This window comes from Anomaloglossus baeobatrachus, chromosome 2, assembly GCF_048569485.1.
Source record: "Anomaloglossus baeobatrachus isolate aAnoBae1 chromosome 2, aAnoBae1.hap1, whole genome shotgun sequence".
NCBI lineage: Eukaryota > Metazoa > Chordata > Amphibia > Anura > Aromobatidae > Anomaloglossus > Anomaloglossus baeobatrachus.
The window spans coordinates 112,470,014-112,614,192 of NC_134354.1; the positions used below are offsets into that span (position 1 = coordinate 112,470,014).

A 144,179-nucleotide genomic window follows, 5' to 3' on the forward strand; every position below is an offset into this window, starting at 1 on the left:
GTTACTTGCGGCCACCGCTCTCAGGTGGAGGACTGCAGCTGTGGCCGCGAGTAACCTGAGTGGAAGCACAAATGATCGCGCGCCTCACTGCAGTCACTCAGGGGATTTGCGATCATTGGTGAGTCCTTCACGTGTGACCGCAAATTAAGCCGCAGCACACGCACAGAGCCGCGCGATCACAATGAAGTCGGGTGAAGTTCATCCGAGTTCATTCTGATCGCGCGGCTCTGTCTCGCAGCCAGCCATGCTCTTTTTGTCAGTGCGGTCCAACTCGGCTCTGCTGCAAGTCTATGGGGATGCTGCAGAGCCGAGTGGGACCCTACTGTCAAAAATGTGCTTTCTGGATGCTTTTTCCACTCTATCTATGGCAGAGCAAGCATCCAGAACACATTCTCCAGGAATGTGCACACGTTGCATTCTGCCGAATGCGTCTCAGAACGCAGCTTTTTTTGGCTGCGTTCTGAGACGCACATGCATTGACTTACACGCTGCGGAATAGAACGCAACGTGTGCACATAGCCTAAATGTAGTCGCCCCTTAGCATGTCTCTTACATCCACGTACTCAAACTGCATACATTGCCAGCAAGCCGAGAGCAAACATGTGAGAGGACGAGTGCCTGAAGTGTACTTGTGAAAAAGTAGGCAAGCCCTGTGAACTACAAGGAAAGTCAGAAGAAAAATTCAACGAAGAGCAAAAGATACAGTGGAAGAATGTTAAAGTAATAGAAAAAATTAATTTGTGTGAGCACATGTATTATATACTGGTATGTGCAATAAAATCAAATTACAGTCGTTAATAATAGCCAAGTGTACAAAATGTTTGCTAAACATGGATAATTAGAAATTATCGAAATAATGGAATATGAGTCTATACTTTATTAACAAAGTTGTCGGTGAAAGACTGAAGTTTAGTGCATTGTAAAACTCGCTTGTATGAGTTGAATGCTGTGAAAGAGACATACACAGAGACACACACAGAAACTGAGTGGTGCCAGCCTCCTCTGACGTACCCATCAAGTTTGAGAGCCCGGAACTTGCCGGGACGTAAGAGGATGCTGGCGACCACAGCTCCAGGGGGTCATGTGACAGGCACTGAGCGTGCAGGATAGCGCCGCTCAGTGCCAGAAATTGAAATACAAGCCAATGGAGAAAATACCTAGAATTGTAAGTAGAACTCCTACAGAAAATAAAAAAAATGGGTGAACCACCCCTTTAAGTGCAGGTGGGAGTACATAATTAAGGGTTTATAAGTAGCATCTGCTTGGGACTTGCTCTCCTTTGTAAACATTGCAGTGAGTTGCAGGTTGTATTGCAGCAAAGGAAAAAGGAAACTATTTAAATCATCTTATATTGCGAGTGTGATTTGTTTCTATGCGTGATTTGGATTAAAGGCCCATTTACACACACGTTATCGCTAACGACAACGACACGACATGTGTTGGTGATGCACATCCGGCCTCGTTAGCAATGTCGTTGTGTGTGACACCTTTTTGTGATCAGTAATGATCGCAAAAAGGTGTCAAATCATTCGTCGAGTACACATCATTCATTTTTAAAAAATCGTTCCTCGTTTGGAACGCAGGTTGTTTGTCGTTCCTGCGGCTGCACACATCGCTACGTGTGACACCGCAGGAACGAGGAACAACATCGTACCTGCGGCCGCTGGCAATGAGGAAGGAAGGAGGTGGGCGGGATGTTCCGGCCGCTCATCTCCGCCCCTCTGCTTCTATTGGGTGGCCGCTTAGTGACGCCGCTGTGACGCCGAACGAACCTCCCCCTTAAAGGAGAGATTGTTCGGCAGCCACAGCAACGTCGGTGAACAGGTAATTGCGTGTGACGCTGCCGTAGCGATATTGTTCGCTACGGCAGCAATCACCCCGTGACGCGCCACCGACGTGGGTGGGTGCTATCGCTCACGACATCACTAGTGTGACGCCCTGGCAAAACCAGGTAGTCACAAATAGGCCCCTGCATAACACCTTCCCTCATTAGGAAACACACAGTTAACCAGTAAACCCTAGTCACCCCCCTTAGGGAAAGATAGACACACCAGTGGGCATGACCAGGCGGTTGGGACACGCCCACCCAGGGGTCCAGACAGCCCGAGGACGGGAAAAACAGTAGATTTCTCTAGAGTTCAGTTTGGAGAGGAGTGTGGGCTGGAGCCAGGGGTAGCTCCAGCAGTCAAGTCCAAGTTGAGCGGTGCCAGGGTAGGAGCCCTGGTGCCTTGTCTAGGAGGCAGACGGTGGTCTCCGTCAACAGGAGATAGGAAGACGGCTCGGTGGAACGGAGGTGGACCGGGCCAGGGTTGTAGCCCGCCGGTACCAACACGGGAAACCGACACGGAAACCGTAGCACAAAGGGGGGTACTCGGACCCTGAAGCCTGGAACCAGAAACAAGTGGAACTGGTTAATTAATCGATTGAAGCCAGGACTAAAGGTCCTGTCCCACCCAAAGTCCCTCATAGAAGACAACAGCCCACCGATTAGGGATAAGAGGTCACCGCCAAGGCCCATAGATCCCATGGGCCAGTGTCTGCGGGCACGGCTCCTTAGGCCACATCTAGCCGGGAGCGGACTCCTGAGTTTTATACTGGGAAAGTCCACCTTACACAACGGTGCAGGAAGACCGGAAGGTCCGGAGACCCTCGAGCCACCAACCCTGAAGGTCCGGGCCTGAGCAGCGACCGGCTGCTGGCACGGGGGCGGCACACCCCGAAACTTGGTGTCACGAACAGGATACTTACCAATCCACTTACCTTGTGGAAGTGTGCCTTGTGTTGGGCAGTCAGCGGTGATCCGTTTTTCAGAAGTCACCATTTTGGTCATCATTTTGGCGCGAAAAACTACAGCCCAGCGTCTTCTTCCCCGCGAAAAGGACGCGAAAGCCGAAGCCCCATTCCCTGGGAACGTGGCCGGAAAGCGAGGCCGGAAGTCGCAAATGAAACTAGCAGGCCTGAAAGAGGAGTGTCAGAAAAAGACCAAGGGGGAGCAGCGGAAAGATGTCCCCGCCTAACCCCGAGGGCGGAGTGGTGCCGGCCGCTGGAGCGGCGGCATCCGCGGATGGGGCAGATGACGGAAATGTGGCGGCTCTCGCTCCGGTCGCAGGAGCGGGGGGAGCCGTGGCCCCGGCGGTCACCCAGGTAATGCCGATCTCCTTGCCATACGTGCCCCATGCTGCCTGGCTACCCCAGTATGACGGGAAGCCCGATGCCCTGCAGATGTTCAGGAAGAAAATTTGTACTATCCTTGTTTTGTATGCCATGACCAGCAAGCAGCGTGCATCTGTGGTACTCGGGCAGCTGACCGACGCCGCTGAGCAGGAGGTGGAGACCTGGGCAGACGCCGACCGGGTCTCGGTAATCGCCAGTTTCGACAAACTGCAAGTCGCTTTTGAGACCCGTAGTGAAGCGGAGCTGCGGATGCAGTTTTATAATTGCCAACAGCATCCGCAGGACAGCATCCGAGACTACACCCTGAGGCTGCAGATGGCCCTACGCAGCCTGAAGCAGGTGGACACTATTAATGAGGCCGAGAGCAACAAAATGCTGGTGGAACAGTTCCTGCAAGGACTGGGGTCCGCCGAAGATCGTAAAAAACTACGGCTGTGGTCTCTGGAACACGTGAACTTGAGATTTGCGGTTCTAAAAGAGAGAGCCATTAAAGCACTGCAGACGGTCGACGCTGGTGCCGCTGACCCGCCACCCTGGCCGGCTGACACCGCTCCCGTCTCGGTAGCGTCCCCCTTGTTGGCCCTGCCAGCTCCAAAAGCAGCAGCTAGGACACCGAAGGACCTGTCGTCGCAAGTACAGCGCCTGAGTGATGGCGTCATCAGGATCCTTGCTGCCTTACAGCTACCACCGAAAGCCAAGCCGGCGGAGAAGATACAGCTCGACATCAGCCCGGAGGACGTCCCGTGGATGCAGTGGAGGAGAAACGACGACAGCTGGTATGGACCACCCGTTTGCTACAAGTGTAACAAGACAGGTCACTACTCTCGCTGGTGCCCTTTAAACGAGCAACCCCTGAGGCCAAGGGTCAATCCTCAGGAATAGACCCTCAAGGCCCAGCTGACTGGCGTGATCGATACGTTGGAGGCCGCCCCATCATCTCGCTCGCTGTGGACGGTATCCCGACCTACGCCCTTCTCGACATCAGTTCGCAGGTAACAACTATGCCTTATATATACTGTATAAGCAATACTGGTCCGATAGTGAGCTCACCCCTCCAGACCCCAGTTTGACCATCATTGCAGCTAATGGACTCCCTATGACCCAGGTGGGGTTTAAGGAGGTAACCTTGAAGGTGGGGCGGGTAGAGCTGAAGCACCAAGGGCTAATTCTGGTGCAAAATGACCCTAGTGACCGTACCCCAAAAATGGTCCTAGGCACCAAGCTGATCGAGAACTGCATGGGAGAAGTGCTGCACCTATTGCAATAACTGTCCATCACAGCAGGAGGAGGGCAGCAGAGGGCCTTACAATGTGAAATCCGTGCCCTACTGAAGTGGCAGCAAGTGAATATGTCAGGCGGAGAGATTGGTGGTGTGCGAGTGATGGATGTGGCGCCTCTAGTGGTGCCTCCGCAGAGCGAGATGATGATCTGGTGTAGAGTGGCAGTGGGACCCCGTGGACAGGATTACCCGGCAGTAGTGGAACCTCTGCCTTCCGAGCATTGGCCCACAGTGATGGCAGCTAGAGGGGTGATTGATGTCAAGAAAGGACGGGTGCCCGTGAGAGAGATGATCTACGGAGAGGAAGAGGTCAGGCTACCCTGCTACGCCACCATTGCTAAGCTATTCACTGTAGATGCAGATGCCATCCACGCAGCAACCTCCCCTATGACCGCACCCCAACCAGGCAGTGATACCCCATCCAGACAGCTAGAAGAGTGGTGCCAGGAGTTACATGTAGGCACCGAATCCACACCCACACATCACAAGGAAGGTGTGTACAGGGTAGTGCAAGAGTATGAGCAGGTATTTAGCAAACACCCGTTAGATTTTGGGAGGATTATGGGGGTTCAGCATCATATTCCCACCGGCACACACCCACCTATTAAGGAAAGGTACAGGCCAATCCCACCTGCGCATTACCAGTGCGCCAAAGATATGTTGAGGAACATGAAGGAGGCAGGGGTCATCCGTCATAGTTGTAGTCCCTGGGCAGGTCCGTTGGTCCTGGTAAAGAAGAAGGACGGGCCTGCGGTAGAGTCGGCCGAGGCCCTGTCACCAACGAAACCGGTGACTACCCTCCGGGTCAGGGGTCCCCTGGACGTGGGGCCCTTGAAAAGGACTGCCGGGTAAGGAACTTTTTACCCGGCCCGTTTGGGCAACACCCGGACCTAGCCTGGACTAGGACAAGGGGTGCCAACCTGTGTTTTAGTGGTGGCATCAGGGCTAGGTTGTTTTGGGTGGGTGAAGTGGAAAGGACCCGGTCCGTCCCGTTCCGGTTATGTATGTGTAACGTTTATGCAACCTGCCTCCCGTATGGGAAGAAAAATAAAAATATTCTTGAAATGTAAATATGTTATTATGTTTGTAAAACGTTTTACCTGTTTTATCTCTTTGCAGTAAAAATAAATCGGTGGTGGTAGACAGGCCGCGGACGATCTGCGTTTAACCAAGGCGAAACCAGGTAGTCACAAATAGGCCCCTGCATAACACCTTCCCTCATTAGGAAACACACAGCTAACCAGTAAACCCTAGTCACCCCCCTTAGGGAAAGATAGACACACCAGTGGGCGTGACAAGGCGATTGGGACACGCCCACCCAGGAGTCCAGACAGCCCGAGGACGGGAAAAACAGTAGATTTCTCTAGAGTTCAGTTTGGAGAGGAGTGTGGGCTGGAGCCAGGGGTAGCTCCAGCAGTCAAGTCCAAGATGAGCAGTGCCAGGGTAGGAGCCTTGGTGCCTTGTCTAGGAGGCAGACGGTGGTCTCCGTCAACAGGAGACGGGAAGACGGCTCGGTGGAACCGAGGTGGACCGGGTCAGGGTTGTAGCCTGCCTGTACCGACACGGGGAACCGACCCGGAAACCGTAGCACAAAGGGGGGTACTCGGACCCTGAAGCCTGAAACCAGAAACAGGTGGAGCTGGTTAATTAACCAATTGAGGCCAGGACTAGAGGTCCTGTCCCACCCAAAGTCCCTCATAGAAGACAACAGCCCACCGATTAGGGATAAGAGGTCACCGCCAAGGCCCATAGATCCCACGGGCCAGCGTCTGCGGGCATGGCTCCTTAGGCCACAGCCAGCCGGGAGCGGACTCCTGAGTTTTATACTGGGAAAGTCCACCTTACACAACGATGCAGGAAAAGGATAGAGACCACCAGCCGGGTGGGGGATCCCGAACGCAACCGGCCGTGGGACCAGCCACCACCACCGTGGTTTACCAGAGACTTGTGTGTGTTTTCCTAACAGTGAGTACACCAGCATCCCCTGCGGTCGTCATCTCCCCTGCACCGGGGCCACCATCCCTGCCCACGGAGGGGTTAACAACTTGCTGCACAACATCTCCCCCGGGTGCCCCGTAACAGCAGCGGTGGTATCCCACCTCACCACACACCATGGGTGGCGTCACAAACTTATTACAGCCTAGCCCGTACATCTACGTCCCCCATTTTATTCGGCATGTCCGCGAGACCCCCGGGTCCCGGAGACCCTCGAGCCACCACCCCTGAAGGTCCGGGACTGAGCAGCGACCGACTAGCGATGTTGCAGCATGTAAAGCCTGCTTAAGTGTGTGACTTGTGATTCAGTAACTTTGGATTCAGGGAATTTAGAAGGAAATAACTTGTACTAAATCACTGTTTGTATTTATTTGTTTAATATTTTTGTCCTGAGCAATGCCTATTAGGAAAATGTGCTCCATAATTTACAATGCCATCCAGTGTACATCTTATCCTATGTATGCAATTCTTGAACCACCATTTGAGGGTGCATACATACTGCTATGCGAGATTTGTGCACATTGTGCATTTGGAAGCCTAGGTACTGGATCTAAATAAGCATCTGGCAACACTGAGATCCATTGACAATATGGAAAGTTTGCTGCTCACTGACCAGCTGCTCACTGGGATAGATGTAGGGGAGGATTGTTGTATTTAGCTGCAAGACAGTGAGGCAGCTAGCTAGGTCAGAGTTAGAAGGTGGCGTAGAGATAAGAGTGCCAAGGAGGCTAGTCCTGATTTTTCAAAACCCAATAAATTTGCTAATTTGGCAGATGAAGGGGTAGTCAGTACAGGAGTAGAACTGCTGCAGCAAGTCATGTCCTCTGAAAGCTGGAGAAGCGTCTGCTACAATAAGAGGGGAAATAGGAATGTAGGGCAGGCCAGAAAGGGCCTAGTAGTGGGGGACTCCATTATTAGGGGAACAGATATGGTATTGGTAATCTGTCACAAAGACAGGGTTTGTCAAACAGTGTGTTGTCTTCCTGGTGCTCGAGATCAGCACATCATTGATCTGGTTGACAGATTACTGGGAGGGGCTGAGGAGTACCCAGCAGTCATGGTACATGTGACGCCCTGGGCAAGCCAGGGGTCACAGGTCATCACACCACCACACCCTACATCCCAGTTAGGAACACCAAAGCTACTAAAATCCTTGTTGCCTTCCTCCAGGGGCTGATGTTCACACCAGGGGGTGGGCCAGGCGGTTGGCTCCGCCCACCGAGGAGTTCACAGCTCTGGAGGCGGGAAGAACCAGGCAGTTAAGAAAAGTTAGTGAAAGTAGAAGGAAGTGGTAGAGGAGCTAAGTGAAAGTGAAGTGGTAGTAGAGCAAAGAAGAAAGGAGTAAAAGTGAGCGTAGAAAGACCTGAAGTTGGTCCGGCTAAGTGCAGGACAGTGTCAGCAAGGTCAGCAACAGCGGTGATTGTCTGGAGGGGGACTGCTCGGAGGTTGCTGGAAGGACCGCGGACGGGTAGTGGCCCGGCGGTCCGGAGCAGTATACGAAGGACAGTCAGCACCAGGGCAGGGGCCTCTCGGACCCCGGCAAGGCTAGCAGTCGCCATAATTTGCCAAATCTGTCAGTGAAGGGGACGTCGATCCCCCAACAACCAAGTCCCGACTGAAGGCAAAAGTCCAACCATTAAGGAGGAACACCGCCACCGCCAGGGCACCAGTTCCTCGGGGCCAGCGTCTGCGGGCAAAGCAGGGCTCCTCTGGCCCATATCCAAGCCGGGGAGCGGGTTACCGGTGGGAACCCATCGCTACCAACACAGAAACACTAGGTGCAGGTCAGAGGGACATCACCGTTACCTACTGGGAAAGCAAGTGCAGCCGTCCGTGGGAACCGTCTTTCCAGCCGTGTGGTTTACCGTAAAACTGTGTCAACGTCTCAGGCTGAGTGAGTACCACAGTGCCGCAAGGCACAGCGCTGCCCCCGCGTCCACCAGGCCCTGCACCTTCCACACCATCCCTGGGCCCCGGGATCACCAACCCCTACCCACGGAGGGGCAACACAACAACCGGCTGCTCCGCATCACCACTCCCGGGATCCCCATATTGAGCAGCGGTGGTGCTACAAATCACCACAACCGTGGGTGGCGTCACGTACAATAGACTATATCCCAAAACCCAATCCCCTTTCACTCACGGGCGAGGAGCGCCGCTCGGAAACCCCCGGGATCCGGCCCACCGCTCGAGCCACCACTGAGCAGCAGCAGCCGGACCCGAGCAGAGGGGTGAGCGAGGTGCCGGCACCCTCCTCCCCGCCCGCGACAACTTGGCGTCACGAACAGGATCTTACCGCTCTGCCGTTGGGTAGAGGTGCGCCTTGTGACCGCCGGAGGTATCCGGCTGAAAATTTCCAGAAGTCGCCATCTTTGGCGCGAAAAGTTCCCGCTCGAGCGTCTTCTCGAGTAGCAGAGGCGCGAAGGCCAAAACTCCGCCCCAATAAAGGAGGGGCCGGAAAGAAGCTAAGGGGGACAGAAACAAGATGTCTGCGCCCGACGGAGCCCCTGGAGGAGCGGTGGTCGCAGCCGCAGTGGCACCCACGGATGGGAATGGGCCTGCCCAGGTCCCGGCCGCACTGGCGGGAGGTGCCGCGGCCCCCGCGCTCGCTCAGGTCATGCCATTCTCCTTGCCCTATGCACCCGGAGCTGCCTGGCTACCGCAGTATGACGGGAAACCGGATGCCTTACAGGCCTTCCGGAAAAAGCTTAACCCGTTGCTAGAACTGTACCCCCTGACTGATAAGCAACGTGCAGCGATAGTGCTAGGCCAGTTAACCGGTGCGGCTGAGCAGGAAGCGGAGACCTGGGCCGAGGGGGACCGGCTCTCTGTAGCCACCATCTTTGAGAAGCTACAGACTGCCTTTGAGACCCGGACTGAAGCTGAGCTGAGGATGCAGTTTTACCAGTGCCGCCAATGGGCTGTGGATAGCATTCGGGACTATGCTTTACGTCTGCAAACCGCCCTCCGCACGCTGAAGCGGGTGAACCCTATTAATGAGGCGGATAGCAACAAGATGTTAGTAGAGCAATTTGCGCAGGGGATGAGGTCCCCTGAAGATCGTAAACAACTCCGGCTGTGGGCCCTGGAACACCCTGATGTGGACTTTGCTGTGTTAAAGGAACGGGCCATTAAAGCACTACAGCCCCCAGCCTCAGAAGCCCTGGAGCCAGCCCCGTGGCCCATCGAGACAGCTCCCGTGGTGGTGGCCCCTGCCCTACCAACCTCTCCAACACCTGCAGCCCCAAGCAGCACTATGGAGGAACTGGCAGCCCAGGTCCGTCGCATGGACGGAGACCTCGACAAGATTCTTGCTGCACTCCAACCGTTGACCAGATCTCAGCCTTCAGCACCGATACAGCTTGCCGATAGCCCTGAAGATGTCCCCTGGATGCAGCGGAGAAGTAATAGCAACCCGCGGGGTAGGCCTCCCATCTGCTACAAGTGCCGTAAGCATGGGCATTACATTCAAGAGTGCCCGTTAAACGAGCAACCCCTGGGGCCCCGGGCCAACCCTCAGGAGTAGAACCCCGTGGCCCCCCGGACTGGCGGGACCGGTATATCGGGGCCCGACCCATCATTCCCGTGGTTGTGGACGGCATACCGGTGATGGCTCTCTTGGACACTGGATCCCAGGTAACTACCATACCTTATACGTTGTACCAGCGGTATTGGGGGATAGACGAGCTGGCACCCCCAGATACTAGTATAACGCTAATTGCTGCCAATGGACTCCCATTGACCCAAGTGGGGTATAAACAGGTGGCTATGATGGTAGGGCAAGCTGAACTGCAACACCAGGGTATGATTGTGATCATGAATGAACCCAGTGATCATAACCCAAAGATAGTGCTAGGAACCAATGTGATGGAGCTCTGTATGGGTGATGTGTTGTCCCTACTGCAGCAGCTGGCCGCCACGGCGGGGGGGAGCCGACAGAGAGCTGTGCAGCGAGAGATCCGAGCCTTGATGTACCGCCAGCATGTAAACTCAACAGGAGGAGAGATTGGTGGAGTGAGAGTGATGGATGTGGCCCCGTTGCTTGTGCCCCCTTGGAGTGAGATGATGATCTGGTGTAGAGCAGCGGTAGGGCCTCAGGGGCGTGACTACCCTGCCATGATGGAGCCCATACCCTCTGAGCACTGGCCCACGGTAATGGCCACCCAAGGGGTGGTAGACGTGAAGAAGGGGAGAGTGCCCGTGAGGGTGTTGAACTGTGGGGAGGAAGAAGTCAGGCTTCCCCGGTATGCCACCATTGCCAAGCTACTCACCCTAGATCCCCACACCATCCATGAAGCCAGTCCCTCCGTCCCCCCACCTACTACCAGCACTTCCCCGCTGCAAGGGGAAGTAAATGAGTGGCACCAACAGCTACACGTGGGCACTGACGATACCCCTACACATCACAAAGCAGGGGTATACAGGGTGGTGCGGGAGTACGAACAGGTTTTCAGCAAACACCCACTAGACTTCGGGCAGATCAAGGGGGTTCAACACCATATCCCCACCGGGGAACACCCCCCTATCAAAGAGAGGTACAGGCCTATTCCCCCTGCACATTATCAGTGTGCCAAAGATATGTTGAGGAATATGAAGGAGGCAGGGGTTATTCGGGACAGCTGTAGTCCCTGGGCTGCTCCGTTGGTACTGGTCAAGAAGAAGGATGGTACCATGCGGATGTGTGTGGACTACCGGAAGATAAATCAGATAACCCATAAAGATGCCTACCCACTGCCCCGGATTGAAGAGTCTTTGGCCACGCTGAGAACTGCAAATTACTTCTCTACCCTTGACCTCACCAGTGGGTACTGGCAAGTGGCCGTGGCCCCGGAAGATCGGGAGAAAACCGCCTTCACCACCCCGATGGGGCTCTGTGAATTTAATAGTATGCCGTTCGGGCTGTGCAATGCGCCAGGAACCTTCCAACGGCTGATGGAGTGCTGTCTGGGACACCTAAACTTCGAGACCGTCCCATTGTACTTGGATGATGTGATTGTTTACTCCCAGACGTATGAAGCCCATCTGTTGCACCTGGCCGAAGTGTTTGCGTCCCTTGCCAAATACGGGATGAAGTTGAAGCCCTCTAAGTGCCACCTGCTGAAACCCAGAGTGCAGTACCTGGGGCACGTGGTGAGTGCAGAAGGTGTTGCCCCTGACCCTGAGAAGATCACTGCCATCCAGGGCTGGCCAAGACCAACCACTGTGAGGGAAGTAAGGCAGTTTCTGGGTCTGGTGGGGTACTACCGGCGCTTTATCAAAGGGTACACGAAGATGGCTGCCCCCATGCAAGATCTCCTCGTGGGACAGACCAAAGGTGGTAGACCCATCGGAGCCCCACTGGTGTGGGAAGAAAAGCATGAGGAATCCTTCTGCCAGCTGAAAGCGGCCTTGACCGGAGAAGAGATCCTGGCGTATCCCGACTATGGCTGCCCGTTCATCCTCTACACAGACGCCAGCAATGTGGGGCTAGGAGCAGTCCTGTCCCAGGTCCAGGATGGGAAAGAGAAAGTGATTGCTTATGCTAGCCGGAAGCTTCGGCCAACTGAAAGGAATCCGGAGAATTACAGCTCCTTCAAGCTCGAGCTTCTGGCATTGGTATGGGCTATCACGGAGAGGTTCCGTCACTACTTGGCCGCAGCAAAATTCACCGCTTTCACGGACAACAATCCGTTGACTCACCTGGATATGGCCAAGTTGGGCGCGTTGGAGCAGCGGTGGGTGGCCCGGCTAGCCAACTATGACTTCACCATCAAGTACCGTGCTGGTCGTGTCAATATTAATGCTGATGCACTCTCCCGAATGCCCCATTTGTCAGAAGAAGGGTGCGAGGATGATGACCTCGAGGAGATCGAGTTGCCTGCATTTCACCGGCCCTCAACCGAGAAGATACAGGTACACCAACAACGGGTGGACTTGGACCCACGGCCCAGTCAAGAGTGGCAGGAAGCTCAAAACCAGACGCCGGCTGTCCGCCTCATCAAGACCCTGGTGGAACAAGGTGCTGTTGGGATAGACCCTGCCGCCCCAGCTGAAGCCCAGCGCTTGTGGAAAGGACGGAAGCGGCTGTATCTGTATCAAGGGAAGCTGTACCGTGAGCTGATCAACCCAAAGACTCATGAGAAAATCTGCCAGTTGGTTATTCCCCAAGCTGATGTGGCTACTGTTTTGCGGGCATACCATGATGGTGCCGGGCACTTCGGGTGGAAAAAGCTGGAGATGCTGTTGAGAGAGCGGTTCTACTGGAGTGGGATGCGGGAGTCGATAGAAGCCTGGTGCCGGGAGTGTGGCCCTTGCACGCTGAGGAGGAAGGACGAGACCAGCCAGAGGGCACCCCTGCACCCAATCATCACACATCAGCCGCTGGAACTGGTCGCCCTAGACCATGTCAAGCTCACCCCCAGCCGAAGTGGGTACGCCTACGCGTTGACCATCGTAGACCACTATTCAAGATTCACGATGGTTGACCCCGTCAAGGACTTAACTGGCAGAACTGCTGCTCGAGCGTTCCAGGCTTATTTCTGCCGCCCACATGGATATCCAGAAAAGGTGCTTACTGACCAAGGCTCGGCTTTTGAAGCAGAGGTGTTCCACGAGTTTTGCCAGTTGTACGGCTGTAAGAAGATCCGGACCACCCCTTACCATGCCCAGACCAACGGCATGTGTGAGAAGATGAACATCTTGGTCCTGGGACTCCTCAAGACGTTACCGCTGGAAGAGCGGAACCTGTGGCCGGAGAAGCTACCCGACTTGGTCGATATGTACAACAATATCCCGTCCAGCTCGACAAAGTGCACCCCAGCATACCTAATGAGGGCTCGTCCCGGCCGCCTGCCGGTGGACCTGGAAATAGGGTTGGAGTCCCCGGAAGCACTCCCTTCGACAGCTGAATGGGAAACTCGGCGGAGAGCACAATACCGGCAGATTCAGGAATATGTGGAGAAGAACCTAAGTCGAAGTCGAGAACAGAAAGAGCAGCGATTCAACCAGAAAGCGTCTGCGGGCCCTTTCCAGCCAGGAGATGTGGTGTTAAAGCGGAAGAGGAAGACCCACAAGCTGGATGATCAATGGGAACCAATCCCATACGTCATACAACCCACAGGGTGGGAAGATGGGAAGGCCTACCAGATCAGTCGTGACCAAGGGGGCACTTTGGCCACAGTTTCCCGGGACCATCTGAAAAGGTGCCCACCAGCATTGAGGGCAACGGCAGAAGAACCAGTTCCTCCACCAGCAGAGAAGGAAAAAGAGGTGATCCACACTGTGATGGGTGACTTCCCAGCAGACTGGCCTACACAGAACGGCGCGGTGATTCTTCCAGTGATACTGTTCCCACAACCTGTGGATGAAGAAGTGGTGGAAGCGGTCGACCGTGAGCCAGAACCAGTGCCAGTGCCCAGGGATGAACCTGTACCCAGCTCCCCTATGCCTCCGCCTGCCCCACACGATGGAAGGGAAGAGGAACCGGTTGTTCCCTCTGCCCCACTGCATAGCCCCACTGACACCGGACCCCGAAGGTCCACCCGTCCCAACCTAGGTAGACCCCCACTTAGGTACAGGGAGACTGTCCTTTAAAGAGGGGGGTCAGGAAGTCTGTGTGAGTTCATGTTTAAAAGTGTTTGAAAGTTTAAAGTGATGATAAGCAAAATGATTACAGTGTACTTCACCTGATTAACATTGATTGAACCGGCCGGAGCCGTCACCGTTGTCCCCGTGGGGACCGTTTAAAAAGTTGTTTTGCATGGGAACTATCCATGGACAAGCCCGTGAACTTGCAGGGCAACCACAAACGTTAAGTGGCATGTAAATATGTTGTTTTACCGTACCGTTTCCGCAGTTGCCGCCTCCGGAGAGGCAGGTTGGAGGGAGGGCCCTCAACAGAGCAGGCTGGGGCCGAGCCACCACAGGAACCGGTGGCTACCCTCTGGAGGGGAAGGACAGATCCCGCTCGGGTAACTGGTGCTGGACTTGGGTCAAGGGGTGCTGCCTGGGCTTTAGGGGCAGCATCAGGGCCAGGTTGCTTGGGTGGGAGAGAGCGGAAACCGTACCCGTAAAACCGTTTAGTAACGTTTAAGAAATGTGCCTCCCATTGTGGGATGATGTTATGATTTATATGTTTACTTTTTATACTTTTACAGAAAATAAAACCGGTGTTGGACGGGTAGCCTGCGGACGGTCTGCATTTTGCTAAGGGGGAATGTGACGCCCTGGGCAAGCCAGGGGTCACAGGTCATCACACCACCACACCCTACATCCCAGTTAGGAACACCAAAGCTACTAAAATCCTTGTTGCCTTCCTCCAGGGGCTGATGTTCACACCAGGGGGTGGGCAAGGCGGTTGGCTCCGCCCACCGAGGAGTTCACAGCTCTGGAGGCGGGAAGAACCAGGCAGTTAAGAAAAGTTAGTGAAAGTAGAAGGAAGTGGCAGAGGAGCTAAGTGAAAGTGAAGTGGTAGTAGAGCAAAGAAGAAAGGAGTAAAAGTGAGCGTAGAAAGACCTGAAGTTGGTCCGGCTAAGTGCAGGACAGTGTCAGCAAGGTCAGCAACAGCGGTGATTGTCTGGAGGGGGACTGCTCGGAGGTTGCTGGAAGGACCACGGACGGGTAGTGGCCCGGCGGTCCGGAGCAGTATACGAAGGACAGTCAGCGCCAGGGCAGGGGCCTCTCGGACCCCAGCAAGGCTAGGAGTCGCCATAATTTGCCAAATCCGTCAGTGAAGGGGACGTCGATCCCCAACAACCAAGTCCCGACTGAAGGCAAAAGTCCAACCATTAAGGAGGAACACCGCCACCGCCAGGGCACCAGTTCCTCGGGGCCAGCGTCTGCGGGCAAAGCAGGGCTCCTCCGGCCCATATCCAAGCCGGGGAGCGGGTTACCGGTGGGAACCCATCGCTACCAACACAGAAACACTAGGTGCAGGTCAGAGGGACATCACCGTTACCTACTGGGAGAGCAAGTGCAGCCGTCCGTGGGAACCGTCTTTCCAGCCGTGTGGTTTACCGTAAAACTGTGTCAACATCTCAGGCTGAGTGAGTACCACAGTGCCGCAAGGCACAGCGCTGCCCCCGCGTCCCTGCGCCCACCAGGCCCTGCACCTTCCACACCATCCCTGGGCCCCGGGATCACCAACCCCTACCCACGGAGGGGTAACACAACAACCGACTGCTCCGCATCACCACTCCCGGGATCCCCATATTGAGCAGCGGTGGTGCTACAAATCACCACAACCGTGGGTGGCGTCACGGACAATAGACTATATCCCAAAACCCAATCCCCTTTCACTCACGGGCGAGGAGCGCCGCTCGGAAACCCCCGGGATCCGGCCCACCGCTCGAGCCACCACTGAGCAGCAGCAGCCGGACCCGAGCAGAGGGGTGAGCGAGGTGCCGGCACCCTCCTCCCCGCCCGCGACATACACATTGTCACAAATGACAAAGTTGGAATTAGCTGGAAGGTCCTTAAAGATGATTTCAGGGAATTAGACTGTAAGCTAAAGGCAAGGACTTTGAAGGTGGTATTTTCTGAAATACTGCCTGTAGCACGTGTCACGCCAGCGAAAGATTAGGGATGTAAATAAGTGGCACAGAAATTGGTGCAGGAAGTAGGGTTTGAGGTTCTGGAGAACTGGGCAGGCTTCTGAGTTGGTTACAGGCTCTATTGCCTGCATCTCATTGGGTAGAGTGAAACTCTGCAGGGGTAAAAAATGTCGAGAAGGTTGGAGGAGTTTTTAAACTAGGTACTGGGCATGAGGACATTTACTGTACAGGAGGAGAAGATAATGACCTGGGTATAAGTAATGAAATTGGGGGTGGCATGTGGGCAGATAAAGCAGTCACTACATTAAGCAACTGTCGCGGGCAGGGAGGACGCCGCTGCGCAGCGCTCGCTTACGCTCGGGTCCGGCGCTGCTGCGACGGCTGCTCGGTGGCTCGAGCGGTGGGCCGGATCCGGGGGCTCGAGCGGCGCTCCTCGCCCGTGAGTTAAAGGGGGGTAGTTTGGTTTGGGGATTTGGTCCGTGGCGCCACCCATGGGTTGTGGTGAGGTTGGGCACCACCGCTGCTGGTGACGGGGATCCCAGGAGCGATGGTAGGGAGCAGCTAGGATATTGTTTCCCCCCTCCGTGGGTAGGGGGTTGGTGGTCCCGGGGCCCGGTGAGGTGACGGGGAGGCAGGGCTGGCAAGGTGCAGGGTCGCCTGGATTGCGCAGCGCGGTGCCGGACGGCATGATTGTACTCACTCAGCCACAAATGTACACAAAGTCTCTGGTAAACCAAATGGCTGTATGGACGGGTCCCGCACCCGACTGCTGTGACTTCTCCTGGACGGTTGGTGGTGGCTGCCTTTCCCTGCACCTTTGTGTATGTTCGGTCCCGATGGATTCCCACCGGTAACCCGCTCCCTAGCGTGTATATGTGCCGGAGGAGCCCTTTTGCCCGCAGGCTCTGGCCCTTGGAACTCTAGCTGTGGCGGTAGCTGTATTTCCTTTTGCTGGTCGGATGGTTGCCTTCAATCGGGTCTTGGCAGTTAGGAAACCCCTGGGGTTCCGGTCACTGATGGATTTGACCTCTAATGGTGACTCCAAGCCTGGTCGGGGTCCGCAGGCCCTGCCTGTGTGTGCTGGCTTCACTTCGCTCCATGGTTCGGTACCGGCGGGCCACCGCCTGTCCCCGTTCCTATGGTTCTGCGTTAATCTGCCTCTCTTGCAGACAGCCACCACCGTCTGCCAACCTTGCTCTTGGTGCCCGGGCCACACACCCGGACACGGTCAGTTTACTCTTCACTTCACTCCTCTCTCTTCCACTTCCCTAACTCAACTCCACTGACTTCCTTTTCCCGCCTCCAGGACTGAGAACTCCTCAGTGGGTGGGGCCAACCGCCTGGCTCCACCCCACCTGGTGTGGACATCAGCCCCTGGAGGGAGGCAACAAGGATTTTGTGTCTGGCTGATGTGCCTGTCTCAGGGTGGGGTTGTGTGTTGTAGTACCTGTGACAACCTGGCTAGTCCAGGGCGCCACACAACAATAGAAGCACATAAAACTATAAAATAGTGCTTGTACAGAGATGGCAGAAGCCTCACCAACAATCAATTGCGTCTGCTGCTGCTTTCTACACTTGTTTTCCTTCTACAGTTGGGGTGAGTGAGAGCCCTACAGCTGTTACGAAAGTGGAGCTGCCGGTGTTTTTGAACGTTCTCAGGAACTGAGTAAACCACATCTTTCTCAATCCACCATAAAATCTCCGCCTGTACCCCCCTAACAGTCCAACAGTTTGTTCTGTACACCCTACTCCACGATCTCTCAGGACAGCAGCTAGCCCTTGGTCCCACAGTTATGGTTATGTAAAAGATTATTTCCTCCTACGCATGCCAAAGCTAAGAGCTTGATCCTCACCATATGAAAACTGTTTGTCACGGGAAAATGCTGTCTTTCCACCTGGTAGATACAGATGGTGTCTGAAAGCTAATGGCCGTCACCATTACTTCTCTAGTAAAGCTGTGCCTGAGTTAAACCAGCATGTCGCAGACAACATCACCTGTTGCTTGAAAAACTCTGTGTCTGACAGGGTGTATTTCAACACAGACACCTGGATGAGCAAGCATGGCCAGGGGCATCTGGGTGACTCTGCTGGCTGCAGGGGCAGGCGGGGAAGGAGCTGTGCCACAATTCTTGTAAACCCCTGGGCTTGCTGGACAAACCTCTGTATCTACTACTTTTTCCACTGCTTCTTCCTCCTCCACCTCCATTAGGACCTCCACCAGTGCCCTCAACCTCTCACTTAATGTAACATGAATTCCAAAAGTGCAGAGAGAATCCCGCACCTCCGTACCAGGGCTCACTAAAATCATGCAGCTTTGAAATTAAAATGCATTGGAGAACTTAGTCACACAGCTGAAGAGTTGTGGACAGCTATCCAGGCTAAGTTTCAGCAATATACAAAAAATACTCCAGCACACTAACATGAATGATGAGGATGCAAATAGGTGCTCAAAAAAGTTTTATTGGGATATATTCGTAGAAGACATTGTTCGACGTTGCAACCCTGTATGGGTCTTTATCAAGGACTTTTTGTCTATCAATATAAGGTGTATTTCACAAGGAGCACCAAAAAGGCAATGTTTCTTAGAGTAATCATGGGGTTTCTGTGTCAAACAGCATGTCTACCTTCAGGGGTGAGAATGAGGCTCGGAGTACTTGAGGGACAAAGAGGGGATGTGTAGATCCAATATATGGATAGCTCCCAGTTGAAGTGAGGTACATGTGGGTAATTGGTAATGTATAGGCCAATAGCTCTGTCGTGATACAAGCTCCTTGTATCACGACAGAGCCATTGGCCTATACATTACCAATTACCCACATGTACCGCACTTCAACTGGGAGCTATCCATATATTGGATCTACACATCCCCTCTTTGTCCCTCAAGTACTCCGAGCCTCATTCTCACCCCCGAAGGTAGACATGCTGTTTGACACAGAAACCCCATGATTTCTCTAAGAAACATTGCCTTTTTTGTGCTCCTTGTGAAATACACCTTATATTGATAGACAAAAAGGCCTTGATAAAGACCCATACAGGGTTGCAACGTCGGACAATGTCTTCTACGAATATATCACAATAAAACTTTTTTGAGCAGCAATTTGCATCCTCATCATTCATGTTAGTGTGCCGGAGTATTTTTTGTATATTGTACTCCTTTTTGTCCAGAGCACCTAAATTTATGGTAGTTGAGCCAGGTCTAATCTCTCCGCTAAGTTTCAGCAATGACTGTCTCCACTGAACCTGGAGCCATGGATGGCCATGTGCGATAACAGTGTGAACCTGGTGGTGGCCCTATGCCGGGACAACCTCACACATGTGCCTTGCATTACTCACATCCTCAACCTCGTTGTACCGCAATTTCTAGGCTATTATCCCAACCTGGATGCGTTGCTGCAGAAGGGATTGTGACTGTGTGCTCACTGCCGTCGTTCACACCCTGCAGCTAACCGACTTGCATCACTACAGAGGTCTTTCGGCCTACCAGTTAAACTGTTGATATGTAATGTGCCTACATGCTGGAATTCCACTTTTCACATGTTGCTGCGACTGTGGCAGCAGCGATGAACCCTGGTCCAACGCAGTCCTTTCGTGAGGCAAATCACACTTGCAAAGTGGGTACAGATAAAGAATCTCGGTACAAGAGTAAATTTTGCCAAATACTTCCCCTCCTGGAAAGGGATGCACGCATGCTGGAGTATGGAATACAACTTGTACACAATCTTAAGAGTGGTTTTCTGCGAGACATTAATGAGACACAGTGTGCATCACTATTCTAGACTTCCAACTCCTGGAATGTCAAGTCGTCATCACAGAAACATTAGCAGCAGCAGCAGTTTTCGTGGCAGAAGCAATTTTTGTCAGTTATGGCACACATTTTTTAGACCATCCCGTGCACCAGTAGAACAGAGTGCAAGTCTGACACATAGTGAACGACTAGAGAGGATGGTGCAGGAGTATCTAGAGCTCAATATTGATGCCATCGCGGGGGATTTGGATCCTTATGCATTTTGGTCTTCAAAAATGGAAGAGTGGCCTGAGCTCACCAGTCACGCCTTGGAGATTTTGTCCTGCCTAGTAGCCAGTGTGATCTCATATTTTGTCTTCAGCACTGCTGGTGGTATGCTGCTGATGTAGATCGCCTAACTTTCATGAAGAAGAACAAGTCATGGATGTTCAATGACTTTTCCACACCAGTCCAGTCACAGACTGTGAAGACTGGGCGATGGTGTAGTTTTCAGTGTGCTGCATTGAGGTTGCGTTATTGCAGACTGTGACACCTTTGTCGTGGCATCTGTGCTGATGTTACTAACAAGTGCCATGGTGGCACAATAATCAAATGGTGTGTCCATCGTTGTTACTTTTAAAATTTAGCTTTTTTCATGTATGAAGCACCTAATATTCCTCCAATTTCTGCTCCTTTTGCTTCCTCATGAGTCATGACAAGCCAATTTTTTTGGGAATGTAGAGACTCCAAGTTGGGTCTCCAAGTTGTGTGCTGTCTGTAGTAGCAGGGGTCGTAGATCCACTACATATGTAATTCATCCACCTGTTACTGATCAATGGTTAAGCTAGAAATGCTGAGCTAAGCATTGTTTCAGACCCTGTCCCAGGCATCCATGCTGCGCCACTATACTATTTGTACTCTGGGGCAGTTTATGCCACTTTTTCTGGTGTCTGTTAGTAAGTTTTGGAAATGTGAAGACTCCAAGTTGGGTCTCCAAGTTGTGTGTTGTCTGTAGTGACAGGGGTCTATGAGCACCTAGCTTATACCTATCACTCATCCACCTGTTACTGATCAATGTTTAAGCTAGAAATGCTGAGCCAGGCCTTGTTCCAGACCTTGTCCCATGCAGAAATGCTGCGCCATTATACTATTTGTAGTTTGGCCTACACCTCAATATTTCTTATGTTAATAGTTTGGGAAGCTATTGGCTGTGTCACAACAGTGTGGCTGCACTGTAAAACGGTTTGAGCAGTTTTGGCAGCTTTTGCCCCCCTCCCCCCCAAAAGGGGTATGCCTTTGTTTTTGCCTACCAGTGAATTCAATGGGGTTCGGCTATGTTCATCGAACCGTTCGGTGAACACAGGTGAAGTCGAAGAACGCTAATTGAATTGAACCTTGGGAGGTTCGCTCATCTCTAGTTCCTAATAAAATGGTTTTGCAAATTTTCTTGGAAAAATTAGAAATTTCTGATAATCTTTATACCCTTCTAACTTCCTAACAAATATGTGTCAAAAATGATATTAATGCAATATTGACGTGTGGCAAATGTTATTTATTACATATTTTGTGTGGCATAACTCTCTGATTTACTTCCTTCATGACCTATGACAAACTAGTATGTCATAGGTCATGTTTGTTTCTTTATTGTGGGCTTGGACGGCGAGCCTGCATCTTTCTCAGCACATGTCAGCTGATGTGATCAGCCGACATGCAGCTAAAAGATGTGGGTGGATCAAATTGATACACCCACGCCTGCTAACTAGTGAAATCCTGCTGTCAATCTCTGACAGCGGGATTTAATGTGCTCCAGTGGGGAGAGTGCCATTCCCTGCCACCATTGGCGACCCTGTGACGTGATCACGGGGTGCCGATGGATTGCCATGACAGCCGACGTCATCGTATGACCCCTGTAACTGTCATAACGTAGTTCCTGTGAACAGGAGATGAGCATTGCTGCTGTTCAGAGCTGTACTGAAGCATCACTGAGCATTTCTGCTGTTCAGAGCTGTACTGAAGCATCACTGAGCATTGCTGCTGTTCAGAGCTGTACTGAAGCATCACTGAGCATTTCTGCTGTTCAGAGCTGTACTGAAGTATCACTTTGAACAGGAGAATAGATTGGAGAATATCAGCTGCAATTAGTAAAAACAAGAAAAAGTGTAAAAACATTTTTTTATAAAAATATGAAAAAAAACACCAAAGTTCAAATCACCCCACCTTCTGCCCCACTGAAAAAAATAAATAAATAACATAAAAAATACATATATCTGGTATCAACACATTTAGAAATGCCTGATCCATTAAATATCAAATACATTAATCTAATCGGTAAAGGGTACAACAAGAAATAAAATCAAAACGGTAGAATTAAGTTTTTTGACCACATCAACATTGCAATAAGAGGCCATTGAAACATCGCATCTACCCAAAAATGTTATTATTAAAAACATCAGCTCAAGACACAAACGCAATTGTCTTTTTTTTTTAACAATTTTTTAATTTGGTTTTACCACTTAAATAAAAGTAAAGCTATAGATATTTGGTATCTACAAACTTGTACTGACATTGGGAATCATATTGCCAGGTCAGTTTTACCAAATTGTGAACATGGTGAATAAAAAAAAAAATAAATCGTGGACTTTTTTGCAATTTTGCGGCGCTAGTAATTTTTTTCCAGTATTTCAGTACACTATGTGGCAGAATGAATGGTGTCTTTCAAAATTACAATTCATCTCGCAAAAAATAAGAAGCATATGGCTATATTGATGGAAAAATAAAAAAGTTATGGCTCTTGAAAGCAAGGGAGGAAAAAACGGAAAACAGAAAATTGCCAGTTAGTGTAGGGTTTAAGGCCATAAAAATTTGAAAATTGCAACATTTTATCATTTTTGCCAAATTTTTGATTTTTTCACAAATGTATCGTTCTCAATTTACCCCTAACTTGAAGTACAATATGTCCCAACAACACAATCTCATAAAGTAAAACTGGTCAGAATTGAATGAAAAAAAATTGGCCTGGAAGGTGAAAACAGGAGGGAGGGTTTAAATTAATAAAATTATTTTTTTTTTTTTTTCAATTTTGGAAAAAATATTGTTTTATGATTTTTTGCATTGATTGTCAGATGTACGAGAGGTTCCTTCTGTAAATTAAACATTGCAGCAGTGAATCTGTTTGGTGTACAATATAACATTAATATTTAATCGGTTACTGGCTGACGGCAATGTTATCTAGATATTCAGCTGATTACAAAAATGTTAAGTTGTTTTTGTTATCCTGTTTATAACCATTCAGGACCCCACGGATGGGTGCTGCCACATTAATGGGTCGGGTCATGGGATGTCACTCTGTCCACTCGCTGTTTGCAGGGTGGGTATAAATGACAAGGTGAGTGGAGAGCTTTTACAGCAGAGAAACAGCAGGTGACAGCCCAGATCCTCAATGTCTGACAGTGACTCATATCAGTTACTCAAATTTCATTCTTTGTTTTTTTTTCCTTCAGGTATCACAAAATGAATTTTCAGCATATTTGTGCTATATTTCTGCTGGCAACGTTACTGACACAGACAACTTCCAGCCAAGGTAAATTATTTTTATTTGTAATTATTTTATGGTATAAGGCTCTATGCCCACGATGAGTATTTAGGGTCTAACTGTCCTAGCAAAGTGGATGCAAATTGTCTCTTCAGGGAAGTAGATGAATTTAGTGGATGAAATGTATAGAAACCTCCTGTCCACTGTGCTTTTTTTATGCTGCGTAAAAAGACCTGAATTGCGCGTTTCAAATCCACAACAAGTCAATTTGTTTTGCGGGTAAGTTGAGTTTTATGTTCAGATATTCCCTATAGACCTGCAAAAAATATGCAGGGGAAAAAAAATGCACACGTGTTTTTAGTTCATTTTCTCTGCATAAATAAATAATAAATAAATGCATCATAAATCTGCACATAAGCGTATCAAAAAAGTTTTGTCAAAGCCAAATATCAGGAGGTATCAAAAACAAAGTAGCTTTGTTGAGAATATGACATACTATATCAAGAAGAGACAAAAAATGCAGTATCCCCTGAGGAAGCTGGTTAATACCAGCGATACATGTGGGGATCTTTATATCCCCCTTTTTATATGATCTTTACCTGTACTCCACACAATTTACTGTGCTTTTCCAAAAATACGACACTTCCTTATATTATTTTTTTTCCCCGAAAAATGTACTAGAGCTTATTTTTTAGGTAGGGCTTATTTTTGGAGAAACAGGACTTGTGGGTAATTCTACCTCCAAAAGAAGGCAGACACCTTCCGGGAGAATCACACTTACCAACTTACCAGATCCCAGACATCTGCATCGCTCCGAGGTCCTCCTGCGTTCCAAAATGGGCACTCCTAGCTGGTCCTCGTGTGTTCCACAGCGTTTCTCCAATACTTTCAGCCGGCATATCACTGCTCTCACACACACACATCCGATCGCATGATCGCAGTAAGTAGTTGATACTATACTGCTTCCAATTGACAGGAGGACCTGGGATGCTGTAGAACACGACGACCTGCGGTGGAACTATTTTTCATACTGACCACCTAAGCCTCTTTGTCTATAAAAAGTGCAGAATCAAAAACATGATAAAAATATATCCACTGGAACATTCATGAAAAAATTAACAGATAAAATATTTCTTTTTTTTTGCATATATAACAGTTAAATAGGGTAAAAATAAAAGCTAGCATAAAGCCAAAAAACATTCAATTCCTTATCCCATAAAGGCATACCCATTGGAAAAGTAATCCTTGCAATTGCCTGCACAGTGGGACCACTCCGACGCACGTTTTGCCTGTATGCTACTTGTTTCTTAAAGAAGAGGCTTTTTTTTGTCTTTATACTAGCTTTAAATTTGTCAGTATCAATATTCCTCATACATGTGAATTTGCGCAGCCACCCTTTTTTTAAAGGCATTTTCCCCTTTTTCCTATATTGGACACATAGTCAATCTGATTTTACTTGCTGTTTTGATCTATTAGCAATTATTACCTTTGGGCCCCATATTAGCTCACCTGCACTCCTGTGGATACTAAGGTGCTTCAACCTTGTATTTTCACCCCATTTAACTGTTATACAGTATATGCAAAAAAGTTTTTGTATCTCTGTGAATGTTTTTAGTGGATATATTATCATAAAATATGGTGATTGTTTTGCCATAAAACGCCTCCTTTTCTTTTGTCTTTGAACCTTATTGTAATGGAGTGGCGGGAAGTCATTGAATATATACTATAGGTGTATATAGCTGACTATAAATATAATTATGTGCTAAATGAATTTGTGTTTGATATTCACCATGATAAAAATGCATACAAATAAAAGCACAGAACCAAATTTACATAATAGGTGCAGAAATGATGCAGAAATTCTGCAACATCATTAACTCACCAAAAGCTCATAGTGGGAATGTAGCCTAATGCAATATCATTATCTAATCTGGAAAAGTTCATTTTTTACAGTTTTTGTACAGTTATACTTTCGTTATGTGCACACATCTAATATTTGTAGTATTTCTTCTACAAAAACCATAGTGTTGGTAGGAAAAATGTTTTATAAAATAAGTGTATTTTGTCATATTTCTGCATAAATTTTTATAGGCATTTTTTATGCCTTTTACTTGCATGTTTCCCCCCAATAAACTGCAAAAACGTTGAAAGAAATTATTTACTGCAGATTTAAAAAATACTTTAAATGTTCAAATCTGCAATCAAGAGATAAGCAGCCTGTGCAGGAAAATTCAGAAATCTCATTCGCAGTTGGCTGTGTATTACAGCCAGAACCTTCCTCTAAGGCCGGAGTCACACTTGCGAGTGACTCGCGTGTAACTCGACACGGCTGCATACTCTCCTGACAGGAGCGGGTCGGTTGCATGTATCTCTATGCAGCTGAGATGCTCCTGTCAGGAGAGTGTGCGGCCGTGCCGGGTGATGCAATGCGAGACTCGCGCGAGTTACACACGAGACACTCGCAAGTATGACTATGGCCTAACAATCATAGATGGAATGGAGCTCCACCCGCGATTGTTAACCTGTTAAATCCATCTGTCAAACTCTGACAGTGGGATTTAACACGCGCCAGCATAGGGGGGCGCCATTTTCAGCTCTCATCAGTGCACCTGTCGCTGATGAGTTGCTATGACAGCAGAGGATATGCTGAAGATCTCCATGCTTGTTATAGCAGTGCTCCTTTGAAGCCTGCTTATTGACAGAAAAAAAAAAAGTTATAGTTCTTTCAAGAAGGGGAGGAAAAAAGGAAAACATAAAAATTTAAATTGACCCCATCATGAAAGGGTTAATACTGAGCAGAATTAAGTCTGCTGATTCGTTTCGTATTCTTACCTGTAGCAGTAAATCAAAAAGATACAATTTCCTGCAGTTTATAAAACAAAACCCCAGTAAATCATACTGCCCCTGTCATTCAGTTATTTAATTTAATCAACAGCTCCCAAGAAATATACAGTTAGGTCCAGAAATATTTGGACAGTGACACAATTTTCGCGAGTTGGGCTCTGCATGCCACCACATTGGATTTGAAATGAAACCTCTACAACAGAATTCAAGTGCAGATTGTAACGTTTAATTTGAAGGTTTGAACAAAAATATCTGATAGAAATTGTAGGAATTGTACACATTTCTTTACAAACACTCCACATTTTAGGAGGTCAAAAGTAATTGGACAAATAAACCAAACCCAAACAAAATATTTTTATTTTCAATATTTTGTTGCGAATCCTTTGGAGGCAATCACTGCCTTAAGTATGGAACCCATGGACATCACCAAACGCTGGGTTTCCTCCTTCTTAATGCTTTGCCAGGCCTTTACAGCCGCAGCCTTCAGGTCTTGATTGTTTGTGCGTCTTTTCGTCTTAAGTCTGGATTTGAGCAAGTGAAATGCATGCTCAATTGGGTTAAGATCTGGTGATTGACTTGGCCATTGCAGAATGTTCCACTTTTTTGCACTCATGGACTCCTGGGTAGCTTTGGCTGTATGCTTGGGGTCATTGTCCATCTGTACTATGAAGCGCCGTCCGATCAACTTTGCGGCATTTGAATGAATCTGGGCTGAAAGTATATCCCTGTACACTTCAGAATTCATCCGGCTACTCTTGTCTGCTGTTATGTCATCAATAAACACAAGTGACCCAGTGCCATTGAAAGCCATGCATGCCCATGCCATCACGTTGCCTCCTCCATGTTTTACAGAGGATGTGGTGTGCCTTGGATCATGTGCCGTTCCCTTTCTTCTCCAAACTTTTTTCTTCCCATCATTCTGGTACAGGTTGATCTTTGTCTCATCTGTCCATAGAATACTTTTCCAGAACTGAGCTGGCTTCATGAGGTGTTTTTCAGCAAATTTAACTCTTGCCTGTCTATTTTTGGAATTGATGAATGGTTTGCATCTAGATGTGAACCCTTTGTATTTACTTTCATTGAGTCTTCTCTTTACTGTTGACTTAGAGACAGATACACCTACTTCACTGAGAGTGTTCTGGACTTCAGTTGATGTTGTGAACGGGTTCTTCACCAAAGAAAGTATGCGGCGATCATATACCACTGTTGTCATCCGTGGACGCCCAGGCCTTTTTGAGTTCCCAAGCTCACCAGTCAATTCCTTTTTTCTCAGAATGTACCCGACTTTTGATTTTGCTACTCCAAGCATGTCTGCTATCTCTCTGATGGATTTTTTCTTTTTTTCAGCCTCAGGATGTTCTGCTTCACCTCAATTGAGAGTTCCTTAGACCGCATGTTGTCTGGTCACAGCAACAGCTTCCAAATGCAAAACCACACACCTGTAATCAACCCCAGACCTTTTAACTACTTCATTGATTACAGGTTAACGAGGGAGACGCCTTCAGAGTTAATTGCAGCCCTTAGAGTCCCTTGTCCAATTACTTTTGGTCCCTTGAAAAAGAGGAGGCTATGCATTACAGAGCTATGATTCCTAAACCCTTTCTCTGATTTGGATGTGAAAACTCTCATATTGCAGCTGGGAATGTGCACTTTCAGCCCATATTATATATATAATTGTATTTCTGAACATGTTTTTGTAAACAGCTAAAATAACAAAACTTGTGTCACTCTCCAAATATTTCTGGACCTAACTGTAATTCCCCCATGCACCCTTCCTACACAGTATGATTTCCCCATAAAGCCCTCCTATATAATATTATGTCTCCACACAGCACCCCTCCATAGCAGTATGTCCCCCCACAACCGTCTTACACAATTTTATGTTCCTACTCAGTCCCCTTACACAGTATTATGTGCCTATACCGCGCCACCTCACAGTATTATGTCCCCACACTGCCCCCTTACACAGTATTATGTCTCCACACAACCCCCTTACACAGTTATATGTTCCTACTCAGTCCCCTTACACAGTATTATGTTCCCACTCAGTCCCCTTACACAGTTTTATGTTCCTACTCCAAACATAATCCCCATACACAGTATTATGTCCCCACGCTGCCCCCTTACACAGTATTATGTCTCCACACAGCCCCCATACACAGTATTATGTTTCCACACAACCCCCTTACACAGTTAACACAGTTTTATGTTCCCACTCAGTCCCCATACACATCATTATGTCTCCACACAACCCCTTCACACAGTTTTATGCTCCTACTCAGTCCCCTTATACAGTATTATGTTCCCACTCAGTCCCCTTACACAGTATTATGTCCCCACACAGCCCCCTTACACAGTATTATGTTCCCACTCAGTCCCCTTACACAGTATTATGTCCCCACATAATCCCCATACACAGTATTATGTCCTTATGCTGCCCCCTTACACAGTATTATGTTTCCACACAACCACCTTACACAGTTTTATGTTCCCACTCCGTCCCGATACACAGTATTATGTCCCCAAACCACCCCTTTAAACCGTATTATGTCTCCACACAACCCCTTCACACAGTATTATGTCCCCACATGCCGCACGGCAGATCATCAGCCAGCTCCTTTCTGTGAGAGAGGAGCTGCGCTGTCCTGCTGCAGACCACGCGGCGCGGCGGCCGTTATATGACCCAGTCGCCACCGCTGACACCGGGTCCCCCTTCTTGCTGTCAGCGGTGGCGTCACCGCGCTCCCGTCACCGCGCTTTGATATTGCATAAAGCAGTCGGCGCCGCTCTATGCATCATCAGTCTTCCCCTGTGCTTGCTCGGTGATGTCACTCCTGTGCGACTGCTGTGTGTGGTGAGAGCACAGAGCGCAGGAGGACGCCGACCGGAGCCACAGGGGAACGAGGACAGAAGTGAGGATGAGCAGCGGTGAAACAAGTAGAGGTGAGGACAGAGCTGCGTTGGAAGGAGAAGACAGGTGAGTACTTGTTTATTTTTTGTTTATAAATCAGTGAGTACACGGGGAGGCTGGCTGCAGGACACATGGAGTCCTTGGGGGGGCTTGGCTGCAGGACACATGGAGTCCTTGGGGGGGGCCTGGCTGCAGGACACATTGAGTCCTTGGGGAGGGCCTGGCTGCAGGACACATGGAGTCCTTGGGAGGGGGCCTGGCTGCAGGACACATGGAGTTGTGGGGCCCCGAGGCTCGGTGTCGGTGCAGCGGTGCATTACCTTCAGGGACTCCACGCGGCTGGATCTCGTCACAGGTAGGAAATCCTCTATTTTGATTGTCGTGACGCCACTCTCAGAATTGCGGTCAGTGGGGACCGCCACTGCAGGTTAGGGGTGCCTGGGGCTGATAGTAGGTGCAGTCAGTTGTAATAGCCTCCTGAGAGTGAGGCATGCCCCAGGGTCCCGTGTAGGTGTGTGGAACTACAAGTCGCAGAATGACTCACACGCACAAGCAGGATGTCTTTCAGGGATTTTACTCACTGATGGTGGCAGGGTGAGTAACCCGGGCGTAGCTGGGATGAACCAGGCTGGAACCAGGTGTCCTTCAGGCTGACTTATGAGGGTGGCTACCAACTCGCCTTCCTTAGCCCGTTGTGTTTTGGGGTAACCCCTGCTTGAAGCCCTGCTGGGGTCGCCCAGGGAAGTTGCTGGTGCCTCTCTCCCCTTCTTTTTGGCCCGTTTGCTTGTAGCCTGGACCAGGTCACTCCGGCTGCTTGCCTCCTGTGAGCTATGGGCCCCTTACTTTGGCTACGTGGCTGCGGACTCTGTGGTGTTGTCTTGGGGGTGTAAAGTGCCCCCTCATGCAGGTTTGGCAAAGGAAAGGTGAATCTATCCCTGCACTGGGACCTGCTACCCGTTTGGGCCTGGTATCTCCCTGACAGTCTCCTTACTTTCCACTCCGTTGCTCTCTCTTTAGCTGTGTGTGGATTTCGGGCAGCACTCCCAGGTGACCGTTCTCCCCCGTCGGTAGTCACTGCGCGTACGTTGTCAGCCTTGTGTAGAGCTACAGGGTCTGCTTCTGCCCTCCCTGAACTTCACCACTCAACTGTCCTCGGCTCACTCTTCCCTCCTCTCCTGTTCTTGCCTACGTCACCTAGCAACCAGGCTCTCTACCACACCCCTCGAGTGGAGATGAAGGCTTCGCCCCCTCCACCCCTCGAGTGGAGATGGAGGCTTCGCCCCCTCCTGGGATCCCCAGGGGTCCTCTCAAAGGTAAATGTGTGAGACCTGATCACTATGCGCCTGTGTAGTCACACCTCGGTCAGCCTTCTGGATTACCTGTTTTGTACTGTCCCCAGCATGGGTGCAGTACTCAGTGGTGCCTGACCAGGTCAGGGGCGCCACATTCCCCCTTAGTTATCACCAGCACGTCCTCGGGCTGCAAGACAACATTTTAAAATGCGTAAAACAGTAAAACATGGTAAAACGTTTTAAAACCAACAGGTACCATACATCACCACCCTCCACCCACAAGTCCGTTAACCCACCCTAAACCCTCTCAGGCGGCAGGTCACCGGTTTCTTTTGGTAACCAGGTCTGGGCCATCAGCTTCCCCAGACCTTTCTTCCCATCTGCCTCTCCCGTTGGCCGCGCCTTCAGCCACTTCTGGCAGGATGTAGAGGCGGCTTTCATGGTCTGGTGGTTTCAGGGTATACCTGGCCTGGTGGAGCCGCGCCTTCAGCCACTTCTGGCAGGATGTAGAGGCGGCCTCCACAGTTGGTGCTGACCAGGTACCCTCTTTGTGGTGGAGAGCCAGGCCCCATAAACAGGCGTGCTCCCTGGTAGTGGTGGTACCTCTGGGGTAACTATAAACACTGCGAGAGTTTGTGGCTATAGCCAGTTCATAGCCTTAAGGTTCATTTTTCAAAGTGCAAAAAGAGGTTTCTCACATTAGTTCATGTGGGCACATTTCTTGAACATGTAAACGTTGCGAAACTTGTCAAAACTTGTAACTGCTGTACTTTACTTTACTTTACATGAACTTTGCTCCTTCTTCCTCCTTACCAGGGCTTGGGCCTGTAGGGCTGTGGCACCTGTTGCTTTCTCCATCTCTGTCATCATCTGTAGTGGTCTCATCAATGGGTTCTTTGTCTTTTCTTTCCTCTTCTTCTGTGTCTTTATCTTTTTCTCTTTCTTTATCTTGTAGTGTTGAGACAGCAGGGTTACTGTAGGGATTTCTGGTACATGGTCTGACATCTAGTGCGTACCATCCGCGTTCTCCTTGATGTTTTGTAAATTCTACTGAGTCTCCTATCTGTAGGTTTCTTCCTGGATGTCCTCTAGGTAAATGCGCTCTCACATCCCTTCTGTTCACAAAGATGCCTTCTTTCATTCCAGGTACAACTATAAAGCCATATCCTGATTTTAAACTAAAGTCTTCCACTACTCCACGACAAAGTGGGCCTCTGACCTGGGATTTAGCTCTCCTTAATGACTGCTTTTCCTCTAAGTCTCTGGCTGTTACTTCGTCTTTTCTATCTGGAGATTGCTGTGCAGGTGGATCCCTTGTCCTGCTGCGGCGCCGTGTCTTGCGGGCTGGATTCTGCTGGGCTGCTACTTCACTGCTTGCAGGCTCCCAGGTGTGGAATCTGGGCAAATCTTCCTCAGCGGAGGATGTCGGTCCCTCTTCATCCCAGCGGGAGTACGGCAGCATCTCTGGCTCTTGGACTGGTGCTGCATCCACTGCTGATGGCTCTGGGGTCAGCTTCTCAGCTTCCTGGCCTCCCCTCCCCCTTAGTTCTTCTGGGCACTCCTCTTGTGGCAGCGCTAGGGATGGATTTTCATCAGCAGGCCAGGGCGGGGGACCCTTTGACATGAATGTTGCAGGAGTCTTCCTGTGAGTATGCGGAGGGAGCAGATACCGGTCCACCATCTCCTTTGGGAAGTGGGCCTCTAGATCAGCCTTCAGCTTCCAGTATTCGGGGTCCTCCCCCAGCAGGGACTTCCTAGCAGGGACTTCCTTGGGCTGGGGAGCGGTGTCTGCTCTGGTCTTGCAGGCCGGGGTAAATAATTGTACAGTCTTGTCTTGGCGGGCCGAGCAGGGCATCGCTGCGGCGGCCTGGATTGGCGTCGCAGCTGCGATGGGATCTGTGCGGGCCGGGCTGGGCGCTTCTGCGGCCTGGATTGGCGTCGCAGCTGCGATGGGATCGGTGCGGGCCGGGCTGGGCGCTTCTGCGGCCTGGATTGGCGTCGCAGCTGCGATGGGATCTGTGCGGGCCGGGCTGGGCGCTTCTGCGGCCTGGATTGGCGTCGCAGCTGCGATGGGATTTGTGCGGGCCGGGCTGGGCGCTTCTGCGGCCTGATTCAGCGTTGCCGCGCCGGGCGCCTCTTCAGGGACCACGGGCGTGGCAGCAGGAGTCGGGGCACTCGCGCTGGCAGGGGCAATATAGGACTCACCCATCAGGGCCACCATCGGGACCTGAGCCGTCCTGTGGGGCACTCGTAGCGCGGCTCTCTCCTCATAGGCCTCAACTGCCTCAGCGATTTCCTGCAGCTCCGCACGTCCTTCCCGGATCTGCTGCACGATCCTCACTTCCAGTCGGTTACTGAACTGGGCAAGCTCCCAGGACCACCAGGCAGCGGAACCTGGCTCTGGGCTCCTATCTTCAGACGCCATCTTCACCGTGTCGTCGCTGTTCTGCAGATCTTTTCTCAGCAGCAGGCTTCCGGCTCCCTTTCTTTCCCGACGTCTCTGAACGCCTCCGCTCTCATCACTTGCGAGGCCAGGACCCTTCAGGGGATCTCTGGGTAGCCACACCTCTTCGTGGGCGGTAACTTCTCCCAGCGCGGGCTGCTGTTGTTTTTCAGCGCGCTTTTCATGGTGGCAATATGGCGGCGCTTCCAATTTTCCAAGCGGACCGCCCAGGCACATAGTCACCTGTCTGAACAGGTCTAGTCCTTATCCTGTTCGTGACGCCAGATGTGTGGGGCCCCGAGGCTCGGTGTCGGTGCAGCGGTGCATTACCTTCAGGGACTCCACGCGGCTGGATCTCGTCACAGGTAGGAAATCCTCTATTTTGATTGTCGTGACGCCACTCTCAGAATTGCGGTCAGTGGGGACCGCCACTGCAGGTTAGGGGTGCCTGGGGCTGATAGTAGGTGCAGTCAGTTGTAATAGCCTCCTGAGAGTGAGGCATGCCCCAGGGTCCCGTGTAGGTGTGTGGAACTACAAGTCGCAGAATGACTCACACGCACAAGCAGGATGTCTTTCAGGGATTTTACTCACTGATGGTGGCAGGGTGAGTAACCCGGGCGTAGCTGGGATGAACCAGGCTGGAACCAGGTGTCCTTCAGGCTGACTTATGAGGGTGGCTACCAACTCGCCTTCCTTAGCCCGTTGTGTTTTGGGGTAACCCCTGCTTGAAGCCCTGCTGGGGTCGCCCAGGGAAGTTGCTGGTGCCTCTCTCCCCTTCTTTTTGGCCCGTTTGCTTGTAGCCTGGACCAGGTCACTCCGGCTGCTTGCCTCCTGTGAGCTATGGGCCCCTTACTTTGGCTACGTGGCTGCGGACTCTGTGGTGTTGTCTTGGGGGTGTAAAGTGCCCCCTCATGCAGGTTTGGCAAAGGAAAGGTGAATCTATCCCTGCACTGGGACCTGCTACCCGTTTGGGCCTGGTATCTCCCTGACAGTCTCCTTACTTTCCACTCCGTTGCTCTCTCTTTAGCTGTGTGTGGATTTCGGGCAGCACTCCCAGGTGACCGTTCTCCCCCGTCGGTAGTCACTGCGCGTACGTTGTCAGCCTTGTGTAGAGCTACAGGGTCTGCTTCTGCCCTCCCTGAACTTCACCACTCAACTGTCCTCGGCTCACTCTTCCCTCCTCTCCTGTTCTTGCCTACGTCACCTAGCAACCAGGCTCTCTACCACACCCCTCGAGTGGAGATGGAGGCTTCGCCCCCTCCACCCCTCGAGTGGAGATGGAGGCTTCGCCCCCTCCTGGGATCCCCAGGGGTCCTCTCAAAGGTAAATGTGTGAGACCTGATCACTATGCGCCTGTGTAGTCACACCTCGGTCAGCCTTCTGGATTACCTGTTTTGTACTGTCCCCAGCATGGGTGCAGTACTCAGTGGTGCCTGACCAGGTCAGGGGCGCCACAGAGTCCTTGGGAGGGGGCCTGGCTGCAGGACACATGGAGTCCTTGGGGGTGGCCTGGCTGCATGACACATGGAGGCCCTGGGGGCTGGCTGCATGACACATGGAGGCCATGGGGGCTGGCTGCATGACACATGGAGGCCCTGGGGGGTTTGCTGCATGACATATGGAGGCCCTGGGGGTCTGGCTGCATGACACATGGAGACCTTAGGGGGCTTGCTGCATGACACGTTGAGGCCCTGGTGGGGCTGGCTGCCTGATACATGGAGGTCTATGGGGCTGCATTATACATAGAGGTCTATGGGGCTGCAAAATAAACATGAAGGACACCTTATACATGGACTATATGGGTGCATTATACATGGAGGAGTATGGGGCTGCATAATACAATATGAAGGTTTATGGGGCTGCATTGTAATACATATAGGACTATGGGGGCTACATTATAATATATGGAGGAATATGGAGGCTACTTTATACATGAAGGACTATGGGGGTGCGTTATAAAACATGAAGGACTGTGGTGCAGTATAATATATGGAGAACTATGGGGTTAATTATAATACATGGAGGACTATGGGAAATGCATTATAATACATGGTGCATTCTAATATATGAAGGGTTATGTGGGACCCTTTATACTATATGGAAGTCTATGTGGGGGCCATTATAGTATTTGGAGAACTATATACAAGGGTGACAAAGATACAAGCATGGGAATGTTTTGTGCTGAGGGAAAAAGGCTCTTTCCCTCAGCACCCAGCTTTTCCATGCTCTGCTGTACATCTCTCAGAGCACCCAGCTTTATCATGCTCTGATATGGGAAAGCTGGGTGCTGAGGGAATGATGTATAGCAGAGCATGGGAAAGCTGGGTGCCGAGGACAAGATGGATATCAGAACATGGGAAAGCTGTGTGCTGAGGGTAAGAACCAAGTGTCAGCATCATTATCCTGTACCCCGAGTGTCAATGTCATTATCCCGTACCCTAAGTGTCGGTGTACATGGAGGGGAGCCCCGGTCCAAATTTTGCACCAGGGCCCATCAAACTCTAGTTATGCCACTCTTGATAAATGAACATTTCTTCGGTGATGGCCCTATACACACTACAGAATACATCAGTGGATGATCTGTACTGGATGCATTTAACAACAATTTGTTACAGCCGGGTGCAGATCATCGGCTAAAAATACCAACATGCCCGTTTTGTTTTGAACACTTGCAGAGGTTGGTCGGTATTAATTGTTGTGGTCTGAATTTGCTATTTCCATCAATTTTTATCTAATATATAAAGTATATGGGTATCCTAAGTTTAAAACTATGCATTGTTTGTTGCAGATTTTGGTGTGGAAATGTAAATTCACAGCAGATTTGACTTTTTATTTGCAAAAGACTAAAAGGGATCTGTCAGCAGGTTTTTGCCATGTGATCTGAAGACAGCATCGTTTTAGCACCAGGAGATTATCATTCCTGGGACTACTTTGCTTTGTGCCTGGTAGTGTGACACTCCCCCCTACTGTGATAAGAAGTTCATTGTCTGTAGACATTGTATTTAGAGAGCTCAGAATGGGCTGGGGCAGTGTTCTCAGCTCTGCTGCATTGCTAAATCTAAAATTACTGATTGTGTCAGAACTGCTGCACCCAGCAAAGTGACACATCATTGGATTCAGGGACTATTTGCTTACATTATTCTGCTCTCGGATGAGGTAGCAAAAACCTGCTGACAGATTCCCATTTAAAACCACAATGAAAAATCGACAGAATAATTTGACAAACTAGTGATTTAAAACCTATTCTGTAGGCTACAGATTTTTTTTTTGCAGCACGTAAATGAGATTTGATAAATTCTCATCCACTTTGTAAGTAAAATCTGTGGATTTTCAACACAAACGTCTGTTTTTTGAGTATTTTACCTGGATATAATAAAAAAGGTTTTTTTTTCTGCATTTGGTTTTACCTAAAAGCATTTGATTCTAGGGGTAATATTTTACACAACACATCTAAAAGTGGTGGTGACCGGTAGGGTTTCAATTTTTCACTGCTGCAATGAAAAATCCGAGCAGTTTTTTGGTGGTTTTTTTGCACCCATTGATAATAAAGCTTTACTTTCTCAGAGATCTTTTGGAAATCCTGTCAATCTCTCTCTGTGGACTTTAAACCTAAAGTTAGGAGACACTTGACTCCACTCTTGCAATCAATGGGGATTTCAACACAAAAATACAAAAATCGAAGTTATTTTATAAATGTTACTGGGAAAGCTGGGTGGAAGTCACCACTAGTAATGGGTTACTGCACATATATTTATACAGGTTCCAAATAATTAAGTCTGTATTTATTATGGTTTTAAGTTTTTCTTGGTGATGTCTTTACGTAGGTGTAATTTTATAATATAAACTAAAACGAGGCTTTTGAGCTCTTAAAGGGAATATGTCATCAAGTTTTTGCTAACTCATCCAAGAGCAGCATAACGTAGGCAAAGAGATTCTGAATCCAACGATGTGCTGCTTCGATTACTATGTACCGTTCTGTCACTCATCAAAGATTTTAATTTTAGCAAAGCAGCAGAGTTCAGAGAGCTGTCCCCACCTACACCAGGCTCTCAATAGAGAGAGGGGGATGCCGGACTGCGCGTGACATTCTAGTCCAGCAATGATAATCACTAGGTGATAAGGCCTTTAGTTTAAGTAAACAACAGCACACAGCTTGATAAGAGAGGCATAGTTGACTTTTGTATTTTAACCCCTACACACATTTATCATACATTTATGACATATACCATGGAAACAAGCACAAGATGGTAATATATCTTTAATTATAATTCTATAGGAATGTTGGCTCACTTTAAAGGGTTTGTCTACCTCCTCTCTCCTCTGCCTGATCTGACAATGTGCAAAGAGATGCTGTTGTAAGCAGGCAGGACAGTTGCAGAGGTAACCATCTGGCACCTTATTAGACAAGACCACCTGAATATCAGAGAGTTTCCTCTGCAACTTTCCAACCCTCATGTGTTAATGATTCTCCATAGCTAATGTCAGATAGGGTAGACTAGAGAGACACTGTACTGTCCCTTTAATTTTATATTTAGTGGTAGTATTACTATTATTTCTAATTGCTAAAGACACATCCTCTATTATAAATGTCTTATTCTTGGGCTGTTAAGGTAAACGTAAAACCTCATTCTTAAAGGGAACATGTCACACTATTTATTCTGCCCAAATCGAGAAAATGTATCATAAGGAATGGCCTGGGGTCCATAGGTAGAGACAAGACTAGTTCATCTCTGCCCCCAGATAGATGTTTATGCTGATTGACAGGTCTCCTCCATAGCAATAGAGCTCCAGGTCAGTTGGAGCCATGCAGAGAGAAGCCACCTAGGGGTGGTGCTGAAAAAGTCATGTCTTCCCTTTCCCTTATAGTCACTGGGCCGACTCTTCAAACTGTGTCTTTACTGAAATGCGCTGTTGTGCAGTCACGCTTAGATTCATGCTTGGTCTAAGAACTAACAGGCAGGTAGTGTCTCACTATCTGTCTATTCTGCCCAGTATCAATCTCTGCCGGCTCAGAGTAATCACAGACCACTCATGGTGGCGACTCTACGGCTTCCACTGACGTCACGTCAACATGGCAGAATCTTCTCTTCCACACTGCTCTGTTGATCGGCGACTCTGCCAATGTCGTGCTGATTAACAGTTGTTTCCCTGCTGCCTAGCTGTGGTGAGCTGGTTTTCAATCAGCATGATGTCTGCCTCATCAACACAGCAGATCGAAAGAGAAGAAACTGCTCTGTTGACACACGGTGATTTGCAGTAGCAGAATCGCTGGTGTCGCGGGCGGGGAGGAGGCCACCGCTCGGGTCCGGCGCTGCTGCTGCTTGCTTGCCGCTGCTCGGTGGCTCGAGCGGTGGGCTGGATCTGGGGACTCGAGCGGCGCTCCTCGCCCGTGAGTGAAAGGGGATAGTTTTTGGGTTTGGGAAGTCGGTCCGTGACACCACCCATGGTTTGTGGTGAGGTTGGGGACACCACCGCTGCTCTGGACGGGGATCCCGGGATCGGTGACGGGGAGCAGCCGAGATGTTTCTCTCCCCTCCGTGGGTAGGGGGTTGGTGGTCCCGGGGCCCGGTGAGATGACGGGGAGGTGACTGGGTTTGGTGAGGTGCAGGGTCGCGGGGGCAGCGCAGTGCCAGACAGAACGGTGGTACTCACTCAGCCAATAACGTATACGGAGTCTCTGGTAAAACAAACGGCTGGATGGACGGGTCCCGCAGCCGGCTGCGGTGGTCACTCCCGGTCTGTTGGCGGTGACTGCCTTTCCCTGCACCTGTAACGTTTCTTCGGTTCTGATGGCTTCCCACCGGTAACCCGCTCCCCAGCTTGGATAGGCGCCGGAGGAGCTCCCTTTGCCCGCAGGAATTCTAGCCTTGGCGGTAGCTGTATTTCCCTTTTCTGGTTGAGCGGTTGCCTTCACTCGGGTCTTTGTTGCTAGGAAACCCCGGAGGTTCCGGTCGCTAACGGATTTGACCAGTTTAACGGCAACTCCCAGCCTGGTCGGGGTCCGCAGGCCCTGCCGGATGGTGCTGGCTTCTCTTCGCTCCCCGGTTCGGTACCGGTTCGGTCCTATGGTTCCGCATCGATCGGCCTCTCCTGCAGACGGTCACCACCGTCTGCCAACCTTGCTCTTATGTGCCCGGGCCACGTACCCGGACACGGTCAGTTTGCTCCACTACCACTTCACTCCTCTACTTTCACTTTCCCTCACTGCACTTCACTGAATTCCTTTCCTGCCTTCAGGACTGTGAACTCCTCAGTGGGTGGGGCCAACCGCCTGGCTCCACCCCACTGGGTGTGGACATCAGCCCCTGGAGGGAGGCAACAAGGATTTTGTGTCTGGCTGATGTGCCTGTCTCAGGGTGGGGTTGTGTGTTGCAGAACCTGTGACGACCTGGCTTGTCCAGGGCGCCACACTGGTGAGATAGTGTTCGCCCCGCGCTCGGCTGCAGCCGAGCCGCTCAGATCCGGGCTCGTTGATGGGTGGTTCGAGCGCCTCCGGACCCGGGGTCACGTCGCTCTGAAAGGGGCTGGCGCTTTGAAGGGGGTTTAGGGTCACGGCCAGGGCCGCGGTGTTGGAAAAGTTTGTGACGCCACCCACGGGTCGTGGTGAATGTGGACACCACCACTGCTGTTTACTGGGCACCCCGGGGGAGATGTTGCACAGCTTTGGTGTTAACCCCTCCGTGGGTAGGGGTGAGGGCCCCGGGACCCGGATTGGTGTGATGTGTCGGTGCTTGACAGTGTGGGCACAGTTGTACTCACTATGATAGATGCACAAGAGTCTCTGGTAAACCAAAATGATGGTGGTCGGTGCCCGCAGTTGGCTGCGTCTGGTCCCCCAATCGGGTTGGTGGTCTCCGCCTTTCTCCTGCACTTTGTACTTTGGGCTGCCTGTGCTTCAGCAACGGGAGCCCGCTCCCCGGCGTTGTGTGTGTTGGGGAAGCCCGTTTGCCCGCAGATGCTGGCCCGTGGGATCTCTGCCTGTGCGGTGGCTTTCTATCCCCCTCAGTGGGCTGTTGTCTTCAGTCGGGACTTGGGTGGGAAAGGACCTAAAGTCCAGACCTCAATCAGTTAATTAACGGAGTCCAGTAGTTTCGGGACCGCGTTTCAGGGTCTGAGTACCCCCCTTTGTGCTCCGGTTTCCAGTCAGTTCCCCGGTTCAGTACCGGTGGGCCACTACCCTGCCCTGGTCCCTTACGGTTCCACCGAGCCGTCTTCCCGGCCCTGCAGGCTGAGGCCACCGTCTGCCTCCTAGCCAAAGGTGCACGGGCTCCGACCCAGGACACCTGTCAAACTTCATTCCTCTCAACTCCACTCCTCAACTCATCTACCTCCAAAACTGAACTCCGTGGTTTTTCCTGCCTCTGGGCCTGTGAACTCCTTGGCGGGCGTGTCCAACCACCTGAGCACGCCCCCTGGTGTGAACGTCAAACCTAGAGGGAGGTGACTAGGGTTTTAAGGGTGGCTGATGACACTTTTTTAGGGGACGGGTGTTTATGCAAGGGCCTACCTGTGACTACCTGGCTAGTCCAGGGCTTCACAATAGCAGAGATTGTCCCCAGGCAGAAAGTTGGCAACTACCTGCCTGTTAGTTCTTAGCCCCTTAGGAAAAATAATAAAACTTCCGGATAACCACTATAAGGCTGAGGCCACACGGGTTTATGTGCAAGTCCTCGCATGACACTTGGCTCAAGCTTGCAGCACGAGAGCCGAGTGTCATGCGAGGGTCATGCAACTATGGTCCTGGTCCAATCGTGTGATCAGACCACAGCTGGGTGGGGGAAGGTGCTGCGCAGGGGAGGGCCGGTGCTGCGGAGGGAATGGCCTGTGCTGTGGAGGAGAGGGAGGGGATTTATCTCCCCATCTCCTCCATTGCCGACTAATGCGAGAACCGCACTGCTCTCGTGTTACACCGGTATAACACGAGTGCAGTACAGTGTTTTTCTCGCCCCAAAGATTTGTATAAGTGCGAGTGAAACAGGAATGCATTCCCCTCTCAGCATGCTGCGACTGTTTTCTCAGTCCAATTAGGGCTGAAAAAATAATCGCTCATGGGATTGGCCCCATAGAGTAACATTGGTCGATTTTTTTTTTTATCGCATTCACTCGCACCGTTTTTTTCGCCATGTGTCCTAGGCCGAAAGTGTTTGCTCAACTTGGCTGATAGTTTCTCAGTTTAATGTCTACTTGTGCCGCCCCCGCGTCAGCAGCCAGGCTGCTCGGATCCAAGTCCGTGGTGGCTCGAGGGGTCTCCGGACCCGGGAGTCGGTTTGGCGCGGCCACTCGGATAAAAGGGGAAGTATTTATGTCGCGGGCGGAGGAGTGGATGCCGCGCTCTCCCACTGCTGCTCGGGTCCGGCTGCCGCGGCTGCTGCGGCCTGCTGCTGCTCGGTGGCTCGAGCGGTGGGCCGGATCCCGGGGACTCTAGCGGTGCTCCTCGCCCGTGAGTGAAAGGGGGTTGTTGGGTGTGGGAATGGTCTATTGTCCGTGACGCCACCCACGGTTGTGGTGATTTGTAGCACCACCGCTGCTCAATATGGGGATCCCGGGAGTGGTGATGCGGAGCAGCCAGGTGTTGTGTTGCCCCTCCGTGGGTAGGGGTTGGTGATCCCGGGGCCCAGTGATGGTGTGGAAGGTGCAGGGCCTGGTGGGCGCAGGGACGCGGGGGCAGCGCTGTGCCTTGCGGCACTGTGGTACTCACTCAGCCTGAGACGTTGACACAGTTTTACGGTAAACCACACGGCTGGAAAGACGGTTCCCACGGACGGCTGCACTTGCTCTCCCAGTAGGTAACGGTGATGTCCCTTTGACCTGCACCTAGTGTTTCTGTGTTGGTAGCGATGGGTTCCCACCGGTAACCCGCTCCCCGGCTTGGATATGGGCCGGAGGAGCCCTACTTTGCCCAAAGACGCTGGCCCTGAGGAACTGGTGCCCTGGTGGTGGCGGTGTTCCTCCTTAATGGTTGGACTTTTGCCTTCAGTCGGGACTTGGTTGTTGGGGGATCGACGTCCCCTTCACTGACGGATTCGGCAAATTATGGTGACTCCTAGCCTTGCCGGGGTCCGAGAGGCCCCTGCCCTGGTGCTGACTGTCCTTCGTATACTGCTCCAGACCACCGGGCCACTACCCGTCCGCGGTCCTTCCAGCAACCTCCGAGCAGTCCCCCTCCAGACGATCACCGCTGTTGCTGACCTTGCTGACACTGTCCTGCACTTAGCTGGACTGACTTCAGGTCTTTCTACGTTCACTTTTGTTCCTTTTCTTCTTTACTCCACTACCACTTCACTTTCACTTAGCTCCTCTACCACTTCCTTCTACTTCACTCCCCTAAACTCATCTGCCTGGTTCCTTCCGCCTCCAGGGCTGTGTACTCCTCGGTGGGCGGAGCCAACCGCCTGGCCCACCCCCTGGTGTGAACATCAGCCCCTGGAGGAAGGCAACAAGGATTTTGGTAGCTTTGGTGTCCCTAACTGGGATGTAGGGTGTGGTGGTGTGATGACCTGTGACCCCTGGCTTGCCCAGGGCGTCACATTTACATGGATGATATGGTTAAAGTTCGTGATGCCACCCATGGTGCATGGTAAGCTGGAGTGCCACCGCTGCAATTGGGAGTACCCGGTGGCGTTGGTGTAGTCAGCTAGGTCTTTAACCCCTCCACGGATAGGGGGAATGCCCCAGGACTCGGTGATGGTGGTGGGGAGGTGCCGTTGGGACGGTAAGGGTTACTTGTGTACTCACTCAGTCCAATAACGCTGACACCGACAACTGTGGTAAACCAAAGTTCTGGACACCGCTGCTGCTGAGAGGGAGCACGCCTGGATCCCGTGCCCGTTGGTGTTGCCTGTTAGTCTGTGACCTTTACCTTAGCACCTAGTTACTGGTTGGTCCCTTAAATATAAAACTGATCGGGTCCCACTCACCAGTATGGCTAACTGGGTGAGCTTGGTCTCAGGGTTCACGCTTGGGATTTTCTGGACCATGTAGTGGGAAAGTCCTATCCCCCTCGTTGCGCTAGTACCCTGATTCTGGAACGGGTCGAGATCAGATCTTGAAGGCTCCGTCCTTGTCGGGTAAATTGTCAGGACGCCTGAAGCTTCTTCCTGACCTAGGGTCCACGTACCCCGTCGTGCCCTGGCCCCTGCCCAGGTGATGGCACAAGGCCATCCTTGACAGTCCGTGCCCCTTGTCACGATCCCCTGCGACCGGGGGTCCAGCTCCTACCAGACGCAGACCAACGTCTGCCATCTAGTAGTCTCGAGATGCCCAGCTCCTGACCTCCTCACACTTTCCCCTCCAACACTCCACTGTTCTGCTCCTGACACTCCTGACCTCCCCTTAACCAACACCCCACGTGGGCGACCCTATTCCACTCAGGCCGTCCACTGGTGGGTCTGGTGGGTGTGGTGCAGAGTGTTCCCAGGATTTTGATTACCTTGTTCTTAGCAACATCAAAGGTCAGGGACCCGTAACCAAGAAGGAGATGGATATTGCACAGAAGGGCAGATTGCACAATACCCTGTGACGACCTGATAGGCGAGGGCATCACATACTTATTTTATAATGACTTAGCCTCTATACGTTAAATTTATTACCAAGGATGTCTCATACCAACTTACCAGACATAAGCTGCTTTCCAGTAATGTGCAGTTATGTACTGTACATGACTCATGAGTTTTAGAGCTCTAAGATGTGTATCTATGCTGTTTTTCTATTGTGTATTGCATCATCTGATTGATTCCTATTTTTTTTTAAGGTGCAGAATACAAGATACATGATGATGTTATCCATGAATCTTTCAAAGAAGCAAAGAATCTGGTGGATTCAGCATACTTACAGACGAGAACAAAGTAAGACGACTGTGGGTTGGGATGAACAACAATAACAATAATGTATCATAGGACAGCTGTTAGTTTATACATGACTGTCACCATCCTGTCCCCATACTCAAAGCCGGCTGAGTTCAGCAGGATTGGTTTAAGGGGCCTCCCAAGTCTCTTCTGATGGATGAAGTGGGAAGAGGATGTGTCGCGCCCAGGGATATGGGGTACTCGGTTCCGGGCAGTGTGTATCTTGGGAAAGTCACTGTGGTGGCCGTTGCCCGGTTCCGTGCCCTGGGCCCTTTTTGTAATGGGGTGTATTTACAAGGGATTAGATTAATGTTAATACGTGACGCCACTTGCGGTGTTGCGGCTATATAGATGGAGCCGCCGCTGCAAAATGTCACTACTGGGGCTGGTGTTAATTGCAGCCTGGATGGTAGGCCCTCCGCAAGCAGGGCCGGGCCCCAGGGGATGGGTGATGTGATGGGAGTCAGAAGAAAGTAGTCCACACAGAGGTATAGTGCAACTGGTTTTTACTCACTGCTGTTTGGTGGTAACTGGTTACCCGAGGCCGGCTGGTTTCACCTCCTTAAAGGGAATCTGTCACCAGGATTTTGCCATGTAAGTTGAGGACAGCATGCTGCAAGGGTTAAAGGGAACCTGTCAGGTAATTTATATGCTCTAACCTAGTAGCAGGGTGATGTGTGGCCTGGTAACCCCTTCATACCCATCCCTGTGTTGTAATATTGTGTAATGTGAATGTATAAAAATGTGTTTTATTACTTGTATGTACCCTATATAAATGAGTAGGGGCTCTAAGCCCCATGGGCGTCGCATTGACCTGTGGGCGTTCGCATGTGGGCGTGATACCATGGATTTACATCAGCGACGTGACTGTCGCTACTTCAGATCCCGCGCATGCGCACTTACTGTTCTCTGTTTTAAAAAATTAAAAAAAAAAACAAAAAACCATAAAAGTTCAAATCACCCCCCTTTCGCCCCATTGAAAATTAAAGGGTTAAAAAAATAAAAAATATACACACATTTGGTATCGCCGCGTTCAGAAACGCCCGATCTATCAAAATATAAAATCAATTAATCTGATCAGTAAACGGCGTAGCAGCAAAAAAATTCCAAACGCCAAAATGACGTTTTTTTTGTTGCCACAACTTTTGCGCAAAATGCAATAACAGGCGATCAAAACGAAGCATCTGTGCAAAAATGGTACCGTTAAAAATCGTCAGCTCGAGTTGCAAAAAATAAGCCATCACTGAGCCATAGATCCCGAAAAATGAGAACGCTACGGGGTCACGGAATATGGCGTAAAACGTGCGCCACTTTTTTCAGACAAACGTCCGAATTTTTTAACCCCTTATATAAAAGTAAACCTATACATGTTTGGTGTCTACGAACTCGCACTGACCTGAGGCATCACACCCATACATCAGTTTTACCATACAGTGAACACAGTGAATAAAATATCTCAAAAACAATAGTGCTCTCGCACTTTTTTTGCAATTTTTCTGCATTTGGAATTTTTTTTGCCATTTTCCAGTACACTATATGGTAAAACCTATGGTTTCATTGAAAAGTACAGCTCGTTCAGCAAAAAATGAGCCCTCACATGACCATATTGACTGAAAAATAAAAAAGTTACGTCTCTCAGAAAAAGAATGGCGAAAAAAAAAACGGAAAGCGAAAAATCGGCCGTTTGTGAAGGGGTTAAAACATAATTTTTAATAAACTATCTAATAAAAAGGCTACTAGGTCATAGTTAAAATGGCAAACCTATATGTGAAATTCCACCAGAGCCAATCAGTTGGGTAAAAAATACTGTATATGGACAGAATAGGCATTTAAATCTAATATGGCAATGTCTCCTTCAATCTTGCTACACAAATATACAAATGCCAGACTTCATTCACTCAAGGGTTGTTCAACCATCAAACTACTTTTATCCAATGTTTAGGGTCTGAGATATCCATTTTTAATCCATAATAATTCAATGTATTTCCAGTTTAAAGGTACGGTCCAAAAGGGAAATTGGAAGACTTTCAGAGATAATGGCGTTCTTCAAGCAAGCTGCGGGAGCAACAAGAAAAAATGCCCGATCAGCAGATTACTTAGAAGTCACTCGTGACCTCATAAATTCGAAGCTGGAAATCATGTTCCCAGATGCCGCCAATGTTTCAGGTGTGCACTAATAATAATAGATACACAAATTGCTCTCTGAATGCAGTATTGTTCTTTTATGCAAGGCTTTTGGCATGAGCCTTAAAGTAGCAAGTGATGGATTATGTTATATACGGTAGTTTATTTTTCTCACCAAATCTGTATTAAGGCTCTGTAAGGCCTCTTTCACACGTCAGTGATTCTGGTACGTTTGTGCTTTTTTTTAAACGTACCAGAATCACTGACATACGCAGACCCATTCTAATGAATGGGTCTGCTCACACGTCAGTGATTTTTCACTGCCTGTGTCTCCGTGCAGCGTACCCGCGTGTGCGTGATTGCTGCACGGAGACATGTCCATTTTTTTCTGGCATCACTGGTGTTCCACGGACCACGCAGTGGTGTGGTCCGTGAAACACGTGCCAGAAAAAAACGTGCATTTAAAATAATAAACATTTTAACTCACCCGGCTTCAGCCGCGTTCTCTGCAGCCCGTGCAGCTTGCTGCTTCTAAGCCGGCTGATTACTGTCGCGCATCTTAATGATGCACGACACAGCCGACCCGGAAGCAGCTGCTGCAGGGGTCAGCGCTGGCCGGATGCTGCATCGCAGGAGGATTCAGCACCACGGAGAGCGGGAGCGGGCACAGGTGAGTTGATTTCTAAGTGCAATCACGGGCCACAGAGAACGGAGCCCGGATTGCACTTAGACAACCCACGTGTGCCGTGATTCACGGCACACGCAGGGACATGTGCGTATTTTACACGCCAGTGAAAAACGTCTGTGTTTTTCACTGACGTGTGAAACGGGCCTAAGACAGGTGAATGAGAATCTAGTCAGCAGGTGATCCAGAATACACAAATCACATATGTGTGGTCATTTGCAGACTGCTTACAAGCAGAGCTGAATCCTGACAGTGCTTATATTACACAATTAGGATTCAGAAAGCTGTGCTTGTGTCGCGGGCGGGGAGGGCGCTGCGCTCACCCACTGCTCGGGTCCGGCGCTGCTGCGGCTTGCTTGCTCGCTGCTCGGTGGCTCGAGCGGCGGGCCGGATACGGGGCCTCGAGCGGCGCTCCTCGCCCATGAGTGAAAAGGGGATCGGTTTTGAGGATTGATTGTCCGTGACGCCACCCACGGTTGTGGTGAGGTTGTGACACCACCGCTGCTCTGGACGGGGATCCCGGGAGCGATGACAGGGAGCAGCTTGGATGTTCGTTCTCCCCTCCGTGGGTAGGGGGGGGTTGGTTGTCCCCGGGCCCGGTGAGGGGTAGGAACGGATGGCAGGCCGGTTACGGGGCCTGGTGAGGTGCAGGGTCGCGGGGGGCAGCGCTGTGCCGCACGGCACGGTGGTACTCACTCAGCCAATGACGAATGCAAAGTCTCCGGTAAAACAAACGGCTGGATGGACGGTTCCCACAGACGGCTGCGGTGTTTCTCCTCCCGGCAGGTTGATGGTGGTTGCCTTTCCCTGCACCTGTGTTGTGTTACGGTTCCAATGGCTTCCCACCGGTAAACCGCTCCCCAGCTTGGATAGAGGCTGAGGGAGCCCCTTTTGCCCGCAGGCTCTGGCCCTGGGAACTGTAGCCTTGGCGGTGACTGTGTTTCCCTTCACGGTTTGAGCTGTCGCCTTCAATTGGGTCTTGACTGCTGGGAAACCCCGGAGGTTCCCTTCGCTAACGGATTTGACAAATTTGGCGGCGACTCCTAGCCTTGTCGGGGTCCGTAAGCCCTGCCGGATGGTGCTGGCTTCTCTTTGCTCGCCGGTCCGGTACCGCCGGGCCACCGCCCATCCACGGTCCTTACAGTTTGCTCAAATTAGCCTCTCCTGCAGACGGTCACCACCGTCTGCCAACCTTGCTGTACCGTCCGGGCCACACACCCGGACCGCCTTCAGACTGCTCCTCTACCACTTCACTCTTCCTCCCTTCTCAAACTCCAAAACTAATCTGACTCCTTTTCCCGCCTCCAGGACTGTGAACTCCTCGGTGGGCGGGACCAACCGCCTGGCCCACCCCCTGGTGTTGACATCAGCCCCTGGAGGAAGGCAACAAGGATTTTGTGTTTGGCTTCGGTGTGCCTAACCGGGGTGTGGGGTGTGTTGGAGTAGTTTTGTGACGACCTGGCTTGTCCAGGGCACCACACTTGCAATAAAATTTCCTCAAAGCTTGAAAACCACTTTAATGCATGAGCTCTTATAAATGGTATCTATTTACTAATATAATTCTGGATATTGCTGCAATTATCTAAACTGTAAATGTGCTGCCACGGTGACGACCATGGTGCTCGGATCCGGGGTGGTCGTGGCTCGTGGGGTCTGGACCCGGGCTCGGCGGACACTCAAATCTGGGGAAGGGGTTATTACAGGGGAAATATCCGTGACGCCACCTGCGGAGTGCGGTAATGGATGTACCGCCACTGCTGCAATGAGAACTGGGGCAGATGGGGGGGAGCAGCAAGGTGACAGTCCCTCCGCAGGTATGGAAGGCCCCAGAGCTCGGGTCAGGAGGAGATGTAAAAGGCAGGGTGCAAGGGCAGGCGTACTCACTGCGGTGGTTTATGCACTGTTTAGGCTGAGATAAACTGAGGCACACACTGTTCTTAACCAAGTCTCTGTGTACAGCTGCTGCTGCCTGTAACACGTCCAGGTCCCAGGTACCACCAGTGTCACTAGTAGTTCAGAACCTGCCTCCGTGCACTGTTTGTTGTCTGTGTGGGTCCCTATAACTTGAAGCTGTAAGGGCCAGTTCTTCAGTTTTAAGTGAAGTCTTGCTCCCAAGGGCTGGCACTTGTGACCTCAGTGGGTTGCTTTGTCTAGAAAACCCTGTCCCCCACATTGTGCTGATGCCCTTAGTCTCTGAGCTTTTGGAAGGTCTCTGAAGGCCCCCTTCCTCTGCAGGTTAATTGCCAGGACATTGAATCGACTCCTGACCTAGGGTCCTTTACCCTGTCGTGCTTGGTACCGGTGAGTTCTGTCAGTCCCTGAACCCGGTCACCGACTCCTCTGGTCCCGGACCACTGTCTGCGACCCAACTTCTGTCTTACTAGCTACCCGGGAGCTAACACTCCAGCTCCTCTCACTTTGAAAGCTGTCACTACTCTTTCTTAGTCCCTCCCACCAGTCGGTCTGACCTCTAAGTGGGTGGCCCTGTTCCAGCTGGACCAACCCACTGGTGTTTGAGATAAACAAGGACCATAAGAAGATCGCATATCTACAAGCAACAACTCATAAAACATAGAAAATTAGCAGCAGAAAGAGTCTTTGAATTTGCTACGTAAAAGGAGTACCGACACAAGCAAGATTTAGAAATATATTAAATATTTATTATGATATAGTGCTGTTAGGTACAAAAGTGAAAACAAATGTAAATAGTAGAACCGGAGGGGAAGTGCTGAAGGGGAAAGAACCCCACATGTCCCGGAGAAGTAGAGAAAAGAGGATTTTTTCACTCCAGAGTGATCCCTGGAAAACTATGGGCATTTGCCCAGGCCAATAAGTGGAGCTGCATCAAGATAATCCACAAGCTCACATGGATTGAAAGCCTTCCATGTGCAGCAAATAAATACAGGCAGCGCTACTCACCAGGCCAGATCACTGCTACACCGGGGTAAGACACGTGGGGACCGGCATCCCAACCCACTGGTGTGTCTGACAGGTCATGGTGTGAAGTGTGGGATGGGATTTGTGGTGCTGATTGAGATGACACTGGTTTCTGGGAACCTGGAACCATGGTGGGTAGGTCCTGCACCCTGGGGAAAAAGGATACAGTTCCCTGTAGCACCCTGATGTACTCAGAGTCGCTACATAAATGTTACAAATTAAAGGGAATCTGTCAGGAGGATCAACCATCCTAAGTTGTCTATATGGGCATGCAGGTTATAGAAATTCTTATTCCAGAGAAAGCAGGGTGTTCTTAATATGTAAATGAACTGTTAAGATCTATGGGCCTTACATATCTCTCCCTGAGAATCTGCCTCCAGAGCTAATTTTATATGAAAGCGGCGTTACCACTGTGATACATGAAGGTCAGAAGAGCAGACTGTTAGTCATTACATGTCTCACACTGGTATTATCCTTGTGAGAGCAGGATCGATTTTATTAAATTTAGACTCCATCTTGCCTTTGTGTAAGAGTCTGTCTTCTCTTCTCTTGGAGCAAGGAAGAGACAGACACTGTTTTTTTAGACTTTAGACAAGAGCCAATAGTCCCTTTGTTAAAAGTGAAAGTAAGTGTTTAGTAATCTGAAACTAACGAATGTACTTCTGTGTGCAAATTGTAGTAACATTTAGCCATTAGGATATATACAGTGGGTATGGAAATTATTCAGACCCCTTTTAATTTTTCACTCTTTGTTTCATTGCAGCCATTTGGTAAATTCACATTTTTTTTTCTCATTAATGTACACTCTGCCCCCTTTTTTGAAAAAAACAAAAAACAAAACAGAAATGTAGAAATTTTTTCAAATTTTTGAAACAAGAAAAACTGAAATATCACATGGTCATAAGTATTCGGCCCCTTTGCTCAGTATTGAGTGGAAGCTTGGCTGGATGGCCAGGTCTAGGAATACTTCTGGTGGGCGCAAACTTCTTCCATTTAAGGATTATAGAGGCCACTGTGCTTTTAGAAACCTTGAATACTGCAGAAATCTTTTTTGTAACCTTGGCCAGATCTGTGCCTAGCCACAATTCTGTCTCTGAGCTCCTTTGGCAATTCCTTTCACTTCATGATTCTCATTTGGTCTGACATGCACTGTGAGGTGAGCTGTGAGGTCTTATATAGACATGTGTATAGGTAAATAGAATGGAAACTTCAGCTCACCTGCTGCCCAGACTGCTCAGCCTTGCGGGTGCCTAGGATCCTTCGGTTTATCCCAACCGGTAACAGGCAACGTGGAGTGTAGAAGGAAATGATCCGGCACAAAATCTTCTTAGGTAAAAACATCCAAAATTTATTGAAACATCATTAAAAAACAGCGTGAAGACCAAGTATCCACTCAGATGGTAGGCATGGGGATCATGATAACTTAACGCGTTTCGGACTGTTATAAAAGCAAAAAAAGTCCTTAATCATAAGTGTCTCATGAACACTGCAGAGCTACTAAAGTAGACTGATCTGAAGAGTAAGTAAGAGGGAGGAGTGGAGGTATGCTAATTACATGCAATCATCAGGTGGAAGTCAGGATTGATGGAGTCACCCTTCAATTGGGAATATGTGTTTAATATGTGAGATTAATTGTATATAAAGAAAAACAGAAAGGGGGGGAAAACAGATGTGTAAAAATAAAAATAAATATGAATATAGATATGAAAATGAAATGAAAATAAATACAAATATAAATATAAAAGTGGGAATAAAGGTAAAAATAACAACGAAATGGTACCAATTGGTTAGATGGGTTTTGGATAGTGAGATTTATATGTCCAATGTATCAAATCTGTATTAAATCATTCACATAATCTAATATGAATATATATATAATCAACACCCATACGGGGATCGACACTATTCATATGTGTGTGCATAAATCTCCCTTCGATCTGTATGGGGGGGGGGGAACAGGGGGAAAGTGGGTAGGGAATAACCTGGAAAAATAATCAGATTAATCATATCCTTATATTGGGGAGGATTAGGAGGGCCCATCAAAAACTACCCTGTAAATATCTATATATCCCCTATAATACGAGCAGATCGGGCAGATTTCTGATCATTGCTGAAATGAGAGTATATACATCCTCTGTAATACAAGCAGATCGGGCACATTTCGGATAGCTGCTGAAGTGGAACTTCATATATCTCTTATAATACGAGCAGATTGAACAGATTTCAGATTGCTACTGAGGCAGGGGTATATATATCTCCTATAATACGAGCAGATCGGGCAGAAATCTGATTGTTGTTGAACCATGCTGTGTATGTGGATCGTACATTTTGAGAGCAGATACTCGGCGCTTGTGAATGACAGGTATAGACTAGAGAAATACAGGGAATAATCTAGAAAAATGGTCAGATCAGTCATGTCCATATATTTTGGAGAGGATTAGGAGGGCCCATCGAAAACCACCCTGTGAATATCTATATATCCCCTATAATATGGGCAGATCGGGCAGAATTTTAATTACTGCAGAAATGCCACCAGCTGCCACGCACCCCACACCATTAATAACCTACCTGTGGGGGAACTTCTACGAGCCAAACGTTTGTGCTCTACTGAAGCTTCCTACCTTAAAGAAGCTAGTAACATCAAGGGGAGACTTGGTAGGAGAGGATACTCAGACTTAACCCTTAGGAGGGCTTCCTCTATTGCTGCTTTTATATTTATATTTGTATTTATTTTCATTTCATTTTCATATCTATATTCATATTTATTTTTATTTTTACACATCTGTTTTCCCCCCCCTTTCTGTTTTTCTTTATATACAATTAATCTCACATATTAAACACATATTCCCAATTGAAGGGTGACTCCATCAATCCTGACTTCCACCTGATGATTGCATGTAATTAGCATACCTCCACTCCTCCCTCTTACTTACTCTTCAGATCAGTCTACTTTAGTAGCTCTGCAGTGTTCATGAGACACTTATGATTAAGGACTTTTTTTGCTTTTATAACAGTCCGAAACGCGTTAAGTTATCATGATCCCCATGCCTACCATCTGAGTGGATACTTGGTCTTCACGCTGTTTTTTAATGATGTTTCAATAAATTTTGGATGTTTTTACCTAAGGAGATTTTGTGCCGGATCATTTCCTTCTACACTCCACATAGACATGTGTATGCCTTTCCAAATTAAGTCCTATCAGTTTACTTAAACACACCTGGACTCCAATGAAGGAGTAGAACCATCTCAAGGAGTATCACAAGGAAATGGACAGCATGTGACTGAGCAAAGGGTCTGAATACTTATGACCAAGTGATATTTCAGTATTTCTTGATTAAAAACAATTTGCAAAAATTTCTACATTTCTTTTTTTTTCTGTGAAGATGGGGTGCAGAGTGTAAATTACTGAGAAAAAATGAACTCTTTTGAATTTACCAAATGGCTGCAGTGAAGCAAAGAGTGAAAAATGTGAAGGGGGCTGAATACTTTCCGTACCCACTGTATATGTTAGTGGCAGCACTGAGTAAGAGAGAAGCTGAGCCAATTAGGATGCTACAATGTATGCCCAAAGAAATGCCTATGTAACTGAGTGATGATGATGATGATGTAATTGTCACAGCCTATACTGGCCCTAAAGGTGGGTCCCCTGAGCTCACCCTAACACCCAGAGGTACCTTTAATGGTAGGGAAGTCCGGGCCTCCAACCTAGGCCCTATCTCCTGTCCTTGTCTCTGATGCTATGAACCCTGCTCCACAACCCACCACCCAGGGGGAATTGGCAAGAACTTAAGCCTACCTCGATCAACAAATATGGACTAACAGGGGTAGCAACAAAAACAACAACCACTACTACACATGGCAACCACACACAAAGGAGCCACTAAAAGTACACGAGGGGAAACAACATAAAAGGGGAAGAAAGCAGACTATTGGGAAACTATCATACAATAAACAGACACACCTGAAAATGCAGCAGCAAACAGCTATGCTGCAGCCCAAAGGACAACAGAGAGAGAGACTTAAAGGGAACATATCATCAGGATTTTCATATATAACCTAAAGCCAGTGCTATTCTGGCACTATCAGGCTGGTTCTCTACATACCTTTAGCAGTAAACTCGGATATAAAGGTTTTGAAACCCAAGAAAGTAAAGTTTATAAAATCGGCAGCTTCTTGAGTAATAAAGTATATACCCTCAACCTCCACCACAGGGTGCCATTTATTTCCATCATTTGGAAGCTGAGCCTGGCGGTGGAAGGAGCTGTTTCTGTCTCTCAGTAGTGCTTTGGCTGCAGCATTGTTTTTTTGCTGCAACATCTTCAGGTGTGTCTATTTAAGTTTGGAAGTTTCCCAGTAGATTGTTTATTCCCCCTTTTTTTATGTTCTTTCCCCTCATGCACTTTTAGTGGCTCCTTTGTGTGTGGTTGCCGTGTGTATGAGTTATCGTAGTTGTTACCCTGGTTTGTCTATTTTTGTTGGTGGGGTGTAGTCTCCTGTTTGTACGCATTCCACCCATGTGGTGGGTTGTGAAGGGGGGTCATAACATCAGGGACAAGGACAGGAGATAGGGCCTAAGTTGGAGGCTCGGACCTCAATACCATTAAAGGTACCTCTGGGTGTTAGGGTGAGCGTGGAGGCCCCAGCCTTAGGGCCAGTATAGGCTTCCCAGGGTTCACCGAAGACACCTGTGACATTTATTCAGCTTTCTTTAATCTACATGGCAAGCAATTATTAATGTGCACTTTTTTCCCTAGATTTTTTGGCACCGGAACAAAATAAAATTATTTCCCAACTGACTGGATGCGTCTATCAATACCTGCCGAAAGTATGTGACCCTTTACGATACCGTACCATCACTGGAGAGTGCAATAATAGGTAAGGAACCTCTTTAGGAGTAATGAACCAAGCAAACTCCCCATAACATTCAAAGTATTAAATATATATTAAAATGTTTGAGATAAAGCTGTGCTAGATGTGTTCATGTAATATATTTTGCATTTAGTTGCCCTTCTAATATAAGATCTAAACACATTGTAATGCATAGTAAGATAAGGTCTCGAAGGATAAAGACTATGTAGAGAATAAATCATAGAGCACCACCAGATGGCGATACAGAGCTGTCTTAGGCTACTTTCACACTTGCGTTGGTTGGCTTCCGTTGCTATCCGCAGCCTTGAGGAATTACGGTAACCGTTGCAGAAAACCGTTATATTCCTCATAGACTTCTATTAGCTACGGATAGCAACGGATGGTCTTGCATTGCATCCATCCCGCGGCGCATCAGTTGTTTTGACGCTGACCGTCAGTGACCGTCGGGCGGATGGAACGCTGCATGTAGCGTTTTTCTGCACTTCAAAAAAACGCAACATGCAGGATTCCGTCGGCGTCCGTTGTTTTTATAATGGACGCCTATGGTGGCGGATTCCGTTAGAATCCATCATTTGACGGATTCCGTTAACGCATCCGTCTTTACACAACTGCGCATGCTCAGATGTGTAAAGTCAAGGAAAAAAACCTATAACGGATTGCGTTATTTTGTACGATCCGTAGCATCCGTTGTGCCACTATATGCAACGCATCCGTTGCATCCGTCACACAACGCAATGCTACGGATCCCGTCCAACGCAAGTGTGAAACTAGCCTTATTCTAACGCTACTGCAGGGTCCGATTACATTGTCGTGATACATACGGTACACTTAAGGCGTAAAATTGAAAGTGATCAATTAAAACATTTTTTTTTGTTAGAGCTATTGAATTGTATTTCTTTAACTAGATCCCCTTATTAAGTGCTATCCTGCCCCAAAAAAGTGAAAAAAACCCCAATCTGAATATGTATAGAAAATTATCATAATAATGTTACCAACATTAAAATCAGTACTTCTATGATATAACGTTGAGAGCAGATGACGGCATCTCTTATGTATATATTATGCCTTATTTATTCATGAGCATATATGCATGCATAATGTCAGACAATGTTACCACTCCCTCTATAGCCAATTTTCCTTTTTGTGTTTTAATTTTTTTGCTGTCCTTTATTAAACAGTCGTAACGTGTTTTTTATTAGTTACATAGTTACAGAGCTTGAAAAAGACCTAGGTCCATCTAGTTCAACCTTTGTCCACCAATTATACATTTTGTCACTAAATCTGTCACGCTCCCAGTGTCCCAGCACCGCTCCTTACCCACTGATCCAGTCCATGTGTTCACCAGTCATGGCTGCTGCTCCCGCTCGTGCTCTCCTGTGTCCTGCTCCTGGTCTTATGAGTCTGACTCTGAGTCTTAGCCACATGGTTCTGTATAGGACCAGGCCGCGCCCACTCTCCTGGTTTTATAGGCCCAGCACACCTGCAGCAGGAAATGACATGAGGCTGTGCTGGGTATATAAGACTTGCCTTTCCATGTGGGCGGGGCCTGATCAACGTGTCTGGAAGCTTTGTCTTTTGAGCTAGGTGCTCAGGCCCCCTGGTGCCGTGTCCTGTAGACTCCTTGTCTTTGCTCCCTGGTACCTGTGCCTGTTTCCTTACCGTCCTGAAGAACTCTGTGACTCTGCTGACCTGGTTATACCTGTCCCTGCCATGCCAGTGCTCCGGCTGCCGTGTACCCTGCCCCCCGGTGGGATACTCGGTCCAGTGGATCCACCTCCTGGGCCCATCAGTCCTCCCGGTCCTGACAGTTTGATCAGGCCATGGATCCCGCTGGAGCACAAACATCTGAGCTGGCCGAACTACGCCAGGAACTGGTGCAACAGCGTGACACTTTACACCGGATGCTGAAATTCCTGGCGTCCATGGACCACCGGTTATATACACTGCAGACCGCTGCCTCGTCTGAGTCCACGCAGCAACCAGTCTCCGGCTCCGAACTAGTTTCCGCCACGGCCTCGCAACTTCGCCTCGCTGCTCCGCCTCGCTATGCAGGGGATCCCAAGTCCTGCCGCGGCTTCTTGAATCAGTGCTCCCTGCATTTCAAGTTGCTTCCTCATTTGTTTGTCTCAGACCAGGCTAAAGTGGCGTTCCTGATGTCACACTTGGAAGGCGAAGCTCTAGCCTGGATTAACCCCCTGTGGGAGAATGAGGATCCAATGACCACTAACATCCGGGAATTCTTGCACGCTTTCCGAAGTACATTCGATGAACCCGGACGTACCACCACAGTGACCTCTTCGCTCCTCCGGCTACGCCAAGGGACCCTGACCGTCGGCCAATACGCCATCCAGTTCCGCACGCTCGCCTCTGAGCTGGGCTGGAACAATGAGGCCTTGACGGCGGCCTTTTGGGAAGGACTCTCTGGCCGCGTCAAAGACGAGCTTGCTGGCCGTGACGTTCCACGCACCTTGGACGCTTTAATATCCTTAGCCACCCGGATTGACCTCCGTTTCCAGGAGCGAACCAAAGAGGTATTCCGGGAGAAGCAACCACCCCGTCACGCCTTGTCCCCGCAGAGGCCTACCGCTCCTTTGCCCCTGCCTTCCTGTGACATGTTTCCGGAACCCATGCAAATTGACCGACTGAACCAAGCCAAGCAACGCCGTGCAGAACGGCTCGCCCTGGGCCTGTGCTTCTATTGTGGAGACGGGTCACACATGCTTCGGACATGCCCTGAGAAACCTGGTAGACCCCAGCCCCAAGGGATGGTGGGGACCGCTACCCTTGGCACCGGAATCCCCTCCGTTCCACTTACACAGACTGTCCAGGTGACGACGAAGAAGACCAGGTTCACAGCAGAGGCCCACATCGATTCTGGGGCAGCGGCTAATTTCATACACCAGTCTGCAGTGGACCGATACCAGGTACCTGTGATCCCGCTTGCCAAGCCCCTCTGGTTCGCCTCCGTGGACGGCAAACTGCTATACGAACCTGTCCGATATACCACTGAACCACTGAGACTCCAGGTTGGCACTTTGCATACTGAGACCATCACCTTCTATGTGATCCCGAGGATGGCTCCTGAGCTCCTGCTGGGTCTGCCCTGGCTTCAACTCCATGACCCTGCCATTAGTTGGCGCTCTGGCGCTATTACTCGCTGGGGGCCCTTGTGTCATGACCACTGCCTACAGCCCGTTCCTCGGCCCCTGTCACCTGAACTTGTTATGCCGCAGGAAGAGGAAGAGGTGACGACGCAGTCCAGTGCCGTACCACAACTCCTGTCACTTGTACCTGTGGTGCCACCGGAACCAGAGGAGACGACGCACTCCAGCGACGTTCCACCATCCCTGACAATTGAGACTGTGGTGCCACCGGAATCAGAGGAGGCGACGCACTCCAGCGACGTTCCACCGTCCCTGACAACTGAGACTGTGATGCCACCGGCTACCGAGGAAGAGACATTGTCCTGTATCCGGTCCGAGGCGCCCGATCAGGTCGTCCAGGACTCCAGTCCTGCTTCTGACTGTCTCCCCCCGCTTCCCGTTGCCACTGCTGGTAGATCGGCTAGGCGTCGTGCGGCCAGGAAGGCGGTACGGGATCAGCGGTCCTTCCCCGCCTTTGTGTTGGATCCTGGTCCGGTGACTCGATCCGGGGTGCCCCTGGGGTTCTGTGCACGGAGGGGGGGGCATAGAGGGGGGGGGTACTGTCACGCTCCCAGTGTCCCAGCACCGCTCCTTACCCACTGATCCAGTCCATGTGTTCACCAGTCATGGCTGCTGCTCGTGCTCTCCTGTGTCCTGCTCCTGGTCTTATGAGTCTGACTCTGAGTCTTAGCCACATGGTTCTGTATAGGACCAGGCCGCGCCCACTCTCCTGGTTTTATAGGCCCAGCACACCTGCAGCAGGAAATGACATGAGGCTGTGCTGGGTATATAAGACTTGCCTTTCCATGTGGGCGGGGCCTGATCAACGTGTCTGGAAGCTTTGTCTTTTGAGCTAGGTGCTCAGGCCCCCTGGTGCCGTGTCCTGTAGACTCCTTGTCTTTGCTCCCTGGTACCTGTGCCTGTTTCCTTACCGTCCTGAAGAACTCTGTGACTCTGCTGACCTGGTTATACCTGTCCCTGCCACGCCAGTGCTCCGGCTGCCGTGTACCCTGCCCCCCGGTGGGATACTCGGTCCAGTGGATCCACCTCCTGGGCCCATCAGTCCTCCCGGTCCTGACAAAATCATGTATAACCGACAATGTTGTGTGTAGTGAGGAAATCATCAAGCCCTTTTATAAAAGCTGTTATAGTCAGATGGATGCGCACTGGGGACTCTAGATCATGCCCAGTGCGCATCCGGCCGCCATTAAGAGTGAGGCATGTGCGCATTGTTGCACATATATTAGCATGTTAGTACACCCGCAGGGGCATGCTAGCAGGCCTCATTAGCATATACTGAAAGATCTTTAGAAATACTTTTAATACATTTTTAAATATATTTTTAAGGACACATTTGTGAATGTTTTAAGATGTTGAAGTATTTATATCACTGTGTAGGCGCTTCGTCTCATAAAAACAATACCAGAAATCTGATGTGCCAGATGTGAGACATTTAGTATAGAAATCATATACAAACCAGGCTGGAAGTGCACTGGGAGGTGGGGCAGGACACTTTTAGGAAGTGACAATCCCCCAATATGCTTCCAGCCTGATTTGCATGTGGCCTCATTGTTAGATTTCTTATGACTGGGACATCGGATCTCTCCAAAAAAAGAAGAATTTTTATAAAGGGACAAGCCCCTATAACACTGTGTAAAGTTGTGCTTCCAGGTTACTATTAATCTATTTATTTTTTCTTATAGAGTGAAGCCCTTTCTTGGTGCAGCCAATACTGCTTTCAATCGTCTTCTCGAGCCAGAATATGAGGATATCATATCTCTGCCACGAGGCTGGACTAAAGACCTTCCCATCAATGGGTTTCCTCTACCCTCGGTAAAAAATAGCTATATACTGTAGCTGTCGCAGGCGGGGAGGAGGGTGTCAGCACACCGCGCTCACCCCTTCTGCTCGGGTCCGGCAGCTGCTCAGTGGTGGCTCGAGCGGTGGGCCGGATCCCGGGGTTTCTCGAGCGACACTCCTCGCCCGTGAGTGAAAGGGGGGTATTTTGTGGTTGGGTGTAGGGATTGTTATAGTTCGTGACGCCACCCACGGTTGTGGTGATTTCACCACCGCTGCTCAATATGGGGATCCCGGGGATGGTGATGCGGAGCAGCCAGTTGTTGTGTTGCCCCTCCGTGGGTAGGGGTTGGTGATCCCGGGGCCCAGTGGGGTGCAGGGGCGCAGGGGCAGCGCTGTGCCTTGCGGCACTGAGGTACTCACTCAGCCAGTAAACACGACACAGTTCTCGGTAAACAAACGGCTGGTTGGACGGGTCCCTCGGACGGTTCACGGTGCTGCGGTTCCCTGCAGTTAGCGGTGACGGTCTCTTCCCTGCACCTTTGAAATGTCTGTTTGGTAGCGGTGGATTCCCACCGGTTACCCGTTCCCCGACTGCAATCTGTGCCGGAGGAGCTCCACACTTTGCCCGCAGGCGCCGGCCCTGGGAAACTGGTGCCTTGGCGGTGGCGGTGTTTCCCCGTTGTGGTTGGACCTTTGCCGTCAATCAGGACTTGCTTGTTGGGAGATCTGCGTCCCCTTCACTAACGGATTTAGCAATGTATAGCGACTCCAAGCCTTGCTGGGATCCGAAAAGCCCCTGCTCTGGTGCTGACTGCCCTTTGTATACTGCTCCAGACCCCCGGATACACACAGCCTCCGTGGTCCTTCCAGCAACTTCCAGACAGTCCCACTGCAGATCTTCACCACTGTCTGCTGACCTTGCTGACTCCGTCTGGGCACACAGCCACAGACCAACTTCAGGCTTTCTGTCACTTTCACTGCTGTTTCACTCTGCTCTAGCTCCCTCCTGAGCTACACTGTTGTTTCCTCCTCACACAAGCCCTGCCTGGGCTAATCTCTCTCTTAGCTCCTCACTCCTGCTCCTCCCTGAGCTATCTCCTCTCTCTATCTGCCTGTAACTTCCTGCCTCCAGAGCTGTGAGCTCCTCGATGGGCGGAGCCAACCGCCTGGCCCACCCCCTGGTGTGCATCATCAGACTCCTGGAGGAAGGCAACAAGGATTTGTGGGTTAGCTGGTGTACCTACAGGGAATGTGGGGTGCGTGTGTGTTGTTATCTGTGTCCCCTGGCTTGCCCAGGGCGACACATTCCCCCTTAGCAAAACGCAGACCGTCCTCGGGCTGCCCGTCCAACACCGGTTTTATTTTCCTTTTTGTTTTCTGAAAATGTAAAACGGTATAACATTATAAACGGTAAATTATATACATTTTTAATAACAACTCTTCCCAAGACGGGAGGCACATTTACTTTTAACGTTACAACGGTATACGGTCACGGTTTCCGCTCTCTCCCACCCAAGCAACCTGGCCCTGATGCTGCCCCTAAAACCCAGGCAGCACCCCTTGAACCACAGTCCAGCACAAGTCACCCGAGCGGGATCTGTCCTTCCCCTCCAGAGGGTGGCCACCGGTTCCTTTGGTGGCTGGGCCCTAGCCTGCTCTGCTCAGGGCCCTCCCTCCAACCTGCCTCTCCGGAGGCGGCATTGCGGAAACGGTAACGGTAACCAACATATTTACAAGCCACTTAACGTTTGTGGTGCCCTGCAAGTTCACGGGCTTGTCCATGGATAGTTCCCATGCAAACTTAAACGGTCCCCACGGGGACAATGGTGCCGGCTCCGGCCGGTTGCAATCACAAAAGCAAATCAGGTGAAAAACTCGGTAATTTTCATTTTTATCATCTTTTTGCAAACTTTCAAAACTTTTTCAAACAAACAACTACACAGTGGTGGTCCCAACGGGGACGGTGCAATGGGCATCCGCTGCCCTACTCCGGTCCTCCAGGCTCCAGTGCTCCTTCCAAGGGAGGGGGCGCGGCGCTCGCTCGGGCCTCTGGGCTGCCCTTCAGTGTAGCGTCCAGCGCGAACCACCCCCGCTCCCCAAAGAACCGGGCATATTGCACTATGTCTCCCGGCATCAGATTGCGGCCGGGATGCTCCTCGGGCAGGTGGGCGTTCACATCCCGCCGAGCTACAAAAACTTCGGCCTCCAAGTCCGGCTCGTAGATGAACCCGTAGCCCCGGCGGACATCAAACCGCCTCACCTGCCCCACGTACAACGGTCCTCGGGCACGGGAGGTCGCCCGCTGGAGGTGCTCCTTCTCCCGGATCGCTCTGGCCACCAGTTCAGCCTTTTTCCGCTCCCTCTCCTCGATCTCCAGGCCCAGCGGTACCGGCTCCCTATCCCAGTACGGCGCTGCTGCCAGCGCCGGCGCACGGGTCGGGCCCCGCGGGACGTCCAGAACGTTACCCACTGTCAGGAAGGTGGGCGGCGTATCCCGCGGTGTCATGGCCTTGGGCGCTGCCTTGCAGCAACAACCCGGCGCCACCTCAGCCGAGGTGTGGGGGATGGGCATAGGTGCTTTCCGCTGCCGGGCCTTCGGCTCGGAACGGGTCATCGGCTCCGGCTCGGGAAGTTTTTCAAGGGATGCCTCCGGTTCTACTTTCGGCGTCTTCCACGGTAACACCTCCGGTGTGCCGCGGGCTCCGGTTACAGGTCGGCCCGCCTGGGCGGGGACGCTGGGTACTGCTACCGGTTGCGGTGGTAGCAGGCCTAGTGGCGGGGTCACGGCCTCCGGGACGGGTGGCGAGGGAGGCAACGGGGGGAGAGGGCTTGGACCGGGCCCCACAGCCGCGATGACCAGCCCTGCAAGGGCATCGTGACGTGGGTCACTCACCCTCCCTTTCTCCGCCTCCTCCTCGCGTCTCCGCACGGTGGCTACAACGTCCGCCATGTCGGCCTCCCACTCCTCCATGAGGAGCTGCATCTTCACCTGCAGCCTTTGATAGAGCTGCGCGGTTCGGACTTCCACCCACGCCGCGGTTCCAGGCGTGGGGGCTACGGTGTCGCGGGACGGCATCCACATGATTGCTTCTTCTCTACTTCCAGGAACGGTATATTTGCAGAGTCCTGGCGTCCCTGCTTTTATAGCTGCAGCTACATGCGTCCAGCCGCCATCGCGTCCCCCTTAGCTCTTTTCGGCCCATCCTCTCTCGGGGCGGAGTTTTGGCCTTCGCGCCTCTACTGCTCGAGAAGACGCTCGAGCGGGAACTTTTTGCGCCAAAGATGGCGGCTTCTGAACCTTTTCTGCCGGATGCCTCCGGCGGTAACAAGGCGCACCTCTACCTGACGGCAGAGCGGTAGGATCCTGTTCGTGACGCCAAGTTGTCGCGGGCGGGGAGGAGGGTGTCAGCACACCGCGCTCACCCCTTCTGCTCGGGTCCGGCAGCTGCTCAGTGGTGGCTCGAGCGGTGGGCCGGATCCCGGGGTTTCTCGAGCGACACTCCTCGCCCGTGAGTGAAAGGGGGGTATTTTGTGGTTGGGTGTAGGGATTGTTATAGTTCGTGACGCCACCCACGGTTGTGGTGATTTCACCACCGCTGCTCAATATGGGGATCCCGGGGATGGTGATGCGGAGCAGCCAGTTGTTGTGTTGCCCCTCCGTGGGTAGGGGTTGGTGATCCCGGGGCCCAGTGGGGTGCAGGGGCGCAGGGGCAGCGCTGTGCCTTGCGGCACTGAGGTACTCACTCAGCCAGTAAACACGACACAGTTCTCGGTAAACAAACGGCTGGTTGGACGGGTCCCTCGGACGGTTCACGGTGCTGCGGTTCCCTGCAGTTAGCGGTGACGGTCTCTTCCCTGCACCTTTGAAATGTCTGTTTGGTAGCGGTGGATTCCCACCGGTTACCCGTTCCCCGACTGCAATCTGTGCCGGAGGAGCTCCACACTTTGCCCGCAGGCGCCGGCCCTGGGAAACTGGTGCCTTGGCGGTGGCGGTGTTTCCCCGTTGTGGTTGGACCTTTGCCGTCAATCAGGACTTGCTTGTTGGGAGATCTGCGTCCCCTTCACTAACGGATTTAGCAATGTATAGCGACTCCAAGCCTTGCTGGGATCCGAAAAGCCCCTGCTCTGGTGCTGACTGCCCTTTGTATACTGCTCCAGACCCCCGGATACACACAGCCTCCATGGTCCTTCCAGCAACCTCCAGACAGTCCCACTGCAGATCTTCACCACTGTCTGCTGACCTTGCTGACTCCGTCTGGGCACACAGCCACAGACCAACTTCAGGCTTTCTGTCACTTTCACTGCTGTTTCACTCTGCTCTAGCTCCCTCCTGAGCTACACTGTTGTTTCCTCCTCACACAAGCCCTGCCTGGGCTAATCTCTCTCTTAGCTCCTCACTCCTGCTCCTCCCTGAGCTATCTCCTCTCTCTATCTGCCTGTAACTTCCTGCCTCCAGAGCTGTGAGCTCCTCGATGGGCGGAGCCAACCGCCTGGCCCACCCCCTGGTGTGCATCATCAGACTCCTGGAGGAAGGCAACAAGGATTTGTGGGTTAGCTGGTGTACCTGCAGGGAATGTGGGGTGCGTGTGTGTTGTTATCTGTGTCCCCTGGCTTGCCCAGGGCGACACATAGCCACTATAATGGACTGGCAGGGGTGAAAGGAACAGATTTTTCTATTTTTAATTTAAATTATATACAGTATATCATAAAACTGAGTACACCCCTCACATTTTTTAAAATATTCTATTATATATTTTTATGACAACACTTAAGATATGTAAAGTAGTCTATATGCAGCTTGTATAACAGTGTAAATTTGGTGCCCTCTAACTTCAAACATCCATTATTGTCAAAACTGCTGGCAACAAAAGTGAGTACACCCCTGAGTGAAAATAGCCAATTATGGCCAAAGTGTCAATATTTTGTGTGATCACCATTATTTTCAAGCACTGTCTTAACTGTCTCCATGACAACATCATTGAGCTAGTGGATGTTAAGAGACCTAGCGCTACTCCATCTTCCTTTTGAGGAGTCTCCACAGATGTTCAATAGGGTTTAGGTCTGGAGACATGCTTGGCCAGTCCAGTGCCTTTACCTCAGTTTCTTTAGCAAGGCAGTGGTCATCTTGAAGGTGTGTTTGGGGTCGTTATCATGTTGGAATACTGCCCTGTGGCCCATAGAAAAAACAAACCTAAAGATTTGTGCCCTGTGGCCCAGTTTTCGAAAGGAGGTGATCATGCTATGCTTCACTATGTTACAGTACATATTGGCGTTCATGGTTTCCTCAATGCACTGTAGCTCCCCACAGCTGGTAGCACTTATGCAGGCCCAAACCATGACACTCCCACCACCATGCTTGACTGTAGGCAAGACACACTTGTTTTCGTACTCCTCACCTGGTTGCTGCCATATGCGTGACACCATCTGAACCAAATAAATTTATCTTGGACTCATCAGACCACAGAACATGGTTCCAGTAATCCATGTCCTTAGTCTGCCTGTCTTCATGATATTGTTTGCAGGCTTTCTTGTGCATCATGACACCCATGCAGACCATTTTGATGCAGTGTTCGGCATATGCTCTGAGTAGTGACAGGCTGACTCCCCTCCCCACCCCTGTAATCTCTGCAGCAATACTGGTAGCATTCATACATCTATTTTGAAAAGACAACCTCTGGATATGACGCTGAGCACGTGCACTCAACTTATTTTGTCGACCATGGCGAGACCTGAGTGGAACTGTTTTATTAAACTTATGTATGGTCTTGGCCACTGTGCTGGAGCTCAGTTTCAGGGTGTTAGCAGTCTTCTTGTAGCGTAGGCCATCTTTATGTACAGCAATAATTCTTTTTTATTAATTTTTTTTTTTTTTTTTAAATCTGCAGAGAATTGTTTGCCATGAAGAGCCATGTTGAACTCCCAGTGGCCAGTATAAGAAAGTGTGTGAGCGATAACACCAAATGTAACACACCTGCTCCCCATTCACCCCTGAGACCTTGTAAAACTGAGTCACGTGACACCAGGGAGGGAAAATAGCTAATTGGGCAGAATTAAGTAATTTTCCCTTAGGGGTGTGCTCACATTTAATGCCAGCAGTTTAGCCATTAATGGCTGTGTGTTGAGTTATTTAGAGGCCACCAAATGTACACTCTTATACAAGCTGTACACTGACTACATTGTATCTTGTTTTCCTTGAAAAAGATATAATAATATATTTACAAAAATGTGAGGGGCATATATATATATATATATATATATACATATACCATGTGCAGAATTATTAGGCAAGTTGTATTTTAGAGGATTTTTGTTATTATTGATTAACAACTATGTTCTAAATCAACCCAGAAGACTCATAAATATCAAAGCTTAATATTTTTTGAAGTTGGAGTGGGTTTTTAGATTTGGCTATCTTTGGAGGATATCTGTTTGTGCAGGTAACTATTACTGTGCAGAATTATTAGGCAACTTAATAAAAACCAAATATATTCCCATCTCACTTGTTCATTTTCACCAGGTAAACCAATATAACTGCACAAATTTTAGAAATAAACATTTCTGACATGCAAAAACAAAACCCCAAAAAATTAGTGACCAATATAGCATGATTTCTTTATGATGACACTCAACAGCCTACCATCCATAGATTCTGTCAGTTGCTTGATCTGTTTACGATCAACATTGCATGCAGCAGCCACCACAGCCTCCCAGACACTGTTCCGAGAGGTGTACTGTTTTCCCTCCCTGTAGATCTCACATTTTATGAGGGACCATAGGTTCTCTATGTGGTTCAGATCAGGTGAACAAGGGGGCCATGTCATTATTTTTTCATCTTTTAGACCTTTACTGGACAGTTACGCTGTGGAGTAGTTGGATACATGTGATGGAGCATTGTCCTGCATGAAAATCATGTTTTTCTTGAACGATACCGACTTCGTCCTGTAGCACTGCTTGCAGAAGTTGTCTTCCAGACACTGGCAGTAGGTCTGGGAGTTGAGCTTCACTCCATCCACAACCCGAAAAGGTCCCACAAGTTCATCTTTGATGATACCAGCCCATACCAGTACCCCACCTCCACCTTGCTGGCATCTGAGTCGGAGTGGAGCTCTCTGCCCTTTACTGATCCAGCCTCTGGCCCATCCATCTGGCCCATCAAGAGTCACTCTCATTTCATCAGTCCATAAAACCTTTGAAAAATCAGTCTTAAGATATTTCTTGGCCCAGTCTTGACATTTTATCTTATGTTTCTTGTTCAAAGGTGGTCGTTTTTCAGCCTTCCTTACCTTGGCCATGTCCCTGAGTATGGCACACCTTGTGCTTTTTTGATACTCCAGTAACGTTGCAGCTCTGAAATATGGCCAAACTGGTGGCAAATGGCATCTTGGCAGCTTCACGCTTGATTTTCCTCAATTTGTGGGCCGTGATTTTCCACCTTTTTTTGCCCAACACGCTTCTTGCGACCATGTTGGCTTATTGCCATGAAACGCTTGATTGTTTGGTGATCGCGCTTCAAAAGTTTGGCAATTTCAAGACTGCTCCATCCCTCTGCAAGACATCTCACAATTTTGGACTTTTCAGAGCCCGTCAAATCTTTCTTCTGACCCTTTTTTCCAAAAGAAAGGAAGTTGCCTAAAAATTAGGCATACCTTATACAGGGTGTTGATGTCATTACACCGCACCCCTCCTCATTACAGAGATGCACATCACCTGATTTACTTAATTGGTAGTTGGCTCTCAAGCCTATACAGCTTGGAGTAGGGCAATATGTATAAAAAGTATCATGTGATCAAAATACTCATTTGCCTAATAATTCTGCCCACAGTGTATATATATATATATATATATATATATATATATATATATATTTATAATGCCTTGCAAAAGTATTCATCCTTCTTGGCTTTTTTTGTGTTTCACTACCTTGCAACCCGGAATGAATTTTTTTGCGAGGGTTTGCATCAGTTCATATAAAGAACATGCCTACAGCTGTGACCATTTGGTTTTCATTTTATTGTGAAGCAAACAACAAATAGGACAAATTAGCTGAATAGTTTAGTGTGCATAACTATTCATCCCCGGAAGTGCAGTGTTTTGTAGAGCCTCCTTTTGTGGCAATTACAGCTACAAATCACTTTGGATAGGTCTCTTTGAGCTTTGCACATCTTACCACTGGGATTTTTGCCCATTACAAGGGCAACACTGTTCCAACTCCTTCAAGTTTGATGGTTTCCTCTGGTGAACAGGAATGTTCATGTCTGATCAAAGATTTTCAATTGGATTAAGGTCTGGGCTGTGACTAGGACACTCCAATTCATTTACATGTTTTCCCTTAAACCGCTCAAGTGTTGATTTAGCAGTAGCTTTGGGTCATTGTCTTGTTGGAAGGTGAACCATAGTCCAGGTCTCAAATATCTGACAGACTGAAACATGTTTTGCTCTGAAATATCCCTGTATTATGCACCATACATCTTCCCTGTGATTCAGACAATTTTCCCTGTCCCTACTGCCGATAAATATCCCCACAGCATGATGCTACCACCACCATGTTTCACTGTGGGGATGTTGTTCTTGGGGAGAAGAACTGTCTTGGTTAGGTGTCGTATGGACAGATACTCCAGTCTTTGCATGGGAACTCTGCAGCTCTTCAGGGTTATCTTTGTTGGAGAGGTTGGAGAGGTGTTCTCTTCACAGATGAATCCTGGTTTTCACCGTATAGCGCAATCTGGTAAATCATAGTCACACCAGATACTGACTGGTTTTCTGACCCCCCCCCCCCCCCGTTCCCTCCCAATACTGTAAAACTTCAGATTTTAGGGTGGCCTTTAATTGTGGCCAACCAAAGGCACACGTGTGCAATAATCATACTGACCAATCAGCATCTTGATATGCCACACCTGTGAGGTGGATTGGTTATCTTGGCAAAGGAGAAGTGCTCACTAACACAGATGTAGACAAATTTGGGAGCAATATTTGAGAGAAAAAGGCCTTTGTGTACATAGAAAAAGTCTTAAATCTTTGATTTCGTCTCATGTAAAATGGGAGCAAAACCAAAATAGTTGCGTTTATATTTTTGTTCAGTATAGATATCACACAGGTGGACTTCCTATCACTAAGCATTTGACTTATGAAGGGAATTGCTTGTACCAGAAATTTTTAGGGGCTCCATAGCAAAAAGGATGAATATACATATGCACTTGGCAATATTAATTTATTTTAGCCTATAAATTTAATTTTTGCATATATTTTTCTCACTTCACATTCACAACTTACACCATTTAGTGCTGACACACGACACACAAACCTGATTACAAAGATATTTAAACACAGATTGTAATTGTAATGTAACAAAATAGGTAAAAAGCCAAGGGGGAGGGGGGGCTTAAATACTTTTTCAAGTATATATATATATATATATATATATATATATATATATATATATATATTATATATATATATTAGTACAGCCCAAAAGTTTGGACACACCTTCTCATTCAAAGAGTTTTCTTTACTTTCATGACTGAAAATTGTAGATTCACATTGAAGACATCAAAACTATGAACTAACACATGTGGAATGAAATTACTTAACAAAAAAGTGTGAAACAACTGAAAATATGTGTTATATTTTAGGTTCTTCAAAGTAGCCACCTTTTGCTTTGATTACTGCTTTGCACACTCTTGGCGTTGTCTTGATGAGCTTCAAGAGGTAGTCACAGGAAATGGTCTTCCGACAGTCTTGAAGGAGTTCCCAGAGATGCTTAGCACTTTTTGGCCCTTTTGCCTTCACTCTGCGGTCCAGCTCATCCCAAACCATCTCGATTGGGTTCAGGTCAGGTGACTGTAGAGGCCAGGTCATCTGACGTAGCACCCCATCACTCTCCTTCTTATTCAGATAGCCCTTACGCAGCCTGGAGGTGTGTTTGGGGTCATTGTCCTGTTGAAAAAGAAATGATGGTCCAACTAAACGCAAACTGGATAGAATAGCATGCTGCTGCAAGATGCTGTGGTAGTATGTATGCCTTCAATTTTGAATAAATCCCCAACAGTGTCACCAGCAAAGCACCCCCACACCATCACACCTCCTCCTCCATGCTTCACGGTGGGAACCAGCCATGTAGCGTCGCACAAATACACGGTGGTTGGATCCAAAGATCTCAATTTGGACTCATCAGACCAAAGCACAGATTTCCACTGGTCTAATGTCCATTCATTGTGTTCTTTAGCCCAAACAAGTCTCTTCTGCTTGTTGCCTGTTCTTAGCAGTGGTTTCCTAGCAGCTATTTTACCATGAAGGCCTGCTGCACAAAGTCTCCTCTTAATAGTTGTTCTAGAGATGAGAAGGTGAGTCCAAACTTTTGGTCTGTGCTGTATATGTATATATATATATATATATATATATATATATATATATATATATATATATATATATATGTATATATATGCACTGATATTACCCAGCATGGTGCTTTTGGTGCAGAGGTTATAGATGTAGGGGAACCAGAATTTGGAATTGTCCACGGGCACTAGTACTTCTATTACCTTAGCAGAGGTTTCCATCACATAAGGCTGCGCAACTGTTATAAATGGCACATGGTAGATGCATTAAGTGTAACCAATATGGACACATAAGTGCACTGGCGGACACAGACAGAAGAGGGCCCCTGTGCCAGAACAATATTTGGGCCTTTTGCAGCTCAAGAGCTCATGAAAATACACAATTTCACCTGCTTTAGACGTAGAATTGGCCTCCTCAACTCTTGGGCCCCAGTGCGGCTGCACAGGCTGCACACCAATGATATGTCCGCCCCTGCATAGGTGCATGGCTTGTAGAAGTCAGAACACAGATACACATGTCATGCCTGGAATCGTTTCTGCACAATTCTTCCTTTTAGCATGCTTGTGACATTTATTACTTTTTATTGTAACAGGCACGTAAGGTATCAAATGAAGTTGTTAAATTACAAACTGATTCATTGAAACTGGATGATGGTGTTTCTCTTATGTTCCCGCAATTTGGTCAGTTTGTGGATCATGATATTGGCATCTCTGTTGCCTCACCATCGAGTTCAGATTGTGATAAGAGCTGCGAAAACAGACATCCATGTTTCCCCATAATGGTAAGAACATTATTGGTATATTTACAAAATAATACATTTTAAAAATCTTTAAACAGGTTTAACCTACTTTAAAACTTGATACTTATAGGCCCAGTGTGGAAAATTAATAAATAAAAGAATTATATAATTAAAAAAAAAACAAACTTGCACTCCCCTCCCAGAACAGAGCTCCTCCACATGAGCCTGGTGGATCACACAGCAGAGTGTGCAGAGGGGAGGACAGGTGCTTTTCTTTACTTGGCCTATACGTAAGTAATGAGTTCTAAAGTAGGAGAACATCCCTTTAATAAAATTACTAAATATATGTCATAAGTTGGCATTTATCTGTTTTGTTATGGCTCAAATTGAAAACATATTTGGTTGTCACATATGACTTTGGTGCTGTGCTATCGACAGCGTTATGTGTATGTGTGGCGCCCCTGCAGCGGTCAAAAGGCTCGGATCCGGGGGGGGTGATTGCTCGGGGGCTAGGGGCCACACTCAAATTAAGAAGGGGGTATTTACAGGGGAGATATAGTTCGTGACACCATCTGTGGTGTACGGTAATTGGGAGTACCGCCGCTGTCGTTGGGAGTACCCGGGGTGATGGACTGGGGCAGCAAGGTGTCGTTGCCCTCGGCGGGTAGGGAAAGGCCCCGGGACTCTGGATAGTGGGGTGCAGTGCAGGGGGGAGCCCAGGCTCGCTGGTTGCAGGGGTTAATCAGGTACTCACTCAGCAATAAAGCAGATGCTAACAACAGGGTAAACGAACTCTCTGACTCCCGCTGTTTCCTGAGGGGAGCTCGTCCTGGTTCCGTCCCCTGCAGCACTGCCTGGTGGTCCATGACCTGCCTCCTGGCACCAAATTTAGAAGGTCCTTTGTGGCCCGTTAGCTTGGAGCTTTCCGGGCCCCACTCCCCACTATGGCTAAGTGAAGGAGCCTGCTCTCAGGAGCTCATGCTTGGGATTTCAGAAGGCCGCTTGTTTGGAAAGTCCTATCCCCCTCGTTGCCCTAGTGCCCCGATCTCTGAGCTTTGTGGGAACAGTCCATAGAGGCCCTGCCCTCCGCAGGTTAATTATCGGGTTGCCTAAAGCTTCTCCCCGACCTAGGCTCCGTGTACCCCGTCGTGCGTTAGGTCCCGGACTGGTGATAGGACCAGGCTGCTGACCGTCCCTCAAGACAGGTCCCAGGCACCTAGCCTCAATCCCCTGCGACCGGGGGTCCGACTCCCCTAGGTCCAGACCACCGTCTCCGACCAAGTCTGCTTCTCTTAGTCTACAACTCCCAGCTTCCTGAGAGGTCCTCTCAGCTCAAGGGCTACTGCTCGACCCACTTGACACCTCCCACCTCCCTGCCTGACCCCTAGGTGGGCAGCCCTATTCCTGCATAAACAGCCCACATGTGTGCCTGACAGGTGTGGTGCAAGGTGTATCTAGGATTTGTGAATTCTGGTGGAGGCAGTACTGCAGGATGGAGACCCAGAACCATGGGGGTTTGAGTCCTGCACTAGAGAGAAGGAGCGTGCAGTACCCTATGACAGCCTGAATAGTCCAGGGGCGTCACACATGGAGGTAGTGCATGAAGGCAGTATGTCTTTGTAATAGCAAGCTGCAGTTCCTCTGTGTGCAGATAGGCAGGCAGCAATACTTCTAGAGGAAAATACCGTTTCCCTGAAAACCCTGAAACCCTGAAAATAAGCCCTAGCATGAAATATAACCCTACTCCAATTATACGCCCTAGTAACAGTTCAGTAAAAAGTGTCCAGGCAGCTACCACTATACATGTAAAAAAGTACGTAGAATACAGCAGGACATATACAGTAGACTCAATAGAAAGCCCAATAATTAGAATTGGCTAGTGCTGGGCTCTCACATGTAGATCAGTCATCACTCCATGCTTGTGTGGTTTGACTGCTTCCGGTCATTAGAGGGAGCCACCCACTACACATGACTGCAGTGGAAAGCAGCTGACATGGCAATGACGTGAAATAAAGGTATTTCAGCTCACCTGCCGACTCCACTGCTGTGATCTCCTGGGTGCACGGATCCGCTGGAAGGTCCAGGCCAGCCAAGGTAATGGGAAAATAGAACGAAGGAAGGAGGGATCCAGCACAAATCCTCGTGGTTAAAAGTAAAAAAACATCCTTTATTTCAAAAATTTAAAAGATCATCAGAGACCCGAAGTAGGGAACATATTTACAGTGGGCGCATAGGCAAACTTTACGCGTTTCGGACTGGGGGGGTAAAAACAACGGAGTCCTTAATCATAAGACCTATGATTAAGGACTCCGTTGTTTTTACCCCCCCAGTCCAGGTCTCTGATGATCTTTTAAATTTTTGAAATAAAGGATGTTTTTTTACTTTTAACCACGAGGATTTGTGCTGGATCCCTACTTCCTTCGTTCTATTTTCCCATGACATGGCAATGAACCTGACTATGACATGCCTTTGACAGGAGTGAAGCATATCTGCATGTGAGAGCCCATCCACCATTGGCATTTTCCAAATCTAATTGATTTTCATCTAAGGGGGTCTGGTGAGTGTGATTTTTTTTTTTTGGAGGGGGGGGGGTGTCTACTTTCCTTGATAAAGGGTCTACTTTATCTGTCCTTCTGTATTCATAACAAAAATTTAGCCAGCAGAGAGGTGCTTTAGAGAGACAAGAAGTCTTTTTGTATATAAGTAAACAGTATAGGTAATGTATACTGTAGTATTAATAATGGAAACCTGGAAACTTTTTATATACAGTAACTATAATGTGTTTATATATCAAATAACATTGAAAAAGACCTGTTCACAAATTATGTATAGCCATAAATAAAATAGAAAAGTATATCTTCATCATTTGTATCAAATATCACAAGAGTGATCCTCTTGTTTCTAAACTTTTGTGATATTTGATTCAAGTAATATAGATATACTTATATAATTTATCACTTGCAAATAGGCCTTTTTTACATGTTTCCTGGTAGCTGTCTGGTCACTTATAGATTTGTGTTCATGAATACTGCTTTAGGCTTCCGCCACACATCCGTGAAACACGTGCGTGTTTGGTCCGTTTCCGTGTATACTGGAGACACGGCCAAACGTGCACCAATGTTACTATATCTCAGCGGTTACAATTGCGTTTTTGGTTATGTCCGTTAGTCCGTCTCCGTGATGCGTTTTGTGGGCCGTGTCTCACGCCAGCATGTCCGTTTTATTCACGCAACACGCAGCACGGACCCAATGAAAGTCAATGGGTCTGTGCGCACGTCCGAGTGACACGGACGCATCTCTGTTTGTTCCCTGTACGTTTTGTGCTTTTTTCATGTGATGTCAGTCTTTTTTCTTTTTATGTTTCGTTCTCTCCCTCAGTCCGTCGGTCGGTCTCTATGTCTGTCTGTCCCTCTAGCTGTCTGGCGGTCAGTTCCCCCCTCTCTCATACTTACCATTCCCCGATCTCCGGCGCGGCGCTGCACGGCTGTTATAAAAACTCCGGCGGCTTTTCCTCTTTTGAAAAAGCCGGCCGCCCATTAATCAATCTCGTATTCCCTGCTTTACCCGCCCACCGGCGCCTGTGATTGGTTGCAGTGAGACACGCCCACCACGCTGAGTGACAGCTGTCTCACTGCACCCAATCACAGCAGCCGGTGGGCGTGTCTATACTGTGCAGTGAAAAAAATAAATATATAATTAAAAAAAACGGCGTGCGGTCCCCCCCCATTTTAATACCAGCCAGATAAAGCCATACGGCTGAAGGCTGGTATTCTCAGGATGGGGAGCTCCACATTATGGGGAGCCCCCCACCCTAACAATATCAGTCAGCAGGCGCCCAGAATTGCCGCATACATTATATGCGACAGTTCTGGTGCTGTACCCGGCTCTTCCCGATTTACCCTGGTGCATTGGCAAATCAGGGTAATAAGGAGTTATTGGCAGCCCATAGCTGCCAATAAGTCCTAGATTAATCATGTCAGGCGTCTTTGAGACACCCTCCATGATTAATCTGTAAGTGACAGTAAAAAAACACACACACCTGAAAAAATCCTTTATTAGAAATAAAAAACACAAACAAATTCCCTCATTACCAATTTATTAACCCCGACAAACCCTCCATGTCCGGCGTACTCCACGGACCTCCAGCGTCGCGTCCAGCTCTGCTGCATGGAGGTGACAGGAGCTGCAGAAGACACCGCCGCTCCGGTCACCTCCACGCAGCTAATGAGATGAGTAGCGCGATCAGCTGCTGTCAGTCAGGTAACTCGCGGCCACCGCTGGATCCAGCGATGGCCGCGGGTAACCTCAGTGACAGCAGCTGATCGAGCTACTCATCTCATTAGCTGCGTGGAGGTGACCGGAGCGGCGGTGTCTTCTGCAGCTCCTGTCACCTCCATGCAGCAGAGCTGGACGCGACGCTGGAGGTCCGTGGAGTACGCCGGACATATGTTCATGGCAGTAATGCAGATTCCATTTTTCACATTTTCACTCTTACATATAGCTATTGGATTTTTCAAGTCAGTATTCACACACCAGTTTCTGCTATTTCATGTATTCCCCTTACATAGTCACTGGTGTGCATACCTTATCTCCCCATAGTGATGTTTTTTTAGGTTTTTGCACCCAGTTCAGACTTAGAATGGTGTTCCAAACGTTGTTCCTTATTGTTAGTAGTTTTTCGTTTGTGAACCCTCCCCAACCACACCTATTGCCAATCCATATCATACGCATAAATAGCCTGGGTCTCAGCTTCCCATACACGGTAAGTTTTTTAACTGCATGAGAGGACACACACAAGCTAGGGACCCCAACGTAGAGAAATACTTTGGCGTAGTGTTGGGGCTCTATTGCATTGATCAATTCAGTAGCTAAATTTCTCTTGATTCATATGTTCATGGCAGTAATGCAGATTCCATTTTTCACATTTTCACTCTTACATATAGCTATTGGATTTTTCAAGTCAGTATTCACACACCAGTTTCTGCTATTTCATGTATTCCCCTTACATAGTCACTGGTGTGCATACCTTATCTCCCCATAGTGATGTTTTTTTAGGTTTTTGCACCCAGTTCAGACTTAGAATGGTGTTCCAAACGTTGTTCCTTATTGTTAGTAGTTTTTCGTTTGTGAACCCTCCCCAACCACACCTATTGCCAATCCATATCATACGCATAAATAGCCTGGGTCTCAGCTTCCCATACACGGTAAGTTTTTTAACTGCATGAGAGGACACACACAAGCTAGGGACCCCAACGTAGAGAAATACTTTGGCGTAGTGTTGGGGCTCTATTGCATTGATCAATTCAGTAGCTAAATTTCTCTTGATTCATATGTTCATGGCAGTAATGCAGATTCCATTTTTCACATTTTCACTCTTACATATAGCTATTGGATTTTTCAAGTCAGTATTCACACACCAGTTTCTGCTATTTCATGTATTCCCCTTACATAGTCACTGGTGTGCATACCTTATCTCCCCATAGTGATGTTTTTTTAGGTTTTTGCACCCAGTTCAGACTTAGAATGGTGTTCCAAACGTTGTTCCTTATTGTTAGTAGTTTTTCGTTTGTGAACCCTCCCCAACCACACCTATTGCCAATCCATATCATACGCATAAATAGCCTGGGTCTCAGCTTCCCATACACGGTAAGTTTTTTAACTGCATGAGAGGACACACACAAGCTAGGGACCCCAACGTAGAGAAATACTTTGGCGTAGTGTTGGGGCTCTATTGCATTGATCAATTCAGTAGCTAAATTTCTCTTGATTCATATGTTCATGGCAGTAATGCAGATTCCATTTTTCACATTTTCACTCTTACATAGAGCTATTGGATTTTTCAAGTCAGTATTCACACACCAGTTTCTGCTATTTCATGTATTCCCCTTACATAGTCACTGGTGTGCATACCTTATCTCCCCATAGTGATGTTTTTTTAGGTTTTTGCACCCAGTTCAGACTTAGAATGGTGTTCCAAACGTTGTTCCTTATTGTTAGTAGTTTTTCGTTTGTGAACCCTCCCCAACCACACCTATTGCCAATCCATATCATACGCATAAATAGCCTGGGTCTCAGCTTCCCATACACGGTAAGTTTTTTAACTGCATGAGAGGACACACACAAGCTAGGGACCCCAACGTAGAGAAATACTTTGGCGTAGTGTTGGGGCTCTATTGCATTGATCAATTCAGTAGCTAAATTTCTCTTGATTCATATGTTCATGGCAGTAATGCAGATTCCATTTTTCACATTTTCACTCTTACATAGAGCTATTGGATTTTTCAAGTCAGTATTCACACACCAGTTTCTGCTATTTCATGTATTCCCCTTACATAGTCACTGGTGTGCATACCTTATCTCCCCATAGTGATGTTTTTTTAGGTTTTTGCACCCAGTTCAGACTTAGAATGGTGTTCCAAACGTTGTTCCTTATTGTTAGTAGTTTTTCGTTTGTGAACCCTCCCCAACCACACCTATTGCCAATCCATATCATACGCATAAATAGCCTGGGTCTCAGCTTCCCATACACGGTAAGTTTTTTAACTGCATGAGAGGACACACACAAGCTAGGGACCCCAACGTAGAGAAATACTTTGGCGTAGTGTTGGGGCTCTATTGCATTGATCAATTCAGTAGCTAAATTTCTCTTGATTCATATGTTCATGGCAGTAATGCAGATTCCATTTTTCACATTTTCACTCTTACATATAGCTATTGGATTTTTCAAGTCAGTATTCACACACCAGTTTCTGCTATTTCATGTATTCCCCTTACATAGTCACTGGTGTGCATACCTTATCTCCCCATAGTGATGTTTTTTTAGGTTTTTGCACCCAGTTCAGACTTAGAATGGTGTTCCAAACGTTGTTCCTTATTGTTAGTAGTTTTTCGTTTGTGAACCCTCCCCAACCACACCTATTGCCAATCCATATCATACGTATAAATAGCCTGGGTCTCAGCTTCCCATACACGGTAAGTTTTTTAACTGCATGAGAGGACACACACAAGCTAGGGACCCCAACGTAGAGAAATACTTTGGCGTAGTGTTGGGGCTCTATTGCATTGATCAATTCAGTAGCTAAATTTCTCTTGATTCATATGTTCATGGCAGTAATGCAGATTCCATTTTTCACATTTTCACTCTTACATATAGCTATTGGATTTTTCAAGTCAGTATTCACACACCAGTTTCTGCTATTTCATGTATTCCCCTTACATAGTCACTGGTGTGCATACCTTATCTCCCCATAGTGATGTTTTTTTAGGTTTTTGCACCCAGTTCAGACTTAGAATGGTGTTCCAAACGTTGTTCCTTATTGCAACCAATCACAGGCACCGGTGGGGGGAGAAAGCAGGGAATACAAGATTGTTTAATGAGCGGCCGGCTTTTTCAAAATAGAAAAAGCCGCCGAAGCAGTGTGAACACCGTGCAGCGCCGGTGATCGGGGAACGGTGAGTATGAGAGAGGGGGGGACACTTCAGTCACTCGGGGGATTAGCGGTCACCGGTGAATCCTTCACAGGTGACCGCTAATCAGTACACGGCACACAGACAGAGCCGCGGCATGACAATGAAGTCGGGTGAAGTTCACCCGAGTTCATTCTCATCCCGCTACTCTGTCTTCCGACATGTAGTAACGACATTTTGCATCACACACGTACATTTCACACGGACAACACATACACATGTCAGTTATTTCACTCACGCACACACGGACATTCCACACGCACATACGGCTAGCATACGGGATACACACGCAGGCCACACATACCATAAAAACGGACCTAAAAAAACGGAAAACGGACCCGAAAAACGGCCCGTTTTACACGGACGTGGTTTTCACGGATGTGTGGCGGAGCCCTAATGTAGATTGTTGTACAAAAAAGGAAATAGGATGTCAAGAAATATTCATGATCTAATTCAGGTTTGGAGAGTAATGATGATGATCCAGAATGTGATGACATGAATATATTTGAATAAATGTACATGTTTTTGTTCAAGAATAGATGTAATTTTTGAATTATTGTGAAAAATAAGACATCCCCTGAAAATATGGTGTAAGATGATGACCGGTATGTATCACAGAGGTAGTGTTAACCTGGATGTCTGCTGTGGAACCTGTAGCACCAAGAGATTTATTAGGGCATTCAAGGCACAGGTTTTAAGAATAGCCAGAGAGACGGGCGGGTTTGGCTATCCCCATATCTCCACCTAAGGCTTCTGCCACACTCACGTGAAATTCACGCACGTGCCGAGAGACACGTATTTTCCCTGCGTGTTGCGTGCAGGTAAGTACGTGTCTCTGGTACGTGCGTGACACGTGTGTTCTACGTGTGCTATCCGCGATAGCACACGTAGAACCGGTAATTATTATACTCACCTGGTCCTTCCTGATGTCCGCGCTGCTGTCCGTGGTGCTGATCCTCGGGCTCCAGCCCTCCCGTCTCCCCGCTGCTGCTGCTGCCAGGCAGTGAAGTGAATATTCTATGAGATTAATGAGCGGCGGTCGGCAGCAAGAGGCAGCAGCGGCAGAGACAGGAGGGCTGGAGAAGGTGAGTTAATGTTTTTTTTTTTTATCACTGACATGTGTGTTTTCTCCGGCGCGTGTCACACGGGACCGCATCCACACTACACCCGTGTGGTACGGGTGCGGGCCGTGTGACACCCGTGCTGCCAGTTAAAAAACGGACATGTCAGCGCTTTGAAAAATGCACACACGTACAAACGCACATGGACACACGTTCCGTGTGGTTTTACGTGTGTGTGCCTGCTACCATAGGGTAGCATTGCTGTACGTGTCTCCGTGCCGCCGGTACGTGTAAAAAATGCCAAACACGTACCGGAGGCACGGATGTGTGGCACTAGCCTAAGGGTGTGTCTCATATAATATAATGGTGTCTGCTTGTTTGACACATAGTGAGTGGAGGTTGTTATAACTCCAAAAGGAACCTCTGAGAGATAGAGGATTTTCTTGTCCTGACTGGGCAAGGTGTCTGTGGAGGCTGCTACACCTCAATTGGGATTCTTTTGGGGTAAATTTGTATCTGAACCAGTGCGAGCATACCTGTGAGTAAAATGGACTGTAAAACTGTTTTTGTTCCTTGAAACTGGAAGAGGGCTTGTGTTATGTTTCTGGAGAGCAGTTTATGTGATGTTGAATGAAAGTGCTGGATTTTTTAAGCAAAAATGTTCCTGTCTTTACCTTGAACAACAAGTTGAGTGAGTAACCCCATTACAAAGCTCTAACCCATTTTTTTCAGGCAAACACGATAACGCCATAATATAGCGGATTTGCATAGAATGCAGAGTTACAGGGGATGTCCAAGCACTTCAATCTGTATGAAATGAAGCTGTAATGCGGCTGTGCGCATGATATCTGAGCTTTTTATAAATGGAAAGTAAAATGTATTCCATGGAATATTCAATAATTTAGCCAACATACAATATGCATAGTCAAATGACCATAATCTTCAGCAAAGTGACATCTCTTACACTTTCCTAAAGACAAAATTGTAGTTTTTTATAAGCATTTCTGTCTTTTCAAATATAGCATGCAGTAAACTCAAGGTACTGTATTGGAATATTGGCAATGCTTCTTTTGGACATGTCAACCATGTGCTACATCTACAGTTGAGCTTCTTATTGAGTCCTGTAGAATGCAAATAAAACAAGACTTCACCTAGCCATGTCAGATGGCCATTTAACCTGGATATTAGGTGTTATTTAAGATGCTGAAATCAAATCAATAATCACAATATAATCTGTTGTGTTTTTCTAGATTCCACCAGATGACCCTCGGTATATTAGCGGAACTGAGTGTATCCCTATGATTCGCACAGCAGCAGTGTGCAGTCTGACAAATCCTAGACGTGAGCAGATGAATGGTTTGACTTCATTCCTCGATGCTAGCCAGGTGTATGGTAGTGACATGAATACTGCCACCTCGCTTCGTAACAATACAAACCAACTGGGACTTTTAGCTGTTAATCTGAATTTCTCCGACAATGGACGCCCCTTCCTTCCTTTTAAATCTAATGTACCGGACCAATGCTCTAGGACCCATCCAACATTGGGACTACCCTGTTTTGTGGCAGGTGAGGTTTTGAAGGTTCTTTAATGTGCTTAAGAAAATTTATGACGTTCCTATAATCCCCACCACAAAGCATTGACCACTGTTGTTATATCTGCCCTACAGTTATATAGATGTGGGCCTTTTTATTTAGTGCTAAATGCTATGGTCTTAACCAAGGGGGTGTTACTGGCTTTATTCTCTGGGGGTATGCCATTAGGTTACTTTGCGTAATTACACTATGAGCAACGCTCCCTAGGTAAAGTTCATAAAAATTAGTGTGACGCCCTGGGCAAGCCAGGGGTCACAGGTCATAACACCACACGCACCCCACATTCCCTGCAGGAACACCTAGGTCAGACCAGAAACCCTTGTTGCCTTCCTCCAGGGGCTGATATCCACACCAGGGGGTGGGCCAGGCGGTTGGCTCCGCCCACCGAGGAGTTCACAGCCCTGGAGGCGGGAAAACCAGGCAGTTAGCTCAGGCAGAGCTTGAGTGTGGAGCTGAGATAGAGTTGAGTTGAGTTTTAGAGTTGAAAGTGTGAGGAGTAAACAGTGGAGTAGTAGTGAGAGAAGGAGAAAAGTGACAGCAAGAAGCCTGAAGTTGGTCCGGGTGTGTGCCCCGGACTGAGACAGCAAGGTTGACAGACGGCGGTGACCGTCTGCAGGAGAGGCTGATCGGAGGTTGCCGAAAGGGCCGTGGACGGGTGGTGGCCCGGCGGTACCGGAGCGGTATACAAAGATTAGTCAGCACCAGGGCAGGGGCCTTTCGGATCCCGGCAAGGCTAGGAGTCGCCATAATTTGCCAAATCCATCAGTGAAGGGGACCACTAGGTCTCCCAACAACCAAGTCCCGATTGAAGGCAACAGTCCGACCGTTAAGGGGAGACACCGCCACCGCCAAGGGACCAGTTTCCCAGGGCCAGCGCCTGCGGGCAAGAGTGGGGCTCCTCCGGCCCATATCCAAGTCGGGGAGCGGGTTACTGGTGGGAATCCATCGCTACCAAAGACTATACGTAGGTGCAGGGAAGAGACTGTCACCGTTAACTGCAGGGAACATCAGCACCGTAGCCGTCCGAGGGACCCGTCCAACCAGCCGCTTGTTTACCGAGAACTTTGTCATCATCTTTTGGCTGAGTGAGTACCTCCGTGCCGTGCGGCACAGCGCTGCCCCTGCGCCCCTGCACCTCCACAGGCCCCATAACCCGCCTGTCCACCATCCCAACCCCATCACTGGGCCCCGGGACCACCAAACCCCCCTACCCACGGAGGGGCAAATCAACAACTGGCTGCTCCATACCACCACTCCCGGGATCCCCAGACAGAGCAGCGGTGGTGTCCACACAATCACCACAACCGTGGGTGGCGTCACGGACAATAAACTATCCCAACAACCCAACCCCTTTCACTCACGGGCGAGGAGCGCCGCTCGAGTCCCCGGGATCCGGCCCATCGCTCGAGCCACCGAGCAGCAGCAGGCCGCGGCAGCAGCGGCAGCCGGACCCGAGCAGTGGGAGAGTGCAGCGTCCCCTCCTCCGCCCGCGACATTAGCACTAAATAAAAAGGGGTGCAATGGGAATAAAACAATTGCAAACACTGCCCACTGTTGACTTGGTGACAGCCTGGTCTTTTTTTAAAGGGAATCAGTAGGATCAACGCTCCTAAGCTATCTACATTATGAGCATGCTCGCTATAAAAAGTTGAATATAATAATACCTTGACATCTGCGGTCCGATGTCTTATTTCAGAGAAAACCATATTTTTTAAATACACTATTAAGATCTATGGGCAAAACACAGATCTCCCTTAGACCCTGGCTCCAGAGATGATTTCAATTGAAAGGGGGTTTTATCTAATGTGAGACATGTAATGACTGACAGTCTACTTTATTGAATTAATATGTATTTCTGTGATATAAGACATTGGATAGCAGATATCAAGGTATCATTTTAGTCACTTTCCTATGGCCTAGATAACAATATTGGCATTTTCAGAGGGTTGATTCTACTGACAGATTCCCATTAAGCAGGTGTAGCTATATGTTATATGTAGGACAGTCAGAAATTGTAATTATCATTTGAGGTTTTTCCATTGTTTAAAATCCCCGTTTATGTAAATTTTCAGTTTCCATCCCTACAGAATGGGTGATCTCTTATGGAAACGTTAATACTCTGAGACGTCACTCAGGCATTCGGAAGACTTAAAGAGAGAGAGAAACTTCAGCATCCTCCTCCTCTTTCCTCTGTCCTCAGTTTATTCTGTTCTGCTTTTTTAGATTTTTCATGGGTTGCTCCAAGAATTTTTGATGACGTACTGAGCTTTTAGCTGATATTGAGTTTGTAACTACAGAAGATGGCTCCGATTCATCAAGACCAGCTATCTTCACGCCGATCTTGATGACGGGGTAGGCTGGAGTCTTACTTGCCTGATTTATTAAGAGAAGCACAGGCGTATGATTTCTGGTATAAGGAACACCTCGGATCATCATAAATTAGATGAGCTGAGGAGTCACACCTATGTTCTGCCCCAGTCCCACCCCATCTGTGACCATTTAGTGTAGCTGGGTGAAACTATTGTGAAAACATCAAAAGCCACAACATTTTTGCTCAACTTGTACAAAAAATTTTAAACTTTTCAAAACAATATATGGAAGAATTCAAAAATACAGGTAAAAAACGGCACTCTCTTTAAAATGTAGGTGCCGGATAGGATCTCAGTCCATTCATATGGAGTAGAAAAGAAATCCAGCACTAAATTTTTCCAAAGAAAATGCTGAAATTTATTTCAATAAACGAAGACCAAAATGTGTGCCAATCAGTGATTTTTCTGTCCTTTCCTGGACCTTTTTCAAACTCACACAAAATTGGTGGTCAATGGTAGCTTGTAAAGGGCAGAAGCGCATATGAATATGTGGAATCACCGCTAAGGGAAAGCACTTTTCCATAGCGGTGATTCCGCATATCCATATGCGCCGCTGCCCTTTACAAGATACTGTTGACCACCAATTTCGTGTGAGTTTAAAAAAGGTCCAGGAAAGGACCAAAATGTCACTGATTGATACACATTGCTGTCTTTGTTTATTGAAATAAATTTCGGAATTTTCTTTGGAAAAATTCAGTGCCGGATTTCTTTTCTACGATATATGGTAGATTTCAGGCGTAAACACTTTGATGAAACTGGACCTAGGTTTCTGGGACAGCAGCTCATTCACATTCAGGTGATGGTTCTCAGTTGAGATGACCTGCAGCCACACATGTACACCATATGTATGGATGAGCACCTGTATGTGAGACAGCAGTCCTGAGAATTGGACCCTCGTCTATCCTAAAATTGATTATTTGTGAAGTAGTGCTTTAATGTAACACTCGAATGTGTTAAATCATGGTGCCTCTTTGTGATGGCTTCAAGTCTCATTTCAGGGGATGTTCGTTCTAATGAACAAACTATGTTAACTTCCCTCCATACTCTCTTCCTGAGAGAACACAATCGCATTGCAAAGGAGTTGCGTAAATTACAGCCAATGTGGTCTGGAGATATAATATATGAAGAAACTCGCAGGATACTAGGGGGACTCATGCAGGTGATGTATAGTTTTCATTGTCATGTCCTCAAATAGACAATGTTTCCTGAGATTTCCCTTTTACTAACGTGTTTTCCATTGACAGAAAATAATATTCAAAGATTGGCTGCCATTACTTTTCGGTGAAGAGATGTCAGAAGTACTTCCTACATATGAATCCTACAGTGAAGACGAGGACCCAAGTGTATCAAACGTCTTCACCATCGCTTACAGAATGGGTCACACAATGATGCAGCAATTCATGTACAGATTAGCAGATGGTTACAGACCCTCTACTCCGGCAGTAGTCCCACTAAATGAAATGTTCTTTGCTTCATGGAGTATAGTAAGAGAAGGTAATCTAATCTAGCTGAGTTATGTCAATGTGACGCCCTGGACCCCAGGGGTCACAGGTAACAACACCTACCACATTACATACACACCCCCATCCCTTGTGAGGACACATCAGTCACCCGAAAGGGAGACCTGATGCCTCCCTCAGGGCAAGTAGGGCACACCAGGTGGGTGGAGTCAGGCAGAAAGACACGCCCACCGAGGAGACTACTGTCCTGAGGCAGGAAGTACAGTTGAGTTTGGAGAACAGTTACAGTCAGTGAAAGTGACAGGAGGTGTAGAGGAGCAGAGCTGTCAGGGACCCGGGTTGGAGCCTGGGAACCCTTGAAACATCAGGCAGGCAGACAGTGGTGGCCGCCTGCAGGAGTACCGGTATAGTGACCGGGGGAACCGTAAGGACCGGGTCAGGGTTGGAGCCCGCCGGACCTGAACCGGGGAGTCAACCGTTTACCGGAGCACCATAAACCGGGTACTCAGACCCCATCCTAGCTTAGAAGCCACTGAGTGTAGGCAAATTAACTGATTGCAGTCTGGACCTCACGGGTCCATCCTCACCCAAAGTCCCGAAAGAAGACAACAGCCCACCGATACCGGGTGAGAGCCACCGCCAAGGGCCAAACACCCGACGGCCAGCGCCTGCAGGCAACCGAGGACTCCTCCGGCAGCTAAACGCCGTGGAGTGAGCTACCACTGTCCAGGCAGGGGAGCCAACAGCCAAAACAAGAGGTGCAAGGGAAAGGGGCCACCATCAGCCTCACAAGGGACACAAGCAGCCGGCTGTGGGACCCGACCATACCCGAACTTTGGTTTACCAGTGACTCTGAGTGTGAATTAATAGTGAGTACACCAGTGCCATCTGGGCACAGCATCACACCGCAGTACGGCACCTTGCACCTCGACTCCACCATCGCCCATCCCACCGGGCCCCGGGACACACCGCCCCTACCGACGGAGAGGCTAACATCCAGGCTGCGCCTTCAACACCGATCCCGGGAGCCCCCACCTCCACTCCTGCCGCAGCGGTGGTGCATCCTGTCACCACAACCCATGGGTGGCGTCACGACCCGTCCAACGACAATGCAGCCCCCAGCTGCGGACCTCGTCCCACACCACCACCCCACTGCCTCCCCTTAAAAGAGTGACGTGGCCCCCGGTCCGGAGGCGGTCAAGCCACCGACCACCCGAGCCCGGACCTCGAGCGATTCGGCCCCAACCGAAGGAGCAGCCGAGCCCTCTCAGGGCGGTACACATCGACTCTTCTGGCGTCACGAACAGGATTCGGATAGTCCACTCACCTGTGGAAGTGCGCCTTAGAGGTATCCGTCGGCGGCGTCCTGCCGAAAAAGTTGAAGATCCGCCATCTTGGCGCGAAAGTTTCCCGCTCGAGTCGTCTTCCCCGAGCAGTGAAGGCGCGAAAGAGAAGCCCTGCCCCCGAAGCAGAGAGTGCTGAGAAAAGACCAAGGGGGGAAACTGCGAGAACATGTCGGCACCCAGCGCAGACAATGGGATGGCGCCGGTCGCAGGAGCGGCGGTGCTTAACGACGGCATGTAATTAGCGCTGCAGAGTGCAGGGACGCCAGGACTCTGCCGGAACACGTTCCTGGATCCAGCAGCAGGATGTGCCAGGAGCTCCAGACCAAGGTCCACTCCATGATGGCAGAGTGGACGTCGGAGAAGAAGGGCCTGGTCGCAACCGTGCGGGCATGAGAAGTGGAGGTGGTCTCAGAAGAGCGGGTAAGCGACCCACGTCCCTATGTCCCCGTGGGAACAGCCGCTGCGGCTGAGGGGCCCGGCCTGCTGCCATCCACCACGCCACCTTCCTCACTGCCCACGCCCGCGGCCACCGCCCTGACCGACCTGTTACCCCTATCACCGGTAGCGGAGCCCGCAGTGTCTGTGGGAGAGGGCCCATACCTGGGACCCCCGGGCCTTACCTTTGTCACCTGTCCCGGCTTCCATCTCGGCCGCAACGGAGGCGATCTTCGATCCAAAGCAAGCACCTCAAGTCCCGATGACCGCTCCCAGACACCCGGCCTCGGCTGAGGCACGGCGGGGATATAGCTGCCAAGCGGCATAACAGGCCACGTCACAGCGGGGTCCCTCATTGCTGAAGGTGCCGGTCATAGCCGTCACGGAGGGATTCCAGCTGGGCCCGTCCCCCACACAAGCTGACCCAGAGCAGGTTGAAGATGCTCCATACTGGGAGCAGCAGCTACGGCAGCTGCGCCACGAGATCGCTGTTTAAAGAGAAGAGTTGAATCGGTAGCGGTTCCCAGTTACCTTGCTGTCAGTCCTTATTGGGACCCTGTTGATGTTCCAGTTGGCCCTCAAGATTAAAGAGTCCGTTCGGAGGAGCAGTCGTACCCGTACCGCCGGCAGCTGAAAATGGAGTCCTGTGGGACAGTGTCGCCCGTGAGTGAGGGTGGCATTGGGGGCTCGTGCTGTTCGGTGGTGGGCTGTGGGAAAGCTGCAGGAGGAAGCTGTACTGGAGTCAAGTGTTGTGGATAGCCCCTGTGACCCAACTGACAGTCCCCGTCGGGACCCTACAGCAAGTCCCCGTTGGGACCCTACAGTTTTGTTTTGTGGTAGCCGCAGCTACTGAAGTGCCCATCCCCGTTGGGACTTGTGTTGCCCTGTTGACACCCCCCGTTTTGCCCCTGTTGCGTGAGTGACTGCTCATGGACAAGGCCGTGCACTTGCTGGCCACCCAAAAACTTTTGGGATTGTAAATATTGCCCCATCCTGCCCCTTTTACATGCCTTCCCGTTCCGTTAGCCTCCGGAGAGGCAGATTGGAGGAAGGACCCGCAGCAGAGCAGGCTGGGGTCCAGTCACCACCGGGACCGGTGACCATCCTCCGGGGAGCCTTTGGGCAACTGCCGGGTGCGCCGCACCATACCCGTTCCCTGCCTGGGTGACCTAGCTGTGTTCCTGTTTTCGGACTGGGGAAAAGGGGTGCTGCCCATTTCTTAGGGGCAGCATCAAGGCTAGATTGTTTGGGTGGGAAAGGCAGAAGGACATGAACCCGTTCCATTAATAAAGTTATGCAACGTTAAAGTAAAATGCCTCCCGCTATGGGAAGACCTTCAGAAATCCTATATTTTGTAAAAATGTTATTATAATTGTAAATGTTTCCCGTTTTACATTTGACAGAAAAAGAAAACAAAAATAAACCGGAGTTGGTCGGGCAGCCCGCGGACGGTCTGCATTAAACCAAGGGGGAATGTGACGCCCTGGACCCCAGGGGTCACAAGTAACAACACCTACCACATTACATACACACCCCCATCTCTTGTGAGGACACATCAGTCACCCGAAAGGGAGACCTGATGCCTCCCTCAGGGCAAGTAGGGCACACCAGGAGGGCGGAGTCAGGCGGAAAGATACGCCCACCGAGGAGACTACTGTCCTGAGGCAGGAAGTACAGTTGAGTTTGGAGAACAGTTACAGTCAGTGAAAGTGACAGGAGTTGTAGAGGAGCAGAGCTGTCAGGGACCCGGATTGGAGCCTGGGAACCCTTGAAACGTCAGGCAGGCAGACGGTGGTGGCCGCCTGCAGGAGTACCGGTATAGCGACCAGCGTAACCGTAAGGACCGGGTCAGGGTTGGAGCCCGCCGGACCTGAGCCGGGGAGTCAACCGTGTACCGGAGCACCAGAAACCGGGTACTAAGACCCCGTCCTAGCTTAGAAGCCACTGAGTGTAGGCAAATTAACTGATTGCAGTATAACTGATTTCAGTCTGGACCTCACGGGTCCATCCTCACCCAAAGTCCCGAAAGAAGACAACAGCCCACCGATACCGGGTGAGAGCCACCGCCAAGGGCCAAACACCCGACAGGCCAGCGCCTGCGGGCAACCGAGGGCTCCTCCAGCAGCTAAACGCCGGGGAGCGGGCTACCACTGTCCAGGCAGGGGAGCCAACAGCCAAAACAAGAGGTGCAAGGGAAAGGGGCCACCATCAGCCTCACAAGGGACACAAGCAGCCGGCTGCGGGACCCGACCATACCCGAACTTTGGTTTACCAGTGACTCTGAGTGTGAATTAATAGTGAGTACACCAGTGCCATCCGGGCACAACATCACACCGCAGTACGGCACCTTGCACCCCGACTCCACCGTCGCCCGTCCCACCGGGCCCCGGGACACACCGCCCCTACCCACGGAGGGGCTAACATCCTGGTTGCGCCTTCAACACTGATCCCGGGAGCCCCCACCTCCACTCCTGCCGCGCGGTGGTGCATCCTGTCACCACGACCCGTGGGTGGCATCACGACCCTTCCAACGACAACGCGGCCCCCGGCTGTGGACCTCGTCCCACACCACCACCCCACTGCCTCCCCTTAACAGAGCGACGTGGCCCCCGGTCCGGAGGCGCTCGAGCCACCGACCACCCGAGCCCGGACCTCGAGCGGCTCGGCCCCAACCGAAGGAGCAGCCGAGCCCTCTCAGGGCGGTACATCAACAGTATGCAGGGGCGTGCATAGAAATCATGGTGATCCATTGCCGAAGTCTCCTAATTTGTCCCCTACCTAAAAAAAAAATAATTAGCAGGGTCACAAAAGAGCATATCTCACAATTTTTCAATCCACACAAAGCAATTATCCTCCTATTTGAGCCCCTTAGTGTCCCCATGCATGAAGCTACCCCTTTCATGGTTGACATGAAGTACGATGTCAATAAAAGTTCCCCCCAAACACATTATGATACTCCCATAGTTAATAATTACACAGTAGCCTCCACACACAGGTTGATGACCCTACAGTACCACCCCATGCACAGTATAATACTCCCTTAGTGACCCCAACACAGTTTGAGGGCCCCAACACTGCCCTCCATAAAGTATGATGGCCCTCCATAAAGTATTGTGATCCCCATACCCATCCACACAGTATAATGGCCCCTAAACAACCATCCATATAGTATGATGGCCCAAACTGTATAATGGTCTTCCCTAGCCCTCAAAACACTAAAATGGCCCCCACATAGCCCTGCAATTAGTATAATAGCCCCCACATAGTGCCCCAAACAGTGTAATGATTCCCACATAGGCCTGTAATCAATACAATTACCTCCACATAGACCTGCAAATTGTATAAATGGCCTTACATATCCCTCCAAACGGTGTAATGGCTTCCACATAGCCATCCATATTGTATAATTGCCCCCCACATAGTGTTGTAAATAGTATAATGGGCCCCACACAGCCCTCTAACTGTTTAGTGGCCCATTTAGCATGCAAACTATATATTAGCCCACGCATAGCCCTCTAAATAGTATAATGGCCACAAAATAGTCCTCAAAACAGTGTATTGGCAGACAAATAGCCCTGCAAACTACAGTATATAATGACAACCACAAAACCCTGAAAACTGTATAATGGTCCCCACATAGCCCTCAAGAAGCCATATAAAGTCCCAAATATTACAATGCCCCCCATTGATTTAAAAAAAATAAAATAAAATACCTCTCATCGTTCCCCCACTGCTCCGGCTTTTACATCGTGTGGTCTGTAGCTCTGTGCAGTGGGCCTGATGTACTGATGTCATCGCACCTGCTGTGCTGAGCTGGCAGAGCACAGATGCAGAAGGATTATAATGGAGGATCGAGCTAACGGCTCCTTGTCCCATCATTGCTTTCAACTGTATTTGCATCCAAGGTGCAGATACAATTGAAATTGTGATACCGTGCAGGATGGGAGTCGAACCTGAACTGGCTCTACCCTCCCCCCAACTCACTGGCCACATACCAGCCCTGTGGTCTACCACTATTAGTGGTACTCCACTGTATCTATGGGACGCTCAAAATTCCCATGATGCCTGTAATAGATGAACTCACCAGATTTTCAATCCTTTAACTTTAATCCCCCTTTTTTATATTATATCCTCAGGTGGGATTGAACCAATTCTCAGAGGTTTGATGGTAAATAACGCTAAGCTAAACCAACAGGACCAGATAATGGTTGATGCATTGAGGGAACGACTTTTCCCAATGGTTAATGGCATTGGTCGTGATCTAGCATCTTTTAATATACAGCGAGGACGAGATCATGGGTTACCAGGTAATGTTTTTCTTACACATTTTGATATTAATAGAAAGTATGTTTTTAATATTTTCTGAATCATTGCATATATAAGATTGTTATCTTTGGGCCATCAAGAAAATATTTTTTATATAGTTAAATATATGTAAACCTTGTTCTTTATTCCAAATCTTATAACTACATTCTACGACTTTTCATCAAAGGTCAATAATCATACATTGTGCTGAACAATGAATGTCCTACAACCGTCCACTTTATGGAAAAAGTTCTTAATCTTTGAATTTGGGCTTTTTATTCAGTCTCATTGCCAGAGGTGTATAAATTCCAGCCCCCTCCATGCAATTTGCCTTTACTTACATTAATGAAATAATGGGTCATTCTAAAGAGCTGGCTGATAACAATGTGGTCCTATATTTGGAGCCACCAGTGTAATAAGCCAATACATGACATTTCTGCCCCCTAAATATTCCATGATTAATGCGGGCTTCACACGGTACAATCTATCGTGCGATTGCATGAACGATCGTACCCGCCCCCGTCGTTTGTGCGTCACGGGCAAGTCGCTGCCCGTGTTGCATAATGTCATTAAACCGCCGTCACACGTACTTACCTGATGAGCGACCTCGCTGTGGGCGGCGAACATCCACTTCCTGAAGGGGGAGGGATGTTCGGCATCACAGCGACGTCACACAGCGGCCGGCCAATAGAAGCGGAGGGGCGGAGATGAGCGGGACGTAAACATCCCGCCCACCTCCTTCCTTCCGCATTTCCGGTGGGTGTCGCGGGACGCAGGTAAGCTGTGTTCATCGTTCCCAGGGTGTCACACGGAGCGATGTGTACTGTCCCGGGTACGATGAACAACCGGCGCCATAAAAATTAAAAGATTTTTTTAAATTAAACGACGAGTGCATGACTCACGATTTGTGAACGAGTCAGCATCGCTCGGAGGTGTCACACGAGACGACGTCGCAAGCGATGCCGGATGTGCATCACGAAAACCGTGACCCCGACGATGCATCGCACGATAGATCATCTCATGTAACGCCCACATAACTCTACGTGGTAGAGCACCAGTATCATGATTCCACGGGATTCATTGGCAGCTGCATGCAAGCCTTATCTCACCAAGCACAATGATGAAAGTCGGAAGAAGTAGTGTAATGCACGACACCGCTAAGCTCTGTGGCGAATCATGCTTCTCTATCTGGCAGTCTAATGAATGAGTTTGGGTTTGGTGAAGCATTACCTTTCTGACTGCGTAAAGTTTGGTGGAGGAGGGATAATGCCATGAAGCCATTTTTCAGGGCTTAGCCTAGACAATTGGCTCCAGTGAAAATAATGTGTGCCGCCCCCACGCCTGTAGCAGCCGAGCTGCTCGGGTCCGGACCCGCTGCATGGCTCGAGGGATCCTCCAGACCCGGGGGTCACGCGGACACGCCAAATAAAAAGGGGGAAAAAGAGGTGGTTGTACGGGCTAGGCTGTACTCGGTTCATGATGCCACCAACGATGTGTTGTGAAGTGGGACACCACCGCTGCCGTTGCAGGATACCCGGGGGAGATGTGATGGCAGCTGGAAGTTAACCCCTCCGTGGGTAGGGGTAGTTTCCCCGGAACCTGGTGGTTTGGTGCAAGGGATGGTGGTGGCAGGGGCCCACTCGTTCAGACGTATCAGGGGATATTTGGTTACTCACAATCAATGAATCACACGAATCTTTTGGTAAACCAAAGGTGCTGGTGGCCGCTGCCGCGGCCGGTTGTACTCAGGTCCCCTGCCTGGTCCGGCCCACTGGTGTGCCTGTCTTTCCCTGTGGGGGGTGGCTAGGGTTTCAGGTCAGCTGTGTGTAACCCTGTGAGGGAAGGTGTTGTGCAGGGGCCTATACTTTGTGACTCCTGGTTTTGCCAGGGCGTCACAAATGCATTAGCTTACCAGAACATTTTTTGGACAATTGTGGCTTGCAACTTTGAGGGAGCAGTTTTTGGAAGGTCTTTTTCAGTTCCAGTACCAAGGTGTCCCAGTACACAATGCAAGGTGCATAAGGATACACAAAGCAATGTGCATAAGGACGTGATTTGGAGATTTTGGGGGTGAACAAATTTGAATGGCCACACTGAGCCCTGACCTCAACCTGATTCAACCAACACCTTTAGAATGAACTAGCTGGAGATTAAGAACCAGAGCCTCTCTTCCTACTTTTGTGTCTGACCTCACAAATGCTCTTGTGGATGAATTGGCAAAAATTCTAATTTTTGTAAAAACTCTTCCCAGAAGAGTAAAAGCTGTTATATCTTCAAATAGGGGACCACATCTATATTTATGCTCAGGGGCTAAGAATGGGGTGTAATAAAAGCTCCTGTAGGTGTCCCAGTACTTTTGTCCATATGGTGTACAGTATGTAAGTTATACTACAGGATAAGAACAGAGAGGACAATTTATCATTGTTCTTGCTCTAGATTTTGCTGTAAATTGCACTAAAACATCTCACAAAACATTATGCGAGCTAAAATTGGGCAAAATGTTCACTGTTTATATCGCACTTTCCAAAAGTTGTAAAGTGGGTATGATTACTTTAGAAAGGGCAGTATTCTGTTGAAAAGACTTCTCTGATGGAAATCGATACCTGCCTGTAGGTAGATTATTTTTTTTGTCTCATACAAAATAAATGTGGTGTATTTCTTCCACAGAACTTTATCATAAACTAGAAGGTGGCCCGATTCTAACACATCGGGTATTCTAGAATTTATTGTGTAGTTAATGTATGATTTTTGTTATATATATAGATGTTGTTGTGTGTAGTTGTCACGTGTTTGTGTAGGGCGCTGTAAATGTTCTGTGTGTTGTCTGGGTGTGGGGGGGTCTGTGAGAGCGGTGTTGTATGTGTGTTGTGTTGTGTGTGTTGCGTTGTTTGTGGAGCGCTGTGTGTCTGCAGTGTTGTCTGTGTGTGGTGCTGTGTGTGTTGCGTGGTTTGTGTGGGTGTGGGGTGCGTGTGTGTGTTTTGGGGGAGGTATGTTTTGTGCAATGTGGGTGTGTTGTGCGGTATGTGCGTGTATTTGTGTGTGCCGCGGTGTTTGTGTGTTGGGTGTTGTGTGTGTGCGGCGTTGTGTGTGTGTGTGTGTGTAGGGCGGTGTTTGTGGTTCCCAGTGTATGTGTGGTGTGTTGTGCCTGCCCATGGTGCCCCTTGGCTGCTGCCCCAGTGCTGTGCCCTGGTGCCCCCTGTGGCTGCTGCCCACCTTCCCCCAGGTGCAGGGGATTGCTGTCTCCTCTTCCTCATTCCCCTCCTGTTTACCTGTGTCTCTTCTCCTCCTTCTTTTCTTATCTGCTCTTTGCCCTTTTCTCCTCCAGCTGATTCCTATCATCTGCACTGCAGCACTAATGCTGGGAGTTGTAGTGCAGAAATATTACTCCAGTCCTTGTGCCATTCTCCTCTGTCAAGTTCTTCCTTTTGGGAAAGGTCGAGTATGGGTTAATGAAAATCCCGGTCGCACTGACAGCGAATATCCGCACCCCCCCAAAAAAACAGAACCGAAAAAACTTACACACAGACGGGGCCGGGGGCGGGGCCGAGCGGGCCAACGTGTGCCGGGGGCAAGACCGATCGGGCCAACGTGTGCCGGGGGTGGGGCCAAGCGGGCCACCGGGGGCGGGGCCAAGCGGGCCAACGTGTGCCGGGGGCGGGGCCGAGCGGGCGAGGCGTTAGCGTATGCCGGCTCCCTGCACATGTGTTACGGGAGCCGGGGTAAGCTAGTAACCATGATACGCAACAGCAAAAAGGAGAGGAAGGATCCAGCACAAATTCCTTGTTGATAAAAAGTTTTTCTTATTCTTTATTGAAGTTTTAAAAGCAAAAACAAAAGGAGACCGAAGATGGGAAACATACATTAAAGCATGGGTGCTCTTAACGCGTTTCGGACTTTAAATAAAAACAAACTAAGTCCTTAATCATAAGTGACCCATACTGTGCAGAGTACTGCTCTTATAGACTGACTAACAAGCTCTAAGTTAGGGGTAGAACGAAAATGCAGTAATTAATTAACAAAAGGGTGTAATTGAGTTAAGCTAATTGAGAGGCAGTGAGTGAACCATGGGGATTGCAAGGTATATACCGTGGCGATGTTGAAATATTTCAGACATCTACAAAAAGTCCACATAACGAGCGAGATCCATAAATGCCTATATACAAACCTATACACGTATAAAAACATATTGTTATAAAGACTATATGAAAAAAATGTATATATAAAGAAGGGAGGATATATGTATCAGTAAATATATATACATGTATATGCATTTAAACGAACCCAATCGTGTGTCAAATAACCCAAATGTATGACAATATAACATAAATAAATAAATAAATCACACAGCAAAACTACAAATGTGTGAATAAATAAATAGATAAATATGATAGAGATGATGCATGTTGTAACACCCAGTTCATTGTAAATTAGGTCCATGTGTATTTCATTATAACATTTATACATTTACAAAATTGACTAAGATCCTTGGTTATAATGAATATAACAAATATCATAAAATGGATAAATAAATATATGATAGGTGTATGCCTGCATGATCCCTATCATAAATGAAAAATTTGAAATATGTGAAAAATATATATGAAAAATATACAAAAAAATATATATATACAAAAAAATATAAATATATATGCATATCCTATGATATAAAATATACAATTCAATCAACCACTGAAATGTAAGCACGGGTATTCCTATAAATAAATAAATTGAACCTACTGCAAAGACATATAAGTCTACACATACATAGTATAAATATGTGTATATACATATGTGTGTATAGCTATGTGAACACTAGCCGCCAAAATGGAGGTGTGGGTCTAATAAGGATTTATAATGAATATGGAAAAATGTGTACATATAAGTGACTGCTACCAGTAACCATGATACACATCGGGTGAATTCGGGGGAAGGGGCGTGGCCGAGCGGGTGATGCGTGCGGAGGGCCGGGGCAAGCAGCCAATCCGTGCGGGGGGGCGGAGCCGAGGCGAGGCGAGCAGCCAATGCGACGGTTGTCACTGTAACGACATAATTTTGGAGCAAGACAGACAGACAGACAGAATAAGGAAATTATATATATAGATGCTAGTCAACCCTATAGGCTCTAAAGGGTTTGTATAATTTTGGGGAATCACTCCTGAACCTGTTGTAGTTTTATTGTCCTGTTCCGATGCAATAGATAGATAGATAGATAGATAGAACTAAGAGAAAAACAGTCACACACTGTAATGGCAAACTAATAAAAAACAAATATAAAAACATTTAGAGGTGTTTGGCATATTAGATTGGCCATTGTAATACCTGCCCAGCAGCCATGTCACGGCAACCTCATTATGCTGGGTCCTACTCTATAATGCATCTGTCTGGGCTCCTAAAAACTTTTTCTCTTAGTTATATTATGCATTATGAACAGATACACACCTGTTCACATTATTGGGAGTGCTGCCAGTCTTTTCTTTTTTTTTAGTTATACTGTATATATATATATATATATATATATATATATATATATATAAAAAGAAGCGATGTCCTTTAGACAGGCCTTGCACCCCATCTCCCACCTTATCCAATAGCCTCATGTGTTTTTAACTTACATGGTTACTCGCTGATCTTATATGTGCGTTTCTATTATTATTATTATTATTACTAATAATAATAGGAGCCCAGACAGATGCAGTATAGGGTAGGACCCAGCAAGGGAGGTTGCCGTGACATGGCTACTGGGCAGGTATTACAATGGCCATTTTAATATGCCAAACACCTCTAAATGTTTTTATATTAGTTTTTTCTTAGTTTGCCATTACTGTGTGACTGTTTTTTTCATAGTTATATTATGTATTATGAACAGATACACACTTGTTCACACTATAGGGAGTGCTGCCAGTCTTCTCTTTTTTTTTTTTTGATAGATAGATAGATAGATATAGGACAGAAAGGTCCCCTTGGGGGGAAGGGCGACATGACCAAGGGGGAGGTAGGGAGTGATGGGGTTAATAGGGACAGTGTAGGTAAGCCTAATATGGCATGGTGGGATGGCTTAGCCGGGGAGGAAGAGGAGGAGTAGGGAAAGGGTTAGTCTGGGGGTTGAAGGAGTTACCTCCTCTTCTGCTTCCGGACGCCGAGTGATCCACACGTCCTTCATGGCGGACCTCCAGGAGCTCCAAAAGATGATTCAAGCAGCAGTTGCAGCGCACGGGCCCCTGGCAGCGCAGACCCACCTCAGGGCTGCCGGGGTTAACCCGTCGGCGCTTGCCCCTCGTCCCCCCAGCGGCCCCCTCGCAGGTATTCCCCTGGTGCGGGGGGGGGCGAGGAGGAGATGCCAGAGCCCCTCCAGGGACCCTCCGCAGCGGGCAGAGCGGCAGCAGCAGAGTCGGGCTGCTGCTCACAGCGGGAGGAATCTGCCGTCCAGCGCTGGCGGTCGGGAGGTGGGAGGGGCCAGTGTGGGGCCTACTTCCGGTCCCGGCCTCCGGGCTGGAGTTACGGAGAAGGCAACGGCTCCAGGTCGGGAGCGCGCTCGGCGTGGGAGAGAGGCCGGCAGATCCCCCTGCAGTCGGCGGGGGGACCGTGGGGCTGCAGGCGGCAGTAGGTCCAGCACCGGGGGGGGTCTATGGTGCCTGACCCTGGTGCGGCAACGAGCAGGAGTGACGGCGTGAGCCCTGCGGCGCACGCCAGGTCACTCGGGACCGCTGTGCAGCCCCCGGATGTGGTGGTCTCCTGTGGGAGCGGGAGGACCCGGCGTGAGGAGGCCTGCAAGAGCCCAGGAGGGCCAGAGGCGGCGACGGCTGGGATCCAGAGCCGGGCATCTGTCCATCCGCGTCCAGAGCCCCCTAGCAGTCGGCGAGGGGGTGGGCGCGGGCGCAAGAGATCGAGACCCGGGGTGCCGGCGCAGGGGACAGGACGGTCTCCTGGGTTGTCGCCCCGGGGCAAGAGACGTAGCGGGGATGATTCTGCCCACGAGGAGGCCCGGTCCGGCGGCCGTGGTGGGGGGGTGCTGCGGCGGCGCCCCCCTGATGTCGAATGGAAGATGCGGCCAGCGGCGAGGAGGAAGAAGAGGATCTCGTCACAGAGGAGTCGGATGAGCGTCAGGCGGAGGACAGCGAGGCGGAGAGCTCGGGGGAGGCTGAGCTACGGTCGGGTGAGATGGCCGCGGAGGCGGCAGGGGCTGCACTGGTGGGGGGTTCCGGGGGAGGGGGGGCGGCTGCGGTTACGGCAGCGCCCGGCGGATTTACAGTGTGGAGCCAATTGTTGGGGCTGTTACAGGGGCTGGCGGCGGCTTCTGGGGCGGTGGGGGAAGGGGCGCAGGCGCCGGCAGCTGCGTGGATTGGACCGGCTGGGAAGGGGGTCGCGTTGGCTGAGGTGTAGGATGGACCAGGCGCGGCGACGGGTGGGGAGAGCGGGGGGGGAGTGAGGCGGGCTGGGAAAAGGAGAAAGAAAAGGAGAAGGAGGACGAAGTGGTGCGTTTGGATGATAGGGCTAGAAGTGAGGTTTATGTTTGTTTTGAGGGCCCACTGGGGGCCCATTTAAAGAAGGAGGTGCGGGAAAAATTTTTGAAAGGGGAATATGTAGAGATATTTTCTCTGCTCCCCCTGGAAAAATTTAATTTGGATAGGGTTAAGCCGAGCGACTCCAAAAAGGAGAAGGACGAGGAAGAAAAACGCCGTTATAGGCTGATTCCTTGGACTTTTGCAAACTGGTTACAGGCGTTTGCGATTTTGGCGAGCGTGGTCGGGGAGAAGGAGCCGGAGCATTGTTCGGCTTTGTTCGGTTACATGGATGCGATAGGGGAGGTTTATCGGGTATACGGCGGGCTGGCGTGTCTGCGTTACGACGAGCAATTCCGGCAACGGAAGGCGCTGCAGCCGGATCTGCGGTGGGACCATAAGGATATTTCCTTATGGATGCGACTGATGGCGGCACCGGCTCAGCCCTTTCGGAGGGGTGCCGGGGGTCCGGGGGCTGGGTCCCCGGCAAGCCTCAAAAGAGGTTTCTGCTGGCAATACAATGAAGGGCAGTGCAGGTTTGGAGCGGCGTGCCGTTTTAAGCATGAATGCTCCGGATGTGGGGGAGGACATAGCCTTTCCAAGTGTTTTAAAAAGGGGAAAGGAAAGGCTAGTGATGGGGCTGGTAAGAGGGATGACGCCGGTGAAGGTAGAAGTGATGGTTCCGTTTTTAAATAGGTACCCGGACGTTGAGGCTGCGGCGTTGTTACGTTTTGGTTTTTCTGACGGTTTTTGTATCCCATCGGTTGTTAGTGCATTGGTTCCGCCATATCGTAATTTGCGTTCCGCTAGGGATCATCCGGAAGTGGTGGATGAAAAGCTGAAAAAGGAGTTGGCTTTGGGCAGGATGGGTGGTCCTTATGACACCCCGCCATGTTTGAATTTGGTGGTTTCGCCGCTGGGGGTGGTACCGAAGAAAGAGCAGAACAAATTTCGGCTTATTCATCATTTGTCTTACCCGGAAGGGTTATCGGTGAATGATGGCATTGCACCGGAGTTATCGGCAGTGTATTATGTGTCGTTCGATAAGGCGTTGGACTTGGTCAGGGCGGCGGGTCGGGGTGCATTGATGGCGAAGGCGGATGTAGAAGCGGCGTTTCGGTTGTTGCCGGTTCATCCAGATAGTCAGCATTTGTTAGGTTGCTGGTGGGATGGCAGTTATTATGTTGATCGGTGTTTGCCGATGGGCTGTTCCATTTTGTGTTCGTACTTCGAGGCGTTTAGTTCGTTTGTTGAATGGGTGGTTCGGGATGTGTCCGGGCTTACGTCCATTATTCATTATTTGGACGATTTCCTGTGTGTCGGGCCGGCGGGTTCGATGGTTTGTGCGGGTTTGCTATTTGCATTGCAAAACGTCGCGGCCAGATTCGGAATTCCTTTGGCACCTGAGAAGACGGAAGGCCCGGCGCCGGTGATGTGTTTTTTGGGGATTGAGATTGATTTTATTGCTATGGAATGCAGGCTGCCGGAGGGGAAGGTGCGTGATTTGAGGGCTGCGGTGGCGGGGGTGAAAGCGGCAGAGAAGGTGCGGCTTAAGGTGGTGCAGTCCTTGCTGGGGAAATTGAATTTTGCTTGCAGAATCGTGCCGATGGGTAGAGTATTTGCACGACGCTTGGCGGCGGTGTCTAGAACAAGGGAGAAAAGGTACATACACCAGAAGGCAAAGGAGTGCAAATAGGGTCTTATCTGGGGGGTATACTGTGGGCAATATTCAGGGCCGGATTATAGGCAGGGCAGGCGGGGCTGCCGCCCAGGGGCCCCCACCACAAGAGCCTCCAAGGGGGCCCCCACCACCAGCTGTCTTCGGCTCCCTGTGTTGGCGGCCCCCATGATCATAGCTGGCTTTATCTATATGTGAGTAGTGCAGTTGCACAGTGTGCCGTCCGCCAGGCTCCAGAGGGGGGCGGTGCAGGGAGACAGATGTCATTTTGATTTTCAGTTTCCTCTCTGCCGCTGCTATCTGCCCGAGAGGATTGTGGGGGCGGGAAATTCATCGTCTCTGATGTGTCACCGGCCATTCTGCTGCTGTGGATGCAGCTAGAGCCTGCACCGTCCATGAGAGATGCAGGCTGTGATAGAAGGACGATGTCAGCTGTGAGAGTAAGGTCACTCAGCAGGGCAGGGGGAGGGGGGTGTAGAGGGGGCTACAGTGCTCTCCAAGTAACTCCAAAACAGAGCAATCAGTAAGGGGGAATAACTGTATATAGCTGTGCATGAAAGGTGGAGACAGGGACATTTTATTGCAAGTGGTGTATATTTTGTTCCTGGAGTTTGGGGGGGGGTCATTTTACTGCAAGAGGTGAAGTGTGTATGAACGACCTACATAGGAGCTACATTGCAGTATAGTCCCTGACACCCATCATTGTTTAAACCTACCTACACCTCCTTAATTACACTATTCCCTTTTCATATAATCAGAATGTAAGCCCCTTCCCTAGATTATAATCATATAATAATGCCCCCTTCCCCACTAGATTGTAATCATACAATAATGCCCCCTCCCCCACTGGAGTATAATCATAGGATAACACTCCCCTCACCTGGAGAGCAATCATAAAATAATGCCCCCCCTTCCCCTGGAATATAATAGAGTAAAACACCTCACTAATGGAGTATAATCATAAAATAAAGCCCCCTCCCTAGAGTGGAGTATAATCATAGAATAATATCCCCCATCCCTTTGACTATAATCATTATCCCCTTTTTGAGTATATTCATACACTACCTTATTGTGATATAACCGCCTCCTGGAGTATAATTACATACACCCCTTGCAGTAAAATGATGCCCCCCGGAGTTTAATGTGTTCTTTCCATGTACATGTGCCAGACGTATTGCTGAGTGCCATTCACTGACAGCTATCAGTTTTGTTATTCATATTGACTTCATAAAATTTTGTCATAGTATTATAGTACTCAAAATTTAACTCCTTCACCCCGATTTTCCGTTTTTTTTTTTGTTTTTTCTCCCCTTCTTCTGAGAGCCGTGACTTTTTTTATTTTTCCATCAATCTTGCCATATAAGGGCTTATTTTTTGTGTGACAAATTGTACTTTTGAGTGAAATCATTAGTTTTACCATATATTGTACTAGGAAACAGGGAAAAAAATCCAAGTGCGATAAAATTGCAAAAAAAGTGCAATTGCACGATTGTTTTTGGGTTATTTTATTCACCATGTTCACTATATTGTAAAACTACCATGTCAGTATGATGCCGAGTTCATAGACACCAAACAGGTATACTCTTACTTTTATCTAAGGGGTTAAAAAAATTCAGAAGTTTGTTAAAAAAAAAATGTGCTTTTGGTGCCATTTTTTGAAACCCGTAGTGTTCTAATTTTTTGGGATGTGAGGCCCAGTGACTGCTATTTCTTTTGCATCTTGAGCTGGTGTTTTCAATTATACAATTTTTATGAAGTTGCTACTTTTTGATCGCCCGTTATTGGATCTTTTTAAAAATTTTGTGGCGACCCAAAAACATAATTTTGGCATTTGGATTTTTTTCTCGCTACACCATTTACCGATCTGATTAATTGATTTTATATTTTTATTGATCGGGCATTTCTGAACTCTGAGATATCAAATATGTGTATATTTTTTTAACTGTTTTATTTTCAGTGGGGCGAATGAGGCATGATTTGAACTTTTTATTTATTTTTTTACATTTTGTATTTATTTTACTTGTCCCCTTGAGAGCTATAAGGATCAGCAGTCTGATCGCTTGTGCATCCCTGTTGATCAGAGCTGTACAGCTCTGATTAGCAGAAATACAGCATTCCTGTGTGAGTCGGCGCTCTATCGACTGTGACAGAAAATATGTCATGATAGCAACAGGGGTCATTACATGGCCTGCCGCTACCATAGCAACCATCGACTTCCCGTGATCGTGTCAAGGGGCCACCGATGGCGGCAGGGAACAGCGCGATCCTCGATCTTTCTGTGTGTAAGTGGACAGCTGTGAGTGATCCTGGACTGTGTCTGTATTGTAGTACTGTAAATCTGAATGTGGCAGAACAGGATAAGACACATGTTCATTGGATTTATATCTAAATGCTACAGTTTGCGCTTTACTGTTATGGCTAAAAATGTTAACGTTATGGGGCCCCCACCAGATTTTCTGCAAAGGGGCCCCCACCAACCTTAATCCGGCCCTGGCAATATTGCTGACAAGGCTCACCTTTTAAGATTGTGAGAGTCACAACCATTGAAATCGCATTAATTCACGACTGCTGCAGCCCCACGTGGAGAAAGATAAGTGAAAGGAGAGAGGAAAAATGATAAAACGTCCATAAGGTGAAAAAAAGATTTTTTATTGAACAGTGCTAGAGGTGGACACACAGATAAAACTTAATTTAAAACACCAAACAGGAGCACCGGCAATGAAATAGTCACAGGATTTGATAAATGCCTGACTTGATCATACACCAAATTGTCTCCATGACAGTGTATAGATAGCTATATCGATCTATAAATATGGATTCATAATGCGCATGACCACATGTATTATAAATGTAGTACTTCAATATTAGCCTATATCACAGACATTGGTGCTGTCAAAGGTCAAGCATGAATCACGTGGAAGTATATATACACACACAATCCGCTATATAATGATGGCAAAAAAATCACCACTAAGTACAGTGAGGGCGATGTCATGAGCCCCATAAGGCAGATTAGCCCACAACATAAATCCAAATAAAGGTGGATAGTGTATGAGACACAAAGCGGCGATGCAACTTACCACGTGTGTAACAGGATGGAGGGTGACCGGCCGGAAGATCCGCCTACCCAAAGAAAGATAAGGCGGTATAGAAGGGGCCAAACGCCATGCTGTTGTTTAGAAGAAACTATTAAAGTGATGTTTATTTTTCCACACGTTTGAGAGAGTCTTTCTCCTCCTTTAGGATAAAAACCACGTACCTATTGTGATTTTTTTTTTTCTTCCTGAAGAAGGAGAAAGACTCTGTAAAAACTTGCAGAAAAATAAAATTCACTTTAATAATAACCTGGATGGTTCTTCTACACGACAGCGTGGCGTTTGACCCCTTCTACACCGACTTACCTGTAGAACAGGGGACAACACAGATAAAACAGGGTCCTCTGCCAAAACAATATTTTGGCCTTTTGCTGTTTAATAACTCATCATAATTCACAATTTCACCTGCTTTGGAGGTAGAAGTGGGTATCCCTTACCCCCTGGGCCCCTATAAGGCTCAACAGTTGGCATCATTGGTCAGTCCGTCCTTGTTCTAGAAATCTCCCAAGCATTCTGCTGCCCTAATATTCTGGTAGATGCACCATCACAAGTCCTGTCTACTTAGCTTGTGGCCTATGTCTTACACAAGACTGCATTTTTCGTGTCAGTATGTGGCTATAACTATGTATGAATGGGTCTGGCTGGCTTGATAATATAGTAGTAAGCTATATAAATTATTATTTAGAGCAAATTTAATAACATTTTCTTCTTCCTGGAAAGTCCCTTTAAGGTGGGCATACACATTAGATTAATGTCAGACAAGACTACAGATTTAGGAGGAATAGAAGAATTATATAATGTGCATGGAATTGTCTCATTTCCCTCTTTAGGCCAAATGTTAGAAGAATGAGGTATCTGGCATCTAATTTTTTGGCATACCTAATCTTTGGTTCTCCAAAGAGGTTTCTGGCATATCATAGTGATATTTGCACAATTGCAAAACACATCCTCAGTAGAGATGAGTGAATCCATATTCAGTTATCGTACCAAACACAGACTTTACAAAACAGAGTTTGGGTTCAGAATTCAGGTGCTTTACTGTGCAAACCACTTGTACGAGCAGCGCTGTGCTCGGTGCTCAGCCCAGTGCGAGCAACTTCCAGTGTTTGAGCAGCTCGCACTGGGTGAAACAGCAGTGTGATCGGATGTGATGCGCCCGCACCGGGGCCGTGGGGTTACTCGTTACCGGGCTGCGGTTCTGTTTGTGGGATGCTGCGGTGTTGGCAAGGCCCGGTTTTGTGACCCCGGTGGTGTCAGTCAAAAGGGGGTTATTTACAAGGGATGATGATAGTAGTTATTTGTGACACCACCTGTGGTATGCGACAAGATAGGTGCCGCCGCTGCGGGATGGGGCCTCTGGGACAGATGGTGACGCAGCTTGGTTGGTATAGCTCTCCACAGGCAGAGCTGGGCCCCCATGGTGGATGGGATTAGTAGTAGGTCATGGCGGGGATGTAGGGCTGGAGGTGCAGGCGAATAACAGAGCGACACAGGGATGCAGTCTCAAGGTTTTTTTTTTACTCACTGTAGCAGGTTCCAAAATAACACGACTAGTTAGGGACTGCCATTGGAGTGCTGGGTTCCACTGTGATGGGCTCCAGTCGATCCCGGGTAGTTCGGAGGTCAAGACCGTTGCACCCTTTTAGTGTTCCTTCCCTGGTCATCTTCCTGCGCTGACTTCTCTCCCGCCTGTCCTGCGCCTATGCACACAGTGCCTGAGCCGGTGTTCGTGGACCCTGTCTGGTGGCTTGAAGCTCGATCCCTTGGCCCTATGTGGTCACCTTCCAGCGGATTCGTATGCAAAGTTGGCTTTGGTACTAGATGTGTCCTTAGCCTCTAGTTTTACTAGCGGAGCACGTTGGTTGTTCTCCTCTGGTCTTTAGACCAGTCCCCATTCTGCGGTCAAGTCCCTCCACTCCAATATGTTGTATGTAGGACGAGGCCACAGGAGTATGTCGCACTTCTCGTGGGCTCTAGGACCTTTTCTGTCCTGTGCCTGGATCGAGCTGCACCAGCTCCAGACCACAGGTCTTCACTCCTCTACTGCTCCTTCTCGACTCTCTGACAGTGTTCCTAACAAACTAGACTCCACCCCCAGGCTCGGTCGGATTAGGGGGAGGGAGGTATCATCACCAGTGGTGGCTGTACATAGCATTAATGGCACCAAGCCCTAACCCTTGCCCAGCGGGGAGCTGCTAATTTAGAATGTTGTGTGTTTTGTGTGCATACCGGTGGATGACATCTTCCTTACCCAGGATGGGATACCACAGCTCTGGCTGAGATGCAGTACCTCTGTGGCGACTGAAGCCTCAGGGACACCACAGATGTAGTTTGCAACCCCCCAAAAATAGGGGAAAACCCCACTCACCCACCCCTGGAAATTATCTGTTTATCGCTGGCTGCATGTGGGCGAAGACCCGAACTGCCCAAATTTATAACGTCCATTGGGGTTCAAGTCAAGTCCGGGTCCCAAACCGAACTTTATCTAAAGTCCGGCTATACTCGCAGAACTGGACTTCCATAGTTCTATTCATCTCTAATCCTCAGCTCTCTCCTGATTAAAGGGAACCTGTCCGGTTAAATATGCACCCAGAACCACGAGCAGTTCTGCGTGCATATTGCTAATCCCTGCCTAACTGTCCCTCTATACACTAGCATAGATAAAGGGATCATTAGAAAAAGTATTTTTAAAGATCTTTTATCATATGCTAATGAGTGCGGGGACTAGTCCCAATGGTGTTGCTTCCCTTGCCAGTCGGCCCCATTAGCATGTTAGCATGCCCACCACGTCGACAATAATGAACTTTAAAAGCAAAACAACAGGTAAACACGTATTAAATTGACTTTAAAGCACATCAATCACCAGGATTTTCCTATATAACCTAAAGCCAGTGCTATACTGGCATTATCAGGCTGATTCTATACATACCTTTAGTGGTCAGCTCGGATGTATTGGTTTTGAAACACAAGCAAGTAAAAATTGTAAAATAATAAAATCATTTTACTAACTAGAAGGACCTGTGCTGATGTCATACCCATGTGACCAGAAGGGACGGGGCCTCAGTCAACATAGCTGATACCAGGAAGCAATATTATTTTTCTGTTGACTGAGGCCCTGCCCCTTCTGGTCACATGAGTATGATATCAGCACAGGTCCTTCTAGTCAGTTAGTAATACAATTCTATAATAGAATTTGCATAAATAAAAGATAGGCAGAGGAGGGACAGGCAGGGGGGCGGGAATCACTATGAATATCCACCCCAGCTATCAGCTGATCAACATCTGCTGTCATTCAAAAAGCTGCTGATTTTACAAACTTTACTTGATTGTGTTTCAAAACCTACACATCCTAGCTGACAACTATCAGCCTGATTGTGTCAGTATAGCACTGGCTTTAGGTTATATAGGAAAATCCTGGTGATTGGTTTGCTTTAAAAAGATACAAATTAAAAGAATAATTTGCTGCTATTGAGAAAGAAATGAAAACTAGAAAAAGGTGAAAAAGCAATAATGAATTGGGCCTCAATACCCAACTCCAAAGCCATAAGATTTTCCTAATGGTTTCCAGTAAGGTAATTCTAAGTAGTGCATTTTCTTCACCTCGTAGGATACAATGCATGGAGAAGGTTTTGTGGTCTCTCTGCACCAAGTAACGTTGATGAATTGGCCACTGTCCTTAATAATGCAAATCTTGCGAAAAAGCTGATGGATTTGTATAAAACGCCTGAAAATATTGACATCTGGGTTGGAGGAGTTTCTGAGCCCCTGGTTCCCAATGGAAGAACTGGGAAATTGTTCTCATGTCTAATTGGAAATCAGTTCCGTCGCCTTAGAGATGGAGATCGGTAAGTTTTCAATAGACTATGAATATATGTATCGTATCATAAATGTTATTTTTTGTTTAGCTTTTAAGAAAAAAATAACAAGTTTCCCCAAATATGGTGCAAGATCAGGTTCTAAAATAAAAAATGAAAACAATAAATATTTTTTGACAGGAAAGTGTCACTTTGTGAAACAGTTAGACTAAGGTCCTGATTTCTCAAGTGGTTTTTGACAATTTTGTGCCGTAAAACTGGTGTCAAAGGTTTTGTGCAAAAATATTATTTTTCTACCATCCCTAGCTATCTCTGCTAACTTTTTGAAAAGGGGGGAGACTGGGTCAGGATGGGGCTTTGCTAATTGCCTGAAAAATTCTTCATAGTCTAGGCCACAATATTGGCTTAAAGCACCACTCCAGCATTTTTTTCAGCACTTGAGTGGCACTTTAAATATAAGCCACCTGTATTATACTTACCCTCCTGTAGCTTCATTGTTTTTCTAAGTTGCTCCGGTCTCGCGACGCCATCTTGTGTCCACAACTTCTGACTGAACAGAAGTGAGAAATTACATCACAAGCATTTAGTGCAAGTCTATGAGAGCCAGAAAGAGGCTCTCATAGAGATACATTGAGTAGTAACCTCCGGCGTGCTCCATGAAACACTGGAGCAGCCATCGGGTCACAAACTGTTGGAGACCGACCAGGGCGACGCGGAGCAGATGAGTCTAAAACAGGGGGTGGGGGACTTACACTTAAAGCATCACTCCTTAGCTGAAATAAAAAAAAAATGCTGGAGTGGTGCTTTAAATTATCACAAAAATGTAGCCATCTCTGACACATGATGCAGTCAGTTGAGCAATGCACTCAATCCTTTAAGAGATGCGTGTCTATTAATTTGGTGCCTTCTATCCCAGCACACAGATAGTGCTGGCCAAAAATATTGGCACCCCTGAAATTCTGTCAGATAATACTCAGTTTCTTCTTGAAAATGATTGCAATCACAAATTCTTTGGTATTATTATCTTCATTTAATTTGTCTTCAATGAAAAACAATAAAAAAAATTGTCATAAAGCCAAATTGGATATAATTCCACACCAAACATAAAAAGGGTGGACAAAAGTATTGGCACTGTTTGAAAAATCATGTGATGCTTCTCTAATTTGTGTAATTAACAGCACCTGTAACTTACCTGTGGCACCTAACAGGTGTTGGCAATAACTAAATCACACTTGCAGCCAATTGACATGGATTAAAGTTGACTCAACCTCTGTCCTGTGTCCTTGTGTGCACCACATTAAGCACGGAGAAAAGAAGAAAGACCAAAGAACTGTCTGAGGACTTGAGAATCCAAATTGTGAGGAAGCATGAGCAATCTCAAGGCTACAAGTCCATCTCCAAAGACCTGAAAGTTCCTGTGTCTACGGTGCACAGTGTCATCAAGAAGTTTAAAGCCCATGGCACTGTGGCTAACCTCCCTAGATGTGGAAGGAAAAGAAAAATTGACGAGAGATTTCAATGCAATATTGTGCGGATGGTTGATAAAGAACCACGACTAACATCCAAACAAGTTCAAGCTGCCCTGCAGTCCGAGGGTACAACAGTGTCAACCCGTAGAATCCGTCAGCGTCTGAATGAAAAGGGACTGTATGGTAGGATACCCAGGAAGACCCCACTTCTTACCCCGAGACATAAAAAAGCCAGGCTGGAGTTTGCCAAAACTTACCTGCGAAAGCCTAAAACGTTTTGGAAGAATGTTCTCTGGTCAGATGAGACAAAAGTAGAGCTTTTTGGGAAAATCCATCAACATAGAGTTTACAGGAAAAAAAAGAGGCATTCAAAGAAAAGAACACGGTCCCTACAGTCAAACATGGCGGAGGTTCCCTGATGTTTTGGGGTTGCTTTGCTGCTTCTGGCACTGGACTGCTTGACCGTGTGCATGGCATTATGAAGTCTGAAGACTTCCAACAAATTTTGCAGCATAATGTAGGGCCCAGTGTGAGAAAGCTGGGTCTCCCTCAGAGGTCATAGGTCTTCCAGCAGGACAATGACCCAAAACACACTTCAAAAAGCACTAGAAAATGGTTTGATAGAAAGCACTGGAGACTGCTAAAGTGGCAAGCAATGAGTCCAGACCTGAATCCCATAGAACACCTGTGGAGAGATCTCAAAATGGCAGTTTGGAGAAGGCACCCTTCAAATCTCAGGGACCTGGAGCAGTTTGCCAAAGAAGAATGGTCTAAAATTCCAGCAGAGCATTGTAAGAAACTCATTGATGGTTACCAGAAGCGGATGTTCGCAGTTATTTTGGATAAAGGTTGTGCAACCAAGTATTAGGCTAGGGGTGCCAATACTTTTGCCTGGCCCAAGTTTTGTGTGAAATGATCAATGATTTGATTTTTGTTTCATTCTCTTTTGTGTTTTTTCATTGCAAGCAAAATAAACGAAGATAATAATGCCAAAGAATTTGTGATTGCAATCATTTTCAAGAAGAAACTGAGTATTATCCGACAGAATTGCAGGGGTGCCAATACTTTTGGCCAGCACTGTAATCGATATTGGTGAACAAAAAACACCGTGTCTGTGGACTAAGGTTAAAGTGTAAGCCATAAAAAGCTCCCAGTGTATACAGTAATGTGCCTATTTAAGTCCATAGACTACCCATAGGCTAAACGTTTGTCCTTTTTGCCTTTGTCTGAAAGGAATGTATCTGCTTAGGCTGACTTCACATGTCCAGTAATCATCCGTTAACACGAATCCTGCAGAGATCTATTGGCAAAACATTTGCGCAAACAGTGTTTTGGGGTTGCCTCTGACATGTGTTGCCTTGTCTGTGGGCAAGGCATCATGAAATCTGAAGATAGCCAAAGGATTTTGGATCACAATGTAGTGCCCAGTGTCAAAAAGCTGGGTTTGCATCGTAGGTCATGGGTCTTCCAGCAGGACAATGTCCCAAACATGGTTAGGAAGCCCTCCGAAATGAGTGGAAATGAAGCTCTGGAGAGTTTTGAAGTGGCCAGCAGTGAGTCCGGATCTAAAGCCCACTGAACACCTGTGGAGAGATCTTAAAATTGCTGTTGGGAGAAGACGCCTTCAAAGATGAGAGACCTGTAACTGTTTAGAAAAGAAGAGTCGTCAAAAATTCCAGTTGAGAGGTGTAAGAAGCTTGTTGATGGTTATAGGAAGAGATTATTTATTCCAAAGGACGTGCAACCAAATGCAACCAAATATTGAGTTTAGGGTGCCAACAATTTTGTTCAGCCCATTTTGGGGTTTTTGTGTGAAAGTATGTCCAATTTTACCTTTTTTTCTCTGTCATAACTTGATATTTCTTATGCAATTGATCAACACTTGAGCACATATGAAGAATTGAAGAGCTCTGAGACTTTTTCCCTCTAAGCAGGGGTGGGATTCAAATTTTTAACAACAGGTTCTCTGTAAACCACACCCATTCTGTAACCACACCCATTTTGTTAGCCACACCCATTTTCACGCACTTTCCTCAACCAAAAAATACAAGTAATTTAAAGTATTATCTCTTTCCCTTTCTTCCCTTCCTCTACCGTCACTCTCCTGTCCAGCACCAGTTGTTCCAGTCACTGTCACTTATTGTATTAAATGGTTTTTCTACAGTTTTTAAAAATTATTACTAAAAGGAGCCCAGCTAAAATTGGAATGGGCGACCTTCCTCCATACAGATCTCATCCCATGTGGCTCCTTTCCCCTGGAGATCCCATCCCATCATAGCCCCTTTTTCCCTGCAGATCCCATCCCATCATGGCCTCTTCCCCTGCAGATCCCATCCCATTATGGCCTCTTTCCCCCTGCAGATCCCATCCCATTATGGCCTCTTACCCCCTGCAGATCCCATCCCATTATGGCCCCTTTCCCCTGCAGATCCCATCCCATTACGGCCTCTTTCCCCCTGCAAATACCATCCTATTATGGCCTCTTTCCCCCTGCAAATACCATCCTATTATGGCCCCTTTCCCCCTGCAGATCCCATCCCATTATGGCCCCTTTCCCCTGCAGATCCCATCCCATTATGGCCCCTTTCCCCCTGCAGATCCCATCCCATTATGGCCCCTTTCCCCCTGCAGATCCCATCCCATTATGGCCCCTTTCCCCTGCAGATCCCATCCCATTATGGCCCCTTTCCCCCTGCAGATCCCATCCCATTATGGTCTCTTTCCCCCTGCAGATCCCATCCCATTATGGCTCCTTTCCCCTGCAGATCCCATCCCATTATGGCCCCTTTCCTCCGGCAGATCCCATCCCATTATGGCCCCTTACCTCCTGCAGATCCCATCCCATTATGGCCCCTTTCCCCCTGCAGATCCCATCCCATTATGGCCCCTTTCCCCCGGCAGATCCCATCCCATTATGGCCCCTTTCCCCCGGCAGATCCCATCCCATTTTGGCCACTTTCCCCCGGCAGATACCATCCCATTATGGCCCCTTTCCCCCGGCAGATACCATCCCATTATGGCCCCTTTCCCCGGCAGATCCCATCCCATTTTGGCCACTTTCCCCCGGCAGATACCATCCCATTATGGCCCCTTTCCCCCGGCAGATACCATCCCATTATGGCCCCTTTCTCCATGCAAATACCATCCTATTATGGCCTCCTCTCCCCACATAGCCACATATAGCTCCCCTCTTATGTGGCCTCTGTCCCCATAGAGCGCTCCCCTCTTATGTGGCCTCTCTCCCCATAGAGCGCTCCCCTCTTATGTGGCCTCTCTCCCCATATACCGCTCCTCTCTTATATGGCCTCTCTCCCAATAGAGCGCTCCCCTCTTATGTGGCCTCTCTCCCCATAGAGCGCTCCCCTCTTATGTGGCCTCTCTCCCCATAGAGCGCTCCCCTCTTATGTGGCCTCTCTCCCCATAGAGCGCTCCCCTCTTATGTGGCCTCTCTCCCCATAGAGCGCTCCCCTCTTATGTGGCCTCTCTCCCCATAGAGCGCTCCCCTCTTATGTGGCCTCTCTCCCCATAGAGCGCTCCCCTCTTATGTGGCCTCTCTCCCCATATAGGTGCCATGTTATGTGGCCCCTCTCCCTGCATCTTCGGCTCACTGAGCGCTGCCGCTTACCAGCATCGGCGGTTTCTCCTGTGTCTCCCGTCCTCTTCCGCGGCTCGTCTCTCCACGCTGACAGACGGCAGGAGGAGGAGCTCCCTCCTCTCACTGCCGTCACCTCTGCAGCGTCAGCACGTCTCTGCACGCCGGGTCAGGGAGCCGACAGGCTCCACTGAACCAGGAAGTGCGGCGCGGAGGTAAGGGGATTCATTTGTGCTAGAGTCTTAAAGAGACACTAGCACAAATGAATACAGGGAACCGGATCGCCGCAGCTGTTTCTTGCCGGTTCTGGGAACCGGCTGCTATTTTAACAACCAGTTCTCCAGAACTGGACAGAACCGGCTGAATCCCACCCCTGCCTCTAAGCATGGTAGTTCCCTCTGCACTCCCTTGTAATTAATAATCTATATAATTAAAATGATCTGATAATTGCATTGATGCTATTATATTCTATAATTATTTTTTAAACATTCTCCTACCGTAGTATAGACTGCATTAATTTTGGTTAGTATTTGTGATATAGCGAGCTTTAGGAACCTCTGCAAATCCCTTACCTAGAGGAGGCCACTTCAGGTAGCTGGACCAGGGCAGCGCAGACTTCCTCAGGGCTTGTGCGCACGTTGCGTAAATTCATGCATTTACGCTGTGTTTAGCACTGCAGCGTAAATGCATGCATTATGCGTCCCCTGCACAATCTATGTAGATTGTGCATAATCCATCCGTACATTGCTTTTTTGAACGCAGCGATTTGGGTGCTAAAATTTTGACCCAAAAAAGCAGCATGTAAATTACTCCGTGTGCTTTGGATGCAGCTCCCACTCTGTCTATGGTGGGGGCAGCATCCCGAGCACATGAAATCGGGATTTATTCTGCTGAAACACTGTATCCATTATGCAGTGTTTCTGTAGCGATTTGAAGCGCGCATGAGTTGTCAAATCGCTGCAGAAAATTCAGCAGGTACATGCGAACATAGCCTCAGTCGGCACTCGAATGCCGACATCCTGAGTGCATCTTGCGATTACTAAGTGATGAAGTTCCTACCACTTCACATTTTATATACTACAAGCAAACTAGATATAAAAAAAACAAGAAAGTCTACTGTTACTTTGCATTGATAGTAGTCGTACTGTGTGCAAATCTGCTAACATCTCACTCTTTAAACGTTTCTAGGTATTACTATGAAAATTCTTCAGTTTTTAGCCCTGCACAAAGAAAATCGATCGAGTCAGTGACTCTGGCGCAAATCATATGTGCTAATACCAACATTAAACAAGTTCCTAAAAATGTCTTTAAAGCTAATCAGTACCCAAAAGATTTCAATAAGTGTTCCAATTTCCCAGTGATGGACCTGTCGCCTTGGAGAGCTTAGATCACCAGTAGTAAGTATATCATAATGTAAAGAAAATCAAGTATTAAATGAAATACAGAATGTCGCTTACTCTGCTGAAATTGGTGACTTACATTTATATGGGAAGGCTCCTAATTGGCATTTCCGAACAATACCCAATGTAAGGCCTGTTTCACACATCAGTGATTCTAGTATGTATGTGCCAGTTTTTATACGTACCAGAATCACGGACAGAATCACGTGCGATCAGACCCCAGCTGCGGGGGGCGGGCCGGCGCTGCGGAGGGGAGGGAGGGATTTATTTCCCTCTCTCCTCAGTAGCCGGCAATTGCGATATCTCGCTCTGCACTCACCTTACACCAGTGTAACGCGAGAGCAGTGTGATGTTTCTTGCTCCATAAACTTGCATGGCTGCGAGTGAAAAGGATTGCATTCCACTCGCAGCATGCTGCGACTGTTTTCTCGGTCCGATTAGGGCTAAGAAAATCGCTCATGGGAGCTGGCATATAGAGTAATATATGTCTGAGTGGAATGCGATTTTTTTTTTTTATCACATTCCACTCGCACTGTTTTTCTCGCTGTGTGTCCTAGGCCTTAGCTGAAGGGATGGAACTAAACAAAAGTCCACCAAGAGGTATAACCAGCAAGGAAGTGCAGTGAAAGGTCAATATGTAAAACTCAACTCAGAATGTAAGAGGGCAGACCAAAATGGGTAAATGAGAAAAACCTGAAAAGCAGCGAACCAAGAAGGAAGAACAAAGACAATTGGAACCATGAGCTGTTGTACAGGGAAGAAAAGGCAGTAATTCAGCAGACAGAGGATCCGACCATGCAGCAACAGGGCACCTGATCGAATCCCCAAACCGAGCCATGACACTTATTAGACTCTGATTAGGAAAATACCTCTCTTAAAAAAAGTAATGAGATGGCTTCTTCTTCACTTGATCTAAACCCTATTGAGAGCTTGTGGGTCCGTCTTAAATGAGAGATTTAAAGTGAAGATTAACAATCCACTTCTCTAAACAAAGTCTAGGAACCTGTCAATGTCTGACTGACTCCATGGAAAAAAGACTTACGATGACTGTTATTAAACAGAAGAGCAGCAATATCATTATGATGCATGGAGCATGATATGTCCGTGTACAAGTGACAGTTGCGCTCAGACCTATGGATGTCTGGCGTACTACAAAAATACCACGTATAAAGGGGGGGAACACCGGCGGTATTTTAACAACAGTGTGCCCTGGCGCTAGGGAGGGAGAAGATGGGACACCTTACATAGTTACATAGGTTGAAAATAGACCTAGGTCCATCTAGTTCCCCCTTCCTCCACCAATTATGCATTTTGTCATTAAGTCATTTATAACCAACAATGTTGTGAGTACTGAGGAAATCATCCGGCCCTTTTTTAAAAGTTGTTATGTCTGCAATTACAACCTCTTGCGGTTGTGCATTCCACCTCCTGCACTTACCTGCAGCTGTACCGTGCACTCCTTAGTCAGCCCTATACAGGTTCTTTCAACCTGTCACCAAGCAGGATACCTTGAACCCTAGCAGGTCCTGTGATTAACCCTAGTAAATAAGCTGGCCGGTGAGGAACACTTGTCCCACTGCTGCACTAATACAATATGAAGAGTAGGAAGACAAACAGGGGGAAAAGGATACAAACACCAACTCCACAGCTGCAGCCAGACTCAAAGGCAGAAGACGTATAGGCTCAGGTCAGAACCCCAGCAGCTCCTTCCACCTAGGCGGCCAGAACAGAATAGATTTTATCCACAGCAGAGGTTAATGGGGATTCCCAGTATTTGAAGGTGGTGGGAGTGGTCACAGAGCAGCTGCACCTGACAGTTTGCTATAAAACTGCTGGCAACAAAAATGATATTAACCCTTACTACACCAAAGGAAAGGAAAATACATTTAATCTCCAGAGTCTCACAAGGCTAAGTGAGACTCAGGGTCCAAACCTGTCACAAATCTCCTAATATTGGAAGACGTCCATGGTAATCAGTCGCCGATATGTTTTTTAAATAGAAATGTACGGTATTTTGTACATTTTGAGTTTTGTTATTATTCTCACTTTAACAGATGAAAATAAACCATTGAGATGGGAAAATTTACGTTTTTCATTTAGTTACATGATAATTCTGCACATGAATGGTCAGCCATATATTCTGTACACATAAATATTCTCCTAAGAAAGACAAAACCTGACTTTTACTTTTTTAAATATTCAGATATCAGGTTTATTAAACTTTTGGATTGACTGACAGCAGTGTAGTTGTTCAATAATAACATGAAGCAACAAATACGAAAGTTGCCTAAAATTTGTGCAGGTTGCACTTGTGAGTGAAGCCTTAATTACAGACTGCACAGCTTTCCTGTCCATGAAATAGCTGTTGATAGAGAAGCAAGTGACCAGATTATCTTCAAGAAGTTAGTATGTTCTCTCCGTGTTTTTGTGTGTGTTTCCTCCTACACTCCAAAGACTTAGGGGTACTTTCCACGCTACGACATCGATGCCGATGGTAGCGATGTCGAGCGCGATAGTCCCCGCCCCCGTCGCAGCTGCGATATCTTGTGATAGCTGCCGTAGCGAAAATTATCTCTACGGCAGCTTCACATGCACTCACCTGCCCTGCGATGTCGCTCTGGCCGGCGAACCACCTCCTTCCTAAGGGGGCGGGTCATGCGGCGTCACAGCGACGTCACACGGCAGGCAGCCAATAGAAGCAGGGGGGCGGAGATCAGCAGGATGTAAACATCCCGCCCACTTCCTTCCTTCCTCATTGCAGCCGGGACGCAGGTAAGGAGATGTTCCTCGCTCCTGCGGCTTCATACACAGCGATGTGTGCTGCCGCAGGAACAAGGAACAACATCGTAACATCGGTCCTTCCGAAATTATGTAAATGACCGAAGCTACACCGATCATACGATTTCGACGCTTTTGCGCTCGTTAATTGTAGTAAAAACGATTCACATACTCCGATGTTGACAGCGACGCCAGATGTGTGTCACTTTCGATTTGATCCCACCGACATCGCACCTGCGATGTCGTAGTGTGCAAAGTACCCCTTACTGATAGGAAATTTAGATTGTGAGCCCAAATGGGGACAGTGATGATCACGTCTGTAACGCGCTGTGGAATTAATAGGGCTAAAAAAAAATTAAATAAATAAATAAATTAGCGGAGACTGATGGGTGGGTCTGGCGGCATTCTTTTCCATCAGCAGCTACTTTGAGATTAGGAGAAGTGTGCAGTCTTCAAGGAAGGTGGTACTAAGAATCAAAAATGTAGAGATTGGTGCAGAATCCGTAACGCCTTATTATTACAAGAGCAGACTATCCAATTGGTTATAGGGTTATAGGAAATCAAAATGCCTGATTTGTGCTATAATTCAGTGTTCTCTATTGCAAAATTGTAAAGTAACATAAATCTGCATACAAATATGAAGTGAAATTGGATCCATGAAATGTGAGGTATGCGGGAATAATAGATTTAACGGATGTTCAATAAGATAAGACTGAGAAGCAGCAGCTGTAATGGGGCTACAGTTAGGAAAGGACCTTCATTAAAAAGAGTAGTGCATTCCAGAGAGATGGGGCAGCGCAAAAGAACTCTTTGAAACTAGAGACAAAGAATGGGAATATAGAGGTTAATCTTAAATCATAGGTAGAACGGAAAGTCACAGGTATAGTGAGAGAGGACGATGAGGGAAGAAATGTAAGGAGGTGCAGCACTGTGGAGCGCTTTACTAACTATATTTTATGTTTCTTTTTGTTTCTATTACAGATAACCAAGATTTGAAAATGAAGTTCCTGCTATTAAATTTCCTTCCTAATAATATGGATGAAAAGAAGTGATTTTTTTAAATGCTGTATATTTTTAAATGTTAATGATGTCAGAGGTGTATCTAGGCTTTCCGGCACACGGGGAAAGAATTCAGTTCGGTGCTCCCCTTCGGGCAATTTGGGTGGTTGTCATGTGACCAATCATTCATATGTGATTTGCATACTTACAGTCATGTGGTAACGAGCTTTTCTTAATAATTCTCTCAATGTTCAATGAGAAATATAAGAAGAAAAGCTAGTTGTCACATACAAGTATGACAATCACATATGAGTGGAGTGGCCATGTGATGACTGCTGGAACCAGCAAGCAGAGCTGAATCCTGACAGGGACTATGTTACACGCTGTTCGAACTGGGGACACTACACTGCTTAATTTTATAATTAAAGGGGTTGTTCAGGTTTGAAATAAAAGTCTGCATAGACTCTATCTGACTGCAGGCTTCTGAATTCTTACAACACATGCTCTGCACACTTTAGGATTCTCCGGTGCTAGTGACGAGAGTTGGCAAGTATGCAATCTGCATATTTCTGGCCACATTCTGATTTCGTGTGTCCGACCTCAGTTAATTCATTTTCATTGAGCGAGACTACACATGTCTAGTCGGCACGTGACTGCATGCATGCATGTAAATCACATACTTGCAGCTTCGTAGCCTTCCACTCTCACCGCCGGCACAAGAGAATCCTGACAGCTTGCACTGTGCGCACTGTGAGAATTCAGTAGTCTGCAGTCACAGAGTGACACATGATGAAGTGACTGCAGGCTCATCACAAATTTGGACAACACCTTTTAATGTTCCTAACAACATAAATAAAGCATAGCAACCCTTAACTTGTCAGATAGCACAAGACTTTATTAAAGAGGTTGTCCACTACTTTAACATTTCTTTTTCTTAAGATAGGTTACCAATGTCTGATTGGCTAGGGTGCCAGATGCCGGACTCCGACCAATCGACTGTTCTAGGTGCTGTGCCGGTGGCGGCATGTGGCCAGAAGTACTCAGTTCTGGATCTGCTCCGTCTTCTGATAGTGGCATCAGCCTCCTATTAAAATCAATGTGGCAGATTTGTAGCACCCAGCTGCAGACACTATCAGAAGATGGAGCAGATCCAGAAATAAGCATTTCCGACCACCTGCACCAAGAACAGCTGATCAGTGAAGGTCCCATTGCTCTCACTTCAGAAGCAATCTGCAAGTGGGACCGAGGCCTAATTATGAGACATAGTATCACAAATAAACATTTATACTCGGGTACCTTTATAGATGATGTCTCCGATCGGAGTCATTTTTTTTCTATTCTTCATCTTGTTCCGACGCCATGATTACTTTCCACACACTATCCCTCTTATGATACATGCCCTCTCCTTTCCATACTGGGCCCCCTCTTCACACTGTCATCTTACACTGTCCCCCCCTTATACTGCCCAGGCTTTATACTGTGCCCTTTTATCACACTGCCCCTCCTCGCTACGGCCTCACACTGCCCCCTCATACTACCCCCTCTCCATACCACTCCTCCATTACATAGTCTCTATTCTGTGCCCACTCACATTTTTCTCATTCCTTACTGTTTCCTCACTACCTCCATACACAGCCCCACTCACTCCCCATACTGTGTCCATATATTTTTCCCCCTCGCTCCCCATACTGTGCTCGCACCCATCCACGTTCTCTTCATATCATGTCCTCAAATTTACCCCTCGCTCTTTATTCTGTGTCCTCAAAATATCTTTCCCCGTTTGTTCTCCAAACTATGTCTGTATTCATTCCCCCAATCACTTTTCATACTATGTCGGTATACATTCCCCCCTCACCCCCTATACTATGTCTGTATACATCACCCCTCACCCTCTCTCCTCATACATCATCTCTCACCCTCTCTCTTCACATACTGTGTCATTGGATACTTCCCTCTCCCCATCCTCTCTCCCCCATATTGTGTCTATAGATACTGCTACCTCCCCACCCTCTCTCCCCCATACTGTGTCTATAGGTACTGCCCCTGCCCCACCCTCTGTCCCTCTATACTGTATAAATAGATTCTACCCTCTTCACACCATACTGTTCTTCTTCCATGTCTTCAGCCCCACTTCAGCACTTATCACCAGCGTTTTCTGCCACCTAGCGTAACGTCAGCAGTGTGATTAGCTGACCTGATCACAGTACAGATGTCGCTCTGACCCAGAAGTCAGGGCCAGCAGTCACCACTTCAATTGTCCTCACGTCTGAAAGATACAAGGACAATTGATCATTGAAAGCCGGCGCACCAAACTTTCTCTGAGTCTCGGCTGTGAGCTTGACAGCAGCTCAGAGAATGGCCAGCTCCCACTACAGGGGCGGCAAAATTCAGCCACCAGGTTGACTTTCAGAACGCAGAATCAGGCAGCCCATGGCACTTCTGAGAGTTGCGCCCGGGGCACATGCCCCGCCATCCCCCCCTAGATACGCCTCTGATGAAGTCCTCTTCACCACATTTCACTTTAATCTGTATATTAAGGAGTCAAAGTTTATTTTCCACAAATGCAATCTTTGGTAAATGCTATCACTGTACCAATAAATCTAAGTTCTCACAATCAATATTTGGTCTGCTTTTGACTCTGCATATTTTTGCTGTGCAAAAAAACCATGGCGCCTTATAGAAATCTTTTGCCCAATGGGCTTTTTTTTTACACTGTGTAAACTGAACTGTGGGGTGCATTTCAATTCCTCTTGCCATAAATATGCGTTTTATTTGCAGATTTTCCCCTTAAACGTGAATGAGATGAGGAATATCCATAAGTAAAAAACGCATATGCGTGTTAACTGTGTTTTTGCAGCAAAGGTGCACAAACATCTCATGAAATCTGGACACGACTTTATCAACAAAGTTTTATCAAAGCCAAAAAAACAGGAACCAATAAAAACAACAGCTTTATTTAACACATGACATACCAAAAAAGACAAACTGCATCAGGATAAACACCTTGAAAAAGCAAAATGAACCTAAAAAATGCAAGTGACCTAATTTAACTAATTGGTGCAAAAATGCAAGATCAAAAACTCAGCTAATAATCATTGTGGGATCTCAGCCTAAAGGCCCCGTTATACGCAGCAACGTATCTAACGATATATCGCCGGGGTCACGGATGCCGTGATGCACATCCGGCATTGTTAGCGACGTCGTTGCGTGTGACACCAACGAGCGGCCGTTAACGATGGAAAATACTCACCAAATCATCCATCGTTGACATGTCGTTCATTTCCAAAAAATCGTTGATTGTTGAGGACGTAGGTTGTTCGTCGTTCCCGAGGCAGCACACATCGCTACGTGTGACACTTCGGGAACGACGAACCACAGCTTACCTGCGGCCGCTGGCAATGAGGAAAGAAGGAGGTGGGCGGGATGTTACGGCCGCTCATCTCCGCCCCTCCGCTTCTATTGGGCAGCCGCTTAGTGACGCCGCTGTGACGCCGCACGAACCGCCCCCTTAGAAAGGAGGTGGTTCGCCGGCCACAGCGACATCGCTAGGCAGGTAAGTATGTGTGACGGCTCCGAACGATATTGTGCACCATGGGCAGCGATTTGTCCGTGACGCACAAACGACGGGGGCGGGTACGCTCGCTAGCGATATCGCTGCGTGTAAAGCCCCCTTTAGGTTCTATTCTATCTACTACTTTTTTTTATCAGCAGATGTCTACGCAATTGTTCAGTGGACAATTTGCAGGTAAATTTATTATGCAGCTGTGTATTACAAAACAAAATTACTAAAATTACATCCTGCTTGCTGGGGACTACCTGACCTTGAACATACCCAGTATATCCTTGCGATCATACGGGCACAGGACCTTATAACCTATTGCTTGATGTTTTCATAATTTTTATGTCATATTTGAGTTAATAAAGTATAGTCATGGATGGAACTGGACTGTACAAGTTCAGATCTGCGTGGATTCAAAAGTACCAGAGCACTGGCCCAGAGTTTTCAGGGAACTCCAGGTAATGATCCTGGTCCAGCAACTCAAATAATTAAAAAAAAAATAAAGGAAAAATAGAGATAAAAGGGTGAAACCCGGCATGTTCTACTTACCAAGTCTCTCACGCAGCTGTACACTGCTTCCGGGCTGCTCGTACTACTTTCAGGGCCGCTCATTATCCTTCATGCATATGCACTGATTCCCCCCCGCCCACCAGCAGTTCCCACATCACTGATGCATTGCAGTCGGATGATCCCCTACCATGTGTGACAGCGTGTCTGACTGATTTCAATCAGAGATGCTGTCCATGGCTCTAGATTTGTGTAAAAATAAATACAAAAATTGGCATAGGATCCTCCAATATTATGATGCCTAGCACAGATAAAGCATACGGCTACAGGCTGCAGCCCCAGCCGTGTTTATCTTAGCTGTGAATCAAAATAAGAGGAAACCGCATATGGTTTTTTTTTTTTTAATTATTTAAATAAATAATTCAAATAAACGGCATGCGATCCCTTCAAATTTTGATACCTACCCATGATAAAGCCGACAGCTGATGTTTGGCATTTTCAGGTTGGGTGACCCATGCTTATTGGGCCACCCAGCCTAAAAATAGAAGCCTGCAGTGCCCAGGATTGTCGCATTCATTCTGGAATTGTTCTCTGGTTCATCCCAATTGCCCTGGTGCGGTGGCAATCGGGGTAATAAGGTATTAATGATATCTCACAGTGTCCACTAAGCTCTAGATTAGTGTCTATGAGAAGCCCCCATTACTAATCTGTAAGTTAAACGAAATAAACACAAACACTGAAAAAATCCTTTATTTGAAATAAAATACACACATCCTCTTTCACCCCTTTATTAAACCCCAAAACACCCAGGTGCCACATAATCCTCATGAGGTCCCACAACAATTCCAGCTCTGCTACATCTGAAGTGACAGCCCGTGGGCATGGAACATGACCACCTACTGTGGGCTTCAGGCAGAGAATGACTTAGCCACAGTATTGTTAACTTTTCTTCAGTGGCAGATGTCAAGGGAAAGAGATATCGGACATGTTGATCTTTTTTTTTTCCTCTAGAAATACTATTCGCAGAGGTGTTTGGCAGCAACTTTTTTACCACTGTTTTTTGAGAAAAAGTGCATGCTGAGTATATTGTGGAGTTTGTAAGAATAATGGAGTCTAATGAGTATTGAGCCAATAGCTAATGAAGATGTTTAGGCACCATACCTAACAGCTTGTAGTCTGGGCTCCATTTACAAAATAGGTAGACTGCAAAATCTGCCCCCAAAAACTACAACAAAAGCTTGAAAACTATGAGGAATTGGTAAAGCAGAAAGCAATTAGCTGACCATCACTGATCAAGAGCACTTACATATTAGAATATAAAAAAGTACATTCATCATACTGGTCCATGCTTCAATAATTTATTAAAGAACATTAACAAAGCATTAATGACATATTTAAAAAAACTCCCTTCACTTTCTAACACCAAAATTACTTTACTACTCAGCATAAAATGGTAAGCAACATGATATAGACAATGTTCATTCACATCCAGAGGAAAATTCACAATTTTGCTTGTATTCTGCTCGCAGTGTATTTTGGGAACACAAAATGAAGCCACAAAGTCACGACTCAACTGTCACCTTACAATAAAAGTAAAGTGAAGATTAACTCCTGTTTGTTCTTAAGGGCAGGAGTAGAGAATGGCTACTTTGTGCTCAGTATTACCAGATGATGTCCAGAGTGTAAAGGTACCGTCACACTAAGCGACGCTCCAGTGATCCCACCAGCAACCTGACCTGGCAGGGATCGCTGGAGCATCGCTACACGGGTTGCTGGTGAGCTGTCACACAAGCAGATCTCACCAGCAACCAGTGACCAGCCCCCAGCCAGCAGCGACGCTGCGCTTGGTAACTAAGGTAAATATCGGGTAGCCAACCCGATATTTACCTTGGTTACCAGCGCACACCGCTTAGCGCTGGCTCCCTGCACTCCTAGCCAGAGTACACATCGGGTTAATTACCCGATGTGTAGTCTGGCTATGTGTGCAGGGAGCAGGAGCCGGCACTGACAGCTGAGAGCGGCGGACGCTGGTTATGCAGGTAAATATCGGGTAACCAAGGAAAGGTCTTCTTGGTTACCCGATATTTACATTGGTTACCAGTGTCTGCAGAAGCCGGCTCACTGCACATTCAGTTGTTGCTCTGTCGCTGTCACACACAGCGATGTGTGCTTCACAGCGGGAGAGCAACAACTAAAAAATGGCCCAGGACATTCAGCAACAACCAGCGACCTCACAGCAGGGGCCAGGTTGTTGCTGGATGTCACACACAGCGACATCGCTAGCAAGTCGTGCCTCAGCAGCGATGTTGCTAGCGATGTTGCTTAGTGTGACGTGGCCTTAACTGGCAATATGACTTGCAGAGTAGTCTACTCTACTGGCATCACACACTTGCCTTGGCATGCTGCACTATTGTGAACCAGAAACTGTCACTATTATTGCAGTCCTGTCTATTTCAGTCTTCAAAGAAAACATTCTTTGAAATGACAGCAAAGAATTAGGCTAGGGCCCCACTTTGCGTTTTTAACCTGCGTTTCTGCAGCGTTTTGAGCTGCAGCGTTTTATGGCCAAATGACTTGCGTTTTGTTTTTCCATGTTATCCTATGGAAATTGTGAAATTTCTGACCCCACTTTGCGTTTTAAAACGCTGCGTTTAATTTGCATAATTTGTGGCAAAAACCATGCGTTCAAAGAAGCAACATGTCAATTGTTTTTGCCATTTTGGGTGCGTTTTGCTAACATTGAAATCTATGAGAAATGGCAAAAACCAAGATTCCAGCAAATTCCTGCGTTTTACCTGCTTTTCCAGTGATGAAAACATGCATTTTTTACTTCAAAAACGCATGCTTTTTGGACATCAAAATAATGATTTCATATGTCCCTTTACACACACACATAGTCCGACAATTAAAAATAAGAATTTTAATAAATTATTGCTATTTTTCCATTAAATATCATATTACCGCTATAATTTCATAAAAATAATCTATTTTCATTATTTTTCACAAAAATATAGATTTGTTTCTTTTTTTCCATTTTTTTCATTGAGTTTGACTATTTAAACTTTATTTAGCAGTGTCATGATGTTCAAAACGCATCTATCAAAACGCAGGTGGAAAAGCAGATAAAAGCGCTGAAAATGCATCTAAAACGCGGTAAATACGCATGCGTTTTCAGCGCTAAATTTCTGAAAAAGGCTTTTTTGGTCAAATCAATTAAGCCCAAAACGTGCGTTTAGAACTGCAAGTAGATGAACGCAAAGTGGGGCCCTAGCCTTATACGAGTTGATTCATGCTGCCTGTGGTTCTGAATCAGCTAACAGATTCCTTTTAAAGGGAACCTGTCACCAGGTTTTTCCCTTATGAGCTACGGTCACCAGTAGTGAGCTCTTATATATGACATGTTAGAATACTGTATATAAGAGCCCAGGCCGCTCTGTAGAACGAAAAAAAAAACACCTTTATTATACTCACCTAGGCAGCAGTCCAGTCCGATGGGTGTCGCTGCTCTTGGTCCGGTGCTTCTTCCATCTGGTGTGATCGCCGTTCTCCTGCCCAGCCTTGTGTGCAAGACGTATCCTGCGTCATTCACACAGAGGCCTACATTGCACTCCTGCGCATGCGCACTTTGATCTGCCCGGCTAAGGATCATATTGGATCAAAATGGAGGCCTCTCTGTGAATGATGCAGGACACGTCATGCACACGAGGCTAAGCAGGAGGACGGCGATCACACAAGATTGAGAGCAGCAAAACCCTTTGGACCGGACCGCCCCCAGGTGAGTATTTTAAAGGTGTTTTTTACATTATACTGAGCAGCCTGGGTCTTATATACAGTATTCTGGAATGCCGGATATAAGAGCTCACTGTTGGTGGCTACAGCTCATAAGTGAAAAACCTGGTGACAGGTTCCCTTTATCATAACACATATAACGTGTGATGACATACAGTACATGTTATAGACTATCATACAGTGTAATAAAATGTAGTTTTTTTCATCCCAGTGTAAATTCATCCATATATTTTATATGCACAAAGACAATAGATAAAACACAATGACCAACAGTCATTAGGACATATTTTTGGCACATACTTTATGTGGTCATGAAAGCGGCATAGAAGCTGTACAGTTCCTCTGTGTTTCGCCATATAATACTCCATCAAGTGTAGAGACCTTTATGCACATAATATCATACGTGCTGGTTCCTCACAAGTTACAGAGCTGTCGATCCTCATTAGTCTGCAGATACTCTGTGTTCTTATGAAATTTGGCAAGTGATTTACTGCACCGCCTATGAGCACTACTCATTATCTATACTGTATGCAATGGGGCAGATCTACTAAAACAGTAGACTAGTTGTAGACTAGACAGGCTTAAATTGCCTCAAATTTATCAAAGAAGACCATGCTGAATGATTCGTCTGTCACACCGTAAGACTGTTCTTTCTAAGTTTACACCATCGATTAGTTGGCTTACTTTGCCGGTGCCACAGTTTAGGCAATACCCTTTCCCTTGCCCTTAAAAATAGCAGAATGATTAGAATACTCCTATATAAAAATATCTGGCCTACACATGCCCCAGAATAAATAAGGGCCCCTCACTTTGTTCTCTGTACAAAATATGACCCACACACTATCCCTCTTATGATACATGCCCTCTCCTTTCCATACTGGGCCCCCTCTTCACACTGTCATCTTACACTGTCCCCCCCTTATACTGCCCAGGCTTTATACTGTGCCCTTTTATCACACTGCCCCTCCTCGCTACGGCCTCACACTGCCCCCTCATGCTACCCCCTCTCCATACCACTCCTCCATTACATAGTCTCTATTCTGTGCCCACTCACATTTTTCTCATTCCTTACTGTTTCCTCACTACCTCCATACACAGCCCCACTCACTCCCCATACTGTGTCCGTATATTTTTCCCCCTCGCTCCCCATACTGTGCTCGCACCCATCCTGCCCACGTTCTCTTCATATCATGTCCTCAAATTTACCCCTCGCTCTTTATTCTGTGTCCTCAAAATATCTTTCCCCGTTTGTTCTCCAAACTATGTCTGTATTCATTCCCCCAATCACTTTTCATACTATGTCGGTATACATTCCCCCCTCACCCCCTATACTATGTCTGTATACATCACCCCTCACCCTCTCTCCCCATACATCATCTCTCACCCTTTCTCTCCACATACTGTGTCATTGGATACTTCCCTCTCCCCATCCTCTCTCCCCCATATTGTGTCTATAGATACTGCTACCTCCCCACCCTCTCTCCCCCATACTGTGTCTATAGGTACTGCCCCTGCCCCACCCTCTGTCCCTCTATACTGTATAAATAGATTCTACCCTCTTCACACCATACTGTTCTTCTTCCATGTCTTCAGCCCCACTTCAGCACTTATCACTAGCGTTTTCTGCCACCTAGCGTAACGTCAGCAGTGTGATTAGCTGACCTGATCACAGTACAGATGTCGCTCTGACCCAGAAGTCAGGGCCAGCAGTCACCACTTCAATTGTCCTCACGTCTGAAAGATACAAGGACAATTGATCATTGAAAGCCGGCGCACCAAACTTTCTCTGAGTCTCGGCTGTGAGCTTGACAGCAGCTCAGAGAATGGCCAGCTCCCACTACAGGGGCGGCAAAATTCAGCCACCAGGTTGACTTTCAGAACGCAGAATCAGGCAGTCCATGGCACTCCTGAGAGTTGCGCCCGGGGCACATGCCCCGCCATCCCCCCCTAGATACGCCTCTGATGAAGTCCTCTTCACCACATTTCACTTTAATCTGTATATTAAGGAGTCAAAGTTTATTTTCCACAAATGCAATCTTTGGTAAATGCTCACTGTACCAATAAATCTAAGTTCTCACAATCAATATTTGGTCTGCTTTTGACTCTGCATATTTTTGCTGTGCAAAAAACCATGGCGCCTTATAGAAATCTTTTGCCCAATGGGCTTTTTTTTTACACTGTGTAAACTGAACTGTGGGGTGCATTTCAATTCCTCTTGCCATAAATATGCGTTTTATTTGCAGATTTTCCCCTTAAACGTGAATGAGATGAGGAATATCCATAAGTAAAAAACGCATATGCGTGTTAACTGTGTTTTTGCAGCAAAGGTGCACAAACATCTCATGAAATCTGGACACGACTTTATCAACAAAGTTTTATCAAAGCCAAAAAAACAGGAACCAATAAAAACAACAGCTTTATTTAACACATGACATACCAAAAAAGACAAACTGCATCAGGATAAACACCTTGAAAAAGCAAAATGAACCTAAAAAATGCAAGTGACCTAATTTAACTAATTGGTGCAAAAATGCAAGATCAAAAACTCAGCTAATAATCATTGTGGGATCTCAGCCTAAAGGCCCCGTTATACGCAGCAACGTATCTAACGATATATCGCCGGGGTCACGGATGCCGTGATGCACATCCGGCATTGTTAGCAACGTCGTTGCGTGTGACACCAACGAGCGGCCGTTAACGATGGAAAATACTCACCAAATCATCCATCGTTGACATGTCGTTCATTTCCAAAAAATCGTTGATTGTTGAGGACGTAGGTTGTTCGTCGTTCCCGAGGCAGCACACATCGCTACGTGTGACACTTCGGGAATGACGAACCACAGCTTACCTGCGGCCGCTGGCAATGAGGAAAGAAGGAGGTGGGCGGGATGTTACGGCCGCTCATCTCCGCCCCTCCGCTTCTATTGGGCAGCCGCTTAGTGACGCCGCTGTGACGCCGCACGAACCGCCCCCTTAGAAAGGAGGTGGTTCGCCGGCCACAGCGACATCGCTAGGCAGGTAAGTATGTGTGACGGCTCCGAACGATATTGTGCACCATGGGCAGCGATTTGTCCGTGACGCACAAACGACGGGGGCGGGTACGCTCGCTAGCGATATCGCTGCGTGTAAAGCCCCCTTTAGGTTCTATTCTATCTACTACTTTTTTTATCAGCAGATGTCTACGCAATTGTTCAGTGGACAATTTGCAGGTAAATTTATTATGCAGCTGTGTATTACAAAACAAAATTACTAAAATTACATCCTGCTTGCTGGGGACTACCTGACCTTGAACATACCCAGTATATCCTTGCGATCATACGGGCACAGGACCTTATAACCTATTGCTTGATGTTTTCATAATTTTTATGTCATATTTGAGTTAATAAAGTATAGTCATGGATGGAACTGGACTGTACAAGTTCAGATCTGCGTGGATTCAAAAGTACCAGAGCACTGGCCCAGAGTTTTCAGGGAACTCCAGGTAATGATCCTGGTCCAGCAACTCAAATAATTAAAAAAAAAATAAAGGAAAAATAGAGATAAAAGGGTGAAACCCGGCATGTTCTACTTACCAAGTCTCTCACGCAGCTGTACACTGCTTCCGGGCTGCTCGTACTACTTTCAGGGCCGCTCATTATCCTTCATGCATATGCACTGATTCCCCCCCGCCCACCAGCAGTTCCCACATCACTGATGCATTGCAGTCGGATGATCCCCTACCATGTGTGACAGCGTGTCTGACTGATTTCAATCAGAGATGCTGTCCATGGCTCTAGATTTGTGTAAAAATAAATACAAAAATTGGCATAGGATCCTCCAATATTATGATGCCTAGCACAGATAAAGCATACGGCTACAGGCTGCAGCCCCAGCCGTGTTTATCTTAGCTGTGAATCAAAATAAGAGGAAACCGCATATGGTTTTTTTTTTTTTAATTATTTAAATAAATAATTCAAATAAACGGCATGCGATCCCTTCAAATTTTGATACCTACCCATGATAAAGCCGACAGCTGATGTTTGGCATTTTCAGGTTGGGTGACCCATGCTTATTGGGCCACCCAGCCTAAAAATAGAAGCCTGCAGTGCCCAGGATTGTCGCATTCATTCTGGAATTGTTCTCTGGTTCATCCCAATTGCCCTGGTGCGGTGGCAATCGGGGTAATAAGGTATTAATGATATCTCACAGTGTCCACTAAGCTCTAGATTAGTGTCTATGAGAAGCCCCCATTACTAATCTGTAAGTTAAACGAAATAAACACAAACACTGAAAAAATCCTTTATTTGAAATAAAATACACACATCCTCTTTCACCCCTTTATTAAACCCCAAAACACCCAGGTGCCACATAATCCTCATGAGGTCCCACAACAATTCCAGCTCTGCTACATCTGAAGTGACAGCCCGTGGGCATGGAACATGACCACCTACTGTGGGCTTCAGGCAGAGAATGACTTAGCCACAGTATTGTTAACTTTTCTTCAGTGGCAGATGTCAAGGGAAAGAGATATAGGACATGTTGATCTTTTTTTTTTCCTCTAGAAATACTATTCGCAGAGGTGTTTGGCAGCAACTTTTTTACCACTGTTTTTTGAGAAAAAGTGCATGCTGAGTATATTGTGGAGTTTGTAAGAATAATGGAGTCTAATGAGTATTGAGCCAATAGCTAATGAAGATGTTTAGGCACCATACCTAACAGCTTGTAGTCTGGGCTCCATTTACAAAATAGGTAGACTGCAAAATCTGCCCCCAAAAACTACAACAAAAGCTTGAAAACTATGAGGAATTGGTAAAGCAGAAAGCAATTAGCTGACCATCACTGATCAAGAGCACTTACATATTAGAATATAAAAAAGTACATTCATCATACTGGTCCATGCTTCAATAATTTATTAAAGAACATTAACAAAGCATTAATGACATATTTAAAAAAACTCCCTTCACTTTCTAACACCAAAATTACTTTACTACTCAGCATAAAATGGTAAGCAACATGATATAGACAATGTTCATTCACATCCAGAGGAAAATTCACAATTTTGCTTGTATTCTGCTCGCAGTGTATTTTGGGAACACAAAATGAAGCCACAAAGTCACGACTCAACTGTCACCTTACAATAAAAGTAAAGTGAAGATTAACTCCTGTTTGTTCTTAAGGGCAGGAGTAGAGAATGGCTACTTTGTGCTCAGTATTACCAGATGATGTCCAGAGTGTAAAGGTACCGTCACACTAAGCGACGCTCCAGTGATCCCACCAGCAACCTGACCTGGCAGGGATCGCTGGAGCATCGCTACACGGGTTGCTGGTGAGCTGTCACACAAGCAGATCTCACCAGCAACCAGTGACCAGCCCCCAGCCAGCAGCGACGCTGCGCTTGGTAACTAAGGTAAATATCGGGTAGCCAACCCGATATTTACCTTGGTTACCAGCGCACACCGCTTAGCGCTGGCTCCCTGCACTCCTAGCCAGAGTACACATCGGGTTAATTACCCGATGTGTAGTCTGGCTATGTGTGCAGGGAGCAGGAGCCGGCACTGACAGCTGAGAGCGGCGGACGCTGGTTATGCAGGTAAATATCGGGTAACCAAGGAAAGGTCTTCTTGGTTACCCGATATTTACATTGGTTACCAGTGTCTGCAGAAGCCGGCTCACTGCACATTCAGTTGTTGCTCTGTCGCTGTCACACACAGCGATGTGTGCTTCACAGCGGGAGAGCAACAACTAAAAAATGGCCCAGGACATTCAGCAACAACCAGCGACCTCACAGCAGGGGCCAGGTTGTTGCTGGATGTCACACACAGCGACATCGCTAGCAAGTCGTGCCTCAGCAGCGATGTTGCTAGCGATGTTGCTTAGTGTGACGTGGCCTTAACTGGCAATATGACTTGCAGAGTAGTCTACTCTACTGGCATCACACACTTGCCTTGGCATGCTGCACTATTGTGAACCAGAAACTGTCACTATTATTGCAGTCCTGTCTATTTCAGTCTTCAAAGAAAACATTCTTTGAAATGACAGCAAAGAATTAGGCTAGGGCCCCACTTTGCGTTTTTAACCTGCGTTTCTGCAGCGTTTTGAGCTGCAGCGTTTTATGGCCAAATGACTTGCGTTTTGTTTTTCCATGTTATCCTATGGAAATTGTGAAATTTCTGACCCCACTTTGCGTTTTAAAACGCTGCGTTTAATTTGCATAATTTGTGGCAAAAACCATGCGTTCAAAGAAGCAACATGTCAATTGTTTTTGCCATTTTGGGTGCGTTTTTCTAACATTGAAATCTATGAGAAATGGCAAAAACCAAGATTCCAGCAAATTCCTGCGTTTTACCTGCTTTTCCAGTGATGAAAACATGCATTTTTTACTTCAAAAACGCATGCTTTTTGGACATCAAAATAATGATTTCATATGTCCCTTTACACACACACATAGTCCGACAATTAAAAATAAGAATTTTAATAAATTATTGCTATTTTTCCATTAAATATCATATTACCGCTATAATTTCATAAAAATAATCTATTTTCATTATTTTTCACAAAAATATAGATTTGTTTCTTTTTTTCCATTTTTTTCATTGAGTTTGACTATTTAAACTTTATTTAGCAGTGTCATGATGTTCAAAACGCATCTATCAAAACGCAGGTGGAAAAGCAGATAAAAGCGCTGAAAATGCATCTAAAACGCGGTAAATACGCATGCGTTTTCAGCGCTAAATTTCTGAAAAAGGCTTTTTTGGTCAAATCAATTAAGCCCAAAACGTGCGTTTAGAACTGCAAGTAGATGAACGCAAAGTGGGGCCCTAGCCTTATACGAGTTGATCATGCTGCCTGTGGTTCTGAATCAGCTAACAGATTCCTTTTAAAGGGAACCTGTCACCAGGTTTTTCCCTTATGAGCTACGGTCACCAGTAGTGAGCTCTTATATATGACATGTTAGAATACTGTATATAAGAGCCCAGGCCGCTCTGTAGAACGAAAAAAAAAACACCTTTATTATACTCACCTAGGCAGCAGTCCAGTCCGATGGGTGTCGCTGCTCTTGGTCCGGTGCTTCTTCCATCTGGTGTGATCGCCGTTCTCCTGCCCAGCCTTGTGTGCAAGACGTATCCTGCGTCATTCACACAGAGGCCTACATTGCACTCCTGCGCATGCGCACTTTGATCTGCCCGGCTAAGGATCATATTGGATCAAAATGGAGGCCTCTCTGTGAATGATGCAGGACACGTCATGCACACGAGGCTAAGCAGGAGGACGGCGATCACACAAGATTGAGAGCAGCAAAACCCTTTGGACCGGACCGCCCCCAGGTGAGTATTTTAAAGGTGTTTTTTACATTATACTGAGCAGCCTGGGTCTTATATACAGTATTCTGGAATGCCGGATATAAGAGCTCACTGTTGGTGGCTACAGCTCATAAGTGAAAAACCTGGTGACAGGTTCCCTTTATCATAACACATATAATGTGTGATGACATACAGTACATGTTATAGACTATCATACAGTGTAATAAAATGTAGTTTTTTTCATCCCAGTGTAAATTCATCCATATATTTTATATGCACAAAGACAATAGATAAAACACAATGACCAACAGTCATTAGGACATATTTTTGGCACATACTTTATGTGGTCATGAAAGCGGCATAGAAGCTGTACAGTTCCTCTGTGTTTCGCCATATAATACTCCATCAAGTGTAGAGACCTTTATGCACATAATATCATACGTGCTGGTTCCTCACAAGTTACAGAGCTGTCGATCCTCATTAGTCTGCAGATACTCTGTGTTCTTATGAAATTTGGCAAGTGATTTACTGCACCGCCTATGAGCACTACTCATTATCTATACTGTATGCAATGGGGCAGATCTACTAAAACAGTAGACTAGTTGTAGACTAGACAGGCTTAAATTGCCTCAAATTTATCAAAGAAGACCATGCTGAATGATTCGTCTGTCACACCGTAAGACTGTTCTTTCTAAGTTTACACCATCGATTAGTTGGCTTACTTTGCCGGTGCCACAGTTTAGGCAATACCCTTTCCCTCTCAAGCCACATCCCTACAGGCCACAGCTCTTTGACATGAGAGCTAGGAAAAAACACGTAATATGTGAAACAATGCGCGTAATATATTTATAACCAAATTAAACCACAATTAGGTGCATTTAGCTTAGTAAATTTGCACCAATAAATCCGTAGAAAAAAACTACAGGACATTGTTGCAGTAGCCATGTTAGTAGTCCAAGGCTGCCGGACAAGAGCAATGTGAACTTCCTCCCACCCGCCGGCATAGTCGGCTTCTCTTCTGATTATTAGCCTCAGCACAAGGCCATGTGTGCATCACGCCAAAATGAGGACATTGCACCAGGAATACAAAGCAGAAGAGACGTCAGGGATGCTGGCAAGTAGGATGAGGTGCACAGGGCTTAAAGGGGTATTCCCATCTTCAAGATCCTATACCAATATGTAGTAGCTAAAATAATAATAATAATATATGCAAATACCTATAATTAGAAATGTGGTATAGTTCTTCTGATATAGCTATTAGCCATGTCTCCCATGTCTCTTACCTCATGGGCAGCGTCTTAAGGCTGCTTTACATGCTGCAATTAGTCGTGCGATTGCATTTGCGATCGCACCCGCCCCCATCATTTGTGCGGCATGGGCAATTTCTTGCCCGGGTCGCACAATACTGTAACCCCCAGTCACATGCACTTACCTTCCAAACGACCTCGCTGTGGGCGGCGAACATCCACTTCCTGAAGGGGGAGGGACGTTCGGCGTCACAGGCGATGTCTCACAGCGGCTGGCCAATAGAAGCAGAGGGGCGGAGATGAGCGGGACGTAAACATCCCGCCCACCTCCTTCCTTCCGCATTGCCGGCGGCCGCAGGTAAGCTGCAGTTCATCGTTCCCGGGTGTCACACGGAGCGATGTGTGCTGCCTCGGGAACAATGAACAACCGGACGTTCGATTTTTAGAAAATGAGCGACGTGTCAACGATGAACGAGAAGGTGAGTATTTCTGCTTGTTCATAGCTGTCACACGCTACGATATCACTAACGATGCCGGATGTGCGTCACTTACGATGTGACCCCGATGACATCTCGTTAGATATATCGTAGCGTGTAAAGCCCGCTTTAGGTATCCATGGTTATAACCACAAGCAAATAACTGTCACTATATGATTGGACCTAACCATGGATACCTAAGATCCTGCACATGAGGTAAAAGACATGGGAGACATGGCTAATGACTATATCTGGAGAACTATACTACATTTCTAATTGGAGGTATTTACTAAAATTACTATTATTATTATTATTATTATTATTAATAGACCTACTATATATTGGGATAGGATTTTAGAGATGGGAATAAAGGGTGCTTTACACGCTGCAACATCGCTAAGGATATATCGTCGGGGTCACGTCGTTAGTGACGCACATCCGGCGTCGTTAGCAACATCGCAGCGTGTGACACCTAGGAGTGACGATCAACGATCGCAAAAACTTCAAAAATCGTTGATTGTTGACACGTCGCTCCTTTTCATAATATCATTGGTGGTGCATGCCGCTGGTTGTTCGTTGTTCCTGCGGCATCACACATCGCTATGTGTGACACCGCAGGAACGACGAACATCTCCTTACCTGTGTCCACCGGCAATGAGGAAGGAAGAAGGTGGGCGTGATGTGTCGACCAATCATCTCCGCTCCTCCTCTGCTATTGGGCGGCCACTTAGTGACGCCGCTGCAGCAACAGCGCCTTCGCTAAGCAGGTATGTGCGTGTGACGCTGCCGTAGCGATATTGTTCGCTACGGCAGCGATCACCACATATCGCAAGAACGACGGGGGCGGGTGCTCTCGCTTGCGACATCGCTAGCAATCGCTAGCGATGTCGCAGCGTGTAAAGCACCCTTTACCCTTTAAGTCAATCAGCTATGGACTACCAACTTGATCCTGTGTCTTGTTAGTTGTTGGTGCCCTATGACAGTTCCATTTAAAAAAAATAAAAGGAGCGTTCTATCAATGTGCCTATAAAACAGAAAGAGTTGGTCCAAATCCGCCAGTGATCGTCTATGACAATGAGAGTACATGAGGTGGACAGAATATCAGCCTTCATATTCACAGATTCGATTCTGCCAGTGATCTCCGCCTTCCAACAACCGTCTCAGTACTCCGGAGGCAGTAAGCATAATGCGCCCCACACCATTCAACGCTGCTGACAAAACCCGCAGTACCTCCCTGATAGAGAAAAAAAATCACATAAATGTCAGAAGACCACCATAAACCAACATTATGACACAATGGTGAAATATTTTCAAGCAATAAAATCAAAATAGTAATGATATCTAAATAAATACATGACGTAAAATGATTAATCTGCTTCTCTGCTCTTAAGGTCCCCTTCTTTTTTATATGTACCAGAACCACAGACATACACAGACCCATTAACATGAATAGGTCTGCGCACACAAGTGATTTCTCACTGACCGTGTGTCCATGCTGAGTACACGCATATCTGTGTGTTCCTCATGGAGACAAGTACTTTTTTCTCTGGCATCACTGGTGTCACACGGACCACACAGTGGTGTCATCCATGTAATACGTACCAGAGAAAACACGTGTCTGTGAAATAAAATGATTTTCTGTACCCCCCTGTCTCCAGCGTTGCTGTCTTCAGTGCTGTGGTCTTCGGCTTCAGGGCCCACTTATTATGCTCATTGCATATTCACTGCATCTTGAACCCGGAAGCAAGTCTGACCGCAGTGCAGGAGGCATCAGCACCACGGATAGCAGCGCCAGGGACAGGTGAGTATAAGTGCCTGATCTCCAAGTGCTATCACGGATAGCACACAGAGAACACACGTGTGCCAAACTATCGGCACACAGAGGGCCATACTCACCTATAACACGTCAGTGAAAAACGTTTGTCTTTTTCACTGTCGTGTGAAAGAGGCCTAAGACGGCATTTTTTCCCCCCAAGTTTATTAGAAAAGAAAAAACCCTTCAAATGCAGTTTTAAGTAAAACACAAATAATAAACCTGACTGTTGTTAAGGATCATGGCATAGTGTAGATTAGAGAACACAAGGGCAGTTGCCCAAGGCCAAAAATTCTCCGGCGTGCCAAATTAATTTATTCTTTTTCTTTTGAAATTTTGTGCCAATGAGAAGCAGCATCACTAACACTGAAAGGCATCTAGGGCAGGGCAATATCTGTCTGGATGTCCAGGATCTCTGGGCAAGCGCCATTTTGGACTTAAGCGGGCTTTACATGCTGCGATATCGGTACCGATATCGCTAGCGTGGGTACCCGCCCCGATCTGTTATGCGACACGGGCAAATCGCTGCCCATGCCGCACAACATCGCCCAGCCCCTTCACACGTACTTATCTGCCCGGCAACGTTGCTGTGACCGGCGAACCGCCTCCTTTGTAAGGGGGCGGTTCGTTCAGCATCACAGCGACGTCACAGCTGCGTCACTGAACCGCCGCCCAATGGAAGCGGAGGGGCAGAGATGAGCGGGACGTAACATCCCGCCCACCTCCTTCCTTCCGCATAGCGGCCGGGAGGCAGGTAAGGAGAGCTTCCTCATTCCTGCAGTGTCACACGGAGCGATGTGCACTGCCGCAGGAACGAGGAACAACTTCGTTACTGCTGCAGTAACGATATTTGAGAATGAACCCCCATGTCACCGATGAGCGATTTTGCACGTTTTTGCGACGATGCAAAATCGCTCACAGGTGTCACACGCAACGGCATCGCTAATGTGGCCGGATGTGCGTCACCAATTCCGTGACCCCAACAACTTCGCATTAGCGATGGCGTAGCGTGTAAAGCCCCCTTTAATGCCACAGACTTTCTGACCCACCATTATTCACTTTCAGGGACACAATCTGCTATGTAGGCCTATAAGATGACAGCATCCTGGCACAGGCGGCTAAAGGATGTCACTGCATTGTTCCGCATGTGCCAGGTCATTCTAATTGCCGGGGAGAAGAGGACTAGGTCACTTGGATTAGATGAGTAAAGAGTTACATTTTTTGGTGGGAAGTGGCACAAAGTTGCCATTATTAATTTTGGAGGTCTGGAAGCATCATTACTTTTTAAGTGGAGGGCATTAATTCTTTCTACTGTAAACGGAGGGTGCAGATGGTATTATTTTCTTTAAGCGAACACCCAGGAGCTACAGTATTATTACTGGTTCAAGGGCACAATACTTGTTTTACCACAGATGATAGCACCTCATACTGCACCATTGCTGTGGATTTTCCATCTGGATTTGTTATTACAGTAACATCAAAGTGAATGAAATGGATTAAATCTCATTTACACACTAGGTAAAAAAAATCCACAGCATGACATTTCTTTTTGTGGATTTTCACCCTTTGAGATGCATAAAATCTGCAGCAAAACTTTAAAAAATATCTGCATATGAAGTGACGGAAAGGAAAAACAATGGCGCAGATAGGGTTTTATCTATTATTCAAAAGTTGAGTTAATAGCGTGGAGCTGCTCACCTTAGGAGGTTGTAATAAGTCATAACCGCTATGAGCGCATAGAAACACGGCTGCCGTGGCCCTTGTGGAAGATCAAAGGAGAAAATAAAGAAAAGGGTTAACAATCCGCGCTGCCGTGAAGAATCCAAAGGACTTGTAAAGTTGACCAGTGATTTTTTTCAATGCGTTTCGGAGATCGCAGTCTCCTTCATCAGGAAATCACTTATGTACATCTGAGATTTCCTGATGAAGGAGAATGGGATCTCCGAAATGCGTTGAATAAAATTACTAGTCAACTTTACAAGTTCTTTGGATTCTTCACGGCAGCGCGGATTGTTACCCCTTTTATCCATTTTCTCCTTTCAACAATATCTGAATGTCATATGCTTGTATTATTCGCATTATTAAAGGAAGCTTTATATCCACTGATATTGTAAAGTACAGTAGTTAATATCCACTAACTGGAACTCTCACTAACATTCTCGTAAAGGGGTCTTGTTTTTGGCATAATACTGATTACCTTCCTGAAGATTTCTAAAAATAATTATACTCCTACAAGAAAAAAAACAAAACTAGAAACTTTGTTCTTCATATTCACATTGTTTTATAGTCATCCTACTTACTGACCTGATCACTTTCTTTGGTCCTAGGCACTGGAAGTCACAGCTCATGGAATACAAGCCATAGAAGGTGGCCTTTACATTTAGACTGCCAAAAAGATCGCGTGGGTTCAGCTTGTATACATCAAATGTGATTCGTGCAATATCCCGACTGTTCTTTGGTTTCTCTTGTTTCAAAGAATAAGACAACACCCCCTATCGGAAAGACAGGGTGTTTATATCTAATGGTCCAACTAGGCTGCAAAATGTCAAACAGGTTGTCCACTAATTTGACATTGATGGCCTATCCTTAAGGCCGCTTTACACGCTGCGACATCGCTAGCATCAGCTAGTGATGTCGCGTGCGATAGCACCCGCCCCTGTTGGTGGCACGATATGTGGTGATCGCTGCCGTAGCGAACATTATCGCTACGGCAGCGTCACACACACATACAGGGGCATGCAAAGGTTGGAGCACCCCTGGTCAAGTTTACTGATATTCTGAACAATTAAGCAAGTTGAAGATGAAATTATCTGTGAAAGCCATAAAGTTAACGATAACACATATCCTCTGCATTTTAGACAAAAAAAAAAGTTTATATTTTTTACATTTTTAAATTCACAACAAAAAATAAAGTTGGCCAATGCAAAATATTGGGTACCCTGCATGGTTAGTACCCTGCAGCACCCCCTTTGGCATGTATCAAAGCTTGTAAATGTTTTTTGTAGCCAGCCAAGGGTCTTTCAATTCTTGTTTGAGGGATTTTCATGCTTTCTTCCTTAGGAAAAGTTTTCTTGTTCTGTAAGATTCCTGGGTCCTCTTGCATGCATTGCTCTTTTGCGGTCTAGCCACAGATTTTCAATGATCTTCAGATCAGGGAACTGTGAGGGCCATTGTAAAACCTTCAGTTTGTACCTTTTGACATAGGCTAATGTGGATTTTGAATTGTGTTTAGGATCCTTATCCATTTGTAGAAGTCATCCTTTTTTCAACTTCAGCTTTTTACAGATGGTGTTATGTTTGCTTGAAGAATTTGTTAAACTTTAAAGAAGTTGTCCAGTTACCAAAACTGATTTTTTTTTCCTGATAAATCTTGTTAATATGTGCCCCTCAACACATCTATTATGTTTTTTCAGCAAAATTACCTTTTATTGTGCACTAGCAGCACATGCTCATTGCTGGCTCCAGCTCTGATGGGGTTAATCTCTCCTCTGACTTCCTGTGTTCAGTTCCTACAAGTCCCAGAATTCTTTGTGGCTCTAGGGCGGTGTCTAGCTTATCTAACACACCCATTGTGTCTAATACACCCACTCTGCTCTCCGACCAAACCCTCCTCCCTGCCTCTTCCCAGTGGATGTGCACTGAGAGCAATCACACAGAGACAGCAGCAGCTCTACACAGCCAGGGGAAGAAAGTGTGTGTGCGCGTATATACAGTGTATGTGTGCGCGTATATACAGTGTGTGTGCGCGTATATACAGTGTGTGTGCGTATATACAGTGTGTGTGTATATACAGTGTGTGCGTATATACAGTGTGTGCGTATATACAGTGTGTGTATATACAGTGTGTGCGTATATACAGTGTGTGTGCGTATATACAGTGTGTGTGTATATACAGTGTGTGCGTATATACAGTGTGTGTGTGTATATACAGTGTGTGTGTATATACAGTGTGTGTGTGTATATATACAGTGAGTGTGTATGTGTGTGTGTGTTTGTGTATGTATGTCATACTCACCTGTCTGCAGGGTCCCGGTGCCATGCCTGCTTCCAGCCCCTGTCTCGGTACCGCCGCTCTGGCTGTGTGCAGTCTCCCCGGGGCACGTATGAAGCTTGCAGGACCTGGCGGTGGATCATCTGATGCAGTCACCTGACGCATCAGCTGATCGATTCTCGTGGTGTCACCGGCTTTTTCGCGCCCGGCCGGCTATCAGCTGATCCTGCCGTCAGGGGACTTCATCAGCTGATTACCGGCAGCTCCTGCAGTGATGGGCCAGGATCAGACTCCCCTGCAGGAGCTGCCGGTAATCAGCACAGACATGAGTATTTATTTATTTTTTATTTTTTTCTACTGATGCATCAGCTGATTGTATAATCGGCTTTTATACAATCAGCTGATGTATGATGTGATTCACGTAGTTTAACCTGACACATCATTTGATCGCTTTGCCTTCCAGCAAACCGATCAGATGATATTGGATCCGGATTGGACAGCGCGGGACCCTGACCCAGGATTACTGCAGAGGGGGGTTTATTTCAATAAAGATGGAGTCACTAATTGTGTTGTGTTTTATTTCTAATAAAAATATTTTTCTGGTTGTTGTGGTTTTTTTTTATCATTACTAGAAATTCATGGTGGCCATGTCTAATATTGGCGTGACACCATGAATTTCGGGCTTAGGGCTAGCTGATAATATACAGCTAGCCCTAACTCCATTATTACCTAGCTAGCCACCCGGCATCAGGGCAGCTGGAAGAGTTGGATACAGCGCCAGAAGATGGCGCTTCTATGAAAGCGCCATTTTCTGGGGTGGCTGCGGACTGCAATTCGCAGTCGGGGTGCCCAGAAAGCTTGGGCACCCTTCACTGTGGATTCCAATCCCCAGCTGCCTAGTTGTACCCGGCTGGACACCAAAATTAGGCGAAGCTTACGTCATTTTTTTTTAAAATTATTTCATGAAATTCATGAAATAATTAAAAAAAAAAAAGGGCTTCTCTATATTTTTGGTTCCCAGCCGGGTACAAATAGGCAGCTGGGGGTTGGGGGCAGCCCGTACCTGCCTGCTGTACCCGGCTAGCATACAAAAATATGGCGAAGACCATGTCATTTTTTTTTTCTTTTTGGGTAAAAAACTGCATACAGTCCTGGATGGAGGATGCTGAGCCTTGTAGTTCTGCAGCTGCTGTCTGCTCTCCTGCATACACTAGTGAATGGAGGATGCTGAGCCTTGTAGTTCTGCAGCTGCTGTCTGCTCTCCTGCATACACTAGTGAATTGAGGATGCTGAGCCTTGTAGTTCTGCAGCTGCTGTCTGCTCTCCTGCATACACTAGTGAATGGAGGATGCTGAGCCTTGTAGTTCTGCAGCTGCTGTCTGCTCTCCTGCATACACTAGTGAATTGAGGATGCTGAGCCTTGTAGTTCTGCAGCTGCTGTCTGCTCTCCTGCATACACTAGTGAATGGAGGATGCTGAGTCTTGTAGTTCTGCAGCTGCTGTCTGCTCTCCTGCATACACTAGTGAAAGGAGGATGCTGAGCCTTGTAGTTCTGCAGCTGCTGTCTGCTCTCCTGCATACACTAGTGAATGGAGGATGCTGAGCCTTGTAGTTCTGCAGCTGCTGTCTGCTCTCCTGCATACAAAGAACATTTTGAATAAGGAAATGACATCAGACCTTTTTTTTTTTTCATCAACAATCTTTAATGGCTTTCTGCACTGATTAAAAATGCAGTGAGCAAAAACGCAGCAAAAAACGCACCAAATCGTGGCAAAAACGTGACATGCAGCACCGCAGGTGACAGAGCAGAGCAAGTTGGTGACATGCTCTGCTCTGACACATAGTGTGCTGCATGTCACTGTATCCACTCTGGGACTTGTTGTGCAGGTGACCGGATGATACATGTCACTAACTTGCTCCACTCTGTGACTTCTGCTGCATTGTTCCAACTGTATACACTCTCACCTGAACAAGTCTCAGAGTGGGGCAGTTAGTGACATGTATCATCCGGTCACCTGCACAACAAGTCCCAGAGTGGTGAAAGATAGTGACAAGCAGCACACTATGTGTCAGAGCAGAGCATGTCACTGTCTCCACTCTGGGACTTGTTGTGCAGGTGACCGGATGATACATGTCACTAACTGCCCCACTCTGTGATTTCTGCTGCATAGTACCAACTGTATACACTCTCACCTGCACAACAAGTCCCATAGTGGAGACAGTGACATGTAGCATCCGGTCACCTGCACAACAAGTGCCAGAGTGGAGAAAGATAGTGACATGCAGCACACTATGTGTCAGAGCAGAGCATGTCACTGTCTCCACTCCGCTGACCTCACAGCCCGTACAGGCTGCGATGGATGCAGGGGGACACAGAACAAGTAATCGGCCGACACTGGAGTCATCTGATTACTTGGGATGAATGAGAAGTAAAATGGTCTGGTGCTCGATGGGCGAAGCCCATGCCGATTTTTTTTTAAAAAAATTCATTAAAAATAAAAAAACAAAAAAATCACATTGTTTGTGGGCTCCCGCTGCATTTTCTATTGCTAAGGGTAACCAAAGCAGCTACTGGCTGCTAACCCCCGCTGCTTGGTGTTACTTTCACTGGCAATAGAAATGCAGGGAAGCATTTTTTTTTATAAAGGTTTTTCCCTGAAAACGTTTTTAGGAAAATAACGCGGGCTTCGCCATATTTTTGTATGCTAGCCAGGTACAGCAGGCAGCTACGGGCTGCCCCCAACCCCCAGCTGCCTAGTTGTACCCGGCTGGGAACCAAAAATATAGAGAAGCCCTTTTTTTTCATGAATTTCATGAAATAATTAAAAAAAAAAAAATGATGTGGGCTTCGCCAAATTTTTGAGTCCAGCCAGGTACAACTAGGCAGCTGGGGATTGGAATCCACAGTGCAGGGTGTCCAAACTTTCTGGGCCCCCCACTGCGAATTGCAGTCCACAGCTGCCCCAGAAAATGGCGCTTTCATAGAAGCGCCATCTTCAGGCGCTGTATCCAACTCTTCCAGTGGCCCTGGTGGCAGGTGGCACGCTGGGTAATAAGGGGTTAATACCAGCTATGTTTTACCAGCTGGTATAAAGCCCGAGATTCTTAATGTCAGGCCAAGTTTAACCTGGCTGTGAGGTAAATCCGGAGATATGACGATAAATCATGACATTCAAGTCATGTCAGGAAGCCCTCTCCTGGTGTCACCCCCCCCCCCCTTCCCTTCACACAACTGGTTTAGCAACAAATCCATGGCCATGTCCTGTGATATTGAAATGAGGTGGCTTAGGGACAATGGACACAGGATGACTCCCTGCCGTCACCCTGTAGTGGGGGCTGCTAGCTAGTTAGCAAGGCTATGGAAATAGCCAGACAGAACGACTCCAGTAAAAAATGGTTCATATCTCGCAAGCCATATTTCCGATAAATATGGCAACCATAAAAATGGTGTCTCCGCATGTGGACGATGCCGGCACACCCTTTTTATGGGAGCAGGACATTGGGAAATGCCCCAGGCGTGATATCAGCCAATGGGGAACTGGCAGACAGGTCATGAGTCCCCTCGTTCTGTAGCTAAATTCATAACTGTCACAATGAGAGCATTGGCGTCCGCCTACGACGCTCCCAGGCAAAGTTATGGCCAATATCCCCTTGGCTGGATAATTCTGATCCATGCAGGGGGAGTGGCAGTGCTTCCCTGTGAGGTCACTAAGGTAGGAGGGGACCTGGATCTGCCCAGGTTGATAACCCTACTTCGGCCATTTTCCAGCGTTCTTCTCGCTGGGGGCACGTGTAGGAAACATCTGTGGGAGTTCCTGGAAACCTGGTCTACAGCGCCCCCCTGTGGCCAGACGCAACAAGGTAACTGATTGAACTGTGTATGCCTGTTTGTAACCCATGCTTTATCTGTAACTGTACTCTGACATATGTATATTCTGTAGATTCCCTATTGTATATATTGTAGTTTCTAGTGTGCTTTAGGCTGATTAAATTATATAATTAATCTTGGGCTGCTCTGTTATCTCGATCTTGAATCCCACGTCTGTGTGTTCGGCTAATAGTTACCGTGAAGCGGTTGGTGGCAGCGAGTTTGTGCCAAGGATTATTGTGGGGAGGCCAGTGAGATTCGGGGAGATTTTATATATTCCGCCCGCGGAGGTCGGGGGAATATATACCCTACTCTCACCGGGGACCCTTCAATAATCGGCATAAGTAGTATAGCGGCCTCCTTGCTTATCGTCGGGCAATTCCATAATTGGCCTGACTATAAGAGGGGCGCTAGAGAGCGCATCACGTGCTCTGTCTGTCGGTCGGGAGGTATAAAGGAGGGGTGACCCCCCACTTGTTACACCCCGATTGTGACGTACTGGTAGCCAGCGCGGGGGATTTCTGAGTGACCCCCCCCGGTGGTTTGTGACATATTGGTGGCAAGCGGTGGGATCGAGATAATAGTGTGTGTGAGTGTGAGACCCATACTCCCAGACACTAAAGACTGCCTGCAGCAGCTGTGGCTGCTGGGGTCTTCAGACCAGCTCAACACTAGAGTGTCAGAGTGCAGATACTGTAAGGTGTGTGGAGGCATCAGGTGTCAGTTCTGTGTCAGTGACCAAAGTCTGCAACAATGGCTGATAGCACCAGGAGCAAAGCCAAAGGAATGGCCGATGCTCAGGCCAGAGACGATGAGGAGGTTGTCCACGAGCCCTCCAGGAGCCCGACGCCAGAGAACAGCTCTGCAGAGGACATCGCACAACCTGGGACTGCTGGACAAGATGAGGAGGAGCTCGCCCAAGGTTCCTCAACGAGCCAGATGCCAGCCCTCCGCTCTGCAATGGACAGTGAAGCACCAGGCTCCGCAGCGGGCCGCAGATCACCACGTGCCATTCCACCGAGCCTGGGAGGCTCGGATAGCCTTCTTCAAATGGCTATGGCCCTTCTCCAGGCTGGAGACCGGGATAC

At 47.8% G+C, this 144,179-nt stretch overlaps 2 protein-coding genes across 2 annotated transcripts in view; one reads left to right on the plus strand and one right to left on the minus strand.

The window, feature by feature from the left end:
• The first annotated feature begins 23,205 nt into the window (after window positions 1–23,205).
• Window positions 23,206–119,197, plus strand: LOC142291051 (myeloperoxidase-like). Its single transcript, XM_075335273.1, has 13 exons — window positions 23,206–23,282; window positions 43,475–43,568; window positions 45,559–45,734; window positions 54,069–54,189; window positions 59,030–59,159; window positions 70,054–70,242; window positions 79,979–80,294; window positions 83,689–83,849; window positions 83,935–84,184; window positions 90,068–90,238; window positions 106,116–106,353; window positions 112,573–112,781; window positions 116,544–119,197. Exons 1-12 carry the CDS (start codon window positions 23,213–23,215, stop codon window positions 112,769–112,771), a joined length of 2,115 nt encoding a protein of 704 aa, XP_075191388.1. The 5' UTR covers window positions 23,206–23,212; the 3' UTR covers window positions 112,772–112,781; window positions 116,544–119,197.
• A 13,838-nt stretch (window positions 119,198–133,035) lies between these two features.
• The window catches only part of CIDEB (cell death inducing DFFA like effector b), a 30,188-nt gene continuing 19,044 nt past the window's right edge, over window positions 133,036–144,179 (minus strand). The window contains exons 4-5 of the mRNA XM_075335274.1: window positions 137,537–137,724; window positions 133,036–134,653 (exon numbers count right to left, since the gene is read on the minus strand). Coding sequence (XP_075191389.1) covers window positions 134,521–134,653; window positions 137,537–137,724 — 321 coding nt within the window. The 3' untranslated portion in view covers window positions 133,036–134,520. The remainder of the gene's footprint in view (window positions 134,654–137,536; window positions 137,725–144,179) is intronic.

Excerpts from the sequence above, each read along its gene's own strand:
- LOC142291051 (XM_075335273.1), top strand. The coding sequence starts at position 23,213 with ATGAATTTTCAGCATATTTGTGCTATATTTCTGCTGGCAACGTTACTG. Across the intron at positions 54,190-59,029 it reads ACTGGAGAGTGCAATAATAG|AGTGAAGCCCTTTCTTGGTG; the intron begins GTAAGGAACCTC and ends TTTTTCTTATAG. Across the intron at positions 106,354-112,572 it reads CGCCTTAGAGATGGAGATCG|GTATTACTATGAAAATTCTT; the intron begins GTAAGTTTTCAA and ends AAACGTTTCTAG.